Source organism: Cucumis sativus, chromosome 6, assembly GCF_000004075.3.
Source record: "Cucumis sativus cultivar 9930 chromosome 6, Cucumber_9930_V3, whole genome shotgun sequence".
NCBI lineage: Eukaryota > Viridiplantae > Streptophyta > Magnoliopsida > Cucurbitales > Cucurbitaceae > Cucumis > Cucumis sativus.
The window spans coordinates 1,595,728-1,711,983 of NC_026660.2; the positions used below are offsets into that span (position 1 = coordinate 1,595,728).

The following is a 116,256-nucleotide window of genomic DNA, read 5'->3' on the forward strand; positions in this document are numbered from 1 at the left end:
AATGAATGGAAGTTACCTATCAGTAACCATGATACTTCAATCAAACTCCAATGTGATGGGTTTCAAAGATTCCAATCCTCAAGGTGAGATATGGTGAATAAACCTTCCCCCCAAAAGATTCATGCCAGAACTACAAAGCTCTGAGCAACCAAAGTTTCCGATTGAAAGATGATTTTATCTATCCCATACCCCTATAAGCCAAGTGTGGGAAACTTCTTGGAATGAACCAAGAATGTTTATATATGCGTGGAACTGGGAATATTCATGTGTGGGAATGTTAGAGAAACATACGGTAAAGCTAGCACCTAGCAGTATGTAGGTTGAGAACCAAAATTACTTGGTGGGACTTGGCAACTGTAGTAAGAATTTTAAAATTATCAATCCATTATTGGGACTCTCATCTTATCAGTTGATGAGGAAAAGATTTCACTTGCCTATCAAGAATAGCTACTATAGGAAGCATATCGTGATAGTAAAATTGTCAGATAGTTAAGTAGAGGCAGTTGTTGTCACGTTCGTTCTAGGAGGGTGCAAATTGAAGTTACTAAACGGTGAACATGGGAAAGCCAATGCAATCAGACATAACTATTAATGACCGATCTAATTCTCTAGTTAATACTTAGTTTTAGTCCTGGAGGATAAAACCAAACTGGTATAAAGCATGGATTTATAGAGTATTAGATAAGTTGCTATATGGATTCATGTACCAACATTGTGAAGTATTTGAGGTATGTGCACAAGGGATACTTTTGAAGGTCCTTAGCCTAGATTACTAGTGGCCTTGGTGGAAGGCCTTGACATGACACTAGATGCCTATTGTGATAAATGTCTAGGAGTCTAGGACAAAGAAGTAGAGGGAAAAGTGACTTGTTCAAAGAATTGATGCTGGGAAACTCTCGCACTCTTGGCAGTTGCCACCAAATCTAATGAATTTGATGTATGGTAAATAGTCGGTCTGCAATATCATTATTGTACTAGAACCAACAAAATTTTCATTACAAAGTCGCTTTTGATTTGCACACGGTTATTTGAATAAAAAAAAGTGGGCAATTTTCCTTTAGGGAACTCCATCATCTGATTGTCAATTAGGAATGCTTAAAAATGCCCAATTGATATGAATTGTGATCGATATAACTGGTTGCCTTATTTAGTTGTGTTATTCTATTATGTTGTCAATGTTTGTGACGTGCAAAATGAATTAGGGAAGGGAGATTGTGAGCAAGTTCATTGGTTGGGGTGCTAATGGTAATGTGTTAGGTTCCCACCTTAAAACTTCCTGCATATATCAATATAACACACACAAGCAGCAATCGACAAGAACAACACTGTTCTGCTGAGAAATTTTTGCAGCAGTTCAAATTTCTCAACACCACAATTACAGGAAAGCAGAAATGTTAAGTTTAAGCAACAAAGATAACTCCCAGTTATTTGTGGGAGTTAGTTTCTCTCCTCACAGGCCACAATTCCCTCCAAAATTCCATGATGGCCATGATTTCTTTTGCCTACGAAAACCCACAGAACGTGCTTTTCCATACAATGCACAATCCTTCTGTAAGGTCTCTCCCTTACTAAGGTACTTTTATTAGAAGAAAACGAAAGAAGCTCCAAGGCAATACATCACTCTCCAGCCTATTAATAGAAGACCAGTAATCCTCCTCTTCTCACTCTCAAAAATTCACTAAAAATCAAGCTACCCTCTAACATTCTCTCAGCTTCTTAGCTCTTTTATATTCTCCCTAGTCCTGCCCCAACAGAAAAATAACAACCTGTGTTCCCCACGGCTCACGTAACTACCCTTATGTTAGGTTTGCACGAGAGCTTACATAATGCTTTTGAATGCAAAATTTGAAACAACCAACAACATCCCCAGGTCCCCACTAACATCTTTCAAAAATAAAAAGGTCCCATTAATCAATATCATAGCTATGTTGTGATGTGAAACGTAGTTTTGTGCAAAGTACTTTTTAAATTAGGAACATCTGCTTAGAATAGTGGTTAAAAACTTCAGACCTGAAAGATAGGATTTGAGGTTGGCAAGATAAAAGAAAGCCTTGGTTGGAAGGAAATTTTGGAATGTCCTTAGTTTACAGAAAATAAAAGATGGACTACTGTAATTATAAGACATGAAAAATTTCATGGGCTTCGTTCTAGATTTAGTGTTTCGAAGCCTACCTCTCTTCAGAATCGATCCTAGCAAGAATGCACTTCATAGACAAGTGCAAGAGTTAGAATATAAATGTTGTTATTGGTCGTAAGGGTATTACTGGTTCTGTACTGCATGATATTTTATGAAAAGCGATGCTGAACTAACCATAATGGTACTAAAAGCTAAGTTGTAATTGCAACTAAACTGACCAAAATGGTTCTCCCAGGTGCTTAAGTACCTAACACCGTACTGGCAGTTCTGTCACTTTCTTGATCTTGGTTGGTTGTTGGTTGTTGGCTGTGGTTGTGGTTGTGGTTTTGGACATGGGCTTTGACCCATCTATTGGGCCTAGCTATTACTTCAGGCAGTGCCAGACTTTTCAATCCAAGAGGATGGTGTCTGGTATTTGTATGAGGTAGCTGAGTAACAGACATGATTGCAATATAGGTGTTGCTTTCTAATAACAAGGATTAGGCATCAAAGGATGGCCCTACTCTAAGTTATAGTAACAGACTTTGGGGTTAGGAGGATTGTATTGGAAGTTTATTTGTGTTCCCCAGCATTATTTCCTCCAATGATCATAAAGTGTCTAAGAAAGAATCCGTTGCTTCTGTTTTGCCTTGGGTTTTCTTTACCAAATATCAGGAAGCCTGCTGATGAATCGATATGTCGTGTGGTATAGAAGGCTGCTCATATACGAGAGCTCCTACAATCAACTGTCATAGGCTCTAGGTTAGGCATTCAAGGAGGGGGGGAAATTATATAACCGCATAAGTAATTTATCAATGGACAAGCTTTCTTCAAAATATTAGTTTTGTGATCAAACATCAATCTGGAACTGTTAAATTGAAAATGAAATCTTACTGCTAACTTTGAAAGGATAGGTTTCTTAATTTGAATATAAATCTTTGAAAAAAAAATTGAATATAAATCTTATTGCTAACTTTGGAAGGATAGGGTTCATTTTCATTGTGACATCAGTCTATGTTAAGCTTCCTTGGCCAGTATTGCTAAAAAATTGTTTTCTCACAGCTGAGGTTGAACAATATCTTCTGATCCAAAATAATGGGGAGACTTCTCTGAAAGTGAATGTTACAGTTTCTGACACAAAATACAAGGAGATTCAAGTTCCTGAGCATCATGCCAAAAAGGTACTCGTTAATCTTTGCGAGAATTGAAGTTTTTTAGGTAAGTTACCAGTCAGAAATTTGCTACCCCAAGCAAAACAAAGGTTTCTGAAACCGTCTCTTTGGTTTTAGATTTAAATTGTGAAATCTAAATCTACTAGTTTTCTGATTCTAAAGGGTATAGCTGGAGATTCATTTGTGCTTCATTTCATATTCTATTTCAGGTTAATATTTCAGACTTTCCAGGGAATTCAATGATCATATTAGATGCTGGAAATGGGAAGTGTATAGTTCACCTAGGATCATTAACAAAAAACGGCAGCATTTTTAAGCAGATCTCTTCCTATGTAACCCATTTAAACCTCGTGTCCGGATCCTATCTACTATTGTCAATTGTTTTTATCGTTGGAGGTATATGGGCATGCTGCAAAATGAAAACCAAGGAACGCCATGCCAATGGAATCCCATATCAGGAGCTGGAATTAGCAGAGCATGACACTTCTCCAACCAACGATTTGGAAGCAGCCGAAGGTTGGGATCAAGGCTGGGATGACGACTGGGACGAGTCAAAGCCTTCAAATAAATCCAGCTCCGACATGAAGGCAAATGGTATTAACTCTAGAACTTCTGATAGAAATGGATGGGAAAACGATTGGGACGATTGAGACAAGAAATAACTCAAAAGTTCTGCATACTCCTCAATCTTGAAACTCAGTAAACTTAGTGAACATAGAAAATTCTTAGGATGAAAATTCTGCTTCCCACACCATATCTCATCATATGGTAAAAAGTTGTGAGCTCATTTTTTTTTACTGTTGAATTACAAGAGAACAAAATGTATGCTTATCACGATAGGTAAATTTTTGGTTAAATTACACCTAGGTTAATATTTTTTTACCTTGATAAACAATAGATCTCAGGTTTCCTGTTGGTAAAGCTGGAAATTGGAAATTGGAAAGTGCAATAATGTTGCTTTTTTTTTCTTTAGTAAAGATCATTGCAATGATAAGAATATTTTGGTGTTGTAATGTTAAGTGATAGCGTGGTTACATAGATCAAGAGGGTATCATTTGGGCCCTCAATAAAGTGTAAACCAAAACAGAGAAAAGGTTTTGAAGTGCGCAGTTTATTTTTGTTCCCCACTTTCTCATCATTCACTCCAAGTTTTATTCAATTCCTCATATATTCGTTTCAATGCAGCTTTGAACTTAGAGATGTAAACATTTTTTGAACTATGTAGATATTTATATTTATACCCTTTAATTGTGTTATAATTTCAATGGTCCCACACAGTTACACATTTCTTAATCCTCATCATTTATCTTTCTCAATTAATATACAATTTATTCTCTCTATATATTTATTGTTCTGATCAGTTATGTTTTTCAACCTCTCATAATTATTCTCTACGTTCTTTTTGTTTAGATTCTATTTGATTTCTGGCTCTTTGTTTTTTTAATGTTAATGTTGTGGTGGGTGTTCAATTTGGTCTATAAATTTCAAATTTACACTTTCAACTTTTACTTTATATTAAATATTCACGTTCAGTAGTGTAACATTAATGTCTCTTAATTCATTTAAAACAATCATGAAATGCAATTTTAATAGTGATAAAAAATAATGAAAGTTACTTGATTGTGATTCTTTTAAATTAACTAATAGATCGCATTATGGTACAGAAAGTCAGTGAAAAATAATAGTTAAAAGTATAAATTTGAAAATCTAAAAGCTCAAAATTCAAATTCAAATTTTATTTGATGAATTTCTAACATTTTTAAAATTTGTAAACTAAACTGAAATAAAACTCAAAATTTAATAATTAAGCCTTATAAATCTAACCTATTAAATTATGAATAGAAATTAACGTAAAAATAAAAGGTAATTTTTTCATTTAAGAAAAACACTTTTAATTAAAACTCTTTAAACATCAAATCAAACGTTCAACATTTTTTACATTTAATAATACATTTTATTTTTCTTAAGTTATCTAATACACAAAAATATTAATAAACATAAATTGACACATACACCTTTTTAAAAAAAAAAAATTAAAAAAAAAACCCCTTTATTTCGAAAAAGAAATAATAAAACCCATGTGCTAAAGGGCAAGTTAATTAATGCATGAAAAATTAATTAAGTTTTTCTTGAGCCATAAATACTAATTATTTAGTTTAATGTCTTTGTTTACTTTTTTTTTTTCTTTGGACAGCTCATTGGCCCTGCAGCCTTTGCACATGGCCTTCATTAATCTTATTCATTCTTCACATTAAATTAACAAATAAATATGTTAAATCTTCCATTCTATTCTCTTCCTTCTATGTTATCATATTTTTCTATTCTTATTTTTTATTCTACTTCTCTTACTTTTCTTTTTAATGCATCAATTTGATAACAAACATTGACCATTCAATTCAATACTCGAGAAAGTATTTATTTATTTTCTACTTCAATTAATACTGTTATGGGGATACTACTTGTTACTTGTTTATTTCAAAGTTCAAAACTTCCCTAATAAATATTTTGTTTATCTATCTTTCTAAAACCAAACGCTCCCATTGTTATGCTCACTTTAATAATAATTAAAAAAAATCATAAATATTTCATTCATGTTTGAAAATAATTTTAAAAGAGTTTAAATCAGTTTGATCATATCTAGAATCACTCCAAAACTTAATACTAATATATTACACGTTTAAGTACAATTTTCATATCTTCAAATTTTGTTTTTAATGATTAAAAACCATATTTAAGAGTAAGAAAATGAAAGAAAATAATTTTTATTATTTTAGATTCATTCTCAAACACATCTAAACTAGAGAAAAAAATATTGCTTGTTAAAATACTTTTTCGGATAAACCCAATTCATTTATTAAAAAAAAAAAAAATAAATAAAATGAATTGAAGTTGAGTATATTTAGTAAAAGCAGGCAATTAGAATCTGATTGAAGATTAGTGATTTGTTTTAATGAGATGAGTTTTAGTTTGAAATTGGGACATCAAAAACAAATTATATATAAAAGAAAACATTGGTAGCATTATTGAACCAAAACTTAGAGATTATGAGGCAGACACAATGACATAATGGAAATACTTTTTAAAAATATATATATAAAAAAGAAGAAGATGAATAGTGGGACAGAGATATTGTTTGTCATGTGTGGTTTTTAGTATTGCAAACTTTTTCACTGGCAATGGGTTTTTCTTTTCTTCAAAAATAATAATCAAAATTGTGGTTTTTGTGCACTTTGGGTTATTCTATTCAGTACTTTCCACTTTTGGTCCCAAGTTGGTGCTGAGAATTATGACATTTCTTACACTTTCATCACACTTTTTGACCTCTTAACTCTTCTTTCTTTTTCTTACTTTCTCTTCTTCTCTTATTCTTCTCTCTCTCACATGATCAAAATTCACTTTGTTCATATCATCACTTACATCAAATTTAAATTTTGAATTACATTTAAACTTAGACTTTACTACTAATCCGCTATTAACAAAATGTAGTTGGTATGGCTATGAAGTAGTACGATCCTAATCTCGATTTCTATGTATAACATGTCTAACTTTATAACATTTGAGTGTTAAAAGAAAGTGGTAAGAAATCAATTAAATCTATAAAAATTATTATGTGCAAAAAAAAAAGGGTTGTATCTTACTTATCTACTGACTTCACTTGTAAGGAAGATCTTCTCTTATGTTTCTTATGCAGTTTTCTTATACTTGTCCCCTTATACTGTGCATTTAATTAATAATGGTGTCCCACTAATATTTTATTATTTTGTAATTTAATATGTATGGTTTTTATTACTTTTTTTGGGTGCAAAACAGCATGTTCTAAAAGTTCTTATATCACAGTTTGTTTGTTCTGATTGGCAGTGGATCTCATTTCTTTGCATTCTTCTGTTAAATTCCTTTCATGAAAGGTTAGGAATGTTGGAGAAAGATGTGATGTTCACCTCAAAAAGTGCCAAAACTTCCAAACATAACCAAATATAAATTAGTAGTTTGTGGTTTAAAAAGAAACATACTAACAAAATGTAGGTATGCCTGAGTTTTATACCAATTTATCTACTAACTTTGATCTTGAAATAAATAGACAAATATGAAAAGATAAGTGAGAGGTTAAAGATTTTCGATGGGGGGATCCAAAGTGGAACCCGGTGAAGAGGAATCCGGAAAACTCAAACATACACAAGAAGAAAACTACTAAATACAACAGGCATTAATAGAGCTACAACAAAAGGAAAAAAGTAACAGAAAACTCTCAACATTTTTTGATGTTTTCATCTACCTTAAAACGATTGATCGAACAAACCGGATTCTTCTTCGCCGAGTGACCTGTGTTGAATCCCTTTTGTAGAGATTTGTAATAAGAAACCAAACTGGATTCATCCCAATTCTTCTTGGCCTTCTGATGGACATCTGATAAGCTCTAATATATTAACAACCTCTGCCATATCGGGTCGGTTCGATGGCACCTGAGATGTGCATATCAAGCCTAGTTTCACTACTGGTATGGCCTCTTCTAATGGAAAATTCCTCTGGAGCCTCCCATCAATGCATTCCTCCACCCGACCTTCTTCCAGCTCCCGCCGAACCATGTCGCAAAGTACCACCACGTCGTCTTCCATGTATTCCACAGGTCTCTTCCCTGTTACCACTTCAAGAACCAGAACTCCAAATCCATACACATCACATTTCTCTGTTATCTTAACCGTTTTGCAGGCAAACTCAGGTGCCATGTATCCTAGTGCGCTTTGTATCTTGCTGCTCAGCACGTACCGATCAAGCATCGGTAACAATCTTGCTAAGCCAAAATCTCCAACTTTAGGTTCCCCCGAACTATCAATCAGTACATTGCTTGATTTTATGTTGTAGTGGATGATGTTCATTTGGTGCAAATGTGCCAAGCTTTTCGCAGTTCCGAGGATTATGTTGAACCTTTCATTCCATGAGAGGATGTTTCCACCCAACCCTTCATGAAGCTGTTTATACAAACTCCCTCCAGACACAAATTCATATATGAGAAGCTGCAGAGATGGAGTCCAGTAATAACCTTCTAAAGCCACAAGATTTTGGTGCCTAACTTTCCCCAACTTCTTAACCTCCCTTTCAAACTCTTCTTGAGATTTGACTAGACTTGAAACAGTGAGCTTTTTTATTGCAACGGGATGTCCATCACGAAGAACAGTTTGGTAAACAGCTCCAAATCCGCCACGGCCAAGCTCACAATCCTTGTTAAGGAGAGCATGTGCACCGGTACTGAAATCAGGCTCTCCTGAAAACATGACAAGCTTGCCAGAATTAGCATCCGTAGTTGGGGAGTGGCTGAAGTCATCCCCTCCTGAAAACGTGATGGCTGCTTCAGGACGATTCGCAGATGACCGAACATGGAGGTTAATGACAGTGATCGCAACTACACCGACGAGGATAACAGCAGCTGCACCAATGGCAATGAGTGCAGAGATGCTGAGGATGATTCTTTTGTGACCAAGAGTTGTAGGTAATGAAGTAGAACCCGCGTCAGAAGATGAGTTGGGGTTGAGAACAATGGGCTTTGGAAGGACACCTGGGCAAGACCTCTTGACAATAGAACCACAAAGAGAAGGATTTCCAGCTACAGAGGAGGGGGAGATTGTATTGAAAAACCCACCTGCAGGTAGTTCACCTTGCAGATTGTTGTGAGAAATGTTAAACAAAAGAAGGTTAGGAAGATTAGCCAACTGTTTTGGCAATGCACCACTGAGATTGTTTGTTGACAAGTCCACAATTTGAAGATTGATCAGTTGAGACAATTCTGCTGGTATGGAGCCAGTTAATCTGTTTTCCGATACGTCCCTGCAAAATTGAAGCAGTATCAAAGAGCCGCATCGATAATGTAAACTCAGGAGAGACCTCAAACACTCTCACAATGAAATAGAATCGCAAAAGCATTGAAATTTATTTGCTGTCATTATAAGAAGCACAGTTCAACCCAGCAAAAATGAAAGAATCCTACAAGAAAATGAAACATCAAAGCAAAAGACCACTTACAAAGTTACAAGTGAAGAACAGTTCCCCACTGAATTTGGAACCCCACCCTCCAGCAAGTTCTTCCCCAGTCTCAATTCTTTCAAAGATACATCTCTGCCAAGTGTTTCGGGAATGCTTCCATTCAACTGGTTCTCACTCAAGTCAAGAAAAACCAAGGCCTTCAGGCCTCCAATACTCTCCGGAATAGCACCAACAAATGAGTTCTTACACAGATTCAACACCTGCAAGCTACTTAATATCCCAATATCAGGTGAAATTTCACCAGAAAATGCATTGTGAGACAAATCTAAAACTTGAAGATTAACAAGAGCCTTTCCCACAGTTGTAGAAAGAGAGCTTCTTTTGATATCAGAAGGCAATACATTTTGCGAACCCAGCTTCAGAATCCAGGCCGGAAGAACACCGGTGAGAGAACCGTGACCGAGATCCATAGCTGAAAGGTTTTGAGATGGAACTATGGACTCTGCCAAGCTACCAGTTAAACCATTTCCGGAAACATTCAAAACCTTCAGTTTTTGAAGATTCCCAAATGAACTTGGAATAGGACCAGAAAACCTATTCCCTGAAAGGTCCAAGATTTCAAGGCCTTCCATTCCACCAATCCATTCAGGAACCTCCCCTTGAAATAAGTTCCTTCTTAAATTAAGAGTACTGCATAAACTAAGCTTCTTCATTGTCGCCGGAACGTTGCCGGAGAAAGAATTTTCACTGAGATCAACAGACCTCAAGAGCATACAACTCCCAATGCCATCTGGGATCTGTCCAGAAAACCGATTCTTCCCCAAATTAACAGCTCGCAAATTATTCATACCCTTCACCTCCGGTGGAATTTCACCTTCCAAAATATTATCAGACAAATCCAAAGATCGAAGCCCAGTTAAGGACCAAATCCCAGACGGCAATGAACCTGAAAACTGATTAGAAGATAAATTTACAGCAGCAAGACTGGAACAAGAGCTCAAACTTTCCGGGATTTTCCCTGAAATTTTGTTGTTAGCCAAAGAGATTACTCTCAACGACCCACATTGCCGGAAGAAATCATCCGGAATCATCCCATGAAACCCATTGCCGCTTAAATCAACCACTCGAAGATTTTCAAAGCGAGCATTATTGGGACTTAAATTTCCAGTAAGATTGTTGTTCGCAAGAGAGAGTTTACGAAGAAACTGCAATTGAAGAAGACCACGACCAAGCCTGCCATTGAGTGAGAAGCCATCAAGATTAAGCTCAACAACTCTATTGGATCTGGGGTTGCATTTTAAACCAACCCAATTACATGGGTTATCGTCATCTTCATTCCACGAGGCGAGTTTCCCTTCAGGGTCTTCAATGTCGGCCTTGAACACAATCAGCCCCAAAACGTCTTCGTTCAAAGGTGGGTTCAGAGATCTCACCAACACTGGAACCACAACAAACAAGACGAACAACCCCAGTAGCCTTTTCATCTTCAAGAAAACACCAGAATTATACGCTACTAAACACAACAAGTTCAAATAAACCCCAAAGCCATGCCAAAACTTTAAACCTTACCCAGTACCAACCAACACCCAAAAATTAATCTCCCCAACTATAATACCACAAAAATTTTCATACCCGGAAAGAAAAATGTTAAAAAGAAACGACAAATTTACTTCGAACGGCTAGATTTGGGATTTTCGTCGTCCGCAAGAAAAATCAGGAAAGGAAGGAACGACAAGAGATGGAAAAACCCAGTGAAGAAATATAAGAGAAAAGAAAACCCTTTTAAGAACACAGAGAGCTTCAAAATCTTTCACTCATAGAAGCTAAGGGATTGAAGCAAAGTAACCCCACAGAAAAAGAACAACAACGAAACAACCTCAAGACACAGAAATTTCTTCAGCTCAAAGCAGAGTATATAACTTCTAACATCTCCTACACTAACACTCCCTTTCTATCTCTCCTTTTCTCTCTCTCTCTCTCTCTCTCTCTCTCTCTCTCTCTAGTTCGCTCTGTAATCCATTTGTGAAAGAGAAAATAAATGGAAGTTTTATTCTTCTTTTATCAACGGGAAAAAGCGGAGTGGGGCGCAGAGAGGAAGACGAGGTCTCAATCAATACAGATTGTGGAAACGTGGCACTGCCAGAGTGGTAACGCCTCCGATGTGGCAAACACGTAGTCCTTTTCAGCCAAAATGGCATTTTTTTTTTACATTGTGGAACACGTGGCACATCTTCATTAGCTGAACTTGGAATGCCCGAATTATCGGCTTAACTACACAAACGCCCTTCTTTGTTCCACATAATTACCGCTTTTGCCACAAAAAATTCCTAACGATAAACTAACAATATTTAATTCCTAAATTGTGTTTGTGACAATTAGATTAGCATTTTAATTAATCAACGCATTGACATTGATTGGAAGGATTAAATTTAAATACTTTTTAAAGGAAATCTATGTACTATTATGATTTGGTGGATATGATATCATTTTCATGTTAGAGATAATAATTAGTTGGCAATTAAAGAAAGAGTGGCAATTTAAGTAAAATTAACGAATTTAGAGGGTAAAGGTGGAAGGGGAAAAAGGAGTTGGGTGTGGGTGTGTGTGTAGTTAGTTGTATGAAAATAAAGCAAAGGAAAAGAAAGAAAAGCGGCCTTAAAAGCAGGTGGGTGGGGAAACAGTGGGCGGTGGGAAGGGTAAAATTGGTATTTTGAAAATAAGTACAATAAAAGCAAAGTGGAAGGAGAAAGGAGAGTGGTGGTGAAGAATGAAGTTGAAGATGTGATTTTTTTTAAGAAAGTCCTTCAGTTTATATATGTACAATCAATTTGTCTGCCTTTAGGGTTTTGTAGTTTTGTGAAATGTTGAGACTATGGATCTTAATAGCTAGACTTTAGAAGTTGGTAGGATATTTGATGTTTAAATCATTGGTAAAACCCGAAGATATAAGTAAAATTGGATGTTAAATGTTTTTTGAAGCATGGGTTAGTGAAGGGTATTCATTGGTTAATTCTTGTGAACAATGTTGAAGTTTGGTCTAAGTAAGATTCAAAAGTCTAAGTAATCAAGACGAGCCACAAGGAAATGCGCATCCTAATAGGAAAAGTCAAAACATTGAATTTAGGGTCAACGAGTCGACTTGGTAACTATATATACATATAAAAAACAATAATCTAGTTGCTCTCGATCTAGTACCTTGCACCCTCAAACGTCGTAAATCAACATAACATAATCAAAGTCGCACATAATCATAAGTGATTGTCAAAGAAATGACATTACAAGTAATCGTATTTGACGACCTTAAAAGGAAAAGTAGGTAATCTCCAAAGAAGGGACATGACTTTATTGTACTTCATTTAATTCTCGGTGTGGTAGGCTTGACACCATATTGGTGCAATAATTTTTCATGCAAATCAAATTTAAAAAACTGATACGAAAAAAAGTGAGTTGTAGGTTAAGTCCACAAGAGGCCAGCAATGACAACAACATTGAACTCGTGTGAGATTTGAGTGACAACAAACAATGATGTCTAAAGAGGTTGAACAAGGCCATCGAGATCTTCTTGGTTTGAGAGACATATGATCAAATGCACCTCGTTACTGAAAGGTTTGCCTCTACTTCTCTAGCTCCATGCTAAGCGAAAGCCTTTTCTACTTCAAGAATCTGTTAGGATTGTGGGTTATATTTTGGGACATAAGTGATTTTATTATTATAAATATTCTAATGTAGCATTATTTTTTGTCTCGATTTTTATTTCTAGATTTCATTCCTACCGTAACTAAACACCGAACATATAAATTCATATTTATGCATACATACTTACATTTATTTATCACCAATTTAATTAGCAAATTCATTGTTGTGAAAGAAAATGCTAAAAAATTAAAAACTATCATTTAAATTTTAAACCTTAAATTAGAAAATTTCCAAACCATGAAAACAACCCTAACTAACTAAACTATATGTGGGTGTGGGAGGGGAAGAAGCAAATAAAATTAGAAGTTAGTTGGCAAAATTAATTTAAAAATAAAAGAGAAAGTGAGAGAAAGAGGAAAAGAATGAAGAATGAAAAATGAAAATAGTAAAAGGTGGGTGAGTGAGTGAAGCAAAAGACTCCCTTTGAGCAGCTTTTGACATAAATGCTTTCCCTTAAAGAGGGAGGCTAAGGGAGAGGTTACCCATTGGCAGAGGGGACCCCCACCCCTAAACCCTACTCTCTTTCTTCCACAATTCTCTCCTCTCCTCTTATTCAATGCAATCAAAACACTAAACCCCCTTACCTCCTCCACATCCTAAATGAAAATATATTTTCCCTCACCCTTTTCATTTCATCCTATTGTTTTCTATGACTTTCTTTAATTTCTACCTACTCTAAAATTCAATTCCACATCCCTTCATTATGGAATGCATTCATCACTTCAATTCCTTTTTTTTTATTATTGTTCTCTCCCTCTCTCACAATTTTGTATAGAATACATTTACTATTTATAAGTATTTTTTATTCAATTAAAAAATGTGTTCGGCCCGAAAGAACTTGTAAACACCCCTTCTTGCATTGCGCAATATGTTTGTGGATTCCACCATTAGTAAGCATCAATCTTATATTTTATCAACTCCTTATCCTATAAACCTTTTGATCAAAAAGGATTATGAAACTTTATGTTATGTCTACTATACATGTGTCTTTACAATTGTTGTAACATCATGCATAATCAATGGTGAATCTTGAAATTTTGTTGACAGTGATTTCATAAGCTAGTAAAAATAATGTGAATTTTTTCTTTTTGTAAGGAATGGGAATTAATCCGACATCTAGCAGGTCCAAGATGACAATGTCATCATTATATTGAGAATGTGAATTGTATTTTAATGATAATTCTTTAGAGTTTGATGACCAAATCGAAGTTGATTAGTCGGAAAATGAGAGGGATCAGTTGGTATCGGTTTGAGAAAGTTTCAAATCAAAAAATTAAAAAAAAATAGTGTTAAATCGAACGACGGATCAACATTTATTCATTGATGGTCGAAGTCGATTTGAACATTTACTAAACCAACCAGTCAGCTCGGTGGTAGTTTGATCGAAAAATCAACTCTAACCGACTATTGATCACTCCCATTAAAAAAACATAAAATTGACTAAGCAAAACTATCATCTTCTACATTTGGAAGTGAAACATAGAAAGAGACTCAATTTCTTATATATATATATATAATACACTTGTTTGTTTGATTTGTTTTGTTTTGTATCGAGGGGTGTATTTATGTTTCTTGACTTTTATCCCAAAAGTTGTGTACGTATTATATCCAAAAGGAACCAACCATCTTTTCTTTTCTTTTTTGTTTTTTCAGCTTAAACAAAATACCCTATCTTAGTACCTACTACTTACTACTACTACACACCACACCTCTACACATTCAGTTTTGGAGGAGCCCTCTTCATTCATTTTTCCCTTCCCTTTCTTTTTTTCTAAACCAATTCTTTGGGTTTATTATAATCTGAATGTATCTAATTCTCTCATTTTATTTCTTTCATTTAATACAATCTAACACCTTTTTAACTTATATTTCATTTTTAATTTTCATCCTTCAACAATCATAAATCATAAATATAATGTTATCTAATTTATGAACACATGCTAACAAATATATTCGAAAATATCAATTACTTTTTTAAAAAATTATGTTCCTATTTTTTTTAATGCTAGGACAAATGATAAATTCTCTCACAGATTAAAAAAAAAAGGTGTTTAGAAAATATTTAATTATTATATTATATTTTTCATCCTTTTTAGTTTTTATTAAGATTCCGTTTAGGTTCAAATAAACCTTTTATCCCCATCTCCATTTTTCAAAAACTTTCAAGTCTAATCTTTCAAATTATTAGAACACGAAAAACTATCCATATAATTATTGGATTGAATTCCATGTTCAAAATCATCACCATCTCCATTTAAATTTATAATTATTTATCAAATGATGAAATGAAAATACTTTTCATATTAATATAGAATGAAAATATTGATGTATATATTTATGACATCAATAATCCTTGGAGTACAATATTAATATTTAATCTAAAAGGCTAAGCTAATGATTCATGGAGGTTGGGATCTCATCATTTTTATCCTTCTTTGGCTTCTTTTTCTCATCTCCATTCTCCACGCTGAGGTTGGTAACCGACATGTCGTAACCAGCTATACCGTATCGCTCCAATGAGGCTGTCAGAGGGGCCAACGACATGTAGTACATGCTTTAAGAGCAAAAAATAAGAAGAAAGAAAAAGGTGACATTTCATTTTTGTCCATGTTTTTTGCTTTTTCCTTTTCCTTTTCAATTTTTTTTAAATAATGAAATCAATTAATTTAAATAAATTCTTGGACAAAATTGCAAAAAAAAAGAAAAAGTTACTAAATGTATGTCATACTAACTTTCAATTTTAAAAATTAAATTGTTGAAAATATGACAAAAAAAAATTGAGGATCTCAAATTTATACGAGGATAGAAATTAAACTCTAAAATATTTATGGTTAAAATTAATTAAGTCCTCAACTTAAATCTATATCGTAATTTTAGAGTGTAGTATATGAAATATGGAAAATAACAAATGAAAAAACGTTGAAATGATTGTTTTTTGAAATATTTATTCAATATTAAAGATAAATAAATTTTGACACAAATAAAAACTTTAATTTCTTTTTGTAAAAAAATTATTTGAACAGTTATGTAAGGAAATAAAAGCTGTAAGAGTTAAAATTCTATAAACTTTCAAGTTTTGCCACTTAATTCCAATAATTATTGTACATGTTTGAGAAAAAAAATGTATTTTTTCTTAATTGTAAATGTATGCTTTAATAAGTTGGTTGAAACACAAAATAAGAAATAAGTTTGTTGGATAAAGATAGGATAGATAATTTTCGTCTTAAATATAATATTCACTATTATAATCTATCCTAAGATAGATTATTGGAACTCTACCAACGTATTATAATAAATAATTGAACGTTTGAAATATTAAAAGTGGTCTTTATTGATTAAATTTTGTTATTTTAAGCGTGATTTTATGGAAATTTGTGTGGTCCAATCTGAATTCCCATATTTGGTGCATTGTAAATAATTGGTATATAAGCATCAAAGTGGTTTAGGACATCATTAAATTCCCAACAGTAACAACCTATATGGTCATTTTGGATTTAATTTATTGCTTATGTCCTTGTGTACCCCTCCTTCCTACTAACAACTATTACTTTTACATTTATAATTAATCTATTTTTTCACTCCCGTCATTATTAATAATTGAATGCAAAAATATGGTTTACTATATTAGATTATTGGATGAGTTTATTGAAATTTTTTTATTTTTTATGATTAATAAATTTTAAAGTTTAAAAAAAATTTATAAGTGATGTGCCTCACTTTATTTTATTATTTACACATTTTTAAAAAAATTACTTACCATTTAAAATATTTATCAAATATAATAAAATTTGAGATTATATTAATGTTTATGTCCGATAGAATATCTATCCACCTCTATCATTGGTAAAATCTAAAAATTTTGCTATATTTTGTAAAAATAGTAGTTTGTTATGTTTACAATAATTTTCCTTTAAATAACTTACAAATTTATATTTCAATAAACAAATCATTTGTCACTGGTATAAATATGATTTAATTAGCTTGGATATATGCTATTTTGCTTAAAATGTCAAAATTCAGAATATCATTACTCGAAAAAGGAGAAAAAAATATTGTTGGAGTGAAAAGGTATGCTTTCAATAATTTTGGTTTTCTTCTTCTTCTATTTTTCAAGTTTTCAATTTAATGTGCTCCTAGGATAAGAAGAAGTGATTAATATAAAAAACATAACAACTTTTTTTGTTTGGTAAAATTGCTTATACGACATTAAAACTATTGAATTATAATCTAATCCAACCACATTATAACGTTCTAAATCATAAAAAAGAAATTTGTAGTTAAAGTAAAGTTATATTATTTTCAAAATTAAAACTATAAATTAGAATCTGTTCCCTGTGTAGGAGAAGAAGAAAAAATATAAAATATGTGGGTGGCATTTAAATTTAAAAATCAAACAAGATGTATAAAAAGAAAGAAAAAAAAGGGAGGGAAAGAAATTGTGGTAGTTTAAAAAGAAAAAGAAAAAGAAAATTGGAAGGGCGATGGCCAAAGAGAAACGCCGGAAAACGTAGGGGCAGGGCGCTGGAAAGAAAAGTCAAAGCTAATACATAACAATAATAATAATAATAGAAAAGGCGTGGGGAGGAGAGGGTTTTAGGGAATTAGAAATATTTTTAAGTGGTGGGGCCCAAGGGGACTTGAACGCCGTGTTACGCCGTTAAGGGCGTTTCCTCGAAAATGGGATATGCTAATACGAATACCAATGAGTGTTTTTAATAACAGAAAGAGAATGTGGAGAATGTGGAGAATGTGATGTGTGACTTTGTGAGAGAGACGCGTCGGGTCGGGTTTAGGATAATTCATAAATATATGGTTAAACCCATAGTTAAGGATTAATATGTATAATGTTATGTATTAATGGGAAATTGAGATAGGAAGATATGGTTTTTGTATTGGGTCGACGCACCATAACTCCGGACAGCAACACGACAACCAAATTCACGCTTTTCCCTTCTTTCTTTTTTCTTACTTTTCTTCAACTTTTCTTACCAATACCCATACATACGCTGTGTTCCAAAAGCGTGACACCAATAATAATAACACACTTCTATCCACCTATCACATAATATATATTACATTTTCTTACTAACACATCTTATCGCATACTTTTTTCTTTCTCCAACTTTTATGCTAACACACTACTCAATTACCTACAAAATAATAAGATATACACATCCATATGGTGCTTATCACACTAAACATCAAAATATAAGAGAACGTTTGAGTATTATAATTCACTTACTTCCTTTCGAGTTCAATACAAAACTTATTTATATAAAAAAAATATTAATCTAAGGCATATTTTATCTAATTTTCTTAGTCAAATTATCCTTCGACTTGACTTTGAGGTTGGTTGAGCTTTTTTTAGCTCGAAGCTCAATTAATCCTTTTTCTAAAGTCTACTTTTAGTATTTTTCTCTCCTTTTTTGTTATACTGCTTTTTACTATTGATTTTAAAATCTACCCATAACATACATCCTCATCTTATACACACGTACACATAACACCTTCACTTTCAAGTTTCGAGGTAACTTAAGTAATTAACATGATATATTTCATATTTAATTAGTGTGTTGTTAATAATTGTATCTTCTCTAAGCATAAAACATCGATATTAGAAGGTACGTAATGTTTTATCAAGTTTTTAAAGTATGAAAATGAGGTGGAAATTTTGAATCAGACACTATTGTTAGCTGATATAATTTTTTGTTTACATAAAATAGGTTTCATACAACTGTATGGAGATGGTTGCCTAAATAAGATTTTTTTTTTTTTTTGTATCGATTAATATAAAAAAATCTAAAATATGAAGAAACTATGTACTGTCTTCTCATGGGTTGTGATTAAAGGCTCTCAAACATCAAACCATGATATTGTTGCAAGAGTATTGCAAAGATATTAACATAATTAACTAACACAATTTTTGTTATCGTTTTTTTTTTCTTTTGTTATTATTTCTAATTATTATGCATTTAACTGTTCTAAAATGCCTAAAAAAAGTCAGAGAATTTGCGTATCGAGCGTATAGATTGTAGCCCAAAGAAAAATATGGGTCCAGATTCGTATCTTCAAACAATTGAGCCTCACCACGATAAATTGGGCCGATAGCATGAACTGGGGTTTGGGTTGCAATCCGCCATAAAACCCAATTGTTGTATTGAAAAAGAAAAAAAAAAGGATAAACCGTCTAAATAGCAAAATAGTAAACAACAAGTTGAAAAATAGCCAATCTTATGAACACTAAGATTTATAGCCAAACTACCAGCTACATGCTATTTTTTTTACTATTTTATATCCGATTATAGCCCTTTATATAAGATCATTTTTTTTCTTATTGACACAGTGCATTTGATTAGGTAAAAAAAAACGAGGCAGAATATCAAAGATTCAAGAGTACAGTCTATTTGTAAACAACATTCTGCTTCGTTACATCTTAACTAAATATCATATTTTATTATTGGAGAATATTGCACTAACATCATTGTAATCTCTAGGATTTTTAGAATTTGAATAAATTAATTAACAAATTATTTCTATAATTCATAAATATTTTAACAATGATTTGAATTCAAATTTTATACAACCCCTCAAGTAATAGCAAAGATAAATTGAATAGTTTCGAATTCTTTATATTTCATACTATTTATCAAAACCTTATTAAATTAATACATAACACTAATGGAACGGTAGACATGCATAACGTAATAAGGACCAAACTTTACTCTAATTGTAACTAAACACTTTAGTAATTAACATACATTACAATCTCAATTGATACAAATATAGTATTAAAAGAAAAACTCACATTTAATTCTTTTGTTTATGTGTAATCTCCTCACAAACTCTTTGTAATCTTCTCACGAAATTGAAGTCGGAACTACCACTAGTGTTGACTCGCTATTCTCCGTACTTAGAACCGGGTTGTGAAATTTGTTCGATGAAGGAATTAGAGAGAGGTGAAATTTTGAGGATGAACTTAGCTTGGAGATTTTTGTTGAGAGTAAAAGGTTTATTTTTGTAATTCCTAATTACAAAATTAATTATCTAAAAAAAAAAACCAATAGTCCTCTTCCCCCATTTGCAACAATCCATTGTTCAAGCAAACTAGCATGCATGTAATGGGATTCTTTTATCTTAGCACTTGACATTTCATTAACTATTAGTGGGCTAGGTGTCTTACATGCAATAAGCCACTTGCATATCACATGCAAGTGATAAACTTGCCAAATCTCAACAAATATTATTAATTTAAATTAGTTTAAGATCAATATGGTCATTTGATATTTAAATCAAATTCAAAGTTTGACTTTTTGGAGTATAAAGTCAACATTTTGATTTTTTACCATTTTGTCCGTCTTGATTAGTTTTGACCTCCTGAACAAGAATCTGCATTCGTTTTCTCAAAATTCAAATAACATTTTAATATAAAGTCGGTAAAAAGTTTGACTTTTCAAAGTCAAAAGTCAACATTTTGACGTTTCACATCTTTGATCACTTTCATCAATTACAAGCTTTTGAATATGAATATGTATTCATATTTTTAATATTTAAATCATATTCAAACACGAAGCTCTCTTTTAAGCTTATAATTGACAGTTATATCAAATATATTCGTCAGTTTCTTTCTCTTTATCTAATTCAAACAATTCGAATTATTCTATCATAATGTTCTAAGTTGATTTCTTGTGAGCTAGCAAGGGAACCTAACGGACCTATAGATCATAGACTCAAACGATTTGAGATTAGCTGGTTAAACTCTTTAGATCGAGTTAATCAACACTTTAGACCGAGTTAATCAATCTTCGTTAACTAAGACGAGTCATTCCACAAAAGTTCCGTAGTTGCACTGCCCTCACTATAGATATATTTGTCCATGTGATATAACCATGATAAGTAAGTTAATCTTTCACATGTTGTTTATAACCTCGACTAGGTCAAAGTATCGTTTTACCCCAAGACTATATCTTACTCCTTAAGTCACACTGATCCACTATTGAACAATTGGTTTTAGGTCTAACCTAAAACTAAATCCCTCTTGAGCCAATAAAAGGGTGGGACCCCTTATTCAAGAATTGGATTTAGTCCTTAAGGGAACAACATATCTACTATCCCTAAAACATGTAGGAGTGAATTTCGTCTTGCACCCTATGGCCCTAGTTATCCATTTGACTTTACCCCCCAAAATGGTAGGCTTATTGGGTTAACACCATTGAGTTGCCCTCACCTATGCAGATCTAAGGTAATCGACCATATGGATAAATCATTACTGTGGCATGATTTGTTTGTACAACATCATCAAGATCTAGCTTAATCTTTTTGTCTAGAGTCAATTTCAAAACCAACTCTTTCAATACAAAATATTTCTCTACGTGATGACTACGACCCAATGATATTTGTAGTAATTGGACCTATTTGCTTAGTGGGCTTGTGGGCCTTTATGCTCGTTGGACTTGGATTTGGATCCATTATCCTTGTTGATCCAATTTTTATATTTAGGGCTTGAATTGGGTTGGATATGAGAAAATTTAATTACCCAAACCCAATCAAATTATAATTATCACAATTTTGCTATGATACATGGGTGATTTAATTGGTTGAAATCTCGTGCTCAATAACTGTGTTTAAAAAATCCAGTAGCCTTACAAATGTGTGATACATTTAAATTACAGTATACGTGAAAATAATAACATACCACATAAATATGAGGTTTTTCAAACTATACAAAATATTTAAATGGATTTTTCTCGAGATTTAACGAGATTACCACACAGAATATATGCAAAACCCTAATCTTGTGGCATCTCGGTGCAATTTTGCTCGAGTTTTATTGCTTATTCATGCAATCTCGATCAAGAATGTCCCGAGATTTCCTTGAGATTCATCACGGAATACTGATGTACGCGTGTTTTCTTTTTCTTGCAGATGACTTTTGTCACAAAATGCAAAGTTTAGGAGTATTTTTTTTATAATTTAGTCAAGAGGAGGCATGAAAAAAAAAACACGTGTAAATAGTATTCTGTGATGGATCTCAAGGAAATCTCGAGGCATTCTCGACCTAGATTCATCACATAAATACAAAGTTGGAGTATTTTTTATAAACTCTAGGAATCTCGGGACAACGATGTCCCAAATTATATAAGGGCGATTGCAAAAATAGCAAAAAAAAAAAAATGATAATATGACTCATGTCACTATGTTTTCTAAATTTCAAACGTAGCAAATTTAGAAATTGATAACTCTTTGATACTCCCTCCGATAGCCGTTTGATATTTTTAATTACTTCATATTTATTTACAATATGAAAAAAATGTGTCATTGTCTATTTTTTGTTCTAAATATTTTTGTCATCTAATACAATTTTCCAATTATATAGTTTGAAGCGATGAATAATAGATGTGGATACATATTGACTACCACCCTATGTGATTGGGGAAAAGGTGAAGTCCATCTAATCAAAAGAATCAGACGGTAAAAAATTATTCCCGGTTGTTATGGTGGCTGGAACCGAATCCACCGTATAAAAGTCTTCCTAATTCTTCTATTAGGTTTGTCATTGGAATTGGAAAAACAATTGAGAGAAAGAAAAATGGCAGGTGAATCGTCTTTGTTCAAGTTCTTGAGCCCAGGACGCCGTTTCCAATCTACGGACATCCAGGCCGCCGCCGGCTGGGGTGTCGCCGCCGCCACAACTGCTCTCTGGGTCATTCAGGTTTTCACCTTTTCTAAATCCTTTGATCTATGCATACTTTTGTTTCTGATTTCCACAGATTTATGAAGTGAATCTTTTGACTTCCTGTGTTGAATTAAAGGATGCATCGATTTTCTTGAGAATTGATTCTTGTTTCTGCTTTATTACCCTTGCCACCTTAATGGTTTCTATTTCAAGTTTTGGACGACCTACTTTGGCGTATTCGGATCTCTATTTTTTCTCCTGCCTTGATATAGTGATTACACAGTTGAGATCTGAAAGAAATTTATTCCTTTTGAATTATGGTGTCTACGAACATACGTATTCCCCGTTGACGAGGAGCCTAGATATTCATTTCAGTTCTCTTTTACTATTATCTTCTTTTTGGTTGTTGATCGAGCACAAAATGATACTCTTGCCCATCTTTGGAAGATAACTGGTAGAACTCTTGAAATATTAAAAAATGGAGTGTAATAATTCTTTTCTCACTCTATATTTGTTTTGAACGAAGGACACAATTCTACAACCTTTAGAACAGTTCTTCTTCAAGTTATCTTTATTTATATGCAGCACCATGTTAGACATTGAATCTCACAGGTTTCTAAAAAGTTGTAGTAGTTCATTATATGTGGCTCCATGTCCTGCCGTCCTCATGATCACAACTCTGGTTCCACATTGTAAGTTTTGTTTACTTCAGATTCCAATCCAAGTTCAGCTTTCAGTGTTATGGAGCTTTTATCCATCAAAACCCTACCTCAGCAGAAGTTTTGATCCTCTATCCTTGCTATTTCTACACTCTTTTCCAAGTTCCGTAATTTTATCGATATAGATGGCTTCATTTGTTGGATTTAAACCATTAGTGAACTTTCTAACTGTACCTGCTGCAAAATTTCCATCGAAGACACTGCCAACCAAAATCTTAATCTAACTTCCATCAATATTCTTAAACAGTCCTGGGGTATGGTAAAAAACTTTGTTGTTTGCACCTTCTACCCAAGATTCTGTCCGTTAGTCCACTGAACAAGGTGAGAGGCTTACCACAAAAGTTCACAAGTGATGTCTTGAACTCCTAGGATCCGGCATTCATTTTGCAGTGAAGTATTGTTCTGCTCTAAACGTATTCTCCTCTCAATTGCTACTTTTTATTGAAAGACCTCTCACAATGTTGGTTGTTTCTTTCTAGAACAAGCCACTCCACTGATTGACGACCACACTTGGATTCTACTACTGCAAAACTCAAAATCGATTTCCCTTAATCGCCCCCCCAATCACATGTTTCGTGCACTTCTTTCTAGGAATCCCCAAGATTGAAGTGCTCCAATGTCACAGCTGATAGATCCCTTGTCATTTTATTTAACCAATTTGATTGTGATGGTATGGGGTTTTATTAGCTCAGCCCTCTTTCTCTGCTTCTCATATTCTCTTTCTACATGCTTTGTAAACGTCCCCAACTCTTCTTCCTTAACTAACGGCAATTACATCATTTCCTCTCTTTTTCTACTGATTAGGATCACCTGTTTTTTTTCTTGTTTTCCCAACTAAACCATAATGGACTTGTGTTCTTTGCTATGTGTTTCTTGCAAATTATTGATTGGGAAAAACTGTTACTTTTTCGCCATCTACAAGTTTTTGGGTTCCAGATGTGCTCCATTACCTTTGATAAGGAGAATGCATTATCCTACCTTGGCTGGCTTTTTATACATTGTTATTTTTGTAAATTTTTCTGCAAATAAATGGATAGAGATTTGATCCTACAACCGACATAAGGTGTAAGAATGTAAGTAGAGTCTGTATGATCGCATCTTTCAGCTTACCGCTTAGTGGGGATTGATCGAGCAGACTCTTACCTTGATCACTTGCTATGCTTATGTTGGTTAAGGTTAACTTTCAGTACTTCTGGTCTTTTTACTATGACTTTTTGTATCCAATATAAGATGCTTAACCTCTATAACCCCGAAAATGCTCTCTGCCTTGTAGTAGAAAAAAATTAATTATGTACATTTCCCCTTAATGTTTGGTGAGGCTGCAAACCAACCTAAATTGTTTGAGTTGTTAAAGTATCATTGCTTGCCTAAACAGTTTGTTCCAATTAATTTTGTACTATATGCTTGAAATGTTATTAGTAACTATACTTGTAGAAAATGAACTGTATATGGTCTTTCCTCTTTTTGAGGCACCTCTGTGGTGCATTAATAGGATGTTTAAACGAATCTAATGACTTATTTTTCTCTTTTGGACTCTTTGCAGCCATTTGACTGGATCAAGAAAACGTTCTTCGAGAAGCCACAAGAGAAATGAATTGTTATTTTGTGAAGACTCACCCCAGTTTTTGTTAATAAAGTATCAGTTGATTGCTTTGCCGCAAATGGGTAAACTGCAGAGTTCATTGGAATAACATGTTTTGTAATAGAATCTCTTTTGATTAAAATTGAGTTCTTCCGTTTGAAATTTCAGCGATAACCATTTGAACTTTTGTTTTTGTGTTTTTTTATCCCTTTTAGATTAAGGTTATACACGTCACTTACATCCATCAGTTTCTATATGTTGTCATGTTTTAAGAGCAAGCTATGTTTGGACAACTAAAAAGAAAATGGTTTTTTTTTTGTGTTTAGAATTTTACTGATTGTTCAGGTCTTTCTTAAGTTCATATTTAAAAAACTAAAACAAAACTGTTGTCTAAGGGACTTACAAGTTTGGTTGATACTCGTTCTTCCCCCCTACTCCATTTTCCAGGATGTTTTCTTTGGTTAATTTGTTACTTGGGTCATAGGCATTTGAGGGAGAAGATTCAAACTTCTATGAAATATTAAGTTTCACGAATTTCATTTTAGTAATGTTTTGTCCTTATAAATCCAACTCTTTCTCAAGGAAATTATTATTCTCTTACAACATACCCTTTCTTTTATCCAGTAACATTTTCTAAACGTTGATAATATAGCCTATGAAACATCAATTTTTTAACATCTTTGAAGCTAGATAATATAGCTTATAAAATAAATAAATTAATAACTTAACATTGACTAGAAGACAATAAATTAATTAAATTATTTGTTAGAGTATTATAGTTATATGATCTAATGTTCTGTATTAAAACAAGTAGATATCAAGCTAGGAATGTGAAAACATCTTGCCATCTAATTTTGTTTCTTCTTTTTTTGTGACATAGTCTATGATTTTTGTTTCCGAAGCTATTCCTTTAACATTCTTTAATTAGTATCCTTAACACTAATTTTTAAGCAATAGGTTTATATTTAAACATTAATTTCCAATGATTGAAGTCCTTGTGCAATCTAGTTTAGGAATAATTTTCTATTTTTTGCATAATAAACATTTTAAATTAAAAGCCTATTTCCTTTTAAGATTTAGATTACTTCGAAATCCTTTTAAATTTAATTTCTCAAAAGGAATTTGTTGGATTAAATCTGAAAAACGACGTCGTTACAGTATGAAGTAGAATTCAATCCAATTTACTGAAGAGTGAAGGTAAAAAGGACTAGGTGAAATACCTAAAAGCCCATTCCTATTCTTACGCAATCCGTGGATAAATAGGTAAAATCCAAAGGTGTTTTGAGTTTTGACCTGTTCTTTCGTTATAGGTTCTTACCATTATCCTGTATAACACGTGTTTCATCCTAGTCCGTCGGATCAAACTCCCCTCTTCCTTCCTTTACCCTATTTCCCTCATCCCCAAGACCTCTTTTCAATTTCCTTACTTCCTCCGCCGCCGTCTCTCTGCCGAAAAGGGGTTTTTCCGGACCTCATTCCGATTGATTTTCCCTTCTGCTGCTCTCCGTCTTCACTGCTTTAGTTCCTTTAGCGAGGGGTTTTTCTGTCGCCGACTCAGATCTCTGTAAGTGATACTCATTCGAATCGATATTTGGATGTCTTTTGATTCGTTACTTTTCCTTTGCTTGTTCATTGAGAAAAGAAGTTGATTCGATTTTGATTGCAAAACCTCCTTTTTGCGTTCATGCGTTTGTTTGTTTATATCTTTATGTTTTTTTTTTTTTTTTTGTTGTTGTGGTTGTTGGGATCTGATCGCTCTTTTCTTCGAATGTGGTGGATAGATAATATAAAAAATCCGAGTTGGCGGTGGTTCGATGGAGAATGAGCTGGTGGAATTGTTTGAAGCGGCGAAGAAGGCTGCAGATGCCGCTGCAGCACCATCAAATGATGGGGGAGCCGAAGAAAGTCGTTGCCTTGATGCCCTAAGGCAGCTCAAGAAATTCCCTGTTACTTATCAAATCCTTGTTTCCACTCAGGTTTTCTTCTCATTAGACTTGAGATTTGTTTCTTTTGTTGATGGTGGGGGGACAGTGAGAATGTAATTAGCAAGTTTATGAAATTATGCATGGTTTTTATTATGAATTTAGCTTAAATTCATCGTCTGCTTGCTTACGAATTGGTTTCATAACGAATTGAGTTCACTCGATTTCATACGTTGTTTATGTCGTTCACGTTCACGTAACAAAGTCATCTCATTTGTGATCCTTGTCAATTTCGGGGAGAGAATAATGGCAGGATTTTCCTAGTTAATTAGGCCCCATTTGAATTGACTTTTCAAGTGTTTATGAGCATTCTTTTTCAAGAGATACACTTATATAAAGACTTAAGAAATCAATCCATCAATAATCTTTTGTTTCATCTTTGTAATTGACATCACTTTTGCCTGTATTGATTGCTTATTTATATTGTTTTCTATAGGTTGGGAAGCGTCTTCGGCACCTCACTAAACACCCCAAGAAGAAAATACAGGAGCATGCTTCTGACCTGATTGAGATGTGGAAGGAGATAGTAATCAAGGAGACTAATAAGAACAAGAAAAATGGAAATGCCAGCAGTAAAGATTCACCTAAAATTGGTTCTCCCAGTGCAGAATCAGTTAAGGTGGAGAAGTTTCAAAAATCATCTTCCATGAAGGTTGAGAGAGTTTCCAAGGTTGAGCAATTTGATAGGAATGGTGCCACAAGCTCTGTAAAATATTCCAAATCAGAAAGCGTGGTCTCGGAGAGAAACTCTGTGAAGGTTGAGAAAACTGATTCAATGGTCAAGGTTGAAAGGGTAGTTAAAGAAGAGAAGAAACCATCCAGTGGCGCAGCTGCACCTCCAAAACTTACTTCCATGATTAAATCAAAAGATGCTGCTCGAGACAAAATTAGAGAACTTCTCTTTGAGGCTTTCTCCAAAGTCCCTGGTGAAGCTGATGAAGAATTTATGGATGAGGTTAATGCAAGTGATCCTATCCGTGTTGCTGTTTCTGTAGAATCCGTGATGTTCGAAAATTGGGGAGGTTCTACTGGTGCACAGAAGGCCAAGTATAGATCTATAATGTTTAACCTCAAGGATCCAAAGAACCCAGACTTTCGAAGAAAAGTTCTTCTAGGACTTATAAAGCCAGAAAGGATGATCAATATGAGCACAGCCGATATGGCAAGCGATCAGAGAAAACGTGAAAATGAAGAGATTGCACAGAAAGCTTTGTTTGATTGCGAGCGTGGAGGAGCACCAAAAGCTACTACCGATCAGTTCAAGTGTGGTCGATGTGGTCAGCGCAAAACAACCTACTATCAATTACAGACGCGGAGTGCGGATGAACCTATGACGACGTTTGTAACTTGTGTAAACTGCAATAACCATTGGAAGTTCTGCTGAGTCTATTTTGAGATGCTGAAAATGTTATTGTTTGGAACAATCTACTGAGCAATTAGTGTTATTTTGCCCTGACATTGGTTGCTGCAGTTTGTAATCTCGTTCCACATTGTTACATTTAGAACGTAGGAGCTTTTCTGTTGTAGGATGTCTTAAGTGCCAATTTATTAAGAAATTCAGTGTATAAACTTGTTTTATTTTTATTTTCTTTGGTATTTTTATGAGTTTCATACAGTTACAAGGATCTCTTTAACTCAACGGTTCAACTAAATTGTTTGTTAAATTTGTCTAAGAGCATATACGAGAGATTCTGATTTTGACTGTAGTGGATTCCTTTATATTAATTGTTCATAATTCAGTGGCCCCACTTATCATATGAAATGAAGTAAACGTGTCATTGATAAGGGCAAGAGGGATTTTTAAATTAGTGCAACATAAGGAAGACTAAAGACTATATGACAAATCCCTAACATGGTGATTACATTAACGAGGCCAATAAATAGCTTTATTATGCTCATTCAGTGACATAATGAAATAATTTGTAATCTAAGAATCAATCATCCTACATGGTATTTGTCCGAGTCTTCTCTCAGCTGCTGTGGTAGCAGTCACATGTCTTGGTGTTTCATTTCCCTTCTCACAACTTATTTTCTCCTAATGGTGATTCTTTGCATTTCCAGTGATGAATGAAGTGCTCGCTCTGTTTCTATTTAGCTTTTATATCTTCTCTTCTACTGTCTATTTAACCTACAATATAAGCCTAGAACAAGAACATGAAATTGTGAGGAACTATTATATCATTATATGCTCAATATTATTGGAAAGTTATCAGAAATAATGCATTGAAGTTTTTATATTATAAAACTAACACCCATAGTAAGGTTGTTAGAAATACAACCAATACCAAGATGTACCAAGAATGTTCAAAACAATCAATAAATTAAAAAAATATATATATTTTTTTGACTAAATCTCGATGGTCGATCTCGTTGAAGAAAGACCAGAAAAACTTGTTTTCAAAGATGATACTAGTTTTGAGTTATTCAAATTATCATCTTACCTACCTCACTTTCATCCAGGTAAAGGTAATGTTGTTGGGAGCAAAGACACGAATTACAACGTAAAGAATATGGACTCAACTAGAGAACAAGACCTTTTGCTTTCAAAGCGGCTTTTTAACTAAGATAGCCTAAAATGCTATATCTTATTACATGATGGACCTAAAATTTTAATAAATTTCACAAGTGTCTTAAGTGGGTTTATATATTACATATATACCCGTTCCTATTATTAAATTGATTATAAAAAAAACTATAAATGGAAAAGATCGTAGGTTACGGTTTTTGGAAAGAAATCAATCACGATTCAAACTTTCCTTTTTCGAATACCGTGGTTTACTTCTATTATATTTGCACAAGCAACCGTTTATACTGAGAAATTTTAGAGATTTCGACGGTCAAGAAGAAGTTCGACAGCCGACAAAGCCAGTAATTTTTCGATAGAATCTGGGTCTAAATTTCAAGGTTAGTAATGTATATTTCAAAAACAGTACGAAGATTAGAGTATACTGAGTATTAAATTATACTTAATTAATTATTAATGTATGATTATACATAATTATTAAATTATTTTATATTGAAAAATATTTTATTTTATATTTAATTAATAAACTATTTTTAAATTATTTTTTATTATTATACATTAATTAATAAAAGTTGAGTGTAATGTGAATAAGAAAATAATTTGACTAATTAGGATGAAGTTATAATTATCGTATAAATTTACACCATCTTAGGCAAGAAAATAAATTTTAATTTATGACACTTATCAAATTTCGTAGTAAATTTAGTTTATTTATGAAATTTCGTAGTAAATTTAGTTTATTTAGTATCCGCCTACTACTTATGCTTTCAAATCTATATACATGATCCACCAGATTGGTTTTAGATAGCAGGTATATTTTATTGTTTATAACAACACAAACTAACATTGTAAAATTTCTCTATGCTTTTTGTATGAAGGACAACAATTGCAATACAACTAAATTAGCCCGTAGAACTGAATATCATGAAACATGCGTTGAAGATAATGTCCTCAAATAAAATTACATACATACATCCCACATTCCACAACTCATCTATACTAAACTATTATCTAGGAAACATGTTAAAGCTCTCTTACCCTCACGTTTCCCATTTCTCTACCCCACAACACCCAACAATAAGAAAACAAGCTTTAGACATCATGAGGCTCTTATCGTTTACAAAGAGTACATGAATGAAAAATCAAGCAGCATTTTTGAAAGAAGGAAAGACGTGACACATAAAAATGGAGAACTGAGTGTACACAATAAACAAATAGAGTTGAATAATAGTATAAATTTAAATCCTAAACTTTCATAAATGAATCAATTTATGTCAAAAATGCCACAAATATTAGATATCTACTTGTTTAGAACCCTAAACTAACATTCAATATATATATATAAGAATACATTGTTGGGAAGCATTCTCAAGTTACAAGGACAACCTAAAATGGAAAAAGAAAAAGTAAGAACTGTCTAAGCCGACACAAATTCACCATGATTAAGTTGCTAGCTTTGCTTTGGTTTGGCCAAAAAAGCTATATACTTCTTGTGTTCTTGCTTGTATCTTTTCCACTCTCTCACTGCTGCCAAAATTACGTGCAAAGCAACTGGCAAGAAGAAAGGCTGTCCAAAGAAAGACAAACATAACTATGGGGTTTCAAAATGCCGTCTATAAAGCTAAAGCCATTTTCTTTGTAATCCCAAAAATGTGTAACCTATGTTCGAAATTTAGGTTTTCTATATCAATGATAATGTTGCACAGATATTAGTGTTTATGAAACCATACAACCTTTCTTTTCTACTGCTATATTATATATATTTCGCCTTAATTTAATAGATTTTAATCATATCCCTAAACTTTAAACTATATTCCAACTTAGTTGATACCATCAACACTGTTAACAGAAGGTTGCAATGTCATTTTATAGCCTGAATCAAGATGTGACTAAGTGACAACTAAACAAAGTGTCAAACCATGAGAAACGTCATGATAAAATTCTAGTGATCATGTTACCAGATATTTCTTAGAATTCATGACAAACTATGAGCTTGTCATGTCAACATTCAAGTTTAGTGTTAATGTAAAGAGTCAAGATATTAAATAGAAAGTAAAAGATTAGAGATGCAATCGGAATCTGTTAAGTTGAAAAAACCCGATGATATTATGCTCAAACTAGTAGACTAAATTTATAATTTAATCTAACATGAATTATAAATACAAAGATACTATAAACATAAGTGTAGGAACCAATAATCATACCGAGTAGACAGCAAAGCAGTGCTCAAATGAAAAATAGCTGACTGACATTATTGATGGGTGAAAAAATGCATCTTCTGCTAGTGACCTTGCTTGCCTGGAAGATACTGATAAGGAAGAGGAACTCAGTTCAGAATTTTAATTAATTCAATCAGAATTACAGTCAACAAATCAATGACCATATAGTAATGAGAGAAGGATCATACTGGCTGCTGCATCAAAAACTCCCATAGAGGCATTTTTCTGGGCCAAATTTGCAGCCTCGAGAGAATATTTTACCTGATCAAGACAACAAAAAATTAAGACCTCATATTATACACCATGGAATACAAGTAAATAAAAAGGGCCACGCCTGTATTCAAAACCTCCAATTAAATAAAAGAGAAACCCTGTTTATAATTGAGGCACCAAGTTTTCATTTTTTTGATTGAATATACAGCTCTCTCATTTCAAATGTAGGATGTCCTTCAAGGATAAATTATAGCACGTTGTGTGGCAGTCAACCAGTAAGGACATGATCCAAAAAGGATCATAGAAAATGGGCATGTGAAAAATGCTGTATGTTTTAGTGAGCACCGACTTCAAGAGACAGCCATCCATGGTGTTCCTTTTGAAGTTTGACGTGGTTATTCAAGCCAGAATGGACACTGGGCAAGCTCCAAAAGAAAAAGTCAAACTTTCAGGGGTTTGACCTTCCATATATTTTTGAATGAGAAGGTACTGAAATTTTGGATCGGAGCCATGAGATATTTTGTGAGACATTTGGCAGAGTAACGCAATTTCCAAAGGCATTAGTCTTTGCTTGAGTGAAGCGAAAAGGTTGAGAAAATCTGAGTTGATGCAGCTCACACTTGGATCTCTGTGTGCAGCTGATTTCCTATAAACGTCCAATTGGCCAATGATCCCAATGGCTTGACCATGTCTCTCAAATGATGGCCTCATTTTTAGGTATGTTCTTAAGTTCATTACAAATCCATAGGCCTTCCAAAAGAGAGGTGTTGGATCCATCACAAACATGAATGATTTTGCTGTAGACAAGATCTTTTTTGGGGGAAAAGAGAATCCAGTGGTCCTTTTGACAAATAAAGCAGAAACTTTTGTTACTTGGTTATGTATTCCCCCACCTACCCACACACGGAAAGAAAGAGATGTGATTTGGTTTTCTCCCCTGTTTGGTTATTGTCCGAGGACTGAAGAAAATGCAAGGTTTAAGTTTTAAATGACCAGATAGAAAATATTCTCTTGTCTGGCAATAACCCATTATTGACTATAAAGCTTGACAGAGCTGACTAGGTTTCAGAGGAGAGAAAGAATAACATTCAGGCTGAAAAACACTACTAGAAACCATTTAAGAAATAAGTTTGGGGGAACCTTGAAGGTCACTACTTAGAATAACATCATACCAACAAAGTTCGGAAATTTCATACAAAGCTCAAGCATTTAGCGATTAGCAAAAGAATCTAACGTAAGTACGCCAATCAATCCAGAAAAGAAATGTAGAAAAAGATTTACAGACAAGCAATAGATTACCTGTTTTCCAATCTCATCAATGATAATCATCCTCGGCAGTGATTGAACCTGCACAACAAAGTAATCAAAGTTCGAAAAAAATAAGTAAACAAATAAAGGGACCAAGAAGAACAATTTTCACACTGCGGATCCTACTATGAACTCAACCAAGAATCAAGTACATACCAATCTAGAAAGAGATCCGAGGGATGAAGCACATGAATGAAGATTAAAACATGAATGCTGCCTCGATAGAAAATCCATTTCCCTACAGATGGGTCAATCATATAAATACATATATTTGACATAAAGATTATTGCAGACATTGCAAGGCTCAAAAGAACGAAGGAGCTTCATGAGACAAGTGGGTGTGCATTGAAAAAACTTGAATTTCTGTTAACAAAATATAGTTTGTTTGCAACATAAATATGATATCAATTAACAGGATATCGCTAGTAAGGGCTAGAATAATGGAATTAGTGAGATAAGTTTTGACAGCTGGTAATGAATCTAAAACTTAATCTTGAAACATAAAAGGGAAAAAACAAATATTTTCCTAACCATTCTGTAAAGCCTTTCTGACTGGTTAAAATGTTGAATGTGCCCGACAGACCAACATGTTGGGGATTGGACTTTAGACCAAAAAGTTGCCGAAATTGCCCCAGGAATACTTCAACAATTTTCTCGAGCTCCTGTTCCAGTATATAGGATCAATCATCAGAAAATTAGATAGAATACCCGAAGTTTGGTACATAACATCAGCATCTTACCGGATACAAAATCATATGCCTATGGAGCAGCTTACTTTCATGGTCTCTCAGGCAGCCTTTAGGGTTCCAAACAATTACGCCTCCCCACGTCTGCAAGATTAATTTGTACCTGATTTTGAGAAGTTTGACCCAAAAATCATATATGTAAACAGCAAAAAGATTGTCATACAGGAGATATAAACCCATTTGTTTCTGAAATCTGGCCATCAGGAAGCTGTAAAAGAAGAGGGCACTCCCTTGCTGATGGTATATATCTGACAACAACAAAAAAAAAGGCTAATGAAACAAAACTTGATTAGGAGTAATAATATAAATGAGCAGAAACAGATTAGCAGTTTTTCAACACATAAATGGAAAATACTCCTAGGTTCCTTCATTACAAATCTTATCCTTAACTGAACTTTATGTTTAAACATAATGGCCACTAACCTCTTCTTTCAATTCAAATCAACCAGAATAGACATCACCGTAAGAAAATGATAGTTATCTTCAAAAGGTAGAAATTGCTTTAAAGAATAAACTACAAGCTACTCATTGATAACCAAGCTAAGAGGGCTATTGTCTCTCCCAAAACAAAGGACGATAATATTGTTAGCAATGTAAATATCGGTAACTAAGACTTACGAATCTATCGATGGATATTCTGGGAAAAGACAAGGATATCACAGAAAATTTATAAAAATATTGTAAAATTTTAGAGAAAACTTATTTAAGTAATAAAATATGACTTTAAGTATATAAATCAATAATTATAAGCCAAATATGATTGGTAATGAAATAATAGATAATAGTGAAAACTGAAAAATGGTTATGAACTGAATATTTAGTTCAGGAGTTTACAATCAGTGAATTAGTGATCTAGTTTACAATCAAGTAGACTGATTTAAATTGTTCTAGTTTACAACCAATATTTTCCTAAAAAGTATGTATTTCTAATATATGAAGTAAAATCAAATTTCAGAATAAAAAAATTGAAAAAGTTAAAAACAGGAGGCAATTGGTAAAGAGAGGATTGAGATTATGGACTATTGAAGAGAAAAAACAACGGTAAATATAAATTATACAGTATAAAAAATTAAAAGAAGTATATAGTGAAAGAATTAAGAAAAATCACTAAGTGTGAATGAGAGAGAAAAAGACCCTAAATTATAAAAATAAAAATAAAAAAATTGGGAGATCTAAAAGAAGAAAAAAGAAAAAAAAAGTAATGAAACAAAAACGCTAAAAATTTTACACAGGTGGGTGTTGGACTTGCACGCTCATGTATAACTGCTTAACCATACAGCAACCAGGCAACCAACACACTTTATTGAGCAGTTGTGAAGAATAGGCTTTATATTTGATAAACGATGCGAAAAATTGGAAATGTCGACGACATTTCGGCAATATTCTGATGAAATATCACAAATTTTCATCTTTGCCCAAACTACCAACTGCTACTTAACTAAACTTCCTCATACTCATCTAAAGTAACAAAGATACAATTAACACATAAGGATCTAAAAACAGTTGGGGATTGTTTGGGACAAGGACTATCTAATGCTATAATAATCAACTCATTGTTATAATAAGTACTATTTTGTAATCCCTGGTCAAACACTATTTCAAAACTCCTACTTGCTACAGTTTTACTATTCCACATTTATCATTTTTTATTCTTTACTATAATGTTTTTTATTTGTTTATATATTCGTAACTGTTCGGCCAGCTTACGCATATCGGCTCATCTCATGGTACAACCAGCTTGAACCTACAACATTTGGATGCCAACGTGGAACCCATAACCTCTTAGTTAGTTATTAAGACTGTCTCCTTTTTTAACCCTAGGCCAATTTGGTGTTTACAATTTTCTTCTCAAACTAAAATAGTTTATATCTCTAACACGTAATATTATAACCCATACTAAAATAATCTACACTTCAACACAAACTATTATAACTCATACTCAACTATAATAACCTAGGATTATAATAACCAATTCTTTGCCTCAAACACCCCTTTAATAGTTATAAATAGCTAATTAGAGAGACATCCTAATTCTTATTCGCGGTCTTTCTAGCCTTCTGATATATACTTAGCTATCAGAGGCCTAACAGAAAACTCAAGTGATTCCAATTGTCAGATAGATCATGTTTGCATAACAGTGGGGAATCAAGGACAACGAATCTTCCCAACATAGTTATAGTGTAAGAGCTTGGCACAATTGGTATTTTAGATTGATTAAAAATGAATAAAAAGTGTGATATGAGTTAAAGGTTATACACCACAAAATGCAATATCTTTGACCTCCCGCCTGCTGCAATTGATGTATCCAAATGCCACTCGTTTGAATTCACCTATTAAATTTAAAAAAATAAGAAGATGCTTTAAAATAAATAAACAAAATGGAGGATGAGACCGCAATCCTACAACTCTAGACTGGATAAAGTGTGAAAAAAATGCATAACCGTGTGTAGTGTGGGAAACAGGCAAAGTGAGTAAACAAATAGAGACAGATATAAATTCAATACGAATAACGAAAACGTTAAGCCTGATAGAAGGAGGGATAAATCACCAACGAGCATCTATCTTTTTTTTCTTTTGAAGGTGGGGGAGAGAATAGTAAACTAAAAACTAAAAGAACCATACAAAAAAGGGAAGATCTTTAGTGTTGAAGATGTAGCTTTCCTGCTTGTTGTCCCAGTAAGAAAAGGAGGAGGTTGGCGTATGATATAAAACCTGGTCAGTGAATGGCAATTGGATTAGACTGAATACCTTGTCCGTGTATTTTCAAGGATTCTGGAAAATATTGAATTAGTTGAAAAACAGGAGAGTGAATGAACTGACAATAAGCCTTCCATGAGGAACATCATACCTGGCTCTCAACTGAGACATTTGCTATAGGTGTTAATTCCTCGATTAAAGGTTTCAATATAACTTCATCTACTTTTTGAAAATCCCTACGAAATAGCAGAGATTCATAATAGACAGACTGCAAAAACTAATGTACGAAAATTGCCTATAACTAGGAATATAATTCTCAATGGCAGAAATGAAAAATATCTTAAGCAGTCTAGTCATCAGAGCTGTTACAGCAGTCTCTGATATTGGGATTGTTGATAATTTAGGAATAGAAATGACTTCAAGTATTTAGGAAGGGAGATATGTGAGGTTTGAGAGTGACAGACTGTATGTGTCTAATTGTCTTCATTCTTTCTTTATCTTGACTAGTTGGAAAGCTTTAAATTAACTATTAAAGCTTCTAAAATTGGAATGGGCAGCAAGCATCAAGAAGTCAATCCAAAATCATTCTAGCTATAGTTTCTAAGGATGAACAGAGAATCAAGAGTTACTAAACTAGCAATCTGCATGAAATATTCCCCACTTATCATGAGAAAAACTGGCAGAATTGTTAAATTCTCTATACGGTCTAATCCAATCAAGATATACTATTCAACACTGAAGCTATACCAAAAATCATCACCATAACGGGCCTAGACAATGACTTCTACATCATGATGCCAGTATGATCAACAAGAATTCAGGCCAAAGGAAGATGATACTAAAGAGAGCAACATACCAGTCATAAATCCAATCATCTGGATCTGCATTCAACAAATTAAAAGAAAGAAAAATCTTTCCATCAGCACCAACAGGCATAAACTCCCCGGGAATTAACCCATCCTCCGTTCCACCATTACCAAACAACTTAACAAAAGTTTCTGCTACTTTTGCTATGGCTTCCGCCTCTGAAACCCTCCCAACAATCCAACCATGACGATATTTTCCGATGGTAGCCTTCACATTCTCGCCCTTGTTCATAACCACTACACTATAAACTCTCCCACCAGAAGCTGGCTTATAACAACCTCCCAGAGCAACCTCCAAGAAATCATCGGCACTTTGAAGCCCATTTTCCAAAGAAGCAGCAAAATCAGAAGCACTGAGAGCTCCACAACGCCAAGAACACGAGGATGCGTCAGTGCGCGTCTGTGAGCAATCAGAACCCGATTCTATAACTACAGAGACAGCATAGTTGTTGCTGCAACTGCCACAAAGTGAGGATTTAGAAGAAAGTTTAGTCATCTCATCGAGGATAGACGATTTTAGCTGCTCGGCTCTAGAAGCCATGGAATCAAATCCAAAAAATATAACCCGAAAAGTACAGGGAAATTGCAACGGTGACGATTCTATATGAGAGGAGAGGGCATCGATGTCCTTGAACGGAAGTGGCGCGCGGTAGATTTCAACGGATTTCCATAGAAATGGAAGACCTGCAATAGAAAATCGCATGAATCATAGAGTGAACGAGATATTAACGATCACATGTGTTCCCATAGATAGGGAGAGAGAGAGCGTGAGACCTAAGAGGAAAGAGGAGAAGACGGAGATAGTAAGAATTAGGCGCTTGAATCCAGGCTTAGTGTTCCGCATGGTTTTGGGGTCGAACTGTGAAAGTCCGGCCTCCGATGATCCGGAGTCAAGTTGTGGAGGTTTCGAAGGTTCTGAGATTTCCGCCATTGCTGAATCAAACGGAAGTTGGGCTGGGTTACCGAGGCAGCTAAAGCTAATGCATAGAAGCTTAGCCGAAGATCACCTAATTTCCACTTCCAATTGTTAGCGTAATTAGGAGTTTTTTCATAGACCGGACGCGATGCGACTTAACATGCACACCTTGGTTAAAACGCATATAGTAAGTGAATGGATGAATTTACATGCTTAAATATCCGAGCTAGCTACTACTTGGCTTCGACTATTCCACATTAGAAAGATATTGTTATATACATTAATTTTTAGTCTAGTCAACAAGTTTTATTATGCAGTTGTTGCACTTTCAGGTGTTTCACAAGTGTCCATCAAGTGTCCAACACGTATGGGACATTAACACACTAGCAAAACTAAGTTGTAGAGATGACACATTCTCGAACATGTAAATCACTCCTGAGTAACTCCTAAATATATAATAGAACTAGGTAATTCGTTTCCGATTCATCTATCCATCCATTTGACAAGATATTACTGCCATGTTTTTCTCAATTTCCCTTTTTGACGGACAAAACAAGAGGCATAAATGAAGGGAAAGCAAAATCAATAAGAATTTGTTTTGATTGATTTTAAAAAATATATTTATTAAAAAGCTCTATTTAAAATAAACTTCAAAAGTTGTGATCTACTTCTTTTTAAAATAACTTAAATCTTAAATTAACACTTAAGAACATATTTACTAAACGAAAAGAAATAAAAATACAAGCATGTTTGAAAGAGTTGGGTATCTCTCCCACCACAATTACTATACCTTCTCCCTATTATACACCTACACAACATATACGGTCATTACTATTACTAGTACAACAAAATTAGAAAAAGAACACATCTCTCACCATCATCCTATGTTACATGTTCAATAGGTTAGCATACAAACTAATAAGTATTATAAATAAATAGATGTCCATCTTTAGTGTTTATTGTCAAATGTCAAAATATGACCATTCCATTTGTTGTTTATGTGTCTCAAGATAATACATTCTTAGTGTCCATGTAATCAATCATCTACTTGTCATTTTATCTAGAGGTCTTTGATGGATCTTGCAAGACACATAACATTGGGGAAAGATCCTACAACTTTGAAGACATTGAAAAATTTGAGTGTTTTTAAGAGTATCATTTTAGTAATTTTGTTGTTTATTTAATTGTTATATTATTATTATATTATATTTTATATCCATGTTTCGATTGTATGTCGTTGTCCTCGTCGATTTCATAACAATAAATAAAAGACATTTTTTAGGAAACAAGTTAGTAAAATTGGGAACAAAAGGAGAGAACAAAAGTAAAAAGAAAGAGATCATGAGAAGAGAAATAGAAATAGAAAGGAAAATTTAGGTAGTAAATTGAAACTTCAAATTAATGTATCGAAAAAGTAGAAATAGTTGGAGAAATTTTGAATATAATATGAACTATGAGTGTTCACGGTTCCATTCGGTTCGATTTAAAATTGAAACCACACCGAATTGCAAAATGCAAAAAAAAAAAAAAAAAACATCAAAAATCGAATCATATCGTCCATCTATGTCAAATCGAATTGAAACCAAACCACATATGCTGTTTGATTTCAATTCAGTTTTAAACTTTTTATGAACATTATATATAAATAAAAATGTGATATTTCATACGGGTTTATCGGAGATTGAGGAATTTCTTGGGGTTTGTTTAATTTGGTTTTGATGATGAGTTGTTCTTCAAGATTGCAATAGGCATTCTCAAACAAGGTTTCTGTTGTTCCACAATTGTTGTTTTTCAAGGCTTCTCAAGATGAGAAGTAAAGGAAAATTATTGTTGAATCACTTGTTTCTTTAGACACTCTATGAGACTCGTGCTTCATAGAAGGGTCATTGTGGTAGATATTTTTTTTAGTTTTGATGAAGGTTTTGACAAAAGAAGGTTGATCTCGGGGCTGTAGCAAATCGAGATGAAAAACATAAGGAATTTAGAGTTAAATCTTGGGTAGTCATGTGGAATCCATGGTAAGATTGAAAACAAATGTGTAATATGGACAATCTCAGTGCTTGTTCAACTGAGATTGGATGTAGACCTCAGACAATCTCTGACACGAGTCTGCCCGAGATTGAAGGTAAAAGAGAAAATTTAAAAGGTTCTCGAAACTATACCGATCGAGACTAGAAACATAAAAGAGTTCAATTAGTGATCTCAAACTTATTCCAGCTGAGAGAACTATAATTTATTTGTAATTCACTTTTCATTTCATCATTTTCTATCTTTGATCATGCTCTAGAGTTTTTGTGTAACTAATGAACCATAACAAATGGTTTTTTTTTATGATAATTCTTTAAGTTTGGTTTTTTATTATAATGTAGCCACAAATAAGTCTATCCAATATGCAATGGCAGTTTACCTTATAAACCATATTGTTCTCTTTTGTTGAAGGGTTTGAGGAGATTGTGTGTCGTCCACGTCTATCTAGTATCGTCTTCGTCCACCTTTTCTCTATGGCTCTGCCTCTACCCTAAGTTATACACTTATACTTATTTGTTTAATTATATATATATATATATATATATATATATATATATATTCAAAAATTGTCGAAAATAACAAATTTAACAAAATATTTACATCCTATAGTAAAATTTTCAGATTCTATCAATAATAGACATTGATAGACACTAATATTCTTCTATCACTGGCATTGATAAACAATGATAGAAGTTTATCAATTTCTATCATTGATTGAATCCAAAAGTTTGCTATAGCTTATAAATATTTTAATTTATTTTGTTATTTTTAAAAATGTTCATTTTTTTAAAAAAATAAAGCGGTTCGATTCGGTTTTAGAATCAATTTGTTATCTTAAACCGAACCAAATCACATATGAAATGATTTCAATTTAACACAAACCAAAGTTAAATCGCATGCATTCGTTTGCGATTTGGTTTTCAACTATTTTTTTACCACCCCTAATATGAAATGAATACACTAGCACACTGATTACACCTTAATTGAAAAATAAATACATATAATAATGTATAATATTTATACTCAAACTTAAGTCAGATGAAGTACTAAGGCTTATATGTGAATATTTCTTCTCGCTAATTTTTAATAAGCATGTTTAGTCTAGAAATTAGTTTCTAAATTATTTTTGCCAATATATTTGATATTTTTAAGATTCCAATTGAATTAAGTTTATAGTTCTAATTAAATCTTCCCGTGTTAGAACTTTTATCCTTTCATCGAGGATATAACATGTCCAAGAAACACTACTTTGGTTCAGCCAAAATTCGCACTTACTGAATTTCGTAAATAACTTTTCCACTCCGCTCGATTGTTGCACCTTGCAAACAATGGAAGGTGTGCCGCCTAGACACTCAACACATTTTTCCCTCGAAATGACACATGAAACATCTAGTAAGTGGAGCGACTTAGTAATTTAAAATTTACATGCAGAAGATGACTTCGAAGAAAGGAGAACCCTCAATAATTAGTAGTTATTATAGTACATTTGACCATGGGTATAGAAGTCCCTTCAAAAGGAATAAAATACAGACTGACTTGACTTAGTCACCTAAGCCCCTACATGTTATACGAAAAGACAATGACTACTACCAAGATGATGCAATTTCAAGGCACAAAAGGCGATCACGACTGCAAGTTCAATGCTAGATGTCCTTCGCTACCTGAGGGTAAAACAAAAGTTCAAAAGTTTGGATGAAAATGCATAGTGAGTGGGGTCTTTTATTATTTAACAAGTCAAAGTGTCGTGCAACCTCATAATTTAGCATAAGAAAACTAGCCATTTCAAAGATTAACTTCTCATTTCGAAATTCTCCACACAACATGCCTTAAGCATACTAAATATTCATCTTATAAAATCATTATATACATTTGGTTTAAACATTTGTACCATTTTTCCTTGACTCAAGTGTTCACCATACTTTTTTGCCCAATTGCGGTCATGCAGAGTAAACTCAACACATATAATGATTTTCATATATTTCACTGTGCATTACGCGCCTTCCAATGCTAGATCACACAGTAGGCAAATGACATCTCATACCAGATCACACAACATAAATAAGACATTCTATTCCAGATCACACAGTAGAAATAAAACATCTTACCCCAGATCACATAACAAGGATAAGGCATCATCAAGGTAACAAAACATAATATTAAATCTCAACATTTAAACAGTATCCAGAACGTTAAACCACATTATTCCAACATAAAGTCATTCAAAGGGCATATTATTACACAATTTCTTTTTATTGGTGAACTTGCTCACGACGATGTTGGAAAAACATGTGAAAATTTTCACATAGTTCATAAACTCGGAAGAAGCTAGTAAAGCATTAAATAAGAATTGGAAACTCCTCCATAAATTCAAAAACTTTTAGTAAGAAAATTACTCACTGTTACGGTCAACTTGTTTAGCTCCTCCGACCAAGGTTCCTTTTTTGGGTTTTGGAATCCTAATCGAAATGAACTTGTCCCTCTACCTCAAAACCTTAACAACTTTCAATTTCTCTCTTAACAAGATGAGGGTAAGGAGTATTTTCAGATGACTCATACTCTCTATTTATAGATCTTTCAAGGTGAGTCTTTTTACACATAAATGATTTCTCTAAATGACGGCGGAAAGTGGCTCAATCCAGGAATGCTATGTGCCTTTGTCACTCCTTATCTTTAACTTAGTTTGGGCAGTCAAGTTCCATCAATCATCGACCTACTATCTTTTGCATCACATCATCGTCCCTAAGTGAAGTAGACTGACTTTACTCATCCAATCGCCGCACCCTCTTTTTGTGTCAGGATTCTTATCGTGATTTAGTCATAACTGACATTTTCACGAACATAAAATTTCTTCGTGTATCATTCTTATCGCAAGGCTTTCATCGGGTTGTCTATATACGATTAGGGTCTTACAATAATACGTTACAGATATATATATAACATAAAAAGTAGGTGTAAATAATCATACCAAGTCACCAAAACAATGCTCAAATGTGAAATAGCATGAAAAAAATGGTCTTGCTTGCCTGGAAGATACTGATAAAAGAAAGAAAAAGGAGAAGAAAAAAAGGGAGAGAGAAACACAGTTCAGAAATTTAATTAATTCAATCATATTGTAGTTACAAGTTATCAATTACATATAAAGATTAGATAAGGATTATATTGACAGCCTAGTAATAATTAGATGCATGATGTACCTTCTATTTATTCCTCATCTCTCCACTACACGAAAATAAAATTACAACTTATTTTTTTAAAAGTAACTTTTAATTTTACAATTTATTTTTTTAAAAGTAAATTTTAATTTTATTTTTAGGTGGTAGATGGTAGAAAGATGAGAAAATACATAGATGAGTACATCATGGATGCACAAATTTTTTACCTATTTTTTATTTGATCCATATCTTGACATAAGATGTTTGATAGAGAAACAATTGAAATGAAATTCCCTAGAAATATTGATACGGAGATCAACTAAAACAAGACGATAATAAAAAAAAAATTGTTAAATAACTTAAGTATAGTTTGATAACCAATTCGTTTTTTTTATTATTATTATTTGATTAAATCTCTTGTTTTGATATCTACTTCTTGCCCATGTTTAAAAAAAGCAAGTCAAGACCTGAAAACTAAAAAACCTTATCTTTGTTTTTTAAAATTAACCAAGATGAAAGGGTTACCAAATAAAATGTTAGTAAATAATTTTAAACATTAACATACTGACTTTTTAACTTAACGTTCAACCTAACAAAGACTCTATATGCATGATTTTTGTAATAGTTTAGAAATAGAAAAGCATGTTAAGGGAAATAGGGTGATGCCACTAATGGGGCCAATAAACAAACTTTATTCACTTTCCTCGAATAGAAACGAATATTCTGAAACTAAATAATTTATAATCTAAGAATAAATCATCCTATGTGGTGTGCTCTCTGAGTCTTCTCTCAGCTGCTATAGTAGCAGCCATAGAAGGAGCCAACTGCCTTAGCGTTTCACTTCCCTTGTCATCATTTTCCCCCAATGGTGATGCTTTGGATGCAAACAGAGACTCAACTTCTTTAAGCGTCAAAAAGGGCTGATCTTGATTCTTTGCATTTCCAGTGATGAAAGAAGAGCTCTCTCTGCTTCTGTTTAGCTTGTATATGCTCTCTTCCACTGTATCTTTAACCTATAATAACCCCAAAAAGTGTTAAATCTGATGAACCGGTGTTTGTTGAGTGATGAAGGATTGATATATGCATAATATTATACATGCAGGTGTTTGTTGAGTGTTGTTAAATCTATGGTCTGGTGAAATCTCTAAAATGACTGTAAAAGAGGAAATTGTACATACTATGAATCGGTGTACGAACGTCTTATTTTCTTGTCCAATTCGGTGTACCCTGCTAATTGCTTGCGCTTCTGCAGCTGGATTGAGAAGTGGTTCCACGAGGACAACATGTTGAGCTTCCAGAAGGTTTAGGCCATTAGCTCCATGTTGAATCAAGAGCAATAGAACCTGAGCAGATCTTAATTCTGGCAAGTCTGTCGATAGTCGTTTCTTTTTATTTTCTTTTGCATTGATCTTCTGTCCTCTAAATTCACTAATGGCTGTTTGAGATTTTCTGCATTTGCAAAGCCCAATCATCAATATTATTACGTATAATGTGCAAGAGCAGAAAACGTAGCTACACTGCCAGGTCTGGAATTTGAGTAATTCAAATTATCATCTCACCTGCCTCCTTTCATCCTGATAAAGGTAATGTTGTTGGCAACAAATGCATAATGTAAAACGTCAAGAACATCATTCCAACTTGAGAAAACTAGAACTTTCGCTTCAGAATCTGTATACTTGATCCATAAGATTCGTCTTACAACCGCTTCAATCTACAAAAGGTTTTAGATAGCAAGTATTACTTATAATGACAAAACAATTGGAGCAATGATACAAAAACTAACATGATGAAATTTCCTCTCCATGTTTTTTGATGGACAACACTTATAATACAACTAAATTAACCCGTCAAACTAACGATCATGAGGCATGCATTGGAAATAATGTCCTCATATCATATATCCCACAAGCCATCTGTACTAAACTAATATCTAGGAAACATGTTAAGGCTCTCTTACCCTCAGGTTTTCCATTTTTTTTCCCACACCACCCTAGAACTTGGACATAAGCTACAAAGGAGGCCTTCGTTTACAACCAGTACAAGAATGGAAAATCAAGCATGCTGAACCCGAAATTTTGCAAATCCAACTAATCACGTCTATATTCAATTAACTTTTAACAACCTAACTCAAGAAGTGATGCATAAAACTGGAGCTGATGAACGAGTTTATGCAATAAACAAATAGTGCCGATGAAGGATGGAAACATTTGAGGAAAACATGCAAGCAATGGAAATAAACAAAACAAGAACCCAATTGACTCAATAACATGCACTGGAATAGACATCAAAACATTTGAGGAAAACATGCAAGCAATGCAAATAAACAAAACAAGAACCCAATTGACTCAATAACATGCACTGGAATAGACATCGCCGCATACTATGGGTGTTAGGTAGGGCTGCAAACCTTTGTTCCATAGGAACCTTGAACTGTAATGGACATTTCATGCTCTCTAGAAGTTTCGAGCGAAGTTGAAGGATCCAGTGTTTCATTTTTACTATCATCAGCATAAGCAATATTCCCAAAATCTGTGTGTTGGCGACAGGTTGGGCACATCACCCATTTAGTTTGAATTTTACTACCATGCAGTGTTTTTTCAGTCATTGCAAACAAACCTGCGGGAAACAAATGCCATTAGAATTTACATTACAGAATGTTATGAACATTTAGAAAATGTATGAAACCGTCGATGACAGGTTTAGGAAGTAAGACTCAAAAGGGAACAAGGTCCATAGAGGAACAGATAAGATAAGATTTCATCCTCCTTGCCTTTCTGAAGGATTTTCCTGGCACAATAACGTTGAGCCTGGTATGAATTTTGAGTCTTTGAAGAGTTCTTTAAATCAATAAAAATATATTTTTTTAAATTCCATGGTGTTTGGATACACAAGTCAAAAATGATCTGGAAACTTGTTAAAAGATTAAGACAAGTTTTAGGGTGCATATAAAGCAAGTGTTTCTCATAAACTGACACTCTCCTGAGTCATCTCCAACTCACTCAAAGCATAAGTAATCAGCTGGATCATACTTTTATCCAGTGCAAGAAAACATGAAAGTTGTACAGAATTTGAGACTGCAATGATGCCATTATCACGAACTAAAACATCAATAGATTGTCTTCTATTATGTGCAGGAGACTCACATTTACAGCATGTAATATGTCCACATTGAAAAACCATCTTTTGATTGTTTAGTTTTTCTTGGCAAACAGGGCATGATTCCTCATCAGCTTTCGATGTGTTCTCATTCTTTTGTTCCGTAGCTGTTGACGTGATAGCCGGTTCTTGAGTTAAAGCTAGATCACTGGAACTATCTAATGGTATAGTCTGTTTAGATTGCACCAAACCCTGTAAATAATAAAGGTTGTGAGTGACAATGTAAAATGGCATACATACTACCAGTAGAAAGACAATGAAACGAGGGGGAAGAACTGTATGAGAAGCCAACGTAGGGTATGCTCATAACTATTTTAACAAATCTGGAAACTTTTTAACCTTCAAATAACGAAGTTTTCCTTTTACACGTGATAACATAGCCAAGGACATGAACTTATCGCTAGAATACTGGACACTAGCTGCAGGTAGCTCGTGCTCACTAATAGTAAAAGCTGAGCTGTCATCATCATCGTCCCCCCTTAAGCTTAATCTCGTGGTTGCCATCTTAATTTCGTCATGAGCATTCAAAACTTGAGCTTGTGCAATGGCCAAGGACCTTGCATGTCCATACTCCTTTCGCATGTGCTAAACAAATTGAATGATAAGTCCAGTTAATAAATTATATTGCATGTATAAGATTTGAACATTTATTCAAAGTCGCCTAAATAATAGAATTATAGTTCACTTTTATATCACAATACCCAGTCTAATAAATTAAATAGGGCTCCAACATATATAATTGATAATGCAAATTATTTCCACCAATAGCTTACAAAGTAGTGTCAAGGAATCAGTCATCAGCAAACGAGGACATTTAAAGGGCAGTTTTCTCATAAAAATAGATATGGCCACATAATACCTCCAGAAGGTGTAGCTGCTTGTTGGCTGCTGCTATACTTTCTTTTCCTAGTTGCGTCTTACAGAAGTTCTTGATAACACCAAGAACAACCTCCAATTCGGAAGGATGCTTAGACACCTAAAAGTCAGAACAACAAAGTCAAAATTTGGAATAAGGTTTGTTGCAAGACAACATGATTATTAATAAAAAAGGAAAAGAAGATCTACATTATACCATATATATATATATGCAAAATGGGCTATGAGATGAGAATCTTTAATCTTCATTTCACCCTTATTATCTTTTAGTAATTCCTGTTTTGTACTTCGTCACAAACTCACGACTCTTTGGGTCAGGGAGGTTACACATAAAATGATGTATTCTTTTTGTGTATAGTTTGACCTAGATTAAAACATCACGATCTAATGATGAATATATGTTTGAACAAACAATCAAGTCCTTTACCTTAATACAACTCTTTTGTGCATGGGTGTGATTTGGACCATAAATTTGAAACATCAAATCTATTAGTGGAGATATGTTTAAACAAACAATCTCATCCTTTGATCCATTATAATTATTCCGGTTGAAATGGTTACACAATAAGGTGGTGTATCATCTCATGTATGGATATGTTGAACCATAGATATGAAACATCATAACGTGGACATATGTTTAATTTTTTAAAAAAAGGAAACTGATCTCTTTATTGAATATATAAATAATAATAAAGAGACAAAGCTCGATGTACATGAGGGATATACAAAGAGCAATAAACCTAAGGATCAGTAGGCGCACAGGGACATTTCAACTAGGTTGATATCCCCCAGCGCCCTCATCATGCCTAGTCATTGAACTGTTTACTTGGAGAGCATCATGAAGAGGCATCCAGCCGTGCCAACTCATGTCTGTTCTGTCAAGAGGAAGATTTATGGTGGAAGACCCGTTGGTTTCTCTCGAACCAAATTTCTGCCAAGATTGCCTTGACAGCACTGCACCAGATCAAGGATGCAATTTCCCCCATAATTGGACCAATTGGAAGCTGTCTAACGTTATTCTTGCAAACATTATCAAGGGACCAGTTGTGATTAAAGATGAGAAAGAGTTTATTCCAACACTTGTTGGCGTAAATGCATTCAAAGAAAATATGTTGTAGGTCCTGGTCAGATCTAAGACAAAATGGACAAATATGTGGCGAAATATAATGGGTGGGAAGTTTCTTTTGCATAACTGAAGCACAGTTTAGACTCCCGAACAGCAAGACCCATATGGTTATATTCACTCTCCTCAAACTTTTAGATTTCCAAAGGCATTTTTCCAGCTTTGGGTCATAAGGGGAGGCAGAAGCAAGGTGTCTTGATAATGACTTTATTGAAAAAACTCCACGAGACCAGCTTCTTTTATCATCTAAATTTGATAACCTTGTCCTATCCAATAAATCAATGAGAAGTTGAAAATCAGAGATTTCCTCCTCTTTTAACAATCTTCTAAAATTAATAAACCAGGATAAGGTGGAAGAATCCCAGTAATCAGAAGCTGAACCCTTAGGGAGAAGAGCTATTCTGTACAGCCTCAGAAATTTGGTGTCCAAAGCAATTCTGTCCAGCCATAGGTCCAATCAAAACAAGGTTTTGTCCCGCTTTCCAACTTTAAATCTGCCAAGGCTTCAACTTTATGCCACTGCCTAGAGATATTTATCCAGAGGCTTCTTAAACTGGAGGTCTCATTGCCGCTTGTGTGCCATTGGAATGTGCTACTGCAATGGATATTACAAACCACCTTACACCAAGGAGAATTCTGATCTACAATGAATTTCCACCCCCACTCGCAAGGAGAGCCATATTTCTAATTTTCAGTTTGTCCAGGCCGAGACCCCCTTCTTCTTGGGCTTTAGATACTAAGTCCCATTTTAACAAGATGGTTCAATTTGCTGCCATTGTTTCCTTCCCAAAAGAAGTTCCTCAATAGTTCTTTCAATGAACTTTAGTTACTTTTTCTGGCATTAGGAAAGTGGACATGCAGTAAGTAGGAAGATTGGAGAGTACAGAAGAGCAAAGAGTAAGTCTACCTCCTCAAGTTAGATTAAAACGCTTCCATTTGTACAGCTTCGTCTGAACTTTGTCCAAGACAGGCTGCCAAAAGTGAATACTCTTTGGGTAGGAAGACCTAGGTACACTAAAGGAAGTTTTCTATTTTGCAATTCAACATGGATGCCGCAGAGGAGACCTTGCTGTCCTCTATATTAATACCACAAATTGCTGACTTTTCCCAATTGATCTTTTACCCGGAACCTCACGAAAAGATTTCAAGCGTCTTTTTTAAGTTTCTAAGCATGTTATTAGAGAGAATTTCAATCCATAAATCACTGAAATTCTCTCTAATAACATCGTCACATTTTCGAACCCATTGTTGTTGCAAGCTCTGGGTTTGGTTTCTGGAGGAGTAGAGGAATGGCTTATCAAGTTTTTTGGCTTCAGACTCTATTTTTTTATATGTTGTGCAGGGAAGAAATTTGAGTTTGAAGCCTTACTTTATCTGAATAACTTAGGCCTAGGCAAATATACCGATTCAACTGATTTCCATGTGAACAAGAGGCTGGTTGAAGAGATGAGTGCCACAATCCATAATTGTGGTTTATTAAGAAACTTCTCAGCATTTGTAAGAAAGAGACCCATCCTTGTTTCTCACCCCCTAAATAGACGTGCACAAAGGATTGAAACCTTGAGGAACTTCAAGCAACGCATCTAACTATCCACCTGGAAGGAGCTCTGAACTTTGTGAGTCTTGTAGTACCATCTGCATCTACTGTAAAATTGGTTCCTCATATTGGCCAAATCTGATATAACGGCAATAAACAATCTTAGTTTGGTTCTTTGAAACTTGTAGGATTCTTCGAAAATCAACATCTTCAATGTTGAAATGTCCCTTGTCGAACCAAATGCAGTAGAAGGACCAGACAATTTTACAGCTCTTCACTTCCATGTTGCCACTGGAAGGATGGACAGTCGGGGAGGGGAAAAGGAAGAGAGGAGTGAAAGAAGAGAGAGAGAGAACTTACCTTGATTACGTGGACATATATTTAAACAAACAATCAGATTATTTTCCATCCCTTTAAAACTTCATAAATTTTTTTTTTTATATTTCTCTTCAAATGGTTACAACTATACAAGTCAAACAATGTAAAACACTATTTCAATAAATAGAATTTTTTTTAACTTTTTTTAAAAACTAAAGTAAAACTACTAATTTCATGTGTATCATACCTGTTATGGTCTAGTGATTGAAATGGAGGGGAAACCACTGTTAAGTAATATTTAAAAAAAATATCAAGAAATCAAACTGCTCACAATTTCTATCACAAGATACTATAGATTATCCTATTATAAGCCACGTGTGACTGATATGAGGCACTCGTCATAAGAAAAAAGTAAAGCCAGAAGGAAAACTAACCATAACTTTTTCTCCAGCATCTCTTTTGTTAGGTTCTTCATGCCCAACTTTAGATGAACTTGAGTTCTTATTTTGCTGCAATAGACTCCAGTAGAAACGATTGAGTGCTGACTTCTTCTTTTGAGCTTCAACAGCCTCTTCAACAGAAGTAACCATTCCTCCTTGTACTTTATTAAGCCGGAAAAGTCTTGCCTCATATTCCTAGAAAGAGAAGAGAGCCTATATTCGTAATGCAAGTCAAAGAGGAAGCATCAAGGTAATTGGACTAATCAGGAAGAACCTGAAATAGTTCATCTAGTTCACAAAGAACACAAGGTGGTCCATTACTGTCTGCCTGACAAATTCGACAGTACCTAACACGTTCAATATCTTCTTCTTTTGGACTTTTCATGGTCTGATCAATTTCTAAAAGTCGATCAAGCACCACTTTCCTAGAAGCCTCCAAAAGGTCCAAACCACTCTGAACATGATACTTCAAAGCACTAATGCTGCGGAAACTGTTGTCAAGCTAAAAGATCAGTTAATATTCATGCAATATACATGCCATAAAGCATGATTTGAGGAACTGAGAGGAAAAGAGTAATGATGTAATGAAGAGAGTTCGACACCACATACCGAGATCCAACTCTAGATTTTGAGTTGTTTAGGTTTCCAGATACAGCCTCTTCAATCTTTCTTATCAACTCATGAGAGAAGTCCTTATTCTGTTCAGCATGATGAACTGCTTCCAACCACCAAACGTCGTTAAAATTTTCCCTGTCCTTGAGTTCACTTCCAACCTTCATTTCATGTTGAACAAGTATGGCATATAAGTTAGTAGTGGTGAACTTTGCACCCCAACTATCCATCATAAAGAAATAAACTACGATTTAAGCGTCCAAAGAATAAAGGGGGTCAATAAGCAACTGAATAGTAGAACATAGTAGTAACCATACCATCAATCTTTATTGTTAAAAGGATCTTACACAAGTTATATAGTGAATGACTATACACATTGTAACCACCTAGAGGAAGACAGCAGGATATAGAAACATACCTGCATGTAGGACTTTGTGAACTCTTGCTGGGCAATAGATAGCTTTGAGGAAAAAACAGCTAGATATTTCTGCCTCATAACCTCACATACTTTTCTTACAGATATTTCATCAAAGTAACCACTTGACCGATGGGGCTCATAGTTTTCTTCCTTTTTGGCGTTTGTATCTTTTCCTTTCAGCTGAAGAGGATGGTCTATCATCTTCCCTGTATTATCTTCACTGCAAGTAGCATACAGGGTCTCACTAACTTTTTGTTTCTTCATGATATGAACATGATCATCATACTTTTCAGAGTCATCCATCCTGGATGCCTTCACTTCGCAAGTTCTTGGACAAAGTTGATCTTTTAAAGGAGATTGTGACTGGTTCACCGCTAATGGAAGTATCTCAGCAAGATTGTGATGGATGTGAATACTCAATAGAGGATCTAATCGAAAATCTTCATTGTTCTCCTCTGCGAATTCTAGAGCTTCTTTATATAGTGAGAAGGCTTCAGAAAATTTCTTCTCAATAATAGCTATTCCAGCAAGTGCATTTAAAGCAACAACTGACCTCCTCAGAGCTTCCTCTCCTTCTATCTTGGTCTTACTAACAAGGACCTGAAAATAAGACCACTTAGACTAAAGTCTCACAACAGATTTCATGAAAGCTCACAGATCTTTACTTGAGGAATACCATCAATATTTCCTCCATTGTCATTGGGGATTGTTGCAATGAGCGGAGTCCCGAACTTCCTACTTGCGGGTGACAGCAAGCTTGGCGAAGTTTCAAAAGTGTGCTCAGCAGTTTTCCAGCATCGGCATGGGTGATAAGAAGATCGGATGGAATATCAGAAGTGACACAATCTGAAAGCAGTAAAACAATGTAAGTTATATTAACAGCAGCCTTCTCCCTTATAATGTCAATATATATATATCAACAAAGAAATATGATTCTTGAATGTAAGTCACAATCAATCACTAACAACCTGGGACTTTCCTTTTGACAAAATCATCTTTCAAACCTTGAATAACTTCACGGGCATAACTCACACAAGTTTCATGCTGCCTCTGGTAAAAATGCTCTTCAATTGGTGAAAATTTTAGCCAAGTGACTTGCTCCTCCTGGGGAGGTAGCTGCAATTCATCTGTAACGTGTATTTTTAAAGAACGCCACATTATTTGCTTAAAGAATTTGTGTGTGAATTCCATAGCACCAGGATCCCTCCTCTGCAAATTGTTGGTAAAATAAAAAAGGAGTCAGGAAAGTCAAAATAAAATATAGCATGGATCAATGACAGCTATGAAGCAATCCCAGAATAATACCTAAAGAAGAAGTAAGAAAAGATAACGGATAAAAAATAGTAACAATGGCTGAGCTGCTATGATAACAAAAGCCGACAAAGGTTTTACGAGGCATTTTCTCTCTCTTTCCTTTCCCTTTCTCCATAACCATGATTGAACAAATCTTTGAAAGCCACATACCTCATATGGATCTCTTATAACTTCAACCCACCATCTATGAACATTAAATGGACTGGCTTTCACAAATCGCAGTAATCCATATAAATCTTCAAGTTTCCTTTGTATGGGAGTCCCTGTGATGCACCAGCGGTGACTAGCATAAAGTCGTGAAGCCATTTCAGTAGCAGCAGTGGCATTGCTCTCTACCATTTGTCCCTCATCCAAACAAATCCTCCACCAAAATATCCTAGTGAGAGGAGTAGGGATAACAGGGTACCTAAAATGAACAGTCCGGATAAATTATCAAAATTTTCAGTTTTGAAAGAGAACTACACTGAAGAAAACATGTCAACATTTCCCCCAAATCCCTGTGACTGACAACAAATCAAATATGACCGATCTTGTTAGAAACTTAAAATTACTTGAAAGTAGAAACACAAGCATACCACTACAACTCTGCAGTCAAATTGTTCGCATGTAGTAAAACAGATATGAAGGGAATAAAGATTCTTTTTTCTCCTCTATTGTTTTATGGAATTACTCTTGTTTACGGCTTTTTCTTGGTGCAAAACAAAGCACTCTTTTACTCATTACAGCTTATCCTCTTTAGTCAGTAATTGGCCTTCTCTAATGTAGCCACCTTATGGTGTTTGGGATTCTCCCCTGACTTCATATGTCAATAAAAAAAAAGCTTCTCTAGTGTAGAAGGATATTATCTCTAGAGGCAAATTGGTTAAAACAAGAGAGTACGGCCTTAATCTAAAATATTGCACTAACTAGTTACGATGTAAGAAATAAGTGATTAAATTAATGTAAGGAACATTTCTCAAGAAGGTAAGAACAGACCTCTTCTGGAATCTCATGAAGCGACGATCCCCTTCATGCCTATCAGAATCATGTGATAGGTCTTCTTTAAGCACATCATATGATGTTAAGACTATATCAGAGTTGATAAGATCGTTAATCTGCGCAGACAATGTGCCTAAAAGAGAAGTATCCCTCACTCCCTCGTAGACAAGTAGTTTCATTGAACCTGGATGAGTATGACTGGGATAATAAATAATAACTGAAAAGTCAGCTTGCACTACCAAATGCAAAAACTTTTAAGTGAGTTAGTGTCAAGTCTTTTCACAAAAGTATCTGATCAAAGATGATATGCATGCACGTGAAAACAAAAACAGGTGCAGCCTAATCTACAAAGAAAATGAAATTGAAATGGAGTAACGTCAATGAAACCACAGTTTCTAACTCAGCTCATCACGACACCTTCATTTTCATCACTAAACCAATTCCAACCCAATGTGATTTCTTTCCAGGGGTTCATAAAAATCTCCCTATCCATACCAGAACTATTGATTGGCACTTTAGCATAAAAAAAATTGGGTCACAGCAAAGAAGACCTCACATATTTCCTTCTACTAAGCTAATAACACATAAGTGAATTGATGTATGATGTCCTAAGCTAGAGATCATAGGAACCATCATGCTCAGATGCAAAGCATCTGATCAAGTGAAAGCTTCATGATATTAGACAGCAAAAGTATATTTGTAATTCTCGACTGCTGTTCTTAGGAGAATAGGGAGATCCACCATGCAACCTTTTATTCCCTTTACCATTATTTATTAAGTAATCCAATGTCTTATTGAAAGAAAAATTGTAAATTTGGCTGCCGCTTATCAAACCTGATATAGTCAGTAGTCACAAGTGACTTAGCAACATTTCCAAGTTAATAGAGATGGTAAAGTTGCAGGTGTACAAAAAATCAAATGCAAAGGCACTCTCATGAATGATATAAGTAGAAATATGGTCAACTGAGAGTATACCGTAAAATCTCAGCTTGCCACTGGAATAATATGGGAGCAGGACAGACAATTAGAGTTGCACCTGTAGCCATTGGGGAATCAGTAGCCTGCATCAGCTCTAAACAAGGTGTACAAACATGTTCCTCAGCTCTAACAATTACATTTAATGTATTCCTATTATTTCTCTTTTCCCTTCTACTGTTCCCATCCTCAGTGTCAACGGATTTGACAATTCTTCCTTTAGGTGAATAACCAACGCAATCAGCATGTTGCCATGCATCACAAATATCACATTGCACCCATAACCCTTTGTACCTGTAATTTTCACTAACAGCTCCGCACAGACACTCAATACGCTCTCTTTTCAATCTTTTAAATTCGGTTCTCTGATCTTCAACAAGCTGTTGGACTTCAACATCAAACCCTTTTCGGCCTTCAAACACTGACATCTGATGAGAAAGTATGCATGCCAGTAGCTCAATAGTTTTTCCTAGACCCATCTCATCTGCAAAAATCGAATCATTCAGACAAAATAACGACCATAAGAATAGCTAATTGCATCAGAGGTCATGCTCATAATAAATGAAATGCCTAGTTCAGGAAACTATAATGAATTTTCATTAGTGGGAATTACCAGCTAGAATGCCCCCGTAAACATGTGGCAAAACTTGCTCTGCATTCAAAGTAAGATTTCCACTGTAGATAAACAGAAGTAAGCATACAAGAGGAAAAGTAGGTTTTCCTAACTACATCGAGAAACACATATTTTCAACTTTATTCATGCCACAAAACCACACTCAAAAGTAAAGATGGTGGTACCTGAAAGGATTGTAGAACACTCTCAAACAAGTGTCAAGACATTTCAGGGCCATACACAAGGGAGATATAAGCTGCACATTTTCCCCTAAACCTGAATTTCCAGAAAATCCTTTCTCCCGCTGTATCATCCAGTAGGCAGCACGACGCTGATAAGGTCTTAGTTTCGGAAGCAAATTGGGAATATCTTCATCAAGCATGGGTTCATCTCTACATTGAACTAGCAATCAAAAAATGGGAAAGGCAGAAAAACAAATACGTTCTGTAAGTTAAAACTAGATACATGAGTAAATGAGCACTAACTATACTCACTTGGATGGCTTAATGGCATCATAAAAGCCAATAGTATCAAAATTTGCATGTTTTCTAGAGTTGGACGTGTCATCCCCCGCCTCATGATGCAAATGAGTGTCCATATTAGACGATTTAACAACTCCATACTTGACCTCAGATAATACTACTTCAGGGCGCAACCAAGTGATGGTATTCATCATACTCTTTTTCCACAACTGCCTGCCATTATCAAATATTGACTCACAAGCATCAAAAGCACTCGATAGTATTTCCACCCTCAACCTCAGAGATCCCATATTTTGGGAAAAAGGAACGCCATCAACTGGCCTCAACGTCATAAGCTTCAGATTTGCAAGATGAACAAGGCCAGAAATGGCCTCATCAGGTCCATCTAAATTACCCGATAACACCACCGAGCAAGCTTTTACATCTTCCTCCATGTCTCTCTCAATGAATTCCAAAAATGTATCATTTGAAGATAAAACAGGCCAATGACCAAACTTAATACGATCAAGGAGAGATCCATTCACATTGCACAACCGAAACCTTAACGAGTATCTCGAGTTCTCACGAACACTTTTATCCAAGCAAAAACCAACAAAAGGGTGTTCTAACCTTACATCCGCTAGAAAAACTTCAGAAATATCATAGTGCTCATTGGAATACCATCCACTTCGATCAACTTCAACAAAAATGGGCTCGTTAACCCCGTCAAGTTTGATGTCTGATGATTCCACAGCAGTTTCCACAACCTCGTTAATATCAAGTTGTGTCTTGTGATCCCCACGGTCTTCAAATCTTATTCCTCCAGAGCGATTAGGTTGCTTTTGCTTCCTTCTACCCATTCTATAACAATTTTAACAAAAAATAGAGCAAGCTCAAACAATTAAAATGTAATTGAAATGGAAAGGTAAACTATAGTAGTAGTAAGCAGACAACAAAAAATTAACTCAAATGAATATCTAAATGAAAAGAAATATAAAGCCACTACTTTCTTTTGAGTACAAATGGGGTAGGATTTGAACCACAGAATTCTTGATCCTCAAGACATTCTGCTAGTTGAGTTAAGCTCTTTTCGGCATATAAAGCAACTAATTACTACGTTACACACAGGTAAAATCCAATATACATACATATAAGTTCATAAATACATAAGAAAAATATGCATACATATAGAGAAAGAGGTGCTGTTGCATATGATAGAATTCAACAAAATTTAATGAAAATGTGAGAAAATAAGATAAAACATAAAAAAACTGAACCTGAGAAACAAGTATATAAAGTCTAGAAAATCACCTGACAAAAGTATGAAGCTCTATAGCTATAAAAAAAAAAAGAAAAATTTAGAACAAAATGCGAGAGAGTAAAGACTGAACCTGGGAAGCAAAGAGTGTGTTTATAGGTGCGCAACCATGATGAAGAAGCCAAAAATTCTTGTGTTGGTGATGAAATTTAAGTGAAATTAGAGCGAAAATACATTGGGGGTAAACTGCAGGGTTACTTGAAATGCAGGAAGCCAACGAATACAACTTCCATTCAGCGTTCGATACGTCGTTTTGGGTAAGAGAGAGACTCGGCTTCGACCGATCTATCGATTATGCGATCGTCACGGTGACGTAGAGTCGGTTTGGTTCGGCCTCAATGACACAGTTACGAACAAAAATGGGCCCACCCGGTTCTTATTTTCATTGGCTTGAATGGCTTACTCCATAGTACCCTAATCTTTTCCACTCCCAATATATAGCAATATTTTTAAGAATTTTAAATAGGATATGTTGATGGGATTAAAGGAACCATGGTTAAAAGAGTAAACACAAAAGAAAATCCTAGAAATGAGCCCAAAATTGGGTTAGAGCTCTTCGACATTGTCTCCCGTGGGGTGAGCTTATGCTAATGTCATAACAAACTATAGCATGCGAGTGAGAGTACCCTATGCAATGAGTCTACATAAGATTAGATCACAAAATACTAACCACCTAGGTAACTTAGTCTTAATCCTGAGTGTATTATGATCTTCTATTAGCAAGAAATTGTCTTTCAATTTATATGGGTGAGAGTCACCAGTTTTTTAACTTAATATATTTATCATTTTGGGGACAAGACCGAGTGGAGAGTTGAGAATATAATCACACAAAATGAATTTATGCATTCTCGATTTTATGGTAAGTGGATGAGTGTTCCCTTAAATAGTGTCTATGGAACTTAAACAAAGGGCACTATTCTCTCTATGGCACAAGAGAAATTTTTGTTTATTGGTTGGACCATAAACATGTTGTTCATTAGAGGAGCACTCGTATTTAAGAACCAGAAGTAACCCTAGGGTAAAATAGTAATTTGTCTCAACTAGTGTTACGAACACTTGTGAAAGACTAACTTATTATTGTTCGTTTATATCATGGACACAAAAATATATTTACACTGAGAAGAGTTCAACTACGAGTTTTTAGTAAAGTGTACACACAGTTAACGAATGTTGTTAATTAATTGGTTCAGACAATTACTTTCATATCATTGTAGTTTATGATCTATAAGTCAATTAAGTCCTCTTTCTAGCTCGTAAATGGTAATGAGATTTATTTGTATTGGTTGTAATTTGAAATATTCAAATTTACTTTGTGAATTAATATAAGGACTTTATATCTTAATTTTATTTTATTATATAAATTTAATTTTGAATATGATTCAAAATTAATTTAGAAGAGGATGAAATATTTGAATAAGTTCAAATAGTAAATTAATGTGAATTGGATTCATATTAAAATTATATATCAACATTTAATGTGTATATGATACACATTAAAACTATAGGTTATGAGAGAAATTTATAGGGGTGTTTGCAAAAATAGCAAAAAAAAAAAAATGATAATATGTCTTATGTTACTACATTTTCTAAATTGCAAAAGTAACAAATTTAGAAGCAGATAGTCTTCTGATAACCCTCTAATAGTTGTCTGATATATCGAATTGCTTATCATATTTATAATATGCAAAAAAGAGGTGTTACGGGGCCTTTTTCTAAAAAATTTTTGTCATCTAATATAGTTCTCAAACTTTTAGTATCGTTGGTAAATTTATCATCGATATAGTCTATCACTAGGAGAAATTTATCAATGATGTCTATCACTTATAAAATTTTGTTATATTGCAATTTTTTAAAAATTGTTATATATTTAGTTATTATCTTAAAAGTTTACCAATATTTTTCTTTTATCAAAATAAGTTTTTATTTTTTATTTTTTATATATCTACTTTTTCACTGACAATTTAAGAAATTAAGTCAAATTTAAAAATTTGAAGTAGTTCTAATAAAGTTCTCTTTTAGAGTTTTCTAAAAATTCAATTATTTTACTTAACAAAACAAAACTAAAAGCTTTGGTAAATTTTTGTTAAAAGCTCATGAAAAAATTGGAGAGAAAATATATTTTGTAAGACTTTTTATTTTTAAATCTGCATCTATTTGACACCTTTAAAAAGTATCTAATAAAGTCTTTTAATTTTGTGTTTAAAAACGAATACTTGATAGTATGTATAACAAATTTTGATCTAATCCAAGTTTTACCATTACGGACAATTAGACTACCAAAATCAAGCATTTTCTTTTACCTTGGGAGACTTCATTGTCTGTTCTATTTTAAGTCTCCTCAATTTTAAAATAGAGAGACTAATTCGACACAATGCCCTAAACTTCCATAAAAGATCATTCATTTCTCAACTTGGTAATTTATAAATGCCAAATTACACCCAAAACTATTATCATTCCAAGCTAACTATAAAACTCAGGAGGTATTATCCTCAACCATCGAAACTAGTAGTGCATTTAAATCCCTTCTGATCTACATAAGAATGTAATATACACAACCTTTATATAACAGACTCCTGTCTCTATTTTTATTATAAAACATATCAAACTCCTCTTCTGTAACCTGTGTTAAATACAAATAATAGAAGCAAAAGGGTAGCTACCTATATTTATAACGAATCTCTAAATACATTATTTTACGTGGAAGATCGCCAAGAACATGGTCAAGCTCGTTATGCATTGCACTGTTTGAAGATCCCAAATGTTACAGCTTCATCAGTTCCTGGGTGATCTAAAATCATAATCAAATGTAATGTCGGGTTCCGAAAGACCCAATTGTTTCCATTCCATTCTCTTCGTACTCTCATTGTCATTCATACTCTCTTATTCAATCTGCCAACCAAAAGTTACCTTAGTATTTCCTCTGCATGCTTCTTCTTGGTGCATCCAATCCTTTAAAGACTTGGCTTGGAGAAGAATAGCCCATGAGTCGATGAAGTGGGGAATTTGACTTGGTTGAGAATTTTCCAACTTCGGAGGACAGCTTATCAGCCTTGTAGGCTGGGGAGGACGGATCACCGGATTGGTAACTTCTCTTTATATGCTCGAATTTGTTTCGGGAACTATGTTCTTTCTCCATGTCTTGGTGAGACGAGTGCGGTAAGACTATGGTATCACCTATTTCTCTGGAGCCACTTTTGCCCATAGCGAGAGCATAATTATCGTGTTCATGGGCCTCGTATGGTGGAGGTTCTGCAACACTCTGTACATATGGAACAATATGAGTTCTGCTCTGAAGAGAGAACTCAAGAACCTTTGAGCAATGACCACACTTGAGCCGCTTGCATCGCCTTTTCACCAAGAGAAATTCAGCAGGAATCTGCAGTAGCTTCAAGCAGTAGTAACAAGTTACGAAAGGGGCGCCTCCAGCCATTGGTCTTAGATGATGCTTGGCGAAATGATTTTTCTCTCTCAAATGATTCCTACCATGATTTCGATGGTTCAAATGATCAGATTGCATATGAATGCCCCTTGCAGACAACTGCGTGCTTAGAAAATGTTGGGGACTAGATGCACATGAGCTGTATTGACTGTAATAGTCATTATCGATATGCGGCATACGGGCCCCTTGATTGTGCCAGTGTTCAGATGGAAGCAGCTGCCTTGAGTGAGGGAAGTTTTCAGGGAAGTGTTCCATGCCGAACGAATGTTGTCCAGGATAATTAACTTGAGGACCACTAACAACCTTCACAGCAGAAGTCATCCGTGACAACGGATGTTGTCCAGAATAATTTATTTGAGGCCCGTTTCTTCGGTGGAAAGAAGGATATTCTGAGTCATGCCAGCTTTCCTCCTGAGGAATCTGATGATCATAGTACATTGGCGCCCATCCATCCCTCTGTACAGATCCCATGGATACCCTTTCGCTTGCATTCCCGTTTAGATTGCAGCTTTTCTCTAGCTGATCCTGCAGTTCATAAACCATTCTCAACAATCTAGCCTTGTCCTCATCCTGGTCCACAAAATTTTCTGATAAATGCATTCTTGAATCATGGGGTTCATCAAACACAGAACTAGAAGCGCTTCCACTTTCGTAGCCACCTAAGTGGTTGGTTCCATGTAACGACAACTTACTTTGGTATTTCTCTCTCCTTAACCTGCTTCTACTTTGCATTGGAATATCCTGTCTTCTGTGTTCCAGTACATCATTTTGATTCCGTTCATGGTATTCTATGCCATAATGCTTCTCATGAGATGAAGTTTCCCGGGAATTCCTTCCTTCAATTGGAACTTCAGAATCCCTCGCCACTGCATTGCTGTTCATCAAGGACTGTTCCCTTCTTCTACGTTCTACAGCAGTAAGAAAGGTGGCAGCATGATGATTGTTCTGTAACGAACGTTTATGATGGTCCAAGAACTGATCATCCATTCCATCATATGAGGATACACTTCCATCACATGCAAAAGAATGTTTGGTTGTTAAAATTTTGGCCATACCAGAAATGTCACCACTAAGTTTAGAGCACTGATTCACTTCCATACATGCAAAACTTTCTACAGGAATTTGGTGATCAGAATCATGGCTAGTAATTTTCAGAGGTGCCTCTCCTCGTTCAGCAAGAGGAGCAAGAATCTTAGGTGAAATGCTTGTCCCCACATGTGCGTTTGAAATACTTGAACTTTCTAAATCAGAACGAATTTCCTTACTATCATCAAGTTTTGGACTTTCTTCTCCTGACAGTAAGATTTGATCAACTATCTCGTCTTCTGAATGGTCTACACTTGAGGGCTTGTCATTCTCACGACTAGCAATCTCATTCGCAGAAGACACTTGATCTGAATATCCAGATTGCTCGCCATGGCAAGCAAGAGAGTCAGTTAAAGGTATCTGAACAAGTTGCTCGCTGTGGTTGCCTTCTTCTTCCTTTTGATCTCTCTCATCATTTGGATCCACAACAGACTCCCCAGAGAATGGGATCGTCATTACTTCATGACTTGAAGTGCTAGTTTCCGTTACTTTTGTAGGATCTTGTCCTGAGAGGTTAGCCTTCCCATGAGAAGAAAATTCAATTCTAGAATAGGATTGATTTGAGCAGCTCGGTTGCTCGCCGTGGCAAGCTGGGGATTCATTGTAGCTTCCAGAATCTTTTAGGCATTCAGTTGACTTTATATGAGCAAGCTGCTCCTGACTAATGTCTCCACATTCCTTCTGACCCTTCACATCATTTGGATCTGTAAAACACTCTTCAGAGGATGGGATAGTTCCTTCCGGACTTGACATGCAATAGTCCTCTTGTTCGGGAGCATCTCTGCATGGCAGCTTGCGATTGTCGTGATGGGTGGCCTCTTCTCCAGAACAATCTCGACTTGGAAATCCTAACGGCCCATCATTAACAGCGTGAGAATCATTTCTAGCATGGGTTTGGCATTCACCCAACTTCCGACGAACAAGTTGCTCACTGCTACTACCTCCAAATTCATCTTGGTCCTCCTCAGCATCTGGATCTATGACACACTCACCAGAGGATGGAATAATAGCTTCATGACTTGATGAAGAAATGCTAGCTTCATCTGCTTTTAAGAGATCTCCATCAGAGAGTTCGCCATTCTCATGATTAGTTTCATCATCACTTCTAGCATTCCTTTGCTGCACGCTCAAAGCCGAATGAACAAGATTCTCGCTGCTCCATTCTCTAGATTCATTCGTATCTCTCTCATTGCTTAAGACCAAATTAGACTCACCATGACGTGGAATAACTGCTTCGTGGTTTGAAATGCTAGCCTGGTTACCTTCAGAAGGGGGATGGACTTCATGTCTCTGGGCAGAATCTCTGTTTTGTGAACCCAATTCAGTATTGTGAGAACTGTCTCTTTGACTTTTTGCTGCATGAAGGGTCAAGATAAATCCAATAAGAACTTGGAAAAATAACAACAGTTATCACATACAGGGAAATACAGAAGACAAATGAATAAGAACTTCAGACGTTCTCACACAGTATACCATAAATCAAAGTGGTTTTTTCCCTCATATCCTAAAACTCCCTAACTTTCACGCCTCAAAATGTGAAATATACTTGCATACTGGAAATGAAAGGTCAGTAACTCGGTGGTTTTAGTTTCCCCGAGAGCTGTCTACTTTGTCAGAAATGAAGAGCATTTACCTACAAGAATTGCATCACATCCACCACATTTGTAAACAGGAATATCAGGCAACTCCGGAAGAAGCCGACGGCATCTAGGACACTTTACCAATCGAATTTTAGCAGTCAATCCAGTGGCCATGTTGTCCCAAAGACTGGTCTCTCCAAACACTTAATGGCCCCACCTCAGCAATAAATGAAGATGTTTCATAAATCTGCAGTCAAATATAAGCATTACGTTATTTACTTAACTATGAACAGGCACACAAAAGATTTTAAATCAACACTAAAAATTCCAAAGCTTAAGGACAGGTTAACTATAATAAGTCTCAAAAACTCTCCTTAATTCAAAATTAGCATGAAACTCAACAAACTGACAATTGGTATTAAATAGGAAGAAAATAACATTACACAAACTCAACCAAGCCTAATTTAAATCTCCACTAAACCATTTCACAAACTAAATCTAAAACTTCAAGTTGGTATTTGATCACTTAGGATAATTAATTTTATTAGAAGTCATAAGAAAAAGTCAACCTTCAACAGCCAATTTAATCTTAACACAACATAAAAAATATTTATTGAAAACTCAATTCCACTAGTTTCATAAACCATCATACTTCTCAGATTAATCAGCACTAGAATAGAAAGCTCCATAAACTGATCGAACGAGACACAAAAAACTAAAACAACGACTAATTGATCTCCCACACATGAGCTGGGTAGAACAGAATCCTCAAAATTCAGAAAGAAATGGAAACAAAACAGCAAAAAAAAAAAAAAAAAAATCAGAAAACAGAACACCAACCAAAGTACCAAACACTTGCGAAATTGATAAACAGAACAAGCCCCAAAACCATAGATCAGATCGAGAAAAACCAAACAAGAATCTGTACAGTACATGAGAAAAACCAAACCGCGCACCCAAAAACACTGTAATTAAACAAAAAATAAAGAACCCCAGTTCCCAGCTTTTGTAGTTAACTAAAAATTCGCAGAGGGAGAGAGAAATAAGAACCTGCGCAGAAAATTTGCATGAGTTTCTTTTCTTAGACGCAAAGCATATGAAAAAAAGAACGACCCAGAAGGAAATTTGCAAAACCCTCGCAGTTAGTCAAGGAGAGAAAAGTCGAGGCCATGAAAGAACATTGCAAATTTCTCATGCACTTCGAATTAGAGACGAAGACTGACCCATCCCGCGGGTAAAGAAGAAGAAGAAGCAGAAGAAGAAGAAGAAGAAGAAGTTGAAGTCAGAGGATGGAGCCTTTTTTTCTTTCCAAACAAAGGAGTTGACTGGACTGGAGAAGCCAATTATTTGGTGCCACGTGGGAATAGATATAGTAAATTTACCTTTGTCTTTAGGGCAAAAATTAAATGGTGTGGGGGAATGTTAAATGCTGCTGCAGCTTCTAGACTTACAATAACATTATTATATTACGTGGTGAAGTGTTTTTGGAGATTCTTTTTTAATTTTCTAACCCAACTGAAAATTATCATTCTCTAATATATTATTAGTGCACTGTTTGATTGACGAAGAAAATGGTTGGAAATAAATTTGGATAATTTTTTAAATGTTGAAATTTTGTACAGTTCTCAAATAATTTTAATTTGTTTAGAATTCTAAAAAAAATTATATTGATAAATTAAAAGAGTAAAATAGATTAATATTTGTATATAATATATATAAAAGAAATGTTACGTGGGATTGTAGGTGGGGGTGAGGTAATGAAGAGGGACCCAGACCACATTGTAATATTTGAAAAGAAAATAGAAAGTGAAAGACAGATAGATAAGAGTAAGAGAGAGGAAAAGGAGTACAGGTAAGAGTCGCATTCCCATTACTATTAACAAAATGATAATGATTTTCCTTTTTTGTTTTTGTTTCCAAACTTTAGTTGCTTAGCGACAAATCTAGTTGTTCTTAAAAAGTCTATGAATTAGAAAATTACATAATTCTTAAAATCATTCAATATGTATATATATATATTAACAATTAAATAACTAACTTGTGGAAATAGAAACCCTGGACCTAAGTGAGTGGATCAGATTGACAATTAAATCCATCCAAATTTGTTGATTCCTTCAAACCAATCCAATTATTATTTTTTATTTCCAAAATTTATAAAAATAAAATAATATAAAATCATTTTCAAACACTTAAATTTATTGGATGGTATCTTCTCGATTATTTATACAAATCGCTTACTTTGGAGGTCTAAATGAAAATTGATCCAGATTTTAAAATGTGAAAAGTGACATTCTGTTTGCGTCAGCACCTTGTGAATTTACCAATTCGTCAGTGAAAACCACTCACACGCTTGCAAGTGAGAACACCACTCGATGCATAATGAACAATGATCTATGCTCTATGCTCTATGTCATGTATACTAAACATTTGATTCTCGATCCTTGATACTTTAAAGAGAAAAAAAAAGAGTAGAAATGCAAAAAAAAAAAAAAAAAATCAAATAATTGTGTGCCATAAGCAAAATACCACTTTTTATTGGTTTAAAAAAATATCCATTTTTTTTTACTTGAGTCTCTTGTTTTAGGTCGTGTTTGCAAATTTTTCGTATATTTTGTGTGTATATATCTCCACATTTTTATTTCTTCAAATTCAACGTAGAACTTAGCACAATTTTGCAATTTCCTAAAATTAAAGTATTGTGAAGGACACAACTTATTAACCACATGTATGAGACAAATTTCCAACCTATACTTTTGTTTGGTTTATTGACTTATTAAACGTATTATGATAAAACATATTTTTTATTAAAAAAAAGATATTATAATTAAATTTGTGTTGAAATTTTTTAGTTTTGAAAGTGATATTTGATAGTTGATTGATGTGTTGATCAAACTTAAATATGTACATAACTTGATATTACTAAAGGTAGTGAGTTAAAAAAATGGTCACTTTTTTTCTGAATTGAGTGGAATTTTGACAAAGATGGTATGGTAAAATCAACCATACTTAAATTCGAGATCCATTTGTAGAAATATAAGGCTTATATTGAAAATTGATATAATGTAAGGGTAGAACTGAAAGTTTCTAAAGAAAAAAAAGGGTAGAGTTGATAATTTCTCATAATTTTATGGTTTGGTAATTTGATTAATGACCAAAATTGAGTCATTTGGTTAATCATGTAGTAGGGGAAGAATTCTAGTTAAATAATTTTCTAAAAGATTAGTAATTTTGTAAACTTTAAGATCACTTCCAAAACTAAACATAATATTCAGACCTCTTTTAAAATAAAGGCTCAAAACAAAACGTTTTTAGATTTTCCATTCTTCAGAGAGAAAATCAGTTGCCATTTTCAAAACTACCCAAAACATATATTTAATACCTCAAACAACTAAAAGCCAAAAATGAAAAATGATTTAGAATACTATAAAATTGCATCCACACATGCATTTTCATTAATAGTACGCATCTTTCCAAATTAGATTATAAATTTTTTAAAACTAATCACCTAAGTACCAACCAAAATTTAATCTAAAAAATAGAAACCCCAAAGCCAAACACATAATCATAATAAATCCTTGTAAATATCAAAGAGTTTATGATCCTCAAGTCGGTTGAGGATCCCAATTACAAACTAACCCATAAAGTCATAACTCTAAATTATGCAAGAGTATAATTCTGTTTACACATTTAACTAACTACTCAAATCTTTTGATTAATGAAAGATCATTCAACATCTTCTCAATTGCTTCATCGTCATGCACCCTTCCCTTGGTCTGAAACCAGCAAAAACAAAATCATTCATAAGCGATTAACTTCTGTTTTCAAAAGATGGAAAAGAAAAAAGATCATATCAAAATTTTAAAGTTTTAAGTAACATCTTAAAATTTGATGCATGTTCAATGTTGAGAGACAAATACAATAATAGTAAACTTCCAAAAAATTGTATCTGTGATTTAGCAAGATAACTATAAATATACTATCGGTTCAACCAAACAGAAAAATGATTGATACTTAGCTAATCCAATAGCACAAAAGTGGCAAAAGATACCTTCAATGATGGTACCATGGCAATGGCTTCTTCCACAGTTTCAGGGCAAAGGTTGCCAAGAACACAAAGCTGCAAATTTCGAAACTAATGAGATAAGCGTTTCCTCAAAAAAGAAAGAGACGATAATATTACACAAAATGATTAAACCAAGGTGTCTAGAGTACATACCTCAAACTCCGCCAACTGATACCTGCTTAGAACTCTGTTTGTTTGTTTGTTAAGATTCAATATTTCAAAAGATAACAATTACACATTATTTAATCCATTTCTAAACAATGATACCCCAAACTTTCAATTCAAAATTACGTTGGTAAATGGTATGGTTATGTGAACTTCTAATTTATTAAGTATTTCCCAAAAAAATAATTAACCAAAGAGAGTTTTTAGCTTGGTAGTTGACCATTCCCGCCATCAAATAAAATGAAACGTGCCTTCTCACCCAGTAAAAACATCAACATATATAGTTTTAAGGATACTCTCGAACTTGTCTAACAGCATCGGGATTCTTATAACGGCTGAAGCGTTTCACATATTGAAGTGACTTTTCAAACACTCTGCAAAATAAGACCATAATTAAGAATTCTCTCGTCATTTTATTTTTAAAAAATTATATAGTAGCTTCTCTAAATTAACTCATGAATCAATAAAGGATATACATAAAACTCACTGGGAAACTTGATTTGTTGGATCCTCGGACATCTGTTGAAGTTGCTCATATTTATGTTCAAGGATTAGAGAAACTTCACAATTCATTAAACATTTGGCTTTTAAGAACTCTGCAAGTAACCAAAGAAAGTAAACGCCAGTTATTACCTTTCAAAGCTTAGAATATACACCAAAATGATTTGGGTGCAAGAGCTTGACTTTTGCACAATTACTTATGTAAACCAAATATTTGGTCATTCTTGAGTCCGCATTTTCATAGATTCATAAGAATGGAAAAACTTACAATAATTGGTTATCTTTTTGCCAGAATAATCATAGATAAGAATTTAGATACGGAATAGATCACACATTTTCATCTAAATTTTTTTAAAAACCTAATAACCAATATGATATTAATCCAAAATATAAGAGAACTCAAAGCATTCAGCCATTTGACCCTTTAACATCATATGAAGGAAGTATTCCTTTGAAGTAAATGAGCTAGCTTAAAATATTATGAGAAACAACATGATATCGTAAAACACAATGGGAAGATATAGACAAAATAAACTTCTTTTGTTGACGTGTCATCAAGCCACCAATCAAATGACTATGACTTACCGAACAATATCCAAGAAAGTTATGAGATACTACATGGCTACAATATATAATCACATAGCTATCGATCTTAAAGAACTAAGGAAGTTCAGCCTTTCTCCCCTCAGGCCTAAGAGATTATTACCGCACTACCCATAAAACTGCTTGAAGATAACATTAACTCCACATTTCCAATCTAAACTATATCTATATGCATTGTACATAAGAACAGTCTCCCTATCGGTATTGGCCACTAGAAGGATCAAAGAATTGCAATAATGATACATATAATATCATGGGGTATAACATTATAAATTAAGTTTCTAACTTTTTGAGCAAAATAAAAAATTAAATACATCAGTTGCTTATAAAATTCTAATTTTACAAATATATGAAGGAAACCCATCACCATAAATATACAAGAAACTTAAATTCTCATTGAATATAGATAGGAAGTTTTAATTTATAGATAGATTTCTACCATCTCCAATTTTAAGCTCAGCAGCATTTTCTTCCTCCTCCCCGGACATGCTTGAAGTTGGAGTTCTGTGTCAACCTAAAATATTTGGGGACAGAGTACAGCAAGATTACAACTAAATCTACAAAGTAAAAAAGTTAACTTCGCCCAACTAAACTAATATATCAAAATTACAAGACACCAAATTAGAAGGCCTAAGTTAAAAACTGATTCTAGATAAAAGTTAAGATCGATGAGAAGAAACTCGAAATAGAATGACCCAAAAGGTTCTCTCATTTGCTAATATTGGATTTAGTTTATAACCTTAACAAATTGTCCTCGTGATGTAACTCATTAAATACATGAAGGCACTCTTATGTTTCATAATTTTAATCATTGTTTTCCATTAATGAGCTAGTAACTTAGTAAGATACTTCGCAAGCCTACACACGAAAACTCGATCAACTTGTTCATGGTTAATCTTTAATTTTAAAAGATAAATGATGGATGCGTTTCACACTTAAATGAAGCCCAAATCAATTTTACATTAACCAAATAATCATGAACTAAAAAACCCTCTCAAAAGTCGGCAGCAATAAACCCTAAACTAGATGGCATTTGAGCCCCAACTGAATGACTTAGCACAAAATTTTCACAATAAGTTCAAGAGAACTGTGAAACATATGATTACAAAATTAGGAAAATTTTTGCAAGATATACAAGAGTCAACGTTTAAAGATTCGAATTCGACCCCGTGATTTAGAGTAGCAAACCTCTTGAGTTAAAGGAATATATGCATTTAAAGAAATTAATCGTTCTATTCATGATCAGATTGTAAATAAAGAAAAGCAAGAGGATAAAAAAAAAACTTCGACAGACCTCGAGATGGAGTTCTGCAGGTCCTGGTAGCAGCGTGGCGGTGATGAAGGAAAAATAGAGAAATCGAATGCTGAGGCGTACTGGCGACCGATAATGGAGGCAGCGGAGAAGGAGGGAGCAAAGAGAAGACTCAAAGATGGTTGTTAGGTGGTGATGGTGTCCGGCGAGAGGCGGGTTTGGCTGCCGCGGAAGTGCCGGAGAAGAAAGGAAACGAATGAACTGTTATTGAACAAAGGGAAGAGATACGGAATAATCATAGAGAGGGCGCTTTTAAAGGAGAAATTTGGATAAATATCGAAACTTTTATTTGAAACATAGTGGTTTTAAAAATATTTATAAAATTGTGTTAGCTTTTTTCTTTTGGTAGATTGCTTTCTCTTTTTTCTCTCAGTTAAAGACATTGCTATTGCTTCCTCTCTCGATTCAACCTAAAACATTCTCTCGATTGAACCTAAACATTGCTTTCTCTCCCGATTGAACCTAAGACATTGCTTTCTCTCAATTGTAACATTACTTTTCCTATTTTAATTTAAGGATGTATTTAGTTGAGATTGTTTAAATTTCTCTCTCAATTTTAACATTACTTTTCTTTTTATAATTTAAGGATGTATTTAGTTGAGATTGTTTAAATTTGTAAAAAAAAAAACTATTAAAAAAGGTGACCGTTGCAATTATCAAATATTTGTCGACAGAATAGACACTTCCTGGTGGCAAGTGTTATTGAACATGGCTTCCTCTACATTTCACATGTATCCATGATGCTACTGGCTAATGAGCTCAGACAAGAAATGCTGTGCTCATACTCCAATATTTTGTTATACCTTCCATCCATATTCCACAAAACATATAGTTCCAGTTTTAATGTGTTTATGTGCGTATTACGCTATTAATGTTACACCATCTATCCTTTCTCATATTACTAAAATGTTGATTGTATCCTTCTTCTAAGCTTTCAATCTTCAAGAACTCCATGAATCGAAATCAAGATATATACCAAAAGCTGTCATCAATTTAAAATTCAGTATACTGGAATGAAACATGATAATTATCCTAATATTATTTTTTATAAGCTCATTTCAAATCAATTTAACAAAACTGAGAGGAACTAGACAGCAATTAAAGCTGTAAAGAAAAGTATTTCAAGCATTGTCAAAACAAGTATGAAGTAGAAATTAGAAACAGAGGCTTCTATAAAACATCTTCCCGAATTCAACATCTTTGAAGCCACCAGCTCTTGGGTTTGACGAAAAAGCTCAAAATTCTGCCAATAGAAACCATAGTTGATTAAGAAAATGAAGGATTGAAGATTGATAGTAGAACAGGTTCACGAGTGTTTTTATCGAACAGCACAATCTAGCTTGTGTGCAGGTGCAACAAAATTAAAACTGCACTTACATATTTTGTTGAAGGCAACGATGTCACAGCTCTGAACATGCTCATTTATGGGTTCAACTGTCAAATATTCCTCAATGAGATTGTCAACAGACACAAGGTCATCAACAATTGTGAGCATTATCTGCAATTTCTTAATACCATATCCAACAGGGACAAGTTTCGCTGCAAAACAATGACAAGGATGAGAACATACCCTTGTAAAGTAGAGCCTGCTTAGTACTCTACTTTCTTTAGATAGGATGTAAACTGGCGTGCTGGAGAAATAAGCATATAAAATCATGCAAGCTTGAATCAGTTAACCAATTCGAGAAATGAAGAGAAACAGAGATTCCCATTCAATTATAGTGAGATCACAAGAACAAAAAAGGGAGTGCAGATTCCTTCTCAAGAGTAATATCATGCCTATAAATTGATAGCACGGAGATATAAAAACTTACATGCTCCCCAAAGCAAGCCTTCCATCTGAACACTCCTTACAGCCTCTTCAAGTTTCTTCATGTCAGTTTCATCATCCCAAGGTTTGATATCCATCAGAACTGATGATTTGCCACCTAAACAGACACCCAAGAGAACAAGCACAAGACATCATTAAAATCACTGACAATATAAAACAAGTCCAAGATCGATTGTAAATCAAACTCACTCTCTTTCTTCTTTGCAGAAGCCTTGACGGCAGCTGCGCGCTCCTCAGCAGCCTTCTTCTCCTCTTCGGTCTCTTCTCCAAATAGATCCATGTCGTCATCATCATCATCATCATCGGCAGCCTGATAAAATTCAGTGTACACCAACTATAATTAAGATGAAAAAATTAAAGGAAATCAAACAATATAATAGAGCATCCACTAATAGACAATGTCTCGTCTCACCACACATAACATATAGAAAGAAAGAAACATTAGGCAATTTTTCACCTTTGCATCAGCAGCCGGTGGGGTTGCAACTGCGTCCAACTTAACACCAGAACCCTCTCCAAAAACAGCGCTAAAAGCCAATATCAAGCCCAGTGGTTTCAGAACAAATAGTGAACAATGCCATAGCATGAATTCATAATTAAAAATTCGATAAAACCAAGCCGAGAGAATTTGGAATTGCGATGACTTACGAAACTCTCAAGAGTGCTTCAATGTGATTGGACCACCTAGACACGTTAACATATTCGCTGGATACGGGTTTGGAGAGCGCTTCGTAAACGGTAACATCATCCTTAGAAGGCTGATACCTGAGGAAGATCATTTGTCAAACAAACAAAAACCAGATTCACACAATAACATTCAAAGCCCAATACATGTTCCACTAACCCGGAAATGTAGCTACGACTAAGCAAGTATTCATCGAGTTTTTTCAAACCGGATGCTGACTTGACATCTGGGAAAGCGACCGCCATTTCAAAGTGATGCGACTTCTCTGTGCCAAAATTCAAATGTCTAGTTATCAGTTCGTAATCGAGAATAACTCGTTAGACAACCCCATGGGAATTAGATCGGAAACTTCTTGTTCATGGAGCCCAAAATAAAAGGGCTAGCACTAAAATTCCAATAAGTTGAAGAAAATTGGGATAAATTTAGCTTTTGAAGCGAAATACAACGCTTGAAGATTCGAAATGGACCCTCTGATTCAGAGTGACAGACCACTGTAGTTAGAGGAGTAAATGCATTTAAAGAAAATAACCATCGGTCTAATCATTCATCATCATATTGTAAATAAAGAAAAACAAGAAACAAAAAAGTGACAGACCTCGAGATGGAGTTTTGGAGGTGCCGGAGCGTGCAGTAAGAGGGGAGGTTTGATATTTGTTAGGGTTTTGGGCTCTGCTTTGACATATAAAGAGGGAGAAGGGCATGATCCGGTGCGCCGCATATAGGCTAGTGTTACTTAGGTCCAAACCAATTGATTTCAATATTTGGTTAATTAATTCTATTTTATTTTATTATTATAAATATTCTTAGAATATATAGATATCCATAGGTGCCTATTTAGTCGACCTAGCCACATGCTTAGTGACCATAACTACATGTCAAATAAACATAATTCATTAGTGTAAACAATGTGTTAGCAAACATGGTCTTTTTGTGGTAACGTAATCATCTCATACTTGTCAAGTTGTCTATAAATAAAAGACTTTGGACTACACTAATATTGGATGATTTTCCAAATAAATAGCCGATAGTCGATTTCCTTGAGAATTTTTAAGTATTTAATTTTCTTAATTTTTTATTATTATTTCTTTATTTATATATTATATATTATACATTATATTATTTTATTTTAATATTATATTTCTTCGATTTTCGTATTTCGGTTGTACCCCATTTTCACAACACATTATCAACATGAGTTCCGATCGTTTCCTCTGTTAAGGTAGGTCGACTCCTCGTGTTGTCCTAATAGTATATCAATTTTTTTCTACTTGTTATAATTAATAAAATAAATATTATTTTGCATGTTTGATATATATTAAATTTCTCTTATCCGATACTAATAGTACTAATTATTTATCATGAAAAACTAATAATAGATTACTTTTTCCCTATGAAAACTCATTTCCAGTTCTGCGACTTGCAGAACTGAAAAGAAGAAGATTGAGAGAGTTGAGAGAGAGACAAAAAGGAGAGAAAATCCATGTTGTCGCTCGTTGCCATCCATGTCCCACCGTTCGTCGTCATCTGTCGTCGTTGCTCTTCCTTCTATTAAGTGATTTAGTTTAGTTTAGTTATCATTTTGTTTTAGTTAATTAATTTTAGGTTTTAAATTTCAAATTAGTTCTAGTATTGAATTCAAACTTGTTCTTGGGATTTAAGATTGAAGTTTAATTTAGGAGTTATATTGAATTTAGAGGGAAGGGGAGGGGGTTATATTAAATTTGTTTGTTTTGTTTTTATTAATGGTGGATGGTAGACGTTGCCCTAAATAATATCTATGTTTTTTATGCGTATAAATTTTAGGATTCGTTTTATAAATGAATGTTATTATTGCGTACATTTTAGTTAAGGTTTGATTGAAAATTGTTGGTTCGATAGTTTATAGTTGGTTTGTGATTAAATTAGATTTTGTAGGAGTGGTTGAATTAGAGTTAGTTTATGGATGAATGTTGTGAAATGTTGTCAATGGAAAAAAAAAATTCCACTCCCTCCTCATTCTCGCTATTTACTGTATGCTATAGGATATTTAAATACTGTTTATAAAACAAAATGCGGGGATAGCTCAGTTGGGAGAGCGTCAGACTGAAGATCTGAAGGTCGCGTGTTCGATCCACGCTCACCGCAAATTATTTATTTTTTCCTGTATAATAAACTTTCTTTCTCTCTCGTACTTTTTTCCTTGTATATAATATATATCTCTCATCCACTTTAATCTAATTTACATTAACGAAAATTAATATATTTATTTAATTGTTAAATAATTAACTTTTCTAAAAAATCCGAATTATGTTTAATGTTTGTCAATTAATATATATTAAAAATTTACAGAGTTTACGTAATTAATTTTATAAATGAAATACAAGAAAAATGCTCATATACATTCTCATCAAATACGAACACTTTAATTTCCAGTCATCTTAATCCTGGAATTAAGCCCCTAAAAGTTTATAGGTGAAACTAGAATTTAAACACTACTTCTATGAATGAAATTGACTTTTAACAATAATTGCTATTAATCTTGAAAGTTTTGTATGATATAATTTTGATGGCATTTCATCAGCCAAAATAACTTCAGAAAAAACAAACAAATATTCTTAACACCAACAAAAAAGTCAAGATGAAATTAACCTAAACATAGCTCACATAAATTAGAATTTCATCCCTGCTGAAATACTTATAATATAATATTTTATTTATTTAGAAAAAAAAATGTGAAGTAAAGACAGAATTATAACTTCTAACATATTTATGAATAAATCTTTCTATCAAACCAGATCCCATCAATGCTTCGTTGTTGAATCTACAAAATTTTGATTCTCATTATGAACACCATCACCTGTGACCAATATGGGAGGGAAAAAATGTATTCTAAGTAATAAGTTATAACTAAGACAACAATTTGCCATTATAAAATAATAATAATAATAATAAAAAGCAACAATTTACCAAATTAGAGAGAAAAAAACATCCACAAAGCCAACGTATACGTATTCCGATGATAGAAACATCAGAAACTAATGGAGCTTTGCTTGTCCGAAGGAGCAACCAAGTGCCAAAATGAACGGTATGTTGGAATACTCGCTGCTTCAACCCCTAGGGCTGAAAGGTTGCGACCATACTCCTGCAATGAAGATGTATAGGTCCATAAATTTTTGGTGGCTTTTTCTTCGTAATTATATTGATTCAATTAGAAAATTTTGAAGATGTATAACATAGGGGAAAAAATAGTTTCATTTTGGTTGTTAAATTATCAATCATCCCAAAAACTTAAGCTTATGAGTTACAACAAATTTAATATTTTATCAATACTTTCTAATATTCCCATCCAACAACTGAAAATCAATATTAATAAAAGTGAGGACTCAAACACATGACCTTCCTACACTTGGCATGACAATATATGATACTTTGTTAATACGTTAATCAACCTATATTTATATTTATTAAATACTATAGAATGGCTCCATGGTGGACATTGAGTCAATTTGAAATGATTTTCAAAGAGCACCAACTGAGAGTTGGTGGAGTGAGTTATTCTATATTCAATGTTTGAAGCACCGACTATAATCGTGGTACACCGACTATGATAGTGGTGTGTACAACTATTTATAACCAATAATTATATAAAGTAAATACTATTTCAATACCCTCTTTACTATAATATTTACTATTTGATAGAGCATTACTATCGTTTACTCATCCTCTCTTTTCTTCTTTGCCTATTTCCTATCTAAACAAAAATAGTTCACATGTCACAAACTATTGTAACCCAAGCTATTACCTCAATCACCGATTATTATAAATCACTAACTATGTTAACCAACTCGGCGCTCCAAAGGCCCTTTAAGTACTTTTGAAATGTTTATACATATTTTTCACTTAAAATTGCATTATTAAGCAGTTGGGAAATCGTTTCAAATAGCCATTGAAAACTCACGAATAAGTAAAGCATACTTTAAATGGTTCCAATGTCTGCGTTGTATTAATCATAGAAATAGTTTCTGTATATGTGATATGTCTAGAACCTACTGAAGCATCACCCTTTTATCGCAGCAAGCAATTACAAACAAAATAGTGATACTTTACCTGAATATCGAGAAAGAGTTGCATGCAAATCTTGTCAGTGTCGGAGATGTTATGGTCTGAAACATCTGAGCTTGCTCCAGCCCGTCTTTGTACTCCCTGCCGAATTTTCTGGAGTGACGAATCTGTTTTCCTAGCCTGAACATGGACATTAGTGAACGGAATAATCTTTTAAGATTAATAACCAAGTTGAAACTAAAGTTTGGTAAATCCGAACTAACCAAGCTAACAAGATCAGCTGCTTGCTCATAATAACGAGAAGTAATCTCAGTCACAGCATCGGTCAACAGTGCAGTCCTTGTTTCCGTTGTCAAAAAAGTTGACGCCCTGTCTCCATCCAATATGGCCTGGTGGAGTTTACATTGTACATCAAGTTTACAAATAAAGAACAATGATGTCCCTTCAGTTTCCTCAATACATGAAGCTTAAAGCATTTGGAACTATAAACTTCTACCCTCACGACCCAAGTCCAAGTTAGACAAAAAGGTCAGTACATACATCTTAAAATGAAGGATTATAATGACATACTTCAAAAAAATAACTTATTTTATTTTTTGTTTTGTTTGAAAAAGCTCTTTTAAGCCTATGCGTATGAATTGCGTAAGGTCCTGTACGTAAAGTTATGAAAGAAAAGAAAAACGTAACAGTAAGCATTTGAAAAGCTTAAAAAAAATTGTGTAGGCCTCTCTTGCGAAATAGAGGTTCCCATACCCGGTGCCTGGTCAGCGGAGGCTCTGAAAGGGTGCCTAAGTGCACGGTGCCCCTGAAGGTGCATGCTTAGGTATTTGGGTGAGCCTCCTAAAGTAATGTCCATAAAGAACAAGATTCATCTAAGATATGCCAAAGAATGTGGTAATAGTTTGTTGCATACCTTCAGAGGGCGTAGCAACCCTGATACATAGGGTGAATGCCTTACAGGTAGTGGTTTATTGGTCATCCTGTATGTTGCTGTAATACCCTTCAGCTGTCTCAAGTCCTACATTAATTTCAGAAAAGTAATGCAAGTCAGAAATTCCAGAAGAAACTTTCGATCCTGAGCTCGTGCACACTTAGCATGCATAAGAACCAAACATTTACCTCAACAGACTTCTCAACCAGTGAAGCAACTATGGCACCAATAACTTTGGGCATTAAATTATACAATGACTTTCCACCGTGCAAAATGCTCTGCTTTACTGAATCAAGAACATCTACAGTGCATGACGATAGAAGCTGAAGTACAGTTTCCAAGAAGTTACCAGTTACCACCGTGTATAGATAACCAAGGTCATGGATTATCTGCACATCCAACATTATGTTACTATCGGGTGTGAGATTATTCCAAATCCTCAATCTTGTGACTACGTTTTATATTCCTTCTATTTTTTTACTAGAAAATAAATTTATCATCGAAACAATAATTTTAGAAAACAAAATATTTTCATAAATACATTGAAACTTCATCTTAATACTCAATTTCTAAGAGTCTCTACTCAAATAGCATTTCAAAACTGTACTCCATCTGTTACACAGAATGACCAAGATTTCAATAGAAAACAATACAAAATTTACGAAAATAAAAGCGAATTTTGGATATGGGGATTAATGGATTATTTAAGAACCAAATGAATTATTACCAAGCATGTTTGATCACAACATAAACTCATGTTTGGCACTTATATATTTCAAATTCACCCATCCGTCAATCTCATGCCAAATACTTCTGTAGCCATGGTGCCATTGCAAACAAACTCGGAAAAAAAAAAGATAATCAGAAGGAAAATGAAGAATCTGAAAGTTCATGGTGCCATTGCAAACAAACTCAGAAAGAAAAAAAAAAATAACCGGAAGGAAAATGAAAAATCTGAAAGCTGAAAGAAGTACACATTTGAAGGCACGGTTTAAAAAAAGAAAAAAAGAAAAGAAAGAAGCAAGCATTCATTCCTTCTACCACCACTAATATTATTTTTTAATTTTCTTTTTTTCCTTTTTTCTTTCTCTTTTTTTTCTTTTCTTTTTGGGTGTGGGGGGGATGATGCTCACATATATTAAATCGTCAGGGGTAGCTCCTACAGCCCATTCTGAACCTGGATGGGAGCCTGTACCCGTTTTACGGGCAGCTAGACCAGACGACAACCAGTTAGTGTATCTGTTCACATTAAACAAGAGTGTGAGCTAGTCCGTCGTTAACCAGTATCCAAACTATTGAAATTAGTATACACACTTGCCTTGAAAGGAGCTGCAAAGATAGACGAAGAAACTTGTCAGAACAAGAAAGGACAAGAACATCATCTCTCCAGCATGCTGTCAGGCAGTCTAGAAGCATTACACTCTGCTTTAATGTTAGATCCTGATTGTTTCCCCGGCCAGAAGATGAAGTTTGTACGGGGGTTAGAATAGGTGCTGACAGTGACGAATCCAAAGCTCCAGCTATTTCCTGAAGCCTGATGTGAAAATAAGTTATTAAAAACTTGAACCCAATGAATATGATGTTTCTTCTAAAGTATAATCATAAAAATTGAATTGATTACCTCAGAGAAAAATAAACCCCGATATTCCATTGCTTCATGAACTCATTATATACAGATGCTGCTCGAAATTTAGCAACAGCAGATCTGGATGGACAATAGCCTTCAATGCCAATTGGATAATGTTAATGCAATGCAGAAGAAGTCTTCATGAAAGATGTAATATATGATTTCCAGATTTCTAAAAGGCCGGTCAAAGTAATATTTTGGGTTTCCAAATTAGTGCATAAGATTATTTAATCCACAAAAATAACACAGAAAAAGACTTAGGTATCATGTTCAGAAAAAAAAAAAAAAGACTTAGTTATCTACCTTCCAAGTATGCCAAGAAATCAAGGCTCGACTTGTAGTTCTTCAAGAATTCAGTAGGTCTCCCTGGGGAAAATGCACCTGGTTTTGACTTTTGGATAGCAGAGAGAACCTCTTTCAGGATTGAATTAGCCAAGAAATCAAATACATGTAGTCCTGAGTTTTCTGAAGGAATAAAAATTATAGCTTAATCACATCATCCCAATAATAAAATATTAGTTCATTCAAAGATTGGATATAGCAATATAGTGCAAAAGACTCACAAAAGGAGTTATTGAAATGAACGAAAAAAGTGTAAGAGCACGAAACAGTTCCCAGCTATTTCTTTGACCTCAATAGTCAACAAACAGAAAAATGATGATCTTGAAATGAGCAACTTTTCAAAAAACCAATGCAATTAAGCATGGTTTATTGACGAATGGTATACCAAAATTACATGCATACCAAAACAAGAATTGAACCAACCCCAAAGTGATAATTGGAATATTTTCAAGCAAAATAAAATAACTAGAAGATTGCTGTACATTAATGGGAATAGAACAACAGGAAAAGGAAAATAACCTGTAGCAGATATTTCTAACAAAAATTTGCAGTCTTTATCAATATATTGCTTCATTTGCTTGTAATCATTCTCCAAATCATCATCGGATGACCCAGTGTCCATGCCAGACACTTTATGAGGAATAACTTTATGAATTGCTGGTGATACAACAGTACTGCGAAAAATTTCTTCAGCACTTGTGGTGTTATCTATGGCAGCATAGGCACGTAGGCAGTTGTAAATAGCATTTTCATCGTGATGTGCAAGTCCATCAACAAAACAATGTCCCAAGCTCGTGTCCAACAAAAGGCTGGCACTCTGAATCCTCTTGTCCATATTTTGAATGAAGGGAAGATTCTGTACTGGCATAACACAGAAAAACAATAGGTATGGATACAGAAGCATCTTCAAGATGAAGCGAAGAGTTCTAAGAAGGTTTTAGAGTTTACTCTCTCCTGCTATCATTCTCATTGTTCAGTAAATTAGTAATTAAATCAGGTACTATGACAAAATGGCCTAAACTAAATGTTAGGGTAAAGAAAGTAAATGGCATGACAGTTGCAAGGTTATAAATATCCCCAGTAGTTGAAATCAAGACAGGTGGACCATCAACATGGAGTAATGTATAATTGAATCAGGAACTATAACAAAATGGCCTAAACTAAATGTTAGGGTAAAGAAAGTAAATGGCAAGACAGTTGCAAGGTTATAAATATCCCCAGTGGTTGAAATTGAGATGGGTGGACCATCAATATGGGATAATAATGTGTAATTGCGATACTTAGCCATTGAGATACTTGAGAAAATTTTGATCCCTAGGCAGTTCCTAAATTTAATATATGTTTGGAATGCAGTAATGGAAAAGTACAGTCAACTCATTAGTTACGGTCTGGACAGGATGCATAAGCTACTTGTTCGGCAATGTCTACTGATGTTGGGGGGATTTAACAAACATGGTGAAATATAAGCAGTCTCCCAACCCCTTGACAAATGATTTGAGGGGAGCTTACCAACTCGATTATCTTATTTTTACTTTTACATGTACTGGAACAGAATCTTACTTCTCTAAGTATTGCACTAAATTGTCATGATAACTAAATATGTCCACTTGTTTTTTTTAAAATATAATATAAAGAAATAAAAACAGAGTGGGAAAAGACATTTCATCAGTTTGAGGGAATGAAACTAGAAACAAAACAGACTATAGTATCATCCACATATTCCAAGGGAAATTATTTTCCAAACAATGATATGGAGGACATTACTGAAAGTTCCATAACCTCATCTTTTAACCCATGAGAAAACCATCTTTGTTCTATAAATTTCAGTTGTGGAAGAATATAAACGTAATTGGTTCAGTTGGTGCAAGAATATTCAATCCCTAAATGCTTAACGTAAATTTGAGGGAATTTATCAACAAATTTTTCGAAGAATATACACTTTGATGGCATGAGAGTTTTATGAAGAGTGTAGGACAAGACCTGTGCATGAGCGATGTAAAATTTTAGCCGGTTCATTTCACTGGAAATTCTTTCCAAGAGCATGCTTTGTGTTTCCCTAAGATTTGTTCCGTTCTCGATGTGTGGTAAAGAAGCACCATTACTTAATCCACTTTTATCTGTTAAATTCATAGTTCCATTTGAGCCATCAGCAGGTGCACTTGGAAGCTCCTTGATTAGTTTTTCAACCTGCATCCATTAAGATCCAGCCGAGTATGAAACATAGAAAATAAGTATGAAGCTACTTGCACAAAGATCTAGGAAAACAAGATCGACTAATATTAATCAAAGCTTTATAAAGGCACAAACCAATAACCTTGATTCTTAACAATGGCCAAGATGAGTATAACAATAAACTAAATTTTACGGCACAATCTTCCTACCTAACTTGAATGTATTATATAAGCATATCAATAAGAGAGAGAGAGAGGCTTGATAAACTTCCTGTGAAATTTGACTTTCCTTATGCAATCTTTACTCTAGGGTGAAGTTCTCTTTCAACAATGGAACAAGACAATTTTAAAATGCTAAACATTTCTCTTCTCATTCTATTCTCCAGAAGGTGCCAATCCTAGAAGGTCTGAAGTTTAAACAACGCATTCAATGATGGCATCAAAATGCACAAAAAAGTTCATGAAAAGCTCCTATACATATCAATTCCAGAAGAATATGAGAATAATATTCTAAACACCTATGCGAGATCAAAACTTATCAATTCTGGCACACTTTACCTTCTGCAAAATTCACACACGACCTATTTGTGTATACACGAGTCACAATTAATACTACTAGTTTAAACAAAGTTGTTTCCGACATTTGTGAGTTAGGAAGTGCAGTGGTAGTCGACACTCTACATTCCAGTCCATGAAACTCTCTGTGAACTTATCGATATTTTTGAATTCGAAAAAACAACTACAATGCACTCTGCCCTAGTCATGAATGCCACATCTCATCAAAATGGAATTTGAAAACATAATACCTTCGACACGACGTGAAATGTATCAAGCAACAATTCCAAGACCTCTCTGGCTGAAGCTGCCTCTGATCTCTGCCGCAATCCATTTTGCAAAGCTGAAAGAGAGAACTCCACGGAACCCCTGAATTGCTCAATTTTCTCCCTTAGTTCAACCAAAGGAGCTCGCATTCGCACGACTGCCGCTTCCACATCGACAAGCTTTGTGCTCAGGTTGACAAAATCGGTATAGTCACGATTGATCAAATCAATGAGCTCACGGTTGAGAGCGGAAAGATGAGAGTGGAGCTGAGATCGGAGGGTGTCAAATGGGACAAATGTTCGAAGCTCAGAAATGTACGACTCCGAATCAAAATTGGGGGAGAGGAATAGGTCGGGCTTGAACCAGAGAGGATGAGAATCAAGTGGATCGGAAAAGAGGTCGTTGGCCGATCTGTGTGGTGGTGGAATCAGATCCGCCATGGTATCTGGTTTTCCCAGTAGTTCTCCGGTTGCTTCAAATAGTGGCAAACCTTCGGAACAATCTCCGAAGAACTCTGAACAATGAAAATGGAGATACCAGATTGAGATCACAGATCAATATACCAAAAATTTGAAGCAGATAGAAGATTTGCTCATGCAGGAGACTGGAATTTAAACCGTCAACTACCGTCACTACAGCTACAGAATCATCCTTTTTCTTAGGAGGATAGAAAAATGATTTCGTTCTTGCTAGAATACGCATCAACCGAACCGGTTCGAACCAAATTAGCTCGGTTTCTGGTTCAATCCGGTTTGATTTTTCCTTTTTTTTTTTTAACATTATCCAAGGCCGAGGGCAAAACTTCAAAAGAGAGAAGTTGGCGGCAACTCACCACCTGCGCGTGGATGGCTGCCGATCGAAGACAGCGACTGCGGCGCAGACGTAGGCGAGCCGGAAAAGTGCAACCGACGGCGATGCTTGCACGCCTGCTTTGGAAAACTGAGGTTTTGATTAGGGAATTTTTGTGAATAACAAAAGAAAATGTAAAAGTATTTACAAAATATACCAAAAAGTTCAAATGAGCCATGAGAGTCCATAAAATTTTGATATATTTGATAAATATTTTATTATTTTGAAATTAATCTTTGTTTTCTCTTCATTTAACCCACAGACATATAGGCAGTTGGGTCCAATTTCAAGTGAGTAGCAAACCCATCTCAAACAATTTGGGGTACCAATTATATATCACATGTCGCGTCTCTTTAGTTTTTTTTTTTTTAGTTCTTTTCATTGCCGCCATAAAGAAGGTTTTTGAAACCTCTTTTCTTTGTTTTCTTTTCCTCCTCCTTGTATCTAATGTATTTCTTTTAGTTCTTTTCTTTGTTTTCTTTTCCTCCTTGTATAAAATCTTTAACATTTTCCTTGTTTTATTTATATTTTTTATTTTCAAGCAATTTTATTTCTATTTTGAAAATACTAAATTTAGAATTTATACTGTTGGAGCAAGAAATTTAGGTTAATTAAATTTGTCATGTGATCACATTGTCATAATTATAATTTGGTTGGATTTGAATAATTAAGTTTTCTTATACTCTAAATATAAAAATAAAATATTTAGAAAGAAGAAACTTTCACAAATATCATAAATTAAAATTTATTTTCTTGTTTAAGATTTCATATATTTTTTGGACAATTATAACACTATCATTATTATTAATTATATATAATTTTCAAAATTAAATTTAAATTATTTTATTATTCATCTTCTATACAATTTGTTATAAAACCAAAACTTTCTTATTTATGCATTTAATTAATGTCTAACTTTATTACGGAAAAAAATTAGAAATAGATTTTTAATTAAGTATAAAACAAAATCCTTTTTAATATAAAATAATTCAATATATCTGTATATCACATTATCCACACGACGTTAATAATCTTAGTGCTTTCATATGTCGTCAACAACGTCTTCATCATTTAATTTTTTCGTCTTTTCTTCTGGTCGCAACGATTTCACATTATTCATACCACGTTAATAATCTGAGTGTTTTCATCAGTCGTCGACAACAACTTCATCCTTCAATCTTTTCGGTTTTTTCTTCCGACAACGATTACATATATTCCGATCATGTTCCTCCTATAAGAAAAACCACATCATTCATATTACATGCTCATCAACACATTTTTAAGAAAAACCATAGAATAAAAGGTTGACATGCTTGATTGATCTAACTAATGAATAATATACAATAAACATCTTGATCTAGAAGTAGTTAACCGTGACCACAAAACCACAAAATCAGCACCCTCGTGAGGAAGCTTCAGATTCATATACCATAGACACTTCATGGAAATGCGTGTTCCGTCGTTCACCGTTGCCTCACCTATGTTCATTGGAAGAGAGATTTACAGTGAGTTGCGAAGAAAAACCAACAAGAAGAGATTTACATTGTTCGACTACCCCAAGAAAGTGAATAGGAAAAGGCAACGTACACTGGAGTAGAGGAGAAGAAATGCAACTTACATCGTGGCCTCACTCGAGTAGAAGAGAATGTGACACCAGAGTAGAGGAAAAGAAATGAAGCGAGAAAGTTCAATCTTTCTTTCACTCTGCGAGTAGATGTCTCAATCTATCCTAAAACTCAATGTTTTTAAATTCAATCATAAAAATTATTTATTTCTCTATTTTTTTTTTTTGCGATTTCTCAAAAATGTTAGGGTATATATATATATATATATATTTTGCCCCTTTTCCTCTGTTTTTTGTTCTCTAAATCCTTAAACCCTATCTCACCGGGCCCCTCCCTCCCGTTGCCAGCCACTTCCCCCTGCTCCGCCGTACGCCGCCCCTACCTGTCTCAGTGGCGCTGTATTATCAGCTGCCGCAGTCTAATCACTCCGATAAATTCCCTGCCGCTCCCTCTCAAACTTTCTCACCTCTCCCACTCAGAATTATTTATCTTTATTGTTTGTCTCAGAAACACAGTGCAATCCCTAACCTGCCCCGTTGGTGAGATAGCACTGCCGCCTCTCATTTTTAAGATCCCCAAGGTTTTGATTTTTGATTGTGTTTTGTTGTTTTTTTGTTGATTGTTCTGTGCGTCCCCGAAGAAAAAAAAATGAAGAAGCAAAATTTTTCGGTTGATATATTCTTCAACCAATGTTCCACTAGTCTACACGAAAACGTAAAATCAAGAGAAGAAGTTACAGATTCAATTCAAAGGATGAACAAAGCAATTGGTTGGCTATAAAAAATAATCGAAAAAGCTGTATTTGAAAAAGATTGAGTTACCAGTTGACAGAAAACAGCAAAATACAATGGACAAACATTTTGAAAAAAGCTGGAGTTTGATTGAATGGCGTTGAATTTGCTTGAGTATAGAAGAAACTATTGAGCCAGATAAAGTTCAAAATATCTTGCATGTGCTATGCCTATGATCTAAAGCATTTAAAAGTTAAATTCTGATTAGTGTATTTGCCTTCTGTTCTATCCTTACAATTAAAAAAATGAGAGTTTATATTTTAGATGAGTTACAGTCTATTTAAATAATTCAAAAAATTTCATTTCCGATTGTTTAGCAGAGTAAGTTGATGGGTGCAGTCATTCTCGGCTTGCCAGGTCCTTGGGCTGACGATAATCTCGAACTTTCTGATCATTATACTACAAAAGTTGGCGGGATTCCTGTAAGTTGCTAGTTAGATGATATCCTCGAGTATGGATATATTTTTCTTTTTAATGGTAGTTGCAAGGTACATTTGATTATTGCTTGAAACAGGACTTACCTTTTCAAAATGTCAACCACAGTCTGTTAGACTGTTCTCAGTGTGGAAGTAAATTATGTCTTGTTTTACAGGTGATTTTATTTTATGTTTTAGAAGTTTGTAACTTTTTCGCCTCTTACAGTTCCTCTTCTTCCATTCTATCTAATTTTTTTTAAATAGTTATACTTAAGGTAGTTGTGCTTTCTTGAAGATTTATGCTCCAGTTTCAATAGATAGAACAAACATAGATGAGCGCTTTCTCCTTGTATTTGGTTGTCTAACTCCAGAATGTGGGAGCAGTTCCCTTGGGTTAGTATTAATTTTCCTCCTATCTCTTTGGCTGATGGAATGCCAGTTATTATTTGGTTTAACATTGAACTTTGGCTGTCCTCACTTGGGGTGTGCAGTTGGCGTGTTCTTCGTGTTCAAAAATCATGTGACAAGGAGTTCTCCAAAGTTTCTCAAGAAATTGGTCCCTTGACAACATCGACTTCAGCTGCAAAGACTAACTGGTGGGAGCAACTGGATGAAGAAAGCGATGAAGAAATGGATTTGGAGGAGCTGCAAAAGGCATTTTCAGATGTTGCAACTAAAGTTTCTCATGCCAAGGAAACTCCGAGTAAATCACATTCTAAGACTGTCACAAAGAGCTTAACTTCCAGACCAACAAGAGTTGTCGATGTGAAAACACCAGGTATGGACTATCCAATTTTTTTTTCTTTTTTTTTTTTTTTTTGTAGAAAACAGAAAATATCAGTAACTAGTGATTTTAATTAGGTGTAACAAAGGGAAGAGATTATTTGATATTAAGGTCAAGGAAGTTACAGTGCCTTGATAAAAAAGAACTGAAAAGACGTTCAACATAGATTTCAGGGAAACACACAATCCTGTTTACTTTTTTCTTGAGTTATCTCTGGAATTGGGAGCAATGCCTTATCTACGAGAATGGGAGGTCCATTTGAAAATTCAAGTTTCCCCAACTATGATGATGTTATATGAAGTCCCAAGTGTTACCGTCATTGTTCCAGATGTCAGCAATGCTTCATGTTTTGAGTTAGCTATGGAGGAGAGGAACTAAATTTGCCGAGAAAAGTCAGATGTACAGCAGTTCTCCCACTCTGACTTCAAGAAAGTCCAACTGTTACCTGTAAAGAACAAAGGGGACTCTTGGAGATTAACAAAATCTTATTTTGGACTAGAATAAAGAATTATTCCATATAAATACACTTTTTTTTTCTGATTACAATTTACACTATGCTGCAAAGTTGGCTTCTGCAGTAAAGGTCAGATCCATTAGAGCAAAGAGCATTTGGTCTTTATATTTTCCATTCTTAACCTCCAAAACAAATAGGTTTGAACGTGGTTCACCAACCAATTAATAAGGTAGGAGGTTCCTGCAGTAGCAACATAACCCATTCAAATAAAGTATCTGAAAATATGCACTGTTGTTCGCTTCTTACTTCACTATTTATGTGTTTCAGCTATGGATTTAGAAACACTTTTAATGGTGTAGTACATCTGTTTGTTTGCAGTGGTACCATGCTTTTATATCTATACTGAAGATGAACCATCGTCAAAGGATATTTCTATGTGTTCCAATTATGCATCACTCTCTTTAAAGGAGAATCAAAGTGATGAGGAGGATTCAATACAAGAAGAAAAGTGGTCAGAAGAAGGTTACGAACATGACAAGGCTCTGACTGCTGACAGAACTTACCTGAAGTTCAAGAAAAAATTGGATGCATATCCAGAACAATGTTTGAGGTATTTTGTTGTGGTAATATACAACTTTTTAAATTGTGATTATCTGCTTATCATCTTACTATTATACTTCTGTTTACCATGGATTGACCTATGGGGTGTTTGGCAACTTTGAGTAATTTGGGAGAGTTGGGTTGGGTGGGTAAAAAAAAACTAACATCCTATTTGGTTCACCAATAATTAAGGAGGTTTACTACCTTGTTATTCGTATCAACTCAAATACCTAAATACTCACATTTCTCACATCGTTATTCTTATCAACTCCCCCAATAGCTTTCCTATAATTATTAACTCAACTCATCTCTTTGTTTTTATCGCTAACCAAACACCCTTAGTGGGTAGGAGGCTAGGAGTTGTCATGTTTAAGAGATAGGGCTTCAAATCTCTTTTTATCTAGGATATTAAATACAACACAAATCCTCCTTCTAGGATAATTGCAATGGGTAGCGCTTTTGGAGCCAATAATTAACGTGGTGTTTAGTGACTCATAATGGAATGAGTTTGTATTGTAATGTAATTCAAAACCCATGTTTAGATTGAGTGTTTTGGGTCTGAATTGTGTAATGCAAAGCTCATTACAGTTTTAAATCCAATCCTCCTTCTCACTATTTTCACATGTCACAATCTCATATAGGGGTGTTAAAAAAGCTTGACAACTCGAACTACCCAACACAAATTGTAAGGGTTGGATTGGGTTGGGTTGAATTTTTTATGTTTTTTTTCAGGTTGCATTTTTTAAAATTCAGGTTGATCCAACCTAACTCGAATTTCTAATATTATTAAAATGTATATATTATAACTTATAAATATTATAATTTATACATCTTGTTATGAAGTTTGTAATAGATATGTTGGATTTTGATATTTAACTTTTGAGTTTTATGAAAATTTAGTTATTGATATATTTTGTAGACGAATTTAAGTACTTTAAGTTATAAAAATATAAATAAATAAATAACCTCGACAACTCAACCCAACCCAACCTGAATTTTAAGGGTTGGGTTGAAGATCCTATTTGAGGGTTATCAATTTGACAAACCAAAAAATTTGGGTTAGTGCAAAAAGAACCAAAGCCATTTACACCTCATTTTCGTTCAATCTTCGATTAGTCACACTTTCCAACAAGCATATGATTCCCATTAATCTGAATTACATTACAGCTCTCTAAACCCCTTAGGGAGTTGTGAACTCCTAGGGGCATACATTGTTAGGAGCACAACTCCCTTGGTCCCCACAGTGTTAAAAGTTGATAAAGTATAAAATTGATATTTTTTAGTGGTGGGACTATCAAACTCCTTGGTTCAAACAAGGAGTGGAGTTCACAACTCCCTACTTTCCTACTCCTACTTCCATTCTCCTCGGGCCAAACACACCCTAACTATATGACTATAACAACATTTTTTAAGAATTGCTATTTTGAACCAGGAGTGGAGTTCACAACTCCCTACTTTCCTACTCCTACTTCCATTCTCCTTGGGCCAAACACACCCTAAGTATATGACTATAACAACATTTTTAAAGAATTGCAATTATAGTAAAATATATTAGTGATAGACTCTATTGCTAGTAGACTCCTATTAGCCATATGATCTAATCATCGCTAAACTTTAAGATTTGCATCTAAATTATGCTGTATTTGCATATTATTTTGTATTGTGCTATATGGGTTAATTCTTTGAGCTTCATTGCTATATTTGCAATTGGTCCATTCTTCCAAAACCAAATACAAATAGCATATGCATATTCAAGAGGGAAGGTAGACATTTTGTGGAGTGATCGGGGGGGCTTGGGTTAGCAATAGCATATTCAAGAGGGAGGTTCCTAGTGCCTTTATACTTGGTTTATTTAGTAGTTTTTCCTTTATATTTCAATACATTCCAGATCTTAATTCTAGTTAGGTAGTATTCAAAACTTTCATTGAGTATAAAAAAAAGAGGAAAAATTACAACATCCAAAAGACTAAGTTCACCAAATGTTGTGCACTAACAAAAGGAGCTCCACTAAAAAGACAATATGACCCAAAGAATAGTTACAAACAAGCTTTCGTCACCTTTGACACTCTACCAGTCGAGCCTTAGAACCCTTTCTTGGATATTTGTTTTAGTGTGTTCTGGTGTGTCAGCCGGATCCACATTTTTTTCCAACAACGTAATATCTTGAAATGGTATAGGTTTATTGTTAAGCATTTAGGATGGATTAGGAATTAAGAGGCAAGTGATTGAGCAGGTTGAACTTCAATACTTTTTCGGGCGAATTTCATTACTTGTTTCTGAATTTTTATATGCTCCAATCTCTCAAATTTCTCTAACTGCGTCATTTCATTCAAACTGTAGGAAATGAGTGTAAAACCAATCTTAAGAGTAGGGACTAAAACTTTCTAATATTACAAGTACAGTAGAGCAATACAACATTTACTTTGAGCATATGACGTCACATATACTCTAACCTAAGTTTTTAAGCCAAACTATTTGAAAACAGTAGTGAGTACAGTTTTTGGTGCAGTTTTGGCCATTAATTTATTGACATTATTCAGTTGATCTCAACTATCAATATCTATAAAATTGTTTTCTTTTAACATTTTTCCTGTCCTATCTTCAGATACTCGTTCGGTGGGAAGCCAATTTTAGCAAGATCAGAGGACGGAGAAGCTGGAAAGTGCAAGGCATGTGGTGGATCAAGGCAGTTTGAAATGCAGCTTATGCCTCCACTGCTATATTTTCTTCAGGAAGCAGCTGATGAAAGTCAAAAACAGTTGCTGGAGACCTGGAACTGGATGACGCTTTTGGTACATACTTGTTCTGAAGTGAGTTCTCTTTTCCCTTTTGCATGTCTAATATAGGCTGAAAAAAGGTGTTTTACGTATTTAGAAAATCATTCCAAGTATTCTTAGCCCCTTTTGTACGACTTTTGAGATGGTAGAGGAGTAATACTAATATCTTTCTTTAGTGATGCATTTATCCTCGTTCACACACAACACACAACACACAACACACACCCAATACTAAAAAGTATGGGTGAACACTAAAACGACCAAACAGAAATAATTGACAAAATTTAACTGAAAATATGGTTTTTACCAAAAGGTTGGTTCGGGTTAAAATTATAAGAAAACCAATTGTTTTGGTTCAGTTCGGTTTTGGAAACTGAACTGAATTGTTTATATCATATATAAAATCGAAAATGGAACTAAACCAAACCATTTATATTTTATATTATATATATTCGATTCAGTTCGGACAAAACAAATGGTTCAGTTCGTCATATTTCTTGAAAATTTTTAGTCAGTTTGGTTTGCTACTAAACCAAACCAAACCTAACGTGAAAAACCCTGCTACAAATTGAAAACTTGCTTGGTCTTAGACATATTTGATCAACACCTCCAATATATATGATAGTTTGTTCCTACCAATTCCAATAACTCAATAGATGAGACACCAATTAGCATCTCAAAGGTCGTTGATTTGAACTCTCACCTTCACATGTTATTTTTGGTCGTCTATTGTTACTGATTTGTTCTAGTTGTGTACTGATATTGTTTCACTATTTAATTACATTCACTTTCATTTTGTTTTTTCTTTTTGTTAGAGCTGTTCGCAATCTTCTGAGAAGTCAGATGATGGGAACTGGATCATTACAGAAGAATCCACGATAGTGCAACTCGAGAAGCCCTTCAATAGCTCCCCAGAACTAGTTGGCTTCTTCTCCCTCACCCCATGATTGATTTCGGGACCGAGACATTGGATAAAGCATTCACATTAAATTTTATCTCACTGTATATCTCAAGGAAAAAATTTTGTGGTTTGTAATTTAATGTATGTTTAGTTGTCTCATAATCCACGTTGATTTGGTTGAATGATCGATTGATTGTGTTCATAGTGAGAATCTTATAATGCTATAATGCATGCTTCACGAATATGACACTTGAAACCATTTACGTGAAAATGGCATTGGTCCAAAATGACAAACGTCTTACTCTTTAAAGAATTGTCAATCGACTTTCTTTTGATATTGTATCATCAATACTTACAATAAAAAAATTGTATTTGTTTTTATTTTTCTTTCATTTATTAATGTTTTTATTTTTCTTTCATTTTTAATATTTTTCTTTCATTTATTATTTTTTTTTTCAAACTATAGAAGAGAACTAACTATTTGGCACAAATAGAATGAAGAAAAGAAGATTAATTTGTTTGAAAAAGAGAATAAATAAGAGAATTAATTTGGAGAGAATAATAAATAAATGAAGAAAGTGAAAAATAAATAAGGAAAGAGAAGAAGGAGAAGGGTTATATAGAAAAATAGAAAGATTATATTGGAAAATAAAAAGATTAAGTGCAAAAAGTTGTGTAGTAAATGGGAAAAGAGAAGGAATAGGGGGATTATGGGTAATACTCCTTTCCTTTCCCTAAACACCCCCTTAATATCAATATTTATCATCAGTTCAAAATGCAATAATAAATATTATATCAAAATATGTGTATCTACAATTTATGGACATTCATTGAAAAACATCAAAAGTTTAAGGGTTGTATATTATTGGTACCATTAAAAATTCAATTCAAAATTGTCATTAGTATATTAGTACTCTATCAACACTCATTCTAGATTCATTTCAAGTAACAAGTGTATCAACAATGAAAAAACAATACATCGATTGCATTCATTCCAAATTGAATTTCGAACATAACATTTGCTACGTGCAACTATATATTTGGTAAATTGCACATCGACATCAATTCAAGATTAATTCCAAGTGCATAAGCAGCAAAAAGAAAGAAAGAAAAATACGTTGTTAATGACAATTGTTTGAGCGAAGAATTGCGAGTTTTTCCCTTTGCGACAAATACAATTAAACGATCAACCTATAATGAGGACATTTTTTTAATGGTTAAACTAACAAATTGGTAAAATACATGCAGGGATTTGGCACCCATTGAAGCATCACAGTTGGATAACTATACAAACAAATATACATATAAATGATGTTGAAAAACTTGCCTCTTACAAAGCAGGAAGTTGAGCCAGCCATGGAAGGAGTTTCTCATGCACTAATTCAGGTCTATCATCATGGGGACAGTGTCCAACTCCTTTCAATACAAAAAGACTGACATTTGAAACTTCCATACTTAACTTCTTGAAGTACTTTCCAACAGGGCCATCAAGTGGCGTGAATGGATCTTCATCTCCCCACAAAATCAGAACAGGCACAGAAATTTTTGGCATTAGTTCCACCGGGCTTGGTCCTGGTGGTCCTGTAACGATTGAAACGAAAGCATCAAGCGCCCCTTCGTCATTTGCTGGTTCCACAATTATCTATATTTATCAATTCAAACATGGTTAGAATACATCATTAATCCGAGTAAGAAGAGAGGTGAGTGGGAAGAAAGAGCTCCTACGTCTATCAGATCTTCATCCACACTTTCCTTGTTTCCATATACGGATGACAAAATGTTCCTCAAGCTATCTCTGCGCAGAAATATTATACTTCCTCTAATTTTAATCTCCATTTAACTTTTCCCACATGAAAACAAAAGCTGAATAAAAGTATACCGAATACAAAATACCGAATACAAGTAAACCAAATACAAAATACCTCTTTTTCACACGTTCGAACAGTGCTGAAGCAATTATTCGTTGGTTCAATAAGAAATCGAACAGCCAAAGCAATGGTAATAACAGTTTGATCCTCCAATCGTCGACAATTGCTTTATTGTTCATACCACCAGCACAGTTTAAGAGAACAAGTCCTCGAACTAGATTTCTACTGGAATCTGGTTTTTCGGTAAATATAAGAACACTTCGCAAAATCAAGAGTGCTCTGTAAGAATCTATGTCTGCAAATTTTGGTTTGACGCACCTGAAGCGGCAATCACGCAAGCAAGGCTTCCCACGGAGTTACCCACTAGCACGGTTGGCTTCTTAATGACTTGATCCACAAAATCTAATATCAACTGTCAGCAATGAGAAAGGAATCACATTAACGATTCCCCATTGATTAATAATGGAAGACATTTATAAGATTAAATACAAAATAGAACCTTCCATCTGAACATACCTCTGCCCACGTTTCCATGGTATATGCAAAGCCAGCAGGCTTATCGGAAGCACCAAAGCCAAGGAGATCGATGGCATAGACAGTTGAATATTGAGACAATGTGCTAATATTCCTGAAGACATCTCCAAATAAAATATCAGGACTCGCTGACATGCATGACATGAACAAAAAATCTCTTAATAAAGGCATGTTGATTGTTTGATGTATGACCCAGTCAATCGCTGGAACTTCTGTGAATCAGTTGGTTTAATGACAGTCCATAACACCTAACGAATGCGTTGTATTCAAATTACAAGAACTTATTGCCTATTGGATTTTGGAGACTATAACTTTAAATGTTAAAATGTCAATAAAGTGGAGAGAAAGACCAAACCTGCGCCAATGGGGGATAGAAGCTCCAAATCCATGAACTAAAAGGACGACAGGACTTGACCTTGATTGTGGTTGCTGTTGAAGTTGATAGTCGGAAACAAAATAGTTTATGGAGTACTGATTCCATTGCCACTTGTTGGATCTCTCCCGTATTTCTTGCACCTCCAGAGCAGGCCCAATGCACACAGATGCCGCTGAGGATGTTGCAGTAATCACAGCTGCTTTTGTAGATGGATTTTTGCTGAGACCAACAAACCGTCCTGCCCAGTTCCTGGATCTGATCAAACAGTTCCGATTTCTCTGAAATGTTTGTTGCAAATTCACATGCACCTGCAACCAATGAAGCCTGAATGTGGTCCCGTTACTCTCATCCCCACTTTTACCAATAAAATTTCCCTACTGCTCGCTACTTGTTAATTGTTAGTTTATCTGTTCATTTATTGTTACCATTTAAAGGGCAATGGATGTTAAAAGAGTCATAGTATGAGTTAATAATTAAATAAACTTATTTAGAACAGGTAAAGATTTTTACCCGGTCCTTCAAAAGGAAAAAAAATTGAAACTCTGCTGTCAGTAAAATAACCTTTTGCCAATTTTTAAGTTTGGCCAGAAATTTACAAAGTTGGATACTATCTAGGATGTTTTGGTCCTTTTGGAGAACTCTCTTGAGAAGAACTAAAGCTCCAAACTTAAAAAGTTAAACTAGGAACTCTCTAGTGTGTGAATAGGTGCCTACTTTGTGCAAATTGAGCCTCATGATGACCGATTTTGTGGCTCCTCCTTCGTTCAAGATTTCATGCAAGGTAAAGTTGTACAATTTAAAGATTGACTTAGATGGGATAGATGGTCATAACAATTTTTGTGAATATATTAACCCCTAACCTAAATGTTACAGCAAATGACAGTCTTGTGACAGTTGTGTCATTATGTAAGCCCAAATTACATCCTCTTGTTCCTTCATCAATGTTCCTTTTTATTATTTTTCTTCCTTTTAAAAAAGAAACATTTATTGATAAAATGAAATACGGGGAGACTCTAACTAACAATAGGTGATTACAACAAAAAATTTCAACAGGAAACTAAATAAGAAAGATTTTAACTCTTAAAAGGGTGATTAGTTTTGCACCAGAACGTAGTAGATGGAACCAAATCCATTAAACTATCAAAACAAGTCAATAAAGAGATGCTTATTACACTCACCCCATAAAGTCCAGAAAAAAGCATGCAATATGGCCACCAAACCATCTTCTTTGTACCATAAAACGGATGACTCACCAAAAGAGAAGCCAAAATGTCAAGAATATTGTATTTTTTTAAAATGAGAAACACGACATTCATTGAAAAAGAATGAAAGAATACACGGGCATACAAAAACCCAAATCCACGAAAAGGAGGAATCCCGTTACAAGGCACTCCAACTATAAATAAGCATGCTCACAAAATAATTATAAAAAGTCTTCGAAATCGAAGCCCAATGAGAAACATGAAGGTAACAAGATACGTTAAGCCTTCACTCCCCTTCTCAACGCCCCTAAACACCCTACTATTCCTCTCGTCCCAAAGCACTCATAGAATGGCACAGACGCTAGCACACTAGAAAAAGTGGTTTTTCTCCCCACAGGAGATGTCAACAATATTGTTAGGGCAACCAATCAAGATTCAAAAGCATCCAAAATAATATGCTAGAAGCAAGAGGCAAAAGAACAATGCATAAATGGATGACCAGGGGACTTAGAATGGCTTTGACACAGAACACACTAAGATGGAGAGATAAACATATAAGGCATACAATATTGAAGACTATCAACACTATTGACGACATCCAAGCTACGCTCTCATGAGAAAAATTTTATTTCTTAGGATAATGATCCATCCACATAAAAGAATATAGATCCTTTGCAGGAGATCCACAATGTCCATCAAGTCACTCATAAGAGATTTCACAGAAAAAGATGAGGATCCTCCATGAATCAAGAGAAGCACGAGATGTAACAAAGAACAACAACTAAGAAAGGGAAGCTCAGAGCTGAAGTTTCAAGGTCATTAAGATTGCACACTTTCAAAGACATAAATCCCACGCTTTTGTATTTACAATCCAACATCACCCACCTTAATATCAAGATAACAAGCAAGACGAAGCAACCTGAGGAACATCGTTGAGAGCACATCGCAATTAAGCCAAGTCAATATGCCTTTGGCTCTTGATAAAGCATCTTCTGAATTGACAACCTCTATTCTGGTGGTATTCTTGTCTTATAAAGTGAACCTGATTATAAAGTTCATGAGGCTATTCAAGGCCATTTTATTGTATCTGTACATTTATCTTTGGTTGATGGTTTTCTCTTCGACTTAAATCGGTTTTCTTTTTTTTTGAAACGGAGACAAGCTTCTTTATTAATGTAAATCTCAAAGTACAAGAGAATTATACAATGAAGACTTACATCGGTTTATGGACCCTCTGACAATGTTCTCAAAATAGATTATCGGAAAGAGCTTAGTGATTGAGTTGGTTTGGATCAGAATATATTATTGGAAAGAGCTTAACGATTGGGTTGGAGGTTGGGGGAGACAGATGGGTAATCGCAGATGACTTTAATGTGGATCAATGGACTTTACAAAAATCTCACAATCATTTTGTCTCTTCAAGTATACAGCTTTCAATCAACAGATTGCAAACTATGAATTACATGATATTCCTCTCAATAATGGCCGTTTTACTTGGTCTACTTCTAGCCTTACTAAATATCTATCTTTATCAGATAGATTCTTGCTTACTGATGCATGCATTGCCAAGTATGGTTCAATGATCTCAAAGTGGCTCAATAGCATAACATCAAACCATTTTCCTTTGTTTCTGACTTTGAGTAACATTGATTGAGGTACTGCCCTATCTGTTTTGAGAATGCTCAACTTACAATTCCTTTTTTTCGGGCTATGGTGGAGGTTTGGTGGAATAATCATCCCCATGTTGACATACATAGACACGAACTATTGATGAAAATTAAAGGAACTTCATTTTTCCTTTGCAACTGGAATAGAACTCAATGATTAGAGGCATCATCTTTACCTTCTCTTGTATTGGAAAGTTCCACCATTGTTGCCCTTTGGGCTAAATGCATTTGGCAATTCCTTACTGAGCAGGACGTGTTATGGCAGAAAGTTATCGTTACTAAACATCATTTGACTGATAGAGGCTGGCCCTCCTGCAAACATCATGGTTCACATCTCTCCCCTTGGAGGTATATTTGTCAGAACATCGGGCTGACTGATAGTTGTTTTCAACATCATATTGGTGATGGTACTACTACCTTTTCTTGGATTGACCCTTGGCTTAGTTGTGGTATTTTAGCTACTTCGTTCACTCAAATGTTTCGCCTTGCTCTTTGCCCTACTGAAACGGTGGCAGATGTATGGATTGTTGATTCTGATTCATCGGATCTTCACCTCTGTCGAAACATTAATTATTTGAAATTATCTGAATGGGATATTTTATCTGATCATCTCACATCTGTTTGACATTGATCAACTGCTAATGTTTGGATTTGGCCAATGCATCACTGCATTTCATCGTTAAATCTCTCGTGGTTGATATTATTGGAACTAATGACCACTTTGGAAGGACCTCTACTAATTATTTGGAAGGCTTACCTGAAGAAAATTAAAATTTTCTTACGAGAGCTCAAACTTGGAGCCATAAACACGTATAATAGATTACGGCGTCATATCACATATGCCTTATATGCATCTTTCCCCTTCGTGGTGCTCCATGTGTTGCTATACCTCTGAAACTCCAGCTCATTTGTTTGCACACTGCTCTTTTGCGTCACATTTTTAGGATATTGTTCTAGAAGCCTTTGATTGGTCTTTGGCCTTCCCCAACTCTACCATTGATCTCTAGAAATCTTTGCTTGTTGGGCATCCTTTTGGTGGCACTAGACATTTTATTAGGTTATCTATTGTGTGAGGTTTCATTTGGACTCTTTGTGATGAATGTAAAGGTCAGCTCTTTAGAGACACATCCTCTGCTGCTGATAGATTTCGGGACTCAGTTGTTACTCATGTTTTCAATTGGTGTAATTCTGAATTTCTTTTTACTTCCTATAGGCTATAGTTTATATTTTTTCACTTCCTATTGGAGAGATTTCTTATAATCACCTATAGGAGCTGGCCGCTGGGTCTTCCCTTGTTTCATTCATTCAAAGAAATGTTCCTATATATAAAAAAGAACTAAATCAAGCATCTTCGGAAGATTAGTTGATTTCAGAGTTGGGTGGGGTTCATTTGCATCTTAAACAGGCTCTGAAGTTGGTTATGCGGTTCACCTTTGAGAGTCAAGTAGGGATCTTTTAGCATTTTACCATTTTAGGGAGTTATTGGTGAAGAGTTCAAAAATCGGTGTTGTGAAGTCTCAAAATGCATTTAGGAGTTGGGTGGGAGCTCATATGCATCTTAGAGAGCTTTTAGGAATTGAATGGGGTACACTTCAACTTTTAGAACATACTTCGGAGTCAAATGGTGGTCTTTCGCATTTTTGAGTGTGTCTTGGGAATTGAAGGGTTCTTTTACATTTTAAGGTACAATTAGGATTTAGTTAGGGGCTAAATGTACTCAAGAAAGTTCAAAACACAGACAAAAAAAGAAAGAAAGAAAAGGGGAATAAGTCTAGTTCATCGCATCAAGAGTAAGCTAACACCTTCACAGTTGAAGAAAGAAGTGATGAAAAGTGAACTCACCCGAGCACGTCCAACCGATTCAGGCGGCGGAGATAAAGTATGTAGGAGTCCGGAACTTGACTGAGAGAGGGGCATGTGAAGTACAAGGGAGGAGGAGGTAGAGGTTGAAGGGGCGTAAGAAGGACCGATGGAGGCAATCTGTGAGAGAAAGGAGGAGGGGGAAGCGGAGACGGATCCCAGCGGTGCAGCAAACATTGGAGCGTCGAGAGTTGAGAATGAGAGTGAAATGAAGAAGATGAGAGAGTAATGAGAGAAGCTTAGTAGCAAACCATTGAGTGGGTCCGAATCGGTTTCTACGTGACTGAAAAACATACACGTAGGACCTTAGTTAAGTGCCATTTCAAGCATCTCAAGTAGAGGTTCAATTTTTAGTTAAGTGCACAAATTCTTCTAAAATTCAGATTGAAGTTTATATCGAGAAGGTAAATCAAAATTTTGATTTAAATTCAAGTTTTGATTAGTTGATATTTAAAAAATGTATCAAATATACACGAAAGTCAATTTTATGTACCAAATTTATAGTTTGATTTAATTGACACGGTCAAACATTATTTTTTTGAATATTCATCCACTCATATAAGACATTTATTGAATAAATTCTTTTGAATCAATCACAAATTGTCACGTAAACAGTAAATTAACAATCTCGATGATGATGCCAAGTGCAATCATCATGTTCGTTGAATCAAATAGAATTAACTTGATCCAACTCAATATTATTATTTGCATTAAAGTCCAATTGAATCCAAAAGTAGACTTAACTTAGCCCAAAAATTAAATAAGACTCAAATCCACGTGGTTGGATCTAAAGGTTCAAGTCATGCAACCAACCAAGCCCAAACCCAAAAAGTCCATCTACAACTTTATAAATAGATGAGTTCACTTCAATTGGAAGTAAAACAATTTGTAATTTGCACTCCAAAGGAGAGAATTCTCTCAACAATCAAAAGACTCAAATCGACTTAAAAAACATAATGATTCAACGTAACATTCAGGTAAATTTTGTAAATCGCATACGCATTCAATATAATTGTAAATTGTGTACACATTCAACCAAGAGAGAATTAGATTTGGAGAAGGATTAGAAATCGAACCACATCTGCAACAAATCTATATTAACACAGGTCTAACTCCACAAAACACATTTTTCCAATAACCACATTTCTCCAAAAACCTGGCGAATACTACCAAGAAAATATTCTTCTTTTTCCCCAAAGTTCAGAAAGAAGTAATCAATATAGCGAGCATGTTTGGGAATGTCTATCTGATACATTTTCTAAAGTTATCTGGATACTGCATGTTTGAAACTCAAGGATACAGTAATACAATCTATAGAATAGTTCTTATCTATCGTCAGTACACTAGGACATATATACTAAAGATAGACTTGAACGTTATTAACAGCCAAAGAATCAAATACTTTACAAGCAGACACTTCATCCATAAAATATTACAACCCTCCTGGGCATGGTGTTAGTGCAGAGTTATCCGTGTAGAACTTTACATCTTTTACTTTTTCCTTGTTCCAGAGACCAAATGAGCAAAAATTCTCTATTTGTGTCTTAAAAAAGAATGTCTAGACTAAGTTGGTACTAGAATATCACCTTCACAAAACTTCCAAGAACCATCTTGTTGCTTCTTCACCAAATAACGAACTTTATAGTTGCTGCATGTGACAAAGGATCAAGGGAAGTTTCAAGTTACAAGAAATAGAAGAGATAAGAGTTATGAAATATGAGTATTCTTTCATTCAAATAGACCTATAAAACATAGAGAACAATAGCGAAGAGTTAAACATCTTTCTCTTTTATGAACATGTAAGAAAGTTACTAATAAATCAAAGTGTACATCAGTAAAGCTAATAGCCTAGTATACTTGATACCAAAAACTATATCATTTAGTTGATAAAAAGAACAATAGCGAAAACCAAAAATGGATGCAACCCATATACTATAAAATATTAAAACGATTGTACATGAAGAGGAAGCCTAATCTTATGCACTCCAATTTTTTTCCATTTTTCCTTACCAAATTTAGTTTGACTCGTCTTGTAGTTTCTGTGGCTGAGAAGAAAAAAAACGAGAGTTTGAAGTAGTAGCAATCTTTCTCATTTTTTAGATATTCGGATTATCTAGCTACTTGCCAAGTTATTTGGGGAAAAAATCCACACTTATAACCACAAGTGTTGCAAAAAAGAGTATGATTTAGCAAGTTTTAGTTAAATATATTATTGTGCTCATAATTTTACAAAAAGAGTTTGAAGTAGTTAAAATTCCTTAATTATTTGATTTTGTGCAGGAAAGTTGCCGAGTATCCAATTACTATAACATTCTCTATTATTATTTGTTTGCCCCATTATTCTCCGCAATTAGGACAAAATTTCATGTGTCAAAATGGAAGGGAGCCCTAGAAGGCGGATGCCTATTTAAAGTAGTAAAGCATTCTCATTTGGGCATCTCAATCGCATCATAAAAATTTTGCACTTCATCTTTTTTTTTTTCTCTGATTTCAAAGAAACCTATTCAAAAGTGTGGATTGTATAGCTCAATTTCACCCTTGAAAAAGGTGGAAGCGAGTTAGACTGGATAAGGTTTAGGAGCTCGGTTTAAGTTCTTCAAGTGTTCAATGTTCTTTAGTCATACTCTAAAATGAGATTTTGTTTTCTTACTAAGTTTGGAGAATCCATTGGCGCAGTGAAGCCAACATGGAGGAATGGATTGATATAGGACTTTTTGTATGGTTGGTAGAAAAATCTTTGTTCCAATATACTGATTTTAGGCTTGTTGGTACCTAAAGATGTTAATGTTTATTCTTTTTGTATGTAAACAATCTTTTAACAAAAAAATTGTTATTAGTCAATGAGTGTACAAATATTACAAAGTGTATTATAGCATGTATGTATTAAAGTGGCGACTCTTTGTTTTCATATGAGTGTGATGTATTAGAACATTATTGTCATTGAAATGGTTAATGTAATGGCAGAGCAGGGGAAAAATGTAGTAATTGAGGAATATACGACATCGAAAAAATGTCACAATATACGAATTCGTGACATTTTGTAAATGCGTCAATAACGAAACAATGATATTTGCTTTTATAAAAAACTGTCACGATTGACATATCATTGACAGAAAAAAATGTCATAATATAGGAATTCGTGACATTTTTGTAACTGTCGTCAATATCGAAAAGATGACATTTATTTTTATAAAAACTGTCATGATTGACATATCCTTAACAGATAAAAAATGTCATAATAAATGAATTCACAAACATTTTTGTTTGTGACAGTTTTCTAAAACTGTCATGGAAGGACTGTCTTTTGAGAGTTTACATTAGTTTTCTTAGAACTCAAGAACACAGATGTACCACCTAGAGAACAGATCCTGTTCAAGTAAGGCCATGTTCACATTAGTTTTCTGTAATTCCTTCATACTTCAGTTCTGTTTTGTACCTTCTTTTGGCATTTTTAGATCGGTTTAGATTTCTACTCTTTTCTTTGTTATTGGTAAAATTCCTGATTAAATTTCAACAAGTTGTTTCTTACTTCAAGTTTTTTTTCATTCAACCAGTAATTTACATTCTAGCAAGTTATTATAGTATTCTTGTATTTTCATCATTGGACGTTTTATTAGTAAAATTGTTATGGAATTTTACTTATCTCCAATTTTGTTCTTCACTCCTTTCATCATGAGCTAAACTCTAATTTTAATTCAAAGATGTGACTGTCCAAGAGGAAGCAGAGAAACCTAGTATGTAAAATGTGATTTTTGCTCAACAAGTCAAATATCATATCATGGTTTGTTTTTATTGATATTTAACTTCATAATTAGTCTATTGATATTTAACTTCATAACTACTCTAGATCGATCATCAAGTTTAGTATACAAAAATTAAAACTAATACTGAAAATGTTGATAAATTTAGTTTAAAAGAAAAAGAGCTTAGAAATAAGGCTTTACTTTTGACCCTAGACATAGAGCAAAACCTTTATGACCAAAAGTATCGTCAATCAAGTTTATACTTAACTAAATCATAGACATACAGGTTTATGGTTTAGCCTTCTAAAGATACTTCACAGGAGACCTAATAGATTATATGTGTTCAATCCAGCTGAGCTCACTATGCATTGAAATCGAGTTAAAAGGAATAAATTGACTATTATGCTACATGTACTTTCAAAGGGCCATGAGCATGTCTACATCCCTTCTTTGTCATTGATATTTTTCTTTTTAGAAACCTCTTCCGAAATTATTCTTTCTTTGGTTACCAAGTTCTCTTGAGGAAATTCTTTAACCTTCAGAATTTTGTTTAAAATGTCTCTGACTTGAAATATTTCTATTTGCTACTTGTTTGACAATGTGCACTTGCACCGATTAAAAACGTTTTCCTTTAAAAGTTTTCACTTTTGAGCCACACATTTTCAGTCGATTCCCAATCAACTTGAGTGAAACCCTTTGAACATTATTTAATATATTAACCCTGCCATGGAGGATCCCAAACAAAAAGTTTAACCTTCTTCAAAATTTTGATATTCCAAAACAAGGGAAGAATGGGAGAACTCAAATAAGAAAAAGGTCACCAACAATGAAACAATAAGCTACAGAAAAATTCGTCCCAAGGACTAGCACTACACAAGTGAAAGTCCCTTCTCTCTCCCTGAAATAGCAAAATCACAAGAAGGGCACGTATCATTAAACTCCCCATCAGAGAGGGCCAAATAACACTAGAGGAGATAGACAAGAGCTCCCAAAAGATCTATCTCAATAAATAAAATTTTGAACTGGACAAATGTTGAAGAAGAAAAAGAGTGCAGAGGAGACTGTCCTCCAATCACGTATCCATCCGATACAAGTGTTCAACCCCTAGACCACTAAACAATGAACCAATTGAGAAAAGGGAACCCGTCAAAATAGCTTTCTAGGGATTTATAGTAGTACCTCTCAAAACCCCCTTTGAAAGTCATTCAATGAGATGGGGGCCGTAGTTGCTCATAATAATCCTGTGCCAAATATTATCCCTCAAGGAAACCACCCCAACCACTTGGATAGCACGGCCCCATTAAGTGCCCTACATCTCGCAATTTGCCAAGTTAGAACCCTTCCCTTACTGCCCTATCCCATATTATCTGGCATAAGCCTCTCCAAGAACTTCCTAGATAATTTAGTTGCTAATCTTACCAGGACCAAACATGACTCAAAAGATCTCTCATACATTCTAAAGAATCTATTATTCCTCCCATCAAAAGGTTCCACAAAATTGCAAATTTATGACTTTTTCTTTTTATAATGGTAACTTAGTTCAAGTTTAGAATGATAAGTGCTGTGGGAATTCTATTATAAAGTTCGAGTTTTCTTGTCTTTTCAAAGTGTTTTCAGTGCCTAATTGCTCGGTTTCAGAACATTGGGATGCTGCAAATTTTTCCCGGATGATTGTTACTCATTGCAATTTGAAGGATTATGAACTGGGAGATTTTTCTCTCCATTTAACCAATCTGAATGGCATAAGTCCGATTGTTAGGGAGAATGAGAATCTTTGAAAAATTGCCCCTTGCAGGCTTTTATTCAGTTAATTCTACAAATAAACGTTTTCCCATACCCTCTTGCAATTTGAAAGACAAAAAGGCCTAAGAAGGTCAATGGTTTAGGGTGGATTCTGCCATATAAATGACAGAATGCAGCAGATGTTTAGAAAGGACGTCTTACTTTATGTTGCTCCCCTAAATTTATGTTCTCTGTTTTCACTTTAGATTATCAAAATCACACCTTTAATTAATCCTCTGGGTTAAATTGTTGGTATCTGTTCTTCCAACAGTTCAATCCAGAGGTACATTTATTAATCAATGCTACTTTTTTTTATAAGAGTTAATCAATGCTATTAAAACCATTAGGTTTCTATTTGCTATTTCCTGTTGTTTTTCTAAAAGGTAAGTTTGTTTTCGTATGTTTCCACTATATCAATGAAAATTTTGTTTATCATTAGAAATGGGAAAAACTGTATATAAACACAACTAATTTATTCCAGTTACCTATAATAGCTCGGGTTCTTTGGTTCAGCTTCATTGACGAGCTCAGCCGCTTCCTCTAAATGAACCTCAATTTCTAATGCCATAGCTCCAAACTTATCTGATAAAAGTTCAGCTCGTAGGACAGACAATTGAAGCAAAACAAATTTCCAATAGCAGGACTTAGCTTTTGCAGCATCAGCTAGAGCTTCCCACTGTAAACCAAAAAGAAACAATATAATATTAAACTTCCATCAATCCAAAAGATAAAAGCCAATAAATTAGTTACTTTTCCACATGCATGCAGATGTTATTTTCATTAATAAAGCTTAATAAATATATAATTAATTTTTAAACATAAAAGATTCTTTTTATGGGTGAAGAACATGGAGGAAGAATGCCATCTACAACAGAGCATATTCTCTCTATCTGCAAACGCTAAGGAAGCACAAACTACCCAGCTTGTAAAATGGGTTTGGAGATTCCTTCTCGAATGTGAAGTTCAATGATTACAAAGTTGAACAGAGAAAATATGAGAACAAAGTAATGACAGTTCACTAAAAGGGACCAAAAGATTTTTTTTAAAAAAAATTATAATGAAAGTTGTGTTTCTAGTTTAAAAAACAATATTAATAATAAACCAAAAGAACGGGAAGAGCTGGGAATTCATTTGAAAATTGGAACTAGAAGCAAAGGTTGAAGGCTTTGACTAGGTTCAAGCAAAGAGATGGAAGATGTATTTACTTTGGAGAGGATTTGCGGTTAGGTCCCAAAAGGAATGTTTTTAAGGCTTTAGTAGATGGTTTTGACTAAGAATCTCTTCATTGGTAGTTGTTGAGGGGAAGGTGTTCGGAAGTAAGGAGTGACAAAAAATGGAACGAAGATAAATTTAGACGTCTAACAATATTTCCATTTAGGTGTCTAATAATATTTCCCCAAAGATAAACTTTCTTGGTTTACATTTTTTGAGAAATAGATTCATCTGATGACATTCTTTGTTTCATGTTCTTATCTTTTGAAGACGTCCCAAAATTCTATATAGACGTTGAAAATAAAAGTTGTAGATTCTCTTTGACGTCTTCTAATTTCTTCACTTACACAGTTTATTTTTGGCAGATATTTAGTACTTATTTCGTTGTTAGATGACTTCAACGGTTGCTAATAGTCTTTTTAGTTCCTTTTATACATATGTACTTAGTAAAGTTTCAGCTTCTCATTTACAAAAAATATTGATCCTAGTTTGTGATGAAAACAGCTTGAACTTCAATGAACTTTACCTGGAAAAGCATTGTTCCATCAAGAATTTTAGCAAGTTTATGGATTTGATAGTTAGGTCCCAAAGCTTCAGCTTTAATCGTTTGCCATTGATTCACAAGGGCTTCAGCTTCTTCAACCGACATTAGGTTCTGATTTGAAGCTGTAATTGCAGATGACAGTAGCATATCACTTGTGCCTGCTAAGTTCCTGCCCTTCCTCATTAGCTTTGACAAAAGCCTTTGAAGACTACTACTAAGATTTGAATTGTTCTTCGTATTTGGAGTTGCTATAACATTATCTACAGACAGACCCTCATCGCTGAAAACAGAGCTTGTATTCAGGCTTGCTTTTTGCGGGGTCCATGTAGGAAAAGGTTTCATCTTTATCATCCTGCTCATTAGATTGAAGGAAGCAAAACTAATACTCCCAACAACAACAAGAACTTTCATGTTATCAACAAGACTGCTCCTGGACAACCACAATTCTGAAATTTTCCATTTCTTTATGCGAAGGTCCCTTTTCAATTGAACTGATGATGATTTTGCATCAGTTTGGTTTTTCTCCATTCCCAATTGACTTGGCAAGTTAGTAGGAGTTAACCGTCTAACAATATTCCCAAGATTTTGGGATGAATTTGAATTTGGGAAGGAGTTCTCAACCTCCCTCCAATGTGATATAGAGGAAGTGGATATGGGCTTGTTATTTGTGTGAACTATAATCTGCTGAGAATGGTTAATTTTCTTCTTTGCATCCATTTTCTTCTCGCCGTGGAGAAAACTAACCTGAACAAACATTGAAACAAATAAATAAAAATAATGTTGCCACTACTAAGTCCATTATATATTTTATGTCTAAAAGCGATCTCAAATCTGATCAATTGATATGAATCTCACCAGTGTCAGGGAGCAATCCCTCGTATCTTTAAAGACACCAAGTATAGTATCCTTCAACCATATTTCCTGCTCAAGTTAAACAGGCTTTCAGATATAAAAAGAGACATCAGGAAAAGCGGAATTTAAACTAAACAAGTATATAAAGTGCATATTGTTGGAAAAGTGAAAGCCACCCAAGCTACGTATATTTTATATTTTCATATTCCTGCAAATATTAAATATTATGTCAAAAAAAATTCAAAGTAAAAAGTATCACAACCGAGACGAAATTTGAAACAAAAGATTCGTAAAATCAGCTTAACCATAGTCCAAAAAGAGATTTTGGATGTATGTGATAGAACACTGATAGAGACGTTCTTTATTAAATTGGTAAAATGAAATTCAGTACAATATCAGATTGATAGGATATCAATCTGGAAACGAAATTATAATAACAAGAAGAAAAGAAATCCCTCTCTCTGTTGTCCTTACTCTCAGGATGAACAGCCCGACTCAACAAAATGGATCCCCCCCTTCACAGTCACTCTCCCAGGCTATATAACCACCCTCTTAATTCAAAGTAACTGTGGGCCCCAGTGTTATCATTCACACTCCCCATCTCACGTGCCTTTTCTCTCTTATTTCTCCTACTATATTGTAATACTATTGGAAGTCTAACAGTATGGTCATAGACATTAACAAACTATTGAGTATTTTCAAAACCACAGAAACATATCAAACAACAAATTTCAAAATTTTAAGAAATATATACTTAATCTAAAATGTCAAAATCAATAGTATTGTATCTGTTATAGTATATCTGCAAATAGGAGTTTATTAGTCTACGATCCTTTATAAGTTTTTTTAAGGGAAAGCGGAACTTTTCATTGAGGACATGAAAAATTACATAATTAGTAACAGAAGCCACAAAGACTAAAAGACAACAGTCACAACGCACAAACTCTTAAAAAGACTAGATAACTGACTAACAAAACCTCTCATACTAAATAGGGTGTCGATATATGTCTATATTTATCTTCACAGAATATACCCTCTGTTCCTTTTTTCTTTTTCTTCTAAGCATCCTGTCTGTTAGAATTAAATGGACAAAAGGAGAATTTACCAACAATTGGCATGTGTCCTCTGCATTCTTTTTCTTCATTGCTAAACTTGACAATCGGCTAGGCATATCCGGTTTTGAATTCAAAGCAGACTGTTGAAGCTTTTCAGAAACCTCAGAATCACTGCACTGGAAACATAATAGCAAGAATAAGAATTAACACTAGATATCAAATTTTAGTAGTTTAAGATGGGTTAAGATCAAGAAATTAGATTATCACGTCTGGGCACATATATGATAATAACAACAATCTACCTGACCAAGAAGAAAATTGCAAAAAGCCTCCTCCAGTTTCAGATCAACACCTTCTGATGCTATCAGACATTCACATATAGTTTTTGCCTTTTCAATCTACAAAAGAATAGTATATGACATAGCATTACTTAAAGTAAACATAGCGATCTGCTCTTATGTTTTTAGTGATTGTTATTCAATCATCTTCAAAAATATTTTGAGCAAGGCATGCATGTGTACCAAGAAACAATTTTTTTTCTATTATGCAATAGCATCAGCTGCAAAAGTGAAATTACCAACTCTGGATGCCTGCTTGAAAACCCAAGCGCAAGATGAGCTTTAAAAGCCAACAAAAAGCAATAAAAATCAACCACGACCCTTTGATTCTGTGACTCGATTGATTTTTTATTCTTTCTTATGAGAGCTAATTCATGCCATGGAAGAAGATCAACCACTTCTGCAGCCATTAGCCTACCAAGAGCTTGGCTTAAAAAGCACGGCCAATCCTGAACTTGGCATGATGTTTCAACGCCAAGACCTTGTCTCAGCAATTCACGTAATGCTGCAATTGCTCCTGCTCTCCGTTCAGTATTCATGGGTAAGTTAGGCAGAGCCAGCAACTCCAATGTGCAAGCAGGTGCAAGTTCCTCCAAAGATTCTTCAATCTAAAACCAGGGGCAGCAAAAAGTACTCAATTGGTTGTTCTTTTTCCAGAAAAATATGTTAACTGAATGATAAAACAGATCAAAATTCCATAAAATTTAGAATATGCAACATTTTAATAATGAAGTAAAAAATCATAATATAGAGGGGGAAAATAAACTTGGATGGCATAAAGAAACCAAAAAGGAAAAAACATGTCATCTCTAAATTGTTTGACATCCCAAATGTCTGACAAATTCCATGGCTACTTGTTTCCATGCTTATAAATTTTATTGCTCCAAGTTTTTTTTTTTTACATATCTAGGTATCGAGCCCCATCCCACTAATCCTAGAGAACCTTTTGCCTGTCCAGAGATATTATTGCTCCAGCTATTGGACTTCGTAAATGTTCACTAATTTCACAAAAAAAAGCCTGTTTCTTCTAAAAAATATTCTAGATGTTATATATACAAATAAGCCCCCAAGGAGGAAAGGAAATATACTACCATAAAGAAAAGGAAGTCGTCGGGCAATTCTAGGTTAAAGACTCCACATGCATGATAGATAGAGCGGTAAAAATGCCTAATTAATTATCAGCTTGAAAAATTGACACACAAAAGAAGTGGGCCTTTCACCTGAGATAACAATTTTAGTTTTCTGAGAGATGTTTGACTTCTTAGAAGATATTGGGCACGTGCAAGAGCTTCAAAACCTTGAGATACCATGTTCTTCTCAAAACCAAGTTTTGCAATTGCACACTTCAAGAAAGCACCTAATATAAGAATAGGATATATAACAATACTAAAATAAGAACAGGGTGCTTGAAGAGTCTCGGCCTAAACATACCTCAGCTAATACCATGGATAGCAGTATGTCATGCATGTAAGGCTTAGCCATTGGACATTGGACAACTGTCTGTCCAATGTCAAGCACCATTTTTGCTTCGCCAACCTAAAAAATTGGGAGGGGAAGGGAAATTAGGATACTCATCTTTCCTTTGGAACCCTTTGCAATTCAACTCACGCCCAAAGGAAAAAAAAAAATAAGAAGATTTTATTTTCTAGATAAAACAACTTTTATTGAGAAAAAATTAGAGAAAGTTATTCAAATAGAATGAGCCCTGCAGACTAAAGTTACTAAGAAGTGGCTCACATTTTGTAAATTTCAACCAATGCCAGCATAAGAAATATTAACAATTAAACAGTGGTTGCATATTTTATAAACAAGAGAATCAAACTTGATGGGTGAAAACATAATTTCTCAACAATGCACCCTATAATTTAACAGACTGATCAGAGTGATATAAGGATAATTTAGGGATGTTAATGAGGTAATAAGGGTACCATTATTAATCAGTTAAGAAAGTTGTGGTGAACTGTTATAAATAGAGTGAGTGGAAAATGATGAGGTATTTATTGATCAAGTTGGTCAAGGCTTGAGTGATTTCAGGAGAGGGAAGATCCAACAACTACACGATAAAACATAAAAGGTAAAGAACTATGGTTTTTTAGATGAAAAACTACACTTCTATTGAAAAAAAATGTAAGAAAAACATAGGGAATATTACACCAAAAAGGGGCATCCAATCATGTCAAATGACCTAAAGTAATTGCACATGATAAGCCCTAGATCCTCCCTCTCTTGAGTGATCTCTTAAAACCACTCAAGCTTAAACCCACTAAATAAATGCCTACATTCATTCTTTCCACCTCGTCTATATATATCAAATCACATTAACAACTTCCCTAATTAATTAATTAATCGTATACCTTGAATACCCTAGGTCCCTAGAAACATCCCAAACTATATCCTAGTAGCAATCCTGTAGCCAACTAAACTAGATCTGAATGCATACACTGATACACATATTAACTTTTTCCTTTTCAAAAGGAAATAAGACTTTTCATTAAGTATTAAATATGAAATATGAAATATTGACAAAAAAAAACCGTAAAATAACTTGTATTGCTCAAGAACGTGAGTTTACAATGAATTTTGAACTTACCTCTTGAAGAAGGCAAAGAGCACCTGGCAACCAAGCCCAAGGAATTCGAATGGAAGACTTCGGTAGGATGTTTTCCTTCATGTTACCAGCATAATGTGGTTCAAATAGAAGTTTATCTCTCACATCCATTAAAAGATCCTGAAAAATATCCCATAATCAAATTATATAAATGTGAAGAAATACATGTTTCTCCTGTTCTATAAAGTGACAACGAACAACTTAATATGACCCCTCAATTGTAAGAGGATTACAGGTGAAAATAAATAGCTATCAAGGAAGAAAAATGTTGGTCATGACGTAGGCATCAGAGACTTCCAAACTACATGTTATTGGTTTTCTTTTTAAATTAGTCTGTTTTCAGTTGGTTAAGAGTTTTTAGTTTAAATTTAATACCTGGTATTTCATCTAGATGCACTCTGATGACCCTTAATTTGAGATGTTATTAAGTTTTGGATGAATCTAACAAAGGGCATATACAACTATTTATAGGCCACAGCCGAAGCTAACAAACAGCCAAAGATGTAACTAACTAAAACATATAAGATAAGCTAACAAACAAATGGATTTTATAAAAATTTCGAGTAATCCTTAATAAGATTTGTTTACGATCATATGAAACTGCTAGCCATGATAACAAGACAAGATAGTTTTTCAAACCTAAACCACAATCTTGGCCACACAAACCTGGCGAGATGCAATAGCATCAGTGGAGTAACCTTCTTCAATTTCAACATTTCTTAATTCCATCACTGATTTAACAATCTCATCTTTTTCAGATTGATCTGGGACACCAATAAGCTGCACAATAAACATTTGTATCATATAACTCCGAAAACTACAATTACAGCCCAGCTACAAAAAGATCAAAGAATGTATCCATTACCACCACCATCCACCGACGGTAACTGCACAATCTATCTTAAAGAAATAATAAAAAAAAAAAAAAAAAAAATCAACGTGACAAATTGATGAGATAGCAAAAATGTACCAAGTCCCTTACAGTTAGGTTTTCAAACAAACAACGTCATCAATTCAGGAAAGAAAAAAGAAGGCAGTAAACCACACTAATAAACCTCAAAAACCGTAGCAAATCATCAATGCAAAATAATGAGTGAAATCCTTAACCAAAAAGAGAACAGAGATGGGTAGTAGAGAATCACCTGGTAACAAGTAACGTGGATTTCAAGTGTGGCAGCGGCGCCATTGGGCCCTTTGTCGTGAATGGTGGGGTTACGAGTGTGGGAGCTGGTAGTAGAGTCAATCCCGACAGCATTCATTCTCCAATTCGAAGAACTGTGGGGAGTGATAAGAAAATCAGCCGCCTGCCTCGGAAGCGAGCCAATGAAAAGCCCATTTCCGCCCCGCATTCCGCCGGAGCTGGAAGGGGGTGTCATTCCAGAAAAACCCTTGTAAATCTTGGTATGTAGGTGAAACCCATTGTTGGATTTGTTGAAATGAAACAAGCAAAGAAAGCAAAAGGAGGAAGGAATTGTGGGCAAGGGGTAGGATGATAAAGCCATATCTCAATCTGCATTTGTCATTCGACAAAAACAAAGCTTAGAAATGAATCGAAGTTCATAATTATGCAGTTGAATGTGTTCTTAAGGTGAAGATTGTAAGAAGCAATTGCCTTTTGCATCAAGTAGGAATAGATAAAAGCCCCAACACTCCATAGTATTTGCTTTACTTGTTCTTGACTGCCAAATTCATTTTTCTCTTTGCTGCAATAACAAGACTCGCCTTATGCCACCATTGTATCTCCTTTTTCTTCTTTTTCCTTTGTTCTTTTCTTCTTTTGACGTTTACCTTTTTTCTCTCTAATAATTTGTTGTTAAAATACGTGGATTTTTTAACGGTTATTAATAGCTTTTCTTTTCATTTTAGTCTTAATATACGTTGCTTTTGTATATTTTAATATTTAAAATATTTAATTTAAAAATATAGCCAAATTTTATTATGAATAGATATAAACTATAAATAGTCTATTTCAATAACATTTTATTATATTTTAAATAATTTATCTTTAATGTAGAGAAATTTGGATTAATATTGATCTTTTTAAAAGAGATAGAGAAACCTCTCCTATGTGTATATCTCTCTTCTACGTCATAGGTTCGACCCACGGTTTAACCATGACCTATACTCTCCCATAAAAACTATCGTTTTCTTAATTTTCACTTCTTAAGCACCATTTTTCTTCTACTTTCTTATTTTTTTAATTTGTAACTAATAAATGTTTAGCGAATTTTTAAATTCTAGTTCTGATTGGTATTCATGTGAATCTAATACCTCTACAGATGCTTCATAGTATAGATATTCGTTATGTTCTTCATTGCCATGTCTAGGTCTGTGTATGAAGTTGATGGATTGACATCCATGTATAAAGGAAATGAACCGACTCTTGTATCAAAATATCATGTACAAGCCTCTAAATCATAATACCCCTAGGTCAAATGTCGGCATCATTGTCATCGAACTACCATAACTAGTCTAACTCTGGGTCTGTATCATAGGATGCAATTCTTTCAGATTATGGTAAATCTCATCTAGTTCAACTTCTTCCACTCGAACATGTCCTCTACGAACCGATGGAGGTACAATGTAATGTATCTCCTCCATGTACCTCTCATTATTATTGGATATATCAAGAATATGTTGTTGCACATCTGCAACATCATGAAGACTAATGTTGTTCGATATCTGTGAATTGAAAAAAAAAAATTAGAAAACCACCCCTAGGAATCTGCAGACTCCTCTACAACGTCAAATGCAAGTGGGAGAAGATCAACAGATGTGTGGCTATTAGCAACTTGCCTTGATATTTACCATATAAGTGAGTGTCATCTATTTGAATAATCGATCAACATTTGCTAAAGGCTTCTATACAAGGACCAAATGCCCAAAATACAAAAGTAAGAATAACATGTACTCTCCATTCCTTGCATGTTCTAGGATTAGCCACGATCTTCATATACCATCTATGCAATTGGTTTAGCGTTAGGGTTAATAAAATGAGTGTGGTCTTCCATGAACATGTTAAAATTCAAGTTTATATCCTAGCTCACCCTACTCACATTAACATATAGATACACCATGTTCGGGATTGGTATTGCAATTGAAAACATAGTTTTCATTGCATGTTCATTTGGTAAAGAGAATCACATAAATTTTATTGGTCTCGATGAAGTTAGATTTGGATGCTTATATATAGTTTAATTTCTATATGGTTTGTGCGTGTATCTATACCAACTAATGATCCTATATAGTTTTAGTGAATTGTTCAAAGACAATTTCACGGTTCACATTGATGCTAAAATCTCTAGAAACTGGTTGGTCATAATCGACTCTATCAACACCATCAATGATATTACCATTCATAAACAACAAGAGTTATTTTATAAAAAAGATATTGTATATATTATAAAATGTATATATATATATATATAAAAAGATTTGTTTTATATATGATGGTTAAAAATCATTCAGCATGATTATAATAAATAAATAAATAAATAAAATCATGCACTGAATTATGTTATTATTATTTTAAATTATAGTTTTTATTCCATTCAATGTTTAATGAATTACAATTATATCATTACAATATTACACTATGCAACAAAACTAATTAATTAATTTTGTAACTATAATAATTTTTTTTTTCTCTTTTAGTATATTAATTTATCTTATATGTATAATGGTTAAAGATCTTTTAGAACAATCTAAGAGATTACCAATAAATTTCTTTTTTAGAAAGAAAAAAAACACAAAATATTCAAGAATAAAAAATAAATTACGTGCATATTAGTTTAAAGTAATTAAATAATAAGACCAAATAAAATAAATCCTAAGCAATTAAATAATACTTTTAACAAAATATTCAAATATTTCCAATTTTAGAAATAAATATATGCATGCATTGCACACCTAAACACTACTTGGCTCATGTGTTTATCGTGTGTGGTAGTATACGCTAACATGTTGTCCAACATGCAAATGGTCATGGGACTCGGTACATGACTTGAAAGAAGTCATGTATCAGGTACATGACTTCGTCCACCATCCATCTTTATAGGAAATTGTGTTGAGCCAACAATGCACAATCCTTTGAAATAGCTAAGCTATTAATGTTATTGCAAATTTGGGCATATGATAGATTTTTTATTGTAGCACCACAAGTTGCATTACAGGTTCCAGTTACGACCACTGAGTTGCAGGTATTGTTTTTTTTTTTTTATATATCTAATAATTAGATATTTGCACTTCTTATAACTTATTGTTATTATTGTTTTTTACACATGAGATGGAGTGTTGTTCTACTTACATCTAAACAATCAACGAATATGTTGTTAACATATCAATAGATATTTGATCGACTTATGCACACCTTGGGTAGAAAAATATTATACCAATGAATACTACTTATTTTTTGTTGTCTACTGATAACCGATAGAAATACAAGTTATTATGGCCTTTTAGATAGAATGATCGGACCAAAATGCATAGAAAGTGTATCAAAACACGTTACTTATGTTGTACATGCATAAATATTTAGAAATACACTTAACATAAG

At 34.2% G+C, this 116,256-nt stretch overlaps 12 protein-coding genes, 1 long non-coding RNA gene and 1 other non-coding gene across 31 annotated transcripts in view; 5 read left to right on the plus strand and 9 right to left on the minus strand.

Moving 5' to 3' along the window:
• LOC101213740 overlaps window positions 1-4,415 on the plus strand; it is a 5,591-nt gene extending 1,176 nt beyond the window's left edge. For all 3 annotated transcript variants that reach the window (XM_004138503.3, XM_031888098.1, XM_011658138.2), the window contains exons 3-4: window positions 3,179-3,297; window positions 3,498-4,415. In XM_004138503.3, the coding sequence (XP_004138551.1) occupies window positions 3,179-3,297; window positions 3,498-3,938 (560 nt within the window). In that variant the 3' untranslated portion in view covers window positions 3,939-4,415. The remainder of the gene's footprint in view (window positions 1-3,178; window positions 3,298-3,497) is intronic.
• Window positions 4,416-7,298: 2,883 nt separating this feature from the next.
• Window positions 7,299-11,287, minus strand: LOC101217024 (probable LRR receptor-like serine/threonine-protein kinase IRK). Its single transcript, XM_004138346.3, has 2 exons — window positions 9,304-11,287; window positions 7,299-9,108 (listed from the first exon to the last, which is right to left on the minus strand). The coding sequence occupies exons 1-2, from the start codon at window positions 10,746-10,748 to the stop codon at window positions 7,659-7,661; spliced, it is 2,895 nt and encodes a 964-aa protein (XP_004138394.1). The 5' UTR covers window positions 10,749-11,287; the 3' UTR covers window positions 7,299-7,658.
• An 11,084-nt stretch (window positions 11,288-22,371) lies between these two features.
• LOC101216791 lies at window positions 22,372-25,178 on the plus strand. The gene is made up of 2 exons (XR_969690.2): window positions 22,372-22,669; window positions 24,896-25,178. It is a non-coding gene; the product is annotated as an uncharacterized LOC101216791 (long non-coding RNA).
• A 1,118-nt stretch (window positions 25,179-26,296) lies between these two features.
• LOC101216554 (transcription elongation factor TFIIS) lies at window positions 26,297-28,555 on the plus strand. Its single transcript, XM_004138344.3, has 3 exons — window positions 26,297-26,498; window positions 26,716-26,910; window positions 27,353-28,555. The coding sequence occupies exons 2-3, from the start codon at window positions 26,749-26,751 to the stop codon at window positions 28,298-28,300; spliced, it is 1,110 nt and encodes a 369-aa protein (XP_004138392.1). The 5' UTR covers window positions 26,297-26,498; window positions 26,716-26,748; the 3' UTR covers window positions 28,301-28,555.
• Window positions 28,556-30,647: 2,092 nt separating this feature from the next.
• On the minus strand, window positions 30,648-38,588 carry LOC101216305 (GPI transamidase component PIG-S). The gene is made up of 13 exons (XM_004138343.3): window positions 38,264-38,588; window positions 37,480-38,173; window positions 36,775-36,859; window positions 36,549-36,638; window positions 36,183-36,256; window positions 34,090-34,174; window positions 33,921-34,010; window positions 33,712-33,842; window positions 33,337-33,418; window positions 33,172-33,219; window positions 31,848-31,920; window positions 31,645-31,748; window positions 30,648-31,007 (listed from the first exon to the last, which is right to left on the minus strand). The coding sequence occupies exons 1-13, from the start codon at window positions 38,418-38,420 to the stop codon at window positions 30,891-30,893; spliced, it is 1,830 nt and encodes a 609-aa protein (XP_004138391.1). The 5' UTR covers window positions 38,421-38,588; the 3' UTR covers window positions 30,648-30,890.
• Window positions 38,589-44,106: 5,518 nt separating this feature from the next.
• Window positions 44,107-58,016, minus strand: LOC101215591 (E3 ubiquitin-protein ligase SHPRH). 2 transcript variants are annotated; one of them, XM_011658139.2, is made up of 20 exons: window positions 57,798-58,016; window positions 56,440-57,267; window positions 56,131-56,337; window positions 55,946-56,007; window positions 55,333-55,816; window positions 54,355-54,555; window positions 53,530-53,785; window positions 53,034-53,274; window positions 52,742-52,911; window positions 52,066-52,665; window positions 51,645-51,808; window positions 51,310-51,526; window positions 51,030-51,230; window positions 47,601-47,717; window positions 47,081-47,326; window positions 46,729-46,933; window positions 45,993-46,201; window positions 45,145-45,296; window positions 44,764-45,034; window positions 44,107-44,598 (listed from the first exon to the last, which is right to left on the minus strand). In XM_011658139.2, the coding sequence occupies exons 2-20, from the start codon at window positions 57,264-57,266 to the stop codon at window positions 44,347-44,349; spliced, it is 5,082 nt and encodes a 1,693-aa protein (XP_011656441.1). In that variant the 5' UTR covers window position 57,267; window positions 57,798-58,016; the 3' UTR covers window positions 44,107-44,346. The 2 variants fall into 2 exon arrangements, with proteins under 2 accessions (XP_011656441.1, XP_031743334.1); XM_031887474.1 differs by lacking the exon at window positions 57,798-58,016 and having other exon boundaries at window positions 56,131-56,347; window positions 56,440-56,695.
• A 2,090-nt stretch (window positions 58,017-60,106) lies between these two features.
• On the minus strand, window positions 60,107-65,109 carry LOC105435747. Of its 2 annotated transcripts, none has more exons than XM_011658141.2 (3): window positions 64,880-65,109; window positions 63,883-64,076; window positions 60,107-63,604 (listed from the first exon to the last, which is right to left on the minus strand). In XM_011658141.2, exons 2-3 carry the CDS (start codon window positions 64,001-64,003, stop codon window positions 60,633-60,635), a joined length of 3,093 nt encoding a protein of 1,030 aa, XP_011656443.1. In that variant the 5' UTR covers window positions 64,004-64,076; window positions 64,880-65,109; the 3' UTR covers window positions 60,107-60,632. The 2 variants fall into 2 exon arrangements, with proteins under 2 accessions (XP_011656443.1, XP_031743129.1); XM_031887269.1 differs by lacking the exon at window positions 64,880-65,109 and adding an exon at window positions 64,670-64,688.
• A 2,256-nt stretch (window positions 65,110-67,365) lies between these two features.
• LOC101216069 (DNA-directed RNA polymerase II subunit 4) lies at window positions 67,366-73,606 on the minus strand. Of its 2 annotated transcripts, none has more exons than XM_011658142.2 (7): window positions 73,585-73,606; window positions 69,601-69,675; window positions 68,545-68,653; window positions 68,354-68,431; window positions 68,046-68,079; window positions 67,878-67,946; window positions 67,366-67,602 (listed from the first exon to the last, which is right to left on the minus strand). In XM_011658142.2, exons 2-7 carry the CDS (start codon window positions 69,647-69,649, stop codon window positions 67,525-67,527), a joined length of 417 nt encoding a protein of 138 aa, XP_011656444.1. In that variant the 5' UTR covers window positions 69,650-69,675; window positions 73,585-73,606; the 3' UTR covers window positions 67,366-67,524. The 2 variants fall into 2 exon arrangements, with proteins under 2 accessions (XP_011656444.1, XP_004138390.1); XM_004138342.3 differs by lacking the exon at window positions 73,585-73,606 and adding an exon at window positions 70,456-70,748.
• Window positions 71,445-73,716, minus strand: LOC101215827 (elongation factor 1-delta). Of its 2 annotated transcripts, none has more exons than XM_004138341.3 (8): window positions 73,585-73,716; window positions 73,149-73,254; window positions 72,953-73,069; window positions 72,762-72,831; window positions 72,494-72,614; window positions 72,288-72,401; window positions 71,851-72,012; window positions 71,445-71,716 (listed from the first exon to the last, which is right to left on the minus strand). In XM_004138341.3, coding segments are annotated over exons 1-8 (798 nt in total). In that variant the 5' UTR covers window positions 73,691-73,716; the 3' UTR covers window positions 71,445-71,714. The 2 variants fall into 2 exon arrangements, with proteins under 2 accessions (XP_004138389.2, XP_031743738.1); XM_031887878.1 differs by having other exon boundaries at window positions 72,494-72,638.
• Window positions 73,717-75,040: 1,324 nt separating this feature from the next.
• TRNAF-GAA lies at window positions 75,041-75,113 on the plus strand. Its single transcript has one exon. It is a non-coding gene; the product is annotated as a tRNA-Phe (tRNA).
• Window positions 75,114-75,501: 388 nt separating this feature from the next.
• Window positions 75,502-83,579, minus strand: LOC101215350 (conserved oligomeric Golgi complex subunit 2). Of its 2 annotated transcripts, XR_004217593.1 has the most exons (13): window positions 82,908-83,579; window positions 81,911-82,117; window positions 80,450-80,786; window positions 79,892-80,053; window positions 79,583-79,682; window positions 79,280-79,495; window positions 79,095-79,200; window positions 78,150-78,350; window positions 77,944-78,048; window positions 77,294-77,419; window positions 77,076-77,210; window positions 75,936-76,110; window positions 75,502-75,825 (listed from the first exon to the last, which is right to left on the minus strand). XR_004217593.1 is itself a non-coding variant. In XM_031887725.1 (12 exons), the coding sequence occupies exons 1-12, from the start codon at window positions 83,361-83,363 to the stop codon at window positions 75,997-75,999; spliced, it is 2,265 nt and encodes a 754-aa protein (XP_031743585.1). In that variant the 5' UTR covers window positions 83,364-83,579; the 3' UTR covers window positions 75,502-75,996. The 2 variants fall into 2 exon arrangements, 1 of the variants encoding a protein (XP_031743585.1); XM_031887725.1 differs by having other exon boundaries at window positions 75,502-76,110.
• Window positions 83,580-85,191: 1,612 nt separating this feature from the next.
• On the plus strand, window positions 85,192-92,441 carry LOC101213504 (programmed cell death protein 2-like). 8 transcript variants are annotated; one of them, XM_031888263.1, is made up of 8 exons: window positions 85,192-85,488; window positions 86,446-86,550; window positions 86,643-86,720; window positions 86,840-86,937; window positions 87,036-87,322; window positions 88,161-88,392; window positions 90,988-91,192; window positions 91,975-92,441. In XM_031888263.1, the coding sequence occupies exons 2-8, from the start codon at window positions 86,458-86,460 to the stop codon at window positions 92,104-92,106; spliced, it is 1,125 nt and encodes a 374-aa protein (XP_031744123.1). In that variant the 5' UTR covers window positions 85,192-85,488; window positions 86,446-86,457; the 3' UTR covers window positions 92,107-92,441. The 8 variants fall into 8 exon arrangements, with proteins under 8 accessions (XP_031744123.1, XP_031744124.1, XP_031744128.1 ...); XM_031888264.1 differs by having other exon boundaries at window positions 86,449-86,550; XM_031888268.1 differs by having other exon boundaries at window positions 85,192-85,482.
• A 680-nt stretch (window positions 92,442-93,121) lies between these two features.
• LOC101215106 (pheophytinase, chloroplastic) lies at window positions 93,122-99,814 on the minus strand. 3 transcript variants are annotated; one of them, XM_004138338.3, is made up of 7 exons: window positions 99,550-99,797; window positions 94,818-95,146; window positions 94,445-94,556; window positions 94,247-94,340; window positions 93,983-94,160; window positions 93,786-93,855; window positions 93,122-93,702 (listed from the first exon to the last, which is right to left on the minus strand). In XM_004138338.3, the coding sequence occupies exons 1-7, from the start codon at window positions 99,742-99,744 to the stop codon at window positions 93,391-93,393; spliced, it is 1,290 nt and encodes a 429-aa protein (XP_004138386.1). In that variant the 5' UTR covers window positions 99,745-99,797; the 3' UTR covers window positions 93,122-93,390. The 3 variants fall into 3 exon arrangements, with proteins under 3 accessions (XP_004138386.1, XP_031743677.1, XP_011656450.1); XM_031887817.1 differs by lacking the exon at window positions 99,550-99,797 and adding an exon at window positions 96,017-99,525 and having other exon boundaries at window positions 94,818-95,162; XM_011658148.2 differs by having other exon boundaries at window positions 93,466-93,641; window positions 99,550-99,814.
• A 917-nt stretch (window positions 99,815-100,731) lies between these two features.
• LOC101213263 (plastid division protein CDP1, chloroplastic) lies at window positions 100,732-113,476 on the minus strand. Of its 2 annotated transcripts, XM_011658149.2 has the most exons (13): window positions 113,314-113,476; window positions 112,844-113,211; window positions 112,368-112,481; window positions 111,684-111,821; window positions 110,525-110,629; window positions 110,314-110,436; window positions 109,333-109,701; window positions 109,058-109,153; window positions 108,806-108,931; window positions 107,704-107,769; window positions 106,831-107,592; window positions 105,578-105,768; window positions 100,732-101,215 (listed from the first exon to the last, which is right to left on the minus strand). In XM_011658149.2, the coding sequence occupies exons 2-13, from the start codon at window positions 113,201-113,203 to the stop codon at window positions 101,131-101,133; spliced, it is 2,535 nt and encodes an 844-aa protein (XP_011656451.1). In that variant the 5' UTR covers window positions 113,204-113,211; window positions 113,314-113,476; the 3' UTR covers window positions 100,732-101,130. The 2 variants fall into 2 exon arrangements, with proteins under 2 accessions (XP_011656451.1, XP_004138549.1); XM_004138501.3 differs by having other exon boundaries at window positions 112,844-113,476.
• Between the last annotated feature and the right edge of the window lie 2,780 nt (window positions 113,477-116,256).

Excerpts from the sequence above, each read along its gene's own strand:
- LOC101217024 (XM_004138346.3), bottom strand. The coding sequence starts at position 10,748 with ATGAAAAGGCTACTGGGGTTGTTCGTCTTGTTTGTTGTGGTTCCAGTG. Across the intron at positions 9,109-9,303 it reads TGTTCTTCACTTGTAACTTT|GGACGTATCGGAAAACAGAT; the intron begins GTAAGTGGTCTT and ends TCAATTTTGCAG.
- LOC101216554 (XM_004138344.3), top strand. The coding sequence starts at position 26,749 with ATGGAGAATGAGCTGGTGGAATTGTTTGAAGCGGCGAAGAAGGCTGCA. Across the intron at positions 26,911-27,352 it reads AAATCCTTGTTTCCACTCAG|GTTGGGAAGCGTCTTCGGCA; the intron begins GTTTTCTTCTCA and ends TGTTTTCTATAG.
- LOC101216305 (XM_004138343.3), bottom strand. The coding sequence starts at position 38,420 with ATGGCGGAAATCTCAGAACCTTCGAAACCTCCACAACTTGACTCCGGA. Across the intron at positions 31,921-33,171 it reads TTGATGAGATTGGAAAACAG|GTAAAATATTCTCTCGAGGC; the intron begins GTAATCTATTGC and ends TGTCTTGATCAG. Across the intron at positions 31,749-31,847 it reads AGTTTTTGATGCAGCAGCCA|TATCTTCCAGGCAAGCAAGG; the intron begins GTATGATCCTTC and ends CTTCCTTATCAG.
- LOC101215591 (XM_011658139.2), bottom strand. The coding sequence starts at position 57,266 with ATGGGTAGAAGGAAGCAAAAGCAACCTAATCGCTCTGGAGGAATAAGA. Across the intron at positions 51,809-52,065 it reads TCACAAAGTCCTACATGCAG|GTTGGAAGTGAACTCAAGGA; the intron begins GTATGTTTCTAT and ends CATGAAATGAAG. Across the intron at positions 51,231-51,309 it reads AACTAGATGAACTATTTCAG|GAATATGAGGCAAGACTTTT; the intron begins GTTCTTCCTGAT and ends TTCTCTTTCTAG.
- LOC105435747 (XM_011658141.2), bottom strand. The coding sequence starts at position 64,003 with ATGGCCACTGGATTGACTGCTAAAATTCGATTGGTAAAGTGTCCTAGA. Across the intron at positions 63,605-63,882 it reads ATGTGATGCAATTCTTGTAG|CAAAAAGTCAAAGAGACAGT; the intron begins GTAAATGCTCTT and ends CCCTTCATGCAG.
- LOC101216069 (XM_011658142.2), bottom strand. The coding sequence starts at position 69,649 with ATGTCCGGGGAGGAGGAAGAAAATGCTGCTGAGCTTAAAATTGGAGAT. Across the intron at positions 68,654-69,600 it reads TGAGCTTAAAATTGGAGATG|AGTTCTTAAAAGCCAAATGT; the intron begins GTAGAAATCTAT and ends GGTTACTTGCAG. Across the intron at positions 68,080-68,353 it reads GCTGTTAGACAAGTTCGAGA|AGTTCTAAGCAGGTATCAGT; the intron begins GTATCCTTAAAA and ends ACAAACAAACAG.
- LOC101215827 (XM_031887878.1), bottom strand. The coding sequence starts at position 73,690 with ATGCCCTTCTCCCTCTTTATATGTCAAAGCAGAGCCCAAAACCCTAAC. Across the intron at positions 73,255-73,584 it reads CTCCAAAACTCCATCTCGAG|AGAAGTCGCATCACTTTGAA; the intron begins GTCTGTCACTTT and ends ATTTTGGCACAG. Across the intron at positions 72,832-72,952 it reads GAAGCACTCTTGAGAGTTTC|CGCTGTTTTTGGAGAGGGTT; the intron begins GTAAGTCATCGC and ends ATTGGCTTTTAG.
- LOC101215350 (XM_031887725.1), bottom strand. The coding sequence starts at position 83,363 with ATGGCGGATCTGATTCCACCACCACACAGATCGGCCAACGACCTCTTT. Across the intron at positions 79,496-79,582 it reads GGGGTTTATTTTTCTCTGAG|GCTTCAGGAAATAGCTGGAG; the intron begins GTAATCAATTCA and ends TTTTCACATCAG. Across the intron at positions 78,049-78,149 it reads TGGTTGAGAAGTCTGTTGAG|GACTTGAGACAGCTGAAGGG; the intron begins GTAAATGTTTGG and ends AAATTAATGTAG.
- LOC101213504 (XM_031888263.1), top strand. The coding sequence starts at position 86,458 with ATGGGTGCAGTCATTCTCGGCTTGCCAGGTCCTTGGGCTGACGATAAT. Across the intron at positions 86,721-86,839 it reads AATTATGTCTTGTTTTACAG|ATTTATGCTCCAGTTTCAAT; the intron begins GTGATTTTATTT and ends GCTTTCTTGAAG. Across the intron at positions 88,393-90,987 it reads TATCCAGAACAATGTTTGAG|ATACTCGTTCGGTGGGAAGC; the intron begins GTATTTTGTTGT and ends TCCTATCTTCAG.
- LOC101215106 (XM_004138338.3), bottom strand. The coding sequence starts at position 99,744 with ATGTTTGCTGCACCGCTGGGATCCGTCTCCGCTTCCCCCTCCTCCTTT. Across the intron at positions 94,341-94,444 it reads CCATGGAAACGTGGGCAGAG|TTGATATTAGATTTTGTGGA; the intron begins GTATGTTCAGAT and ends CATTGCTGACAG. Across the intron at positions 94,161-94,246 it reads TTGCGTGATTGCCGCTTCAG|ATTCCAGTAGAAATCTAGTT; the intron begins GTGCGTCAAACC and ends CCGAAAAACCAG.
- LOC101213263 (XM_011658149.2), bottom strand. The coding sequence starts at position 113,203 with ATGGCTTTATCATCCTACCCCTTGCCCACAATTCCTTCCTCCTTTTGC. Across the intron at positions 110,437-110,524 it reads TATCCATGGTATTAGCTGAG|TGTGCAATTGCAAAACTTGG; the intron begins GTATGTTTAGGC and ends GCTTTCTTGAAG. Across the intron at positions 107,593-107,703 it reads GGGATTGCTCCCTGACACTG|GTTAGTTTTCTCCACGGCGA; the intron begins GTGAGATTCATA and ends ATGTTTGTTCAG.